The sequence below is a fragment of the Silene latifolia genome, chromosome 11, assembly GCF_048544455.1.
Source record: "Silene latifolia isolate original U9 population chromosome 11, ASM4854445v1, whole genome shotgun sequence".
Taxonomy (NCBI): Eukaryota; Viridiplantae; Streptophyta; class Magnoliopsida; order Caryophyllales; family Caryophyllaceae; genus Silene; species Silene latifolia.
The window spans coordinates 90,489,783-90,633,961 of record NC_133536.1 but is presented as its reverse complement, the minus strand read 5'-3'; the positions used below and the strand labels follow the sequence as shown (position 1 = coordinate 90,633,961).

The 144,179-nt window shown below is 38.9% G+C and overlaps 4 protein-coding genes, 1 long non-coding RNA gene and 2 other non-coding genes across 9 annotated transcripts; 2 read left to right on the top strand and 5 right to left on the bottom strand.

The window, feature by feature from the left end:
• Positions 1 to 49,886: 49,886 nt before the first annotated feature.
• LOC141611805 (uncharacterized) lies at positions 49,887 to 52,044 on the top strand. 3 transcript variants are annotated; one of them, XR_012528765.1, is made up of 2 exons: positions 49,887 to 50,326; positions 51,622 to 52,044. It is a non-coding gene; the product is annotated as an uncharacterized LOC141611805 (long non-coding RNA). The 3 variants fall into 3 exon arrangements; XR_012528763.1 differs by having other exon boundaries at positions 51,613 to 52,044; XR_012528764.1 differs by having other exon boundaries at positions 49,887 to 50,620; positions 51,613 to 52,044.
• Positions 52,045 to 52,360: 316 nt separating this feature from the next.
• LOC141611804 (AAA-ATPase ASD, mitochondrial-like) lies at positions 52,361 to 54,318 on the bottom strand. The gene has a single exon (XM_074430444.1). It carries the CDS (start codon positions 54,121 to 54,123, stop codon positions 52,498 to 52,500), a length of 1,626 nt encoding a protein of 541 aa, XP_074286545.1. The 5' UTR covers positions 54,124 to 54,318; the 3' UTR covers positions 52,361 to 52,497.
• Positions 54,319 to 55,733: 1,415 nt separating this feature from the next.
• Positions 55,734 to 57,964, bottom strand: LOC141611803 (AAA-ATPase At3g28580-like). The gene is made up of 3 exons (XM_074430442.1): positions 57,424 to 57,964; positions 56,976 to 57,184; positions 55,734 to 56,806 (listed from the first exon to the last, which is right to left on the bottom strand). Exons 1-3 carry the CDS (start codon positions 57,870 to 57,872, stop codon positions 55,899 to 55,901), a joined length of 1,566 nt encoding a protein of 521 aa, XP_074286543.1. The 5' UTR covers positions 57,873 to 57,964; the 3' UTR covers positions 55,734 to 55,898.
• A 2,613-nt stretch (positions 57,965 to 60,577) lies between these two features.
• On the bottom strand, positions 60,578 to 64,577 carry LOC141613667 (AAA-ATPase ASD, mitochondrial-like). Its single transcript, XM_074432410.1, has 4 exons — positions 64,195 to 64,577; positions 63,719 to 63,995; positions 61,375 to 61,583; positions 60,578 to 61,284 (listed from the first exon to the last, which is right to left on the bottom strand). Exons 1-4 carry the CDS (start codon positions 64,364 to 64,366, stop codon positions 60,578 to 60,580), a joined length of 1,365 nt encoding a protein of 454 aa, XP_074288511.1. The 5' UTR covers positions 64,367 to 64,577.
• Positions 64,578 to 78,769: 14,192 nt separating this feature from the next.
• Positions 78,770 to 128,696, bottom strand: LOC141613666 (uncharacterized). Its single transcript, XM_074432408.1, has 6 exons — positions 128,684 to 128,696; positions 127,556 to 127,844; positions 80,138 to 80,261; positions 79,732 to 80,034; positions 79,529 to 79,636; positions 78,770 to 78,829 (listed from the first exon to the last, which is right to left on the bottom strand). Exons 1-6 carry the CDS (start codon positions 128,694 to 128,696, stop codon positions 78,770 to 78,772), a joined length of 897 nt encoding a protein of 298 aa, XP_074288509.1.
• On the top strand, positions 87,682 to 87,788 carry LOC141615742 (small nucleolar RNA R71). The gene has a single exon (XR_012530145.1). It is a non-coding gene; the product is annotated as a small nucleolar RNA R71 (small nucleolar RNA).
• Positions 128,697 to 134,913: 6,217 nt separating the features above from the next.
• LOC141616664 (small nucleolar RNA R71) lies at positions 134,914 to 135,020 on the bottom strand. The gene has a single exon (XR_012530997.1). It is a non-coding gene; the product is annotated as a small nucleolar RNA R71 (small nucleolar RNA).
• Between the last annotated feature and the right edge of the window lie 9,159 nt (positions 135,021 to 144,179).

The window sequence follows — 144,179 nt, the reverse complement described above, 5'->3', positions numbered from 1 at the left end:
TCGTTCTCGGTCGAGTAAGTCTAGGAACAAGGTCGGAAGTTACGAGTTTAACTAATGATTCCTGCAAAACAACAACTCGTGCTGATTCCATAGCATATTTGGAAATCGTCACAGATTATCTCATTCATTCACAACACATTATTACTACTCAAATGTAACTCAACTATTTCATCCAAGCGAGACACATATTACTTCATTCTATAACAAACGCTACGCAAAACGATTTACCATACCATTAACTTATTCGTACCTGCAATCAATAAATTACTTCACTTCTAATTATGCATATGCAAATTCAACCATCCAATTTATGTATACACTATTCTAAGCATTCATTCAACATTGACCACTCTATATAACTCGAATATGCCGAAATTCCTATCATGCCATAACAACTTATCAATCAAATATTCGACTCGATTATGCCATATTATAGAGGTACTCAATAAGTTCACCCATCACAATTCCAAATACTACCTGACCAACATCGCAACTAGTATAAGACCTACAACCTTCTATTATCATCACATATAAAGACTCACAACTCCCTTATAAACTAATACGCATACAAAGACTTAAAACTCATTGTTAACATCACATTACTCAGTACTATCACACACTATCGACACTTCCACTATCTCTAATACTTCCATACTCACTTCCACCCAATCCACAAACTTACACAGTTCATCATCACAATTACACACACTAAACATTACCAGAGACTCTATCGCAGTTATTTCTAACTTATCCATCATACACACTAAGCATATAATTCCCGACTCGATATGCCCATATTCGGTGACTAGCTTAAGCATAATGGGGCCGTGATTTTGAAATGAAGGCGCCTACTCACCCAAAATCAATCATCAACTGGGGCTCCCAATATACATACACCAGGTTCATTTTATTAGACTCACTACGTTCATTAGGCTCATTTGTTACAGGTTCCAAAATCCTCGCTCTGATACCACTTTGTAACACCCCCATCTACCAAGGAGTCTTAACAAGACCTTCTCTAGTAGATAAAGGCGTTACCATCTCGGTTGCCCGAGGACAGTAATAATCAAATGTCGATAATAGAACGATTATGTATTATTACAAGTGATTTACAACAAACAAAAGATATAAAAGATACAACCCGTGATAACTATCAACTAGATGAAACTATCTCTGCCATGACTCGTGATAGACTCATCCCTCCAAACACCCAGCTATGATCCATATACCAACCTGCTAAGACTGACTGCTCACCATAGTGGATCACGGCAGACACAATACAGAAAGACAACACAACAAAACCACACAAGGTCAGTAACTGAGATAACAAGTACAAAAGCAGACACACATAACTACAGCAATACATACACCACCTCCTTCAACCAACCACACACCTCTGACTGCCCTAAGGTCCAGTCCTGCCGGATTACCAATCGCAACCAGTAATCCACACCGCCAGTGGGGGACCGCGGCCGTTTCAAGCCCCGCTAATCTCATCCGAGCGATAAACCCATGTTCCTTAATGTGCACATCTCCTCCTGTGGCGGGTTCCACAGAGGGCGAATCAAGGGCGTGAAGCCACTCCCACAAGTGACTCCACTCAGCCGAGGACGCACCTCGCGAACCACAGACAAACAATCACAGCCAACTATACAACCAACAATCACCAACTCCTATTTCAACACAATGTCAAACAACTACCACAACCAATCATCAATAGTGACACTAATCCAATTATATACCAACGATAGACCCACTAGACAACCAACAGTACTGAGTAGGTGAACCTACCTCTAGCCAACCGTAGCGATTCCGCGTCCGATCACAAGATAACAATCAACCAGCAAAACTACCTATAACCACCATCATAACCATCTATTACTACTACCACAACCAAAACTGAAAACAAGGATAACGATGATGATAATGAGGACATACCTATACAAAGCAATCCGGCGTCAAGATCGCTATCCGACTCAAGCATCCCATTCCTAAGGTGTAAGCACCCACAAAGACCTCAAGGAGGTGAACCATGGTGAAGGAGAAGAGGAGTGACGGCATTTAGGTTTAGGAAGAAAGGTAGAGAAATGATTTGAGGTTTCACGATTTACGATTTATAATTCCCCGCTGCAAACCCGTTACTCGATCGAGTAACCAACTTACTCGATCGAGTGACCTCTACTCGATCGAGCTCCCAAGCTACTCGATCGAGTAGCCTCAGCTAGATCGAGTATCACGCACTCCAAAGCTCACATCGTCACAAGTCATCACTCATAAGGTTTCTGAAGGTCAAGATAGGTGTCTAAGGTCAGTCAACGTCGGTCAACGGGTCCCTAAAAGGACGGGTATTATAGTTGACCTTCTATCAGTCTAGTGTTCGTAGGGCTCCGATGCAAGTCCAACCCTGCATTGCACTACCCTCTACAGACCCTGACACGAAATCTCCAATTGACCATATTGAGTCATGTGTTGCGATATTAACACAGATTGGGAGCAATATGCAGGACCATTCTGTCATTTCTTTTGTTACAGGTCTAAGCAGATTAGACATTGGAGATCCTGCCGATAAGAGTACAGTGGAATTTAAGCTCAATGATAAAGATGATGCCAAAGACAAAGGCCATGAAAGGAAGAAACATGAGAAAGTAAAGACGAGAGTAAAGGCATATGTGGATGCGGACTACTCTCACTTGATCAATTCAAGTTCATGGAAGCCTAAAGGGATGGTCCGCGATGCTGAAGGGACCTCGTCCAGTCAGAAGCCCTCTTTTGGGCTATTCAAGTGTTTCAGAAGATAAAACAGGACGCCATCCCATTTGTATAAACAATTTTTAATTTGAATTTGTTAGACATTTTAATTGCTTTTAGACAATAATATTAGTTTAATTAGCTTAAGACCGAATATAGACTGCCTCTGTGGATTTGGTATTTTTTTTTTGCGGGAAGTATTTTTGTGTTTTATGCAGGTTTGGGAGATTTATGATCCTTGGAAGGCGTGCCCAAAAGAAAACCCTCGATCGAACACTTATTGTGCTCAATCGAGCAAAATGCCAAGAGGGAGTCTTCGATCGAGTGGTTCACAGTTCTCGATCGAAAGGTCATATTTCATGGGTTCTCGATCGAGCTATCCTGTACTCGATCGAGCAGAATTGAAGAGCAAAAGCCCTCGTTCGAGCACGCTGAGCTAATATGAGCACTAGGGAGTACCTTCTCCCTTCACTTTTTTTTGTTTGTTGTTTTCATAAAACTCCAATTTTCCCTCGACATTTCCCTTCCCCAAACCATAATCCATCAATTTCTTCCCTAAATTACCAAATTAATTACCCAAATTCTTTCCTTATCATCAACTAAATCTTTCCCCTTTATTTTTTTCGTTGATTTTCGAGTAATTTGGAGCTATTTGAGGAATTAGGGTTCGCGAAAATCGAATTTATTTCGATTAATTTATGCTTTTTGTTGATTTTAATTGATCATTTGTGTTGGGTAATCGTCACAAGTAAGTTCCCTCCCCTTTTCTTTGATGTTTAATCGTGTTTTTCTGCTTTAATTTCAATTAGGGTTTTGAAATGTCGAAATTGGGGAAAATCCGTTTGGTTAATTGTATGTCGAAATTGGGGAAAATCCGTGGCCTTCAATTTTTCAATAGGGATGTGCTCATTAACATTCCAGCTATGATAGCTATGCATTGGTTAGCAAAAGACCAACGGACGTGGAAAATTGGTGGTTCCACGTCCGTGACTTTACCTTCACCTAACGTACCCCGTCTTTTACCCATGACTACTGTGTCGGGTAGGTTACCACCACCTCCACCTTCTTACCTCCTTGACCTTGCTCCTCCCGCTTCTAGGAAGCGAAAAAGGCCTCCCACTGTTGTTAGAGAGGTCTAAGAGGGGTCCACACCTACACAGGCTAGGCAGACGTCCACGTCCATGCCCACGCCTATCCCTACCCCTACTCTCACACCCTCTGTCCCTCAGACGGCCTTACCGACCAATTTTGTTGCTCCTCCTACCTTTGAGGCACCCAAGGTCATTGACCAAGGGCGTTGTGATGCGCTTTTATTGGATATGTGCAGGAGAGCGACTCGTATGAACGGGATCAGGCACTTGCCTTATTCCCTTTATACGAGTACCACATGATGAGAGGACGTCCTGTCCCAGCTAACTGGCCACACCCTTCCTTTTACCGGTTCCCCAGAGGAGGGGTACCCACACCCTGCTAGCGAGTACACTGCTGAGAGGGAGGAGAGGTACAAAGCTAACCTTGCTGCTGGGGGTCGTTAGAGGAGGAGAGGAGAGGAGGAGGAGGACCCCACCTACGAGGTGGTTGACGAGGAGGAGGCTGACGAGTAGCTACTGGTCTACTCACTTCCCTAGTTTGCTGACTGGTTTGGGGAAGTTCGTATATATTGTACGTATTTATTGCTCTTTATTCTTTTTCATCTCCATTTCATTTATTTCATTTGTTTACATATTTATTGTATTTCTCCCATCCCCCATTATTCTGCTGGTGTATGCTGGAGGACAACGAGGGCGTTGTCCGTTTTGGTTTGGGGAGGGTATTGCATCCTTTGAGTCTGCATTTGCATCTGTTTTGCATTCACGTTTATTGCACTTCTGCTTGCATCGTATTTTATTTTCAAAAAGAAGAAAAAAATCAAAAAAATATTCACGTTTACTTTTGCATATAGGTTGACTCGGAACTGTAGATTTCAATAATGAAATTGCACTACTTTTTGTCATTTCACTCAAGCCTTGCAACAAAATTGATATCTTATTGGCTTTGTCTTATTGCCTCTCGATCGAGCAGTTAATGTACTTGATCGAGGACCTCTAAAATAGCACCTCTCGATCGAGAACAGCAGGGTCTCGATCGAGGTCTTCTCACCTCCCATGTCTACTCGATCGAACATAATAGCCAACAAAGGCCTTTGATCGAGTCTAACACCACTGAACCAGCTTCTTGCTCGTTGATTTGGATTCCGAGATGAGTTCACACTTCCCGAGGCAAAGGCAAATCCGCTACAATTCTTCCATCTCCATAAATGCAAACTAAGAGACAGGAAAGGGCATGATTCCGCCTTCTTTGGTACATTCCTGAAATAAAAGCAAAACAACCCAAAGTAGACCATTCGGGGGACATTTGTAGCATAATACTACGAGAGTCGCATAGAAATACGTGCAATAAAGGCTCAAAAAGACTATATAAAATGCACGTATCATACCCTCCTACATGAAATTTATGAAAGACATTTTAGCACGTAGGAGGCATATAAATGACCATGAGACGGTGGCTTTAACTGAAGCGGCCACTGCCCTTATTCAAAATAAGACCCCACCTAAGTTGTCTGACTCGGGTAGTTTCTCTATACCATGTCACATTGGGACCCATTTAATTGACAATGCTTTATGCGGCCTGGGGGCTAGCGTGAGTGTCTTACCGTTGTCTCTTGCTAAGAGGCTTGGTTTGACCAAATTTCATTGTACCAATATAACCATAGAGATGGCCGATCGTACTTTATCACGGCCTTTAGGTGTCTTAGAGGACATACCTGTCACGATCGGGAAGTTCTTTATTCCCGTTGACTTCGTAGTCTTGGATATCCCCGAAGACTTATATACTCCTATCATTTTAGGACGACCATTTCTATTTACCGCTCGTCCAGTAATAGATGTCGGGGGGCAGACTTTGAATTTTCAGGTAGGTGATAAGGAATTGACCTTTTACCAGTCTAGTGTTCGCAGGGCACCTATACTAGTCAAGCCCTGCAATGTTATTCCCTCTAAAGACCCTGATACGGAATCTCCAACTGCTAATTTTGAATCATGTGCTACTGTATTAACACCTCCGCCCCAGATTGGGAGCAATATGGAGGACCATTCCGTTATTTCTGTTGTTATAGGTCTTGGTGGATTGGACATTGGAGATCTCGGTGATGAGAGTACCTTGGAATTTGAGCTCATTGCTAAAGACGGTGTCGAAGATAAGGGCGTTCAAGGAGAAGAGAAGGACAGGCCCAATAAAGTAAAGAAGAGAAGGCATATGTTTATGCAGACTACTCTCCTTTGATCAATTCAAGTACATGGAGGCCTAAAGGGACAGTCTGCGATGCTGAAGGGACCTCCTTCAGTCAGAAGCCCTCTTTCGGGTTGTTCAAGTGTTTCAGAAGATGAGTCGTAGTGCTATTCGGTTTGTAAAAACAATTTGTAATTTTGAATTTGTTAGACATTTTTATTGCGCTTAGACATTAGGAATTGACTTAGTTTAATTAGCTTAGGACGAATTTTGACTGCGTACTGTTATCTTGGTATTTTTGTGGGAAGTATTTTTGCGTATTATGCAGGTTTTGGGAGATTTTTGATCATCGGGAAGCGTTCCCAGAAGAAAGTCCTCGATCGAACACTTTATGTGCTCGATCGAGCAAAATGCCAACAGAAAGCCCTCGATCGAAGTTTTTAAAGTTCTCGATCGAAATGGCTTATTTCAGGGGTTCTCGATCGAGTGGTCCAGTACTCGATAGAATTGAATAGGAAAAGTTCTCGATCAAATAACTTCAAGACCTCGATCGAGTAAAGTCTCAAGTGAGAAGAAAAGTTCTCGATCGAGTATGTCACAAACACTCGATCGAGCAAAAAGAGGAATATAGCTCTTGATCGAGTAGTTTAAAACCACTCGATCGAGCAGTTTCTACGCATATACACGAGGGAATACCTTCTTTCCCTTATTTTATTTTCATATTCATCACTTTGTTCTTCTCTAAATCTTCGATAAACCTCAATTCCCAACCTTAAATCTCCATTTTCTTCCCCAAATCTGACCAATTAAATTACCGATTTACTTATTTCGCATCAATTAAACCATTTCCCTCTTAATTGCACAACAAATTTCCGATTAATTTGGAGATTTCTCGAGCTAGGGTTTTCAAAATCGAATTAATTCGATTTTTGAAGCTTTATTTGGTTTTAGTTGTTTATTATTGTTGGGTATTCAAGTAAGTTCCTTCACCTTGTTTGTTTAATTGCGATTTTACCTTAGTTTTTTGCGAATTAGGGTTTTAGAAATCGATTTGGGTAAAAATTTGAGTTGGTTGATTATTAATTAGGAACTTGCTTCTTATTGTAGCTATGGATAGTCCTAAAGAAACCGGACTCGAGAAACCCGTTTCTGCTACTACTCCGTCTACTTTGCAGACAGTGGCCCCTGCCGCCACTGTCGCTGTCACCGTCCCTATTACCACCACTACTGCTGCGGTGGTTACTACTGCTACTGGTTCCACGGTGTCGACCGCTGCTGAGACGACACCCGCTGCTGTCATCACTGCTGCTGCCGCCACTCTTATTACTGCCGCTGCTGTTAATGTTCCTGTCACTGCTTCTGGTTCGCGCTCTGGGACAAGCACGGGGTTCCGCGCTGCAGTATTACGGGCTGCTACCCGACGCGCTGTCAACACTTCCACGGAAACTTTACCCGAGTTTCCGCGGGTACTTTTTATATCCTCGTCCCACCTTAGAAAAATTGGGAATTTTAGAGCCCGTTGTTGAGCTGCTCAACGGGACGGGAATGTCGGGTTTGGTTACCTTGAAAGAGCTCACTTATCGACAACTGACATTAGAATTTTTTAGCTCTTTTTCATTTCACCCTGCGGCCTATGCGACTGACCATGGGAGCAAGTGCATTACCTTCCGTCTGTTTAACACAACCTTTACTTGGACTTTAGCTTAGTTTGGGGAACGGTTGGGTTTTGTTAGTGACGGTTTGATTGAGCCTCCTAGGAAGCTCCTGCTTCAGTTATGGACTACACTTGCACACACTCCCTTCAGTCAGCGACGTGGTGCCTACGTCCACTTACCCCCAGCCCGTTACTTTCTCCGTCTGCTAGGAGAGACCGTTTTCGGTCGTCATGAGCCTAACAATGTTAATAATGTTGAGTTGTCCATTTTAGCCGTATATCTGAACATCGATAGCGGTGCCCCGTTTGTTTTTAACATTGCCTACTTGACAGCTCAACATTTTAACACTATCGGGTTAAAAGTTTCGGGCACGATAGCTTGTGGTGGGTTAGTGAGTCGCATAGCCCGCCGTCTTTTCCCCAATTTTCCCCGTGGTCTTAAATTTTTAGATAAGGAAAATTTCATTGACATTCTAGTCATGTCTTCTATGAACTGGCTGGCAGCTGACCAATGGACGTGGAAGATAGGCACTTCCCCGTCCGTGACTTTACCTTCACCCTCTCTACCCCATCTTTCACCGTTGACTACTGTGACGGGTAGACTTCAACCACCTCCACCTGCTTACCTCCTTGACTTCACTCTTACCGCTTCCAGGAAGCGAAAAAGGACTTCCCCTGCTGTTAAGGAAGTCGGAGAGGGGTCTCGACCTATACAGGCTGGGCAGACGTCCACGCCCACGCCTACACCTACACCCTCTATCTCTCAGCCGACTTTACCGGCTAATTTTATTGCACCTCCTACTTTTGAGGCGCCTGAGGTCATGGACCAAGGGCTTCGTGATGCGCTTCTTTTGGATATGTGCAGGAGAGTGGCTCGTATGGAGCGGGATCAGGCTATTGCCTTATTCCCTCTTTACACGTACCACATGATGAGAGGTCGTCCTGTCCCAGCTGACTGGCCACACCCGTCCTTTTACCGGTTCCCGGTGGAGGGGTACTCACAGCCTGAGAGCGAGGAGGACTCGGTAGAGAGAGAGGAGAGACTCTGAGCTGAGTTAGACGCGAGAGGTCGTCAGAGGAGGAGAGGAGAGGAGGAAGAGGACCCCACCTACCAGGTGGTTGACGAGGAGGGTGGTGACGAGTAGTGTGCTGACTACTCACTTCCCCAGTTTGCTTATTGGTTTGGGGATGTTCATCTTGTAAGTATTTTTGTTCTTTATTTCTTTTCATCTCCTTTCATTTTATTTATTCTGTTTTGCATTTGGTTGTATTTTCTCCATCCCCTATTATTTTGCTGGTGTATGCTGGAGGACAATGAGGGCATTGTCCGTTTTGGTTTGGGGAGGGTAATGCATCCTTTGAGTCTGCATTTGCATTTGTTTTGCAATCACGTTTATTGCATTTTTTGTTTGCATTGTTTTTTATTTTCAAAAAAAATTCTAAAATTTCAAAAAATTCACATTTACTTATGCATTTAGGTTGAGTCGGAACGGTGTATTTCGATGATGAAATTGCACTATAATTTGCCATTGTGCTTAAGCCTTGCATTAAACTGATATCTTTTTAGCATCGTCTTATTGCATAATATACGAGTTAATGTTTCAATTTAGCTGAAGGAATAGACTTGACCTGAAATTTTGGCAAACTGCTTATAAATTCTAAGTTTTAGAGCCTTAAAACTGGTGTCATTCATGACCAGTTCATGTAAGGATTGTGAGTAGTTACTCCTTGCATAACATGTAACATTAACTTGCATAAGTATGAAATTCAATTGCTTATTGCCTGCATACATTCGGGTTAGTGGTTGGTGTCACGCGCAGGGACGTGCTTATATTCCCTTTTCTTCCATTTTTACCCATTAACTCCACATTTAGCCAAATTTGCCTTTTAACCCTTAACTACATCTCAAACATAGCCTGCCTTGTCAAGCTAGTTAGTGATTGTTTTTGCGGGTATATTGTTTACTGTGCCGAATTTGGTTTGTATCGTCAAGACGAGAGTCGGTAGAATTAATGAAAGGAGGAAGTTGAAAAAAAAAAGAAGTTGAAAAATGAAAAAAAAAAAAGAAAAATCAGAAAGACCGAGAAAAAGAAATGAAGAAGGAAAAATGAAAAATTGATGAAACGGTTTTGCTCCTATATTCTTATTCTATATCTTATGAGGAGTCGATTTTATTTTGGTTAGTGAGTTTCTATGCCAAATTAAGGGCATTTGTGCTTAATTTCAATGGTTCAAAAGTGGATATGGTTTATTCGATTTTGTTAGGCTGCTAGCTTGGTTTATTACCTCACATTTCCAAAATGTTTGTTGGAGTATGTGTCCTCGACAATAATGCGATCACATGTCTAAATCTCATAATAAGAATGCATGAGAGAAAGTAATAATTTATTGTCAACTGATCCACATTAATCGGTAATGATTGGCTGGCTAGAGTTTGACATTACTGTCGTATGACGGTGGTGATCAGTTGATCCCTTAAGGTCATACCTCTAGGGTAACCCTCTTAATTGATTAATTAATTAATTGTATGTTGATACAAGTTAATTAATTCCTTAAAATTGAACGGATGATTTTGTGAGTGAAAATACGTATCTTATTATAATTCGATTAAATAAGATTCATACTAAGTAATTAAATTGTTTTATTACTTAGGTTTATTTATTGTTTATGAAACAATTAAAATAAGAATGAATGATTTATTATAAATACAAGTTGTTGTGATTTATAATTCCATGACCCATTTTAAGTACTTGTAATCATGAATTACTAGTTAATCTTTGTATGTGATTTATTTTGTTTATATAATGATTTTTAATAAGTTAAAAATGCATTATTAACAAACATGTCTAGTAACATGTCCAATATGTCACACTGCACAAGTTGACAATTGACAAACTTAAAATGGACCCATTTTACCTTATGGATGCCGTGTAAATGGGAGTGTAGGGAGTTGGTTGTGTTTAAATTTATTTAATTAAAAGGGAACACAATCATACCCTACTTATTATAGGCTTGCATGCCTAAAATCTTGAGAAGAACATTTTGAGCATGGATTGGGCATTCTACCCAAGGCCATCTGGCCACCCACAAGAAAAAGAAGAGTTTTCTCTTCTTTTTCAATTCATTCATTCTTACAAAATTATGCAGATAATTTTTATCCATTTTCTCTTGATCTTGTGAAGAACTAATAAGAAAGAAAATCACAAAATCGCTAATATTATTCCACCATTACTAGAAGTAGTAAACTATAATATTAGTTGTTATTTTAGGGCACTTATACTAATTTCTAGTAACAAATTAGTAAAAGTATTAAGTGGGTTATCTTGGTACAAATCCTTGAGGAGTAGATTCTACTATTGAATCTAAGGGTTTTGTTGGAGCACTTGGTTTTTCTTAAGAAGACTAATTTGGTAGGAGACCGATTAGTATAAACCATTCGGCCCTCATTGTAAGTAGATCGGTTTTCTTCTTACTTTGTATTTTATTGTTATGCTTGCATAAGATCTAATTAGTTTTATGACTAAACTAAATTTATAAAGTTATTAGAAATGTCTAATAAGAAGTTTATGAATCTTACAATGTTATGCCCCTTCTTACCCATTGCCTCACTTTCCCATATTTTTGTAAGCCCTCGGCTGTGACAGGACTTTGTTTGGTTAGAATGTATGTGTACGGTAGCTAGAATTGTCTTTCATACTATATTGCATGCATGTTTATGTGGATCGTAATTTAGGTGAGCGGCTAGTTTTCTTCCTCTCTTCCAATTAATTGCTTACCCTTTGCTTCATGAGAGAAGAGTGACCCGTGAGAGTCCACTATCAAAGGTCTTGCAAGGTCGACGGTTCAGCTTTATTATAAACATCTTACAACTCGTTTGCATTTTACAGTTGTTGCTATAAGTATTAGTTTGCTTGCATTAAATCTGTTTGAGTAGACTATTTGTAGCTAACTCTGAGTTCTTACTCCGTTCCATTAATAAGTTAGTTGCATTTATTTGCTTGGGGACAAGCAAATGTTTGGTTTGGGGAGGTTTGATGCGTGCCTTTTATATAGTCTTTCTAAGCCTTAGTTGCACGCATTTCTATGTAATTCACGTAGTATTATGCTACAAATGTCCCCCGAATAGCATACTTTGGTTCGTTTGGCTTTAATTTTAGGAACGGATCTGAAAGAAGCAGAATCAAGCCTTTTACTGTCCCTTTGGCTTGCATTTATGGAGATGAAAGAATTGGAACGGAAATATCACTGTCTCGGGATGCGTGAAGTTGCCTTGGAAGATAAACTATACGTCCTTTGGCCTATTTCAGTGGCAATGTACTCGATCGAGGAGTTTGAGTGGCTGATATGCTCGATCGAGAGCTTGTGAATGTTGAACAGTCTTCGATCGAGACCCTGCTGAGCTCGATCGAAAGGTGGCTTAATGGAGGTCCTCGATCGAGTAGTGATGTACTCGATCGAGAGGTTTTGCTGGAGGATTGACTCGATCGAGTAGTTCCAATATGCTCGATCGAGCATTTTGTTATTTGGACGTAGGATTTAAATTTCTTTAATATCGTATTAGGTTAAATAAATATCTCTCCTATAAATAGGAGAGACTTAACTAGGTTTAAGGATATCTTTTTATCATCGTTATTAACTAATCATTCAGTATTAAGCAGACACTTTTCTTCTCTTGTTCGACGTTGATTACCTTTCGTTTTTCCGGATCGGAACTTTTGTAATTCTCTTTCTCTCTTTTATTCAAGTATTACTTCTCCTTTTGCGTACTTTTATTATTGTCCTTTAATTTCTGTTTTTATTAGTATTGTTATTAAGTTTATGCTATTTCTCCATAATCATCTTCATATCATGTTTTCTATTGCCTTATTAATCGTTGTTGTTTCATTTACCGACATGCATAGCTAATTCCTTTAGTGCTAGGATTAGGGGAGTCATGGTAGTAAAACAATGATGTTATAATTAGATTAGGAGATTTTAAATGTGAGAATTGTTCCATAGCAAATTGTTTAGTTGGGTGCACGCTTCTAAATTAATTAACCCGGTTAAATTCAGACCAAGATCGGAAGATTGGAGTGAATGGATCTGTTATGAACAATAGACTACTCTAATGAGGGCGGAAGCTAAGTTAGTAGTATTTTAGGGCGGATAGCGGACCAGAAGGACCTTTCCTTTACCCTTGTCACATCAGACCGACTGACCTACCTTTAGCTGATTTATGTAATATCATGGTGAACCGACATCCTGGCATGTTTCTCTCTTTTTGATCACATCCTTTCATCCTTATTAGTTTTTATCGTTATCTCTCTTATTGCTTTTTATTTCAGTTTATTAGTTTAGAAATCAATACAAAACCCCCATTTTGTGACCGTGACGGACTAGATAACAAGTAGATACAATAGCCTCCCTGTGGAGTACGATACCCGACTTACCTCTGCTATATTAGTTAGAGCCGGTTGGTTTATTTTTGATAGGGTTACGACAGCCTTGTCAATTGGGCCGCTGGTGTTGTCATTTTTGCTTGTTAAAGGTTTCAACCAAAACAATATTTATATCTTTACAAACTACTCTTAGTAGAGCGATAAACAAAGGTCGGATCCCAAGGGATGGGTATCAATTTAAGATTTCAATTGCAAGTAGTTATCTCTTAAGGTGTCACAAATTTGGGTTGAGATGAGATGTAGTCTAAACTAATCAACAAGATGAATGTAAATTAACGAAAATAAAGTAAAGCAATTAAAGGGGTTTGTAAACAATTGATTAAGGGCACTAGGGTGGCATGGGTTCATAAGGGAATCATGTAAATAGATCATACAAACATGTTTTCAAATAGATGCAAGCAATTTATTTTTGTGATGGAATCGAGTTAGTGTATATCTTACAATTCCTAGGAAGATTTAGGTCCCGGAGCCGAGTCGATCAAGACTTTACAACATCTACAAGTCGACTTAGTCTCTTCCTATTCAACTCTATGCATGGTCTAACAAGGCTTGAGTTGGCTTATATCTTACAAGCCTCATTGAAAAGATAAAAGATGTAAATAAATGCAAGGTTTCATAGTCTAGCATTTCATCAAACATAACATGTGCATAGGTTGAAATCACAACAAGCAAGTATTTAATTATGAAAGCATATTAATTTAAGCAAAGATCTAATCCCATGATTGATTCCCCTAATTTCCCATTAACCCTAGCTAAGAGACTACTCACTCGTGATCAAATTTAACATGCTAATAAGGATGTCAATCATATCAACAAAGCAAAACATGATGAATGAATAATGTAAATAACAATAATTAAGCAAAGGTAAAAGGGATTATACCAACTTGAGATGATCCAAATAATAAAACATTCATGTTATCTCTCATAGCATGAACCTTACCAAGTACACATATAGGTTCCCAACCTCGGTTTGGGTTCTTTATCTTGAAAGAACTTTCTGGTTGTTTATCACATAACCAACGAATTTGTGGTGGATGATATGACTTGCACTGGTCAAGTACTCCACCCACTCACAACGCACTAGGTATATGTTTTGTAGAGTCTTGCAACAATTGTCAAGATGATTAGCCTAGCACTTCTCACAAGTCCTAGCATATTAGAAAATATTAGTTTTGAGTAACTTCTTACTTCAACTAAGTATCTTTCCAAACTTCTTATTTCTCCTTTTAGCTTGAAAAGCTTAGGATTTTCATAAATCCTTACGCGTGTTCGAACTTTAATATGTGCAACCTCTTGACACACAATAGAGTGTTCTGTCCAACACTGAAATCGTTCATCGGTTCTCCTCGAGAATTCATGACGATTCTTCAATGGCTTGCCAATGATTCATCATGCTCTTATGCATAGGATTCATTATTGGACATGTGCATGATTATTCTAATGGCGGAAACATTAGTAACTAATAATCATGTGATCAACCATTCTTAGGTTCAATGAACGACCATGACTGCTAATGGAAATTCCATTTTCATTGACATGAATAACCTACGTTTCTCGTTGATTCGATGTGTATATCTCAATACCTATCCAACATCTCATGATGTGATTGGATTCATCATAGTCCATTTTCATCCAGAATTGAAAACTCAAATACTTCTTTGTGAAAGAATAGTATTAGCTCGTCATTCTCAATGAGTAATGAGTTATAAACTTTTACAAGATGATTGCTCCCACTAAATTCTATGTCTTCACATGATAATTTCCAACTCCCACTTAATTCCACATGTTTCACAATTGACTACTCAATCGAAACAGTTCAAGAATTGAAATATATTTTGCTTTGCTAAGTTATTAAGATAAACCATATATGTTCCCATCATATCCTTTCAAAATACCTATTTTGAAAAGGTTTCAATCTTAACCTTATGGAAAGAGATTTTAATCTCTAACTCATTCATTTTATAATGATGCGTAGCAATGTCATTATTTAAATGTGAATTATATCTAATACACGTCCTTCTCAAAATACCATTTTCGGAAGGAGGTTTAACCATTTCATAATGAGGTTAAGTAATGACATTAGCGTGGTTAATACTTAACTTAGCTCTTGTGGATATCGGCATATCAATCTTTGCAACTTTTAGTCATAAATCTCATTTATTTTCTAGGATGCAACTTTGATTCATTTAGGCTCTTAAGTAAATATCAATATTGAAACTATTGGTCAAATGTTGTTCATAAAGTAGTCAAAACTCTTGTTAAGACTTTACATTAGTCATTCTTATTCCAAAACTTTCTTTTGGTCTCCTCGTGTAGTTATCTTGAGAACATATTCTTTTGATTACTTCACTTGGTCTCTTTTGTCATGTAGATTTCATTTATTCGAGACAATAGATCTCATATATTCGTGTATAATATCTGTATAGGTATACAAATCATTCTTTTTTGCGTAGATCTCATTTACACAAGTACACAAATTTTGCTTGGTGTCCTTTGTGTCTTCATTTTCTCCCACTCTATCTTTAGAATGAATACACTAGAGATTCAAAGATAGCATATGAGACACAAATAATGATTTTTGAAATATAAGGAGGACTATCTCATAGGTTGACTAATTGTTTTAGATTTGATAAGTGTACTTGGTGATTGACATTCCTTAAAGAGAGTTCATCAACTCAATATCACTTTATAATTGATCATACACAAGCCTTAAGCTTGTGGACATATAATGAATCCCATCATTATAGTTGTCCATTATATCACTTTAAGTGAATGATCATATGTTTCTATGAGCAAGCATATAAAGACGAATTTTTAGAATAAGGATAAAATACGATAAAACGGGTGACTTGGGTTGCAAACCAAGCCACCATAATCCAAAATACAACAATTGTTTTAGAAAGGATTAAACATTTCCATGTCGAACACGGAAATCAAAAGGTTCTAAAAATCCGAAACATAAATTAAAATAAGACAATAAAAAGCCAAGCTTCATGGAAGCTACTCCTAGCTTCTTGATGGTTTCTCAAGCTTGCTTTTCTTTTCCCTTGTCCTTGCTTGGTGGAGGCCCTATTTATAATAAAAAGGGGATACATTATCACAACTTTGTTTCACAATACCATAGTTGAATTAGAAACATAAAAGAAAGGATAGTCATTTACCTACTGGAGTGATCTTTCCAGCTTTAATATCACCAAGATATTTGGAACAATTTCTTTTCCAATGTCCAACACCATTACAATAATGGCATTTATCAAGAGGACCCTTCTTGATCTTGGAAGTGCTAGCTTCATAAGTCTTAGCTTTGGTGAAAGTGGGAGCTTGCTTCTTACCCTTCTTCCCATTCTTCTTGAACTTCCCCTTGCTTTTGGTGCTTATGTTAAGCACATCCTTAGGTGGGTTAACATTTAACCCCATGTCTCTTTCGGCTTGCACAAGTAACTTTTGCAACTCTTCAAGAGACACGTCCTTGTCTTGCATGTTAAAATTCACCCGGAATTGAACATACGCTTTGACTTTGGATAAGGAGTGTAGAATCCTATCTACAATGAGTTCTTTGGGGATTTCAACCTTTTGAATCTTCGAGGTCTCGACTAGCTCCATCAATTTGATCACGTGAGGGCTAACCTTTTGGCCCTCTTTAAAGTCGAGATCAAAGAATGCCGCGGCCGCCTCATATTGGACGATCCGCGGAGTTTGTGAAAACATTGTCACAAGCTTGGAATAGATTTCATTAGCGGTGCCCATCTTAAAGGCTCTCCTTTGGAGATCCGCCTCCATCGCAAAGATCAACACATTTTTCATTGCGGCGGACTCCTTGTGGTAAGCCTCATATGCTTCCCTAGTAGCGGCACTCGACCTAGCATTAGGTTCGGGTGGAGAGGCCTCGGTGAGGTAACGAAACTTGTCGTCACCTTGGGCTGCTAATTTGAGTTGGGCATCCCAATCGGAGAAATTTGACCCATTATTTTCAAGTTTACAACGATCCATGAAGGATCGGAGCCATGAAGTATTAGTGAGAGGTGTGGCGTTGGTGTTTGGAGTGGCCATTTTTTATGAGAAATAGATGCGATCTAAAAAACGAATATTAAAGGAATAAAACATATGTCGTTATCAAAATAATAATACTCGTAAAATTAATTTAAACAAGTTTTATTGCATTTATCTAGTGACCTCTACCTAACTTTGATAAATGATTCCAAGACCCAAATTCATATTAATTTAGGCATCGGTAAAGCCGAAAACAACCCTTATCAATATAACTCGGTGGATTAACCTTTTAATCGATTCTACTTTTAGAACTCTTGGTCGATAAATTTACATTAAAATTTATCTTTAGCCCGAAACACATCCGGCAACCGTCGAGAATACTTTCGTTGAGTTCAATCCTAATTTCGAATAAATGTGTCCATGGTCCAAATTTACATCAACTTGGGCATCGGTAAAGCCGAAAACAACCCTCATCTTTATAAATTCGGTGGGTAGACATTTATCACCCACTTCCCCTACGTAACAAGGTTTGTACCCCGGTAAAGCCGAGTGCACTCCCTCACGAAATAGGTTTTCATGGTTTCTACTTTTTGGTAAGGCTATGTCTCAATTGATTATTTTAGCGAGAGGTCATGTCAATTTATTATCTATTACGTTTTAAGTGAACTAAAACGGTGAACTACGATAATTATAATTGACACGGTCGATAAACTCGATTAAAAAGACAATGCATATTTTAGTTATGGCGATTTAGCGATGCATGTAACATATAAATAAAATGCAAAGCATAAAATAAATCCTAGTATGGCCTTCCTAAAATAGAAAATCTAATTAACTATTACATATTCGGAAACCAACTCCATTGGTCCCTTGAACTTCGGTTTTGGCACGCATCTCGAGGTAACACCGTCTTTATGTATCGCCTTCTTGAGTGACACCGTCTTCAAGGAACTCCGGAATAAATAAATTACATAACAAATTACATAATTTCCTATTATACATTTGTAATTAAAATAAAATAAATCTATTAAATTACAAAACGGTGATACGAGATCACAACAAATTACAACCGAATCGATATTCCCATACATTTCGGGTAATACCAATTAAAAACTAAGGCCATACTAAGTAAAAATTACATAATTTAAAAATTACATAAAATAAAATTATGACAATCATAAATAAAATGCATCATTATAATATGTATGAACATGCCCAATTTTATGCTAAATCGCCTTTAAGGAGCCAATATCGTATATTAAACGGTTTTTACGTACTTGCGTGATTTAACCTTTTAAAATCACAATAAATTACATAAAATCATATTTATGCACAAGTTAATTACCCTAACCAACTTAGGACTCAAAATTAGTCTCCACCAACTTATGACAATAATTAACTTATATTTCTTAAAATTGTTCATTAATGGACTCAAAATTACAATAAAATGCCATAAACTCCAAATAAATCATAAAAATTTCAAATAAATTCAAAATTTGAAAATTAAACTCATTAAAATTCTGGAAAAATACCATGACACTCATAATATCCAAAAACTTAGGTTAAAAATTTCGAAATTTAACGGGAAAAACTATGTTGCGGTTTATCGGATTTATCAATTATAATCATAAAAACATGAGAAAAATTATTTTTATCAACTTTTCAATTTCAGATATGAAATAGGTAATAAAATGCAACATGTGACGTTTTTCCTTAGTCATGAAGTATGTTTTAGCAATTATTCACTAATTAAAGTCACTATTTATGCTATTTTTCATCAAAAATTCATAAATAATGAATAAAGACTTCATTATAGCCTATTATTTTACACACATATTGTAAAATTGCATGTGACAACATACTAAATTTCTATGACCAGATTCAAAATATTTCTCATATTAACCTATTTTTCATCTAAATTATATTTTTATCATGAAAAATCCATATTTCGAGCATAAGAACTCCAAAAATTATGATAAATTACAGGTCATCTAAAAATAATATATGTGAAAACATATCCAAAAACCACTGAAAAATTCGAAATTTAGCTAATTTTAGTCCGAAAATGACATTTTTATCATAAAATCACATTTTAATGCCATTATTATATAAAATGAACAATAAAAATCCATAAATTAACCAAAATATCCTAAATACATTTTAGGACCAGAAACTTTAACATGCATAATGATTTCGTGATATATCATAATAAACACAAATTTATAAGTTTTATATGTTAATCGTATAACTCGGAAAAACTATAACCGATTTGCATGCAAACAACCTAAGGCTCATGATACCGCTTGTAAGAAATCTATATCTCATAACTTAACATATTCATATATGTGATGAATTAATTTAGTCATAAAATTAAACATTGATCTTATGCATGCAAACAATAAATAAATAAAGAGAAGAAATCGTTTTCCTCACATTAAAATTCGGATTATTGGGCACAAGTGAGTTCTTCTACTCACTTGTTCTTGAGCACTCCTAAAATGGAAAAACAAAGGATTCAAGTATAGAATCCCTCCCAAGGAATAATACCCAAGGTAACCTCTAAATAAAATTAATATTATTGATACTAGAACAATATTAATTTGAATAAAATTGACCCAAAAATATTTATTTGGTCTCTTAATTTCGGTTAAGAGAAGAAGAAGGAAGAAAAATTTTTATCTCTCTAAAAACTCTATATTTTTTTGGTTGAATGAATGAATATTACACTAGTATTCAAGTAGTGTATATGGTAAAAATTGTAGAGAAAAACCCATGGTTTTCTCTTAATAAAACCGGGTAGGGGGAGGGGTTTTGATGGCCAATGCATGAGCAAGGTGTTCTTCACAAGAGGCACTAGGTATGCATGGCTAGTTTTAGGGAAAAATGATTATGTTTTCCACTTAATTAATCAACATAATATTTTCCTAATACTCCCACTAATTCGGTCCACTTAAGATAAAATGGACTCCATTTTATCTTTGTCAATTTGTCACATGTTGTGGACATGGGCCACGTCTCGGTCTGTGGATTTGGGGCCGCCTACCGGTCCGCGGTCACGGGCCACCTGCACGCCAGGCCAATATGTGGACATGCAGCGGTCTCTTTGAAAGCCACGCTCGGCGGCGTAAAATGCTTTCGACCGGATCGCTTTAGATCGGTCGGTATCGTCTCGGCAAGGGCCGCGAAATGATGTAGAGATGTTCGGAGTCGCCACCAAGCATTTGTGGGATGCTTGGAACCCGTTCGAATCCACTTTATACCTAGGTCAATCAAGGCAAAAAGCGGTGTTTGACATAGGTACTAAAGATAAGGAATCGTCCCCCTTTTAGCATTATATGCATAAAACGACTCTCGTACGCCCTGGATAAGGCCATCCACTATCCAAAGGTTCTGAGTAAGGGGTGAGGGTACGTATTTGGAAGCCCTTTAATCGGACACCCAATCCCGCCCGCGTTAGCGGCCTCTACTGATCGATCGTGGTTGTTTAAGTGCAAGAGTTGATAAAACGGTGTAAAATGCATGAATGGACATCCAAAAGTGTTAACCTAACATGTGAGCTTTCTAAGTCGGTTTGTTAATCCAAATATCAAGCATAAGATGTCAAGTTGGATTTAGATATATTTGCATGTGAAAACGGAAATTAAACATCCATTTACTAAGTTCGGGTTATGATTCTTAACACGATCCATTTATTTGAAAAAGGATGTCAAATGACAAAGTGTAAAAACACGTAAACTTGTCAATCTGATCCGTCACATATTCGGTTAAACCGTAATCGGATCGTCCTAGACAAGTGCTAAAAACGAGGCGAAACAGGCGCCGGGCGGCCCCATTGGGGGCGCGAGCCTATTGGCGATGGAAGGGGCTCTGCCCTGGTTTTGAAATGTGAAAACAGGCGGTCCCTTGGGGCGCGAGCCATGAGCCGACCCAAGGGGGCGTCTCCTGGTTTTTGAAAAGGTTGTTTAAAACCGTTTTTTGTGATTAATGATTTGCAAGTATGATTTGCATGACTCGAAATAATTACTATCAGATTAGTAATATTCGCTGTCGGATTTGCATGTTTGAAAAGCATGATTTACAAATAAAAATGTAAAATGTTTGATTTGAACTAATTATGTTAAGTTCGATTATTTTGTAATTAGTCAAGTTAATCATCGTACTCTGATTAAACCGACATGGTATAAAGAACCAAGGATGATTATGAGTTATGACTAATATGTTTACAAATGAGAAAAATGCTAAATAAAAGAAAAGGGTGTTAAAATACTCATTAAAATGTAATTAACAAATAATATCATCGAGTCACGGAATAAACCGCCATGGTATAAAGAACCAAGGATGATTTTTATAATGGTCAAAATATGTTCATCATAAAAATGAATTAAAATGGTAAATAAAAGAATAGAAATTCCTTTAAAATGTAATTAACCAATTAATATCACCGAGTCACGGATTTAACCGTCATGGTATATGGAACCAAGGGTGATTATGATTTATGGTTAAAAGGTTTGTTATAGAAATGGTTTGAAACATGCGAAACGGTAAAAACCGATTACAAATAAGAAATGAAATAAAGAGGAAAGACGAGAACAATCACGGATGAATCTGACCTGGACACCTACATGAGGCGCGAGCCACTTTGCATATCAAAGGGCTTACTGTCTCGGTCAAAACTCGGTTTTGGCTCGTCTAACCTATATTTTAATCGTGTTATGCATTGTTCATGCTTATAGACTCATAAAAACAGTAAAGACATGAAATAAATGAGATGTTTACACCCTCAAACTTACGTGTATTGATGTTTGCGAAATAGACGACTTTAGAGACGGTTTTCTCGTTGTGACTAATCGCGATCAAAGAAGTTTAAAAAAGGTGCCTTAGAAAAGGATTTTGTTTTGAAAATGAGTTGAAAATATGTTAATTAAAACATGTTGATTGATTAGTTGAGTTGGTCGAATGGGTCGGTCGAATGCACGGCGACGGTACCAAACAATATGTGTAAGGTTTGTGTTTACGATCGGTAGGTCGTAAACACGTGTCGATTTTGTGACTTAGGAAGTCGAGTATAGAAGTTTAAGGGAGATGTGAGGGGGCGGACGCTCGCGTGAGGTTTGTAGTGTGTGATGGTGGGTATTTATAGAGAAATGTGGGATGGTAGGTCGGTTGTGTTTGCTTAGAGACTAAGCAGGCACCCCATTGAGGCGCGAGCCACCCCGTGACTCAATGGGCTGTACTGTCCCTTTCGCAAATTTGGATTTTGCATTTGTTCTAACCAATGTTTTGTTGGTTGTGATTTGTGGTCTTTGAGGTTTGCTTAGCCGTGTAAGCTTCCTCTTAGGTGATATTTGGGGTAGGTATTTTGTGTCTTTGACTCGGGTTTGACCCGTGTGAGTCGGGATTTGAATTTCGAGTCGGTTTTTGGCTCGGTGTCGGTTTAGACTCTAAATAGGGTCATTTTAACGGAAATGACATGATGAAGACATTCATGGCATTATTTTTGACATTCGAGGTTTGGGTTGACTCGGGTTGACTCAGGTTGACTCGAGTTGCGGGTTTCTGAGTCGGTTTTGGGTCCGAAGACGGTTTTAACTCTAAATAGAGTTATTTTAATGGAAATGACATGATGAAAACATTCATGGCATTATTTTTGACATTCGAGGTTTGGGTTGACTCGGGTTGACTCAGGTTGACTCGAGTTGTGGGTTTCTGAGTCGGTTTTGGGTCCGAAGACGGTTTTAACTCTAAATAGTGTTATTTTAATGTAAATGAAGTTAGAAAACTTTTGAAATCATTTTTCATATCCGAGTAGTGTATTAAACCGTCTCATGTATAGCCAATCCACGTACGCATAGCAAAAACACGTTATAGTCCGATCATCATCGGGTGGTTTTTGGAAGGTGCAGATACTGGGTATCTACAGAGCCCCCACTTTGACTGAGGCTTGGACAGGGCGAAAGTCAAAGTATGATCTCCAGGTCAATCGAAGATTACAAACTGAAGACCATTGCGACATCGAGGCGACTCAAAAAGGTTTGAGCCAAGGACCTGCCGTCGGGAAAGGGCGACGTCGAGCGACTCGAGGATTCGAGTCAAGGACCTGCCATCGGGAACATTTTAGAGTCTGTCGACTTCCAATTTGGGTCGTTTAAAGTCCATTAGACTACGTATAAAGGCTCGCCAGCCATAAGAAGGAATCATACCTGAGGCATCTTCGGGATACGTCCTTCAATCATTTGCGCGCAAAGGCTCGCCAGCCGGTGTTGAAGGTGGTGCGTTTTGAGGCTCGCCAGCCATAGGAAGGATTCATACCTGAGGCATCTTCGGGATATGTCCTTGAGTCGTATCTCGTGTGCGTGCAAAGGCCCGCCAGCTGTGATAAGGAGTCGTACCCGAGGCATCTTCGGGATACGTCCTTGAGTTGTACCTTGTTTGCGGACAAAGGCTCGCCAGCTTGTGAAAAGGAGTCGTACCCGAGGCATCTTCGGGATACGTCCTTGAGTTGTATCTTGTTTGCGGACAAAGGCTCGCTAGCCATGGTGGTCGAAAGATCGACTGTGGGAAATAGCATGTGTGACATCCATTTGAAAATCGGCACTCGCTGGGGAGTTAGAAACTTCTCAGGACTCGCCGGGGATATGAGTTACTGCTCGCTGGGAGGTAGCGTATGCCATGTAATCGACGGGGTTAAAGCCCTTGGAATTGATGGGTCGCCGTTTGTTGGGAAGAACCCAGTACTCAATTGGAGTGAGTTTGTCTTCTCAAGATTATCTGCATGGTTAGTGACCACACAAATCCGCAGGCGCATAGACAAGCACGTTGAATGCACGCATATAAGCATGTGAGCAATTAGCATAAAAGCAAGTAGCATGTAAGTATATAAGCACGTACGCACATAAGCATGTGAGCAGTTAGCATATAAGCAACTAGCATGTAATATCTCACGCGAAGGGAGATAGAAGTTTCGAAAGTTGGGAATCTTAAAGACGAGCCTTGTTACTCGTAGATCTGTGATTTGATAAATTGGAGGCACGTGACCGTTGTGACATTGACTCATACGGACGCATACTGCCAGACTGACTAACGGACGGTCGTGAACGTGATGTAGACTTAGTGTTGACACGACACCGGGTGACCCTGACGGACTTTTCACATGTGTGCGCAACTCCTAGCCAAGAAAGGGTGACAACGCGCATCGAATCCCTGGAGTAGAAGGTTCGCTCGGCTGGGGAACATGAATTGATTATCTTCTCCAGACATCTTTGCCCTTGTTTTCTTGTTTGAGATCCTTCTCGAGTTTTTGATGATTCGGAGAGCGGAACCAAAACCTTGTCATTGTCCGAACCGAGCACTAGGCTATGGGCGGTTTATTTTGGATTGTAGTTAAGACTCAAAAGATATTTGAGGATGAAGGATGGGTGGCGTCTCGAAAGAGAAGCCCCTAGAGTGAGAAGGTGGGATTTTGACAAAATAAGGAATGGGCGACATCTTAAGGAAGAAGCCCCCAGTAAAGAGGTATAAGATTAATATTTGCAGCTGGGTGGGCTACTTTTGAGGATTGATGTTGATGGTTGAGATTGAAAGAAATATGCGGTTGTGTCCTTGTTGGGGGACTGCCTACGTATTCGCGTGTTTGCGAAATCAAACCAGATCGTAGTTCTGAGCTGGTTATTGAGGATTGAAAATTGGAAATGTTGTGGAAGGAGTATGTGGTTGTGCCCTTGTGATAGGACTGCCTACGTATTCGCGTGTTTGCGAAATCAAACCAGATCGTAGTTCTGAACTGTGTGTGCAATGGGTTGCAAATTGAAGGTGTGAAAATTGAATGTGTGTGGGAGTGTGGTTGTGTCCTCGTAATAGGATTGCCTACGTATTCGCGTGTGTGCGAAATCAAACCAGATTGTAGTTCAGGGCGTGTGCCTAAGCGAGATGTTAGGACCTTGAAGTGATTTTCAGGTTTATGGTTGTGTCCATGAAGGACTGCCTACGTATTCACGTGAAGTGAAATCAAACCAGATCGTAGTTCTGAATGTGTGTGCCTAAGTTAACTTTTAGGACCTTAAAGTAATTTTGAGGTGTATGGTTGTGTCCTTGAAGGACTGCCTACGTATTCACGTGAAGTGAAATCAAACCAGATCGTAGTTCTGAATGTGTGCCTAAGCGAGATGTTAGGACATTAAAGTGTGGAGGTCACGACGGTAAAAGCCGTTTGGTGACTCGAGAAATTGATTTGAGATAATTCCCCTCGATCATGAATCAAAGAGGTGTAATTTGTAAAAATGTTCTTTATCATGTGAGCACACTAAAAAGTGGACCCTAAGGGTAGATTAGGTATGTCCCGTTCTCGGTAGCAAAGCATCCGAGGACTCCGTATCTGGGTCAGGGTGAAAAAGGCTTCGATATTATGGAATGTGGAGCTTGGTAATAATGGTTTGTTTGACAGATCAAAATCTGGAGTTGAGCGTCACGACGGAAAATTCCGTTTGGTGACTCGAAGGATGATTGGAGATAAATACCTCTTGATCATGAATCGAAGAGGTGTAATTTGTGAAAAAGTTCCTTATCATTTGAGCACACTAAAAAGTGGACTCTAAGGGTAGATTAGGTATATCCCGTTCTCGATAGCAAAGCATTCGAGGACTCCGTGGGGATTGTGGTGAAAAATGGCTTCAACATTAGGGAATGTGGAGCTTGGTTATAATGGGTTTGCTTAACAGATAAAAATCTGGAGCAAGAATTTTGTGGTGTTTAGGCCGATGGGTAACGGCTTGTAGTGTGGTGCGGAATGGGGTCTCCGGCTTGATGTGGCCTGAGCACGCAATGGTTGGTAAATAACATGGGATCAGATTTCCATGTCTGGACCTTAAAGGTTTAGGTGTGATATTACGAGCTTGAGGGGGAATCCTCAGAAGCCTAGATAGGTCTCCCTGCAATAGTCTCTAGAAGGACTTAGGGGTGAAGCAGTTTTGGTTATGATCTTGAGGGGAATCCCCAGGATCCTAGATAGGTTTCCCTGTAACAGTCTGTAGAAGGACTTACGGGTGAAGGAGTTTTGGTTGAGGTTTTAGTGTTTGGTGTTTTGGACTTGTGGGTCCGGGATTTGATGTGTTAGACTCGTTGGTCCAGGCTTTGGACTTGTTGGTCCTGGTCTTGGTATTTTGGACTCACTTGTCCAGGATTTTGTGTGTTGGATGCTTTCTTTGGATTTTGGCCTTTTTGGGAAAAGGGTTTCAATCTTGTTTTGTTTTGATTTTGGCTTGAGTCTTAGCCTTGACGTTGGGTGAGTAGCCTTTGGCTTTGGTTTTTTTGCTTTGAGCGAATTGATTTCGGCTTTGGTTCTTGCTTTGGCCTTGAACTTTGGCTTTGGGCGAATGGATATTGTCTTGGGCCTTTGATTTTGGCCTTTCGCTTTGACTTTGGGTGAATGGATATTGGCTTGGGCCTTTGATTTTGGCCTTTCGCTTTGGCTTTGGGTGAATGGTTATTGGCTTGGGCCTTGATTTTGGCCTTTCGCTTTGGCTTCGGGTGAATGGATATTGGCTTGGGCCTTTGATTTTAGCCTTTCGCTTTGGCTTTGGGTGAATGGTTATTGGCTTGGGCCTTGATTTTGGCCTTTCGCTTTGGCTTTGGGTGAATGGTTATTGGCTTGGGCCTTGATTTTGGCCTTTCGCTTTGGCTTTGGGTGAATGGTTATTGGCTTGGGCCTTGATTTTGGCCTTTCGCTTTGGCTTTGGGTGAATGGTTATTGGCTTGGGCCTTGATTTTGGCCTTTCGCTTTGGCTTTGGGTGAATGGTTATTGGCTTGGGCCTTGATTTTGGCCTTTCGCTTTGGCTTTGGGGGAATGGCTATTGGCTTGGGCCTTTGATTTTGGCCTTTCGCTTTGGCTTTGGTTTGGAGATTGGGCGAATGGCTTTCGACCTTTTGGTTTTGGTTTTTGATTTAGCTTTGGCTTGGATGCATTGGTTCTTTGCCGTCCTTCGTTCGAGGCAGGTAAAGGTGCGGATGGGGATGTACCCGTTGGTGAGAGGTTGAAAATTGGTGATGGGACGTTTTTGTGGGGAATGGGCTTGCCTTCCGTCATTGAACATGAACAAGGAGATGTTCTGGTTTGTTATCTGGGTTCGTCGTAGGATCCCTTTGATAGAAGCTCGTTCTAAATCGGGTGCTAATGAAAGATTTCTATTGCCAGACATGGAATAGGTAAAGAAATGGACACGGATTTTTGTGTCCTCTGCTTACTCGGTACGGAACGTCACTCGAGTGTACTCACATTGAATTGGAACATATTGTTTGTTTTAAATCAATTCTCAAATCAATTTTCGTTGTCAAGGGAAATGGTAAAGAGGAGAATATATGATAGCTGGAAATTGTGCTTTTATCTGGATAAATAAGAGGTTAGCACAGACTCGATGAATACGTGTGACTCATGGGGACAGCCCCCAGTTTGTCACTTAGGAATAAAAAGGAGAGACGCTAGGATAGATTTGAGAAAGCCTAAGACTCGGACTCGGACTCAGACTTAATCGTAGATACGAACTCCTAATCATCATCTTCCTCCTTGAAGGTCTCCTTCGCAGCATCCAGCGGCTTGAATGTCTGGTCTTGAACATTGACCCACTTGAGCACTCTACTCTCGTTGTTGGGGATGATATGAGGACAACAGTCCCTGAGGCTTTCATCTCCTTGCAGAAAGAGATGTTCATGAGGGTTGTTTTCATCACTTGGTTGGCATAGGGATGAAGCTAACAGTTCCTGGTTGTCGATCATGTTTTGAATAGCATGTTTCAGTTTGAAGCATGTTTCAGTGTCATGACCTCTTCCTTGATGATATTGGCAATAGGAACTGTTGTCCCAGAATCGGGACTTCTTGCATTCAGACGGGTCCGGAGTAGGCCCGACTGGTTGTAGCTTCCCTTCAGTCACAAGCTTTTGAAGAGCTGCGGCATAGGTTGTGTTGAGTTTGGTGAATGTCCTTTTAGAACGCTCAACCTTGCTGTTTGACTTGAGACATTCAGGAGGATTGTCTTGACTGAGAGGTGCAACTATGATTTTCCCAGCTTCAATCATATCTTGAATGGCATGCTTGAGTTTGAAACAAGTTTCGGTGTCATGGCCCTTGCCTTGATGATATTGGCAATAGGCTTTATTGTTCCAGAAACGAGTTCTTTTGTGTTCGGGCTTGTCCGGAGTCGGACCAATGGGTTGGAGCATTCTTTCTGAAGCAAGTATCTCCAGAGCGGTGCCGTATGTTATCCCCAGATCTGTGAATACCCTTTGATGTTTTCCCATGGTTCCCACATTGGTGTTTTTGGGGATATTTTGTGAGTTTTGTTTTTGATTTTGTCAATCCTGGGTGGAAGCAGGATTTGGTTGTTGTCAATGGGAAGTTTTGGGGATGTTGCTTGGTATTTTGAAAGGATATTTGGCAAGGCGATTTCTTCGTAGGTAGGTTCGTGGATGTGGGAACCATCGGATGACTCCTCATTTTCAACATCTGTTGGTTGGTGAATGGAGGGTTGGTTTTCTCCTTGATGGTCAGGTTCATTTTCGGTAGTACCAAACCCCTTCTCCAAATTAGCTACCCGAGTGTTCAAATCATCGATAGCCACTTGAAGCTTTGAGAATATGTTGTTGATGGATATGGAGAGCATCATTATACCGCTATGTATGCCATCCTCATCAATTGCATGAATTTCCTCATCGTTAGGAGGACTGAGGTGAGAGCAGTCTAGGGAAGATTCCTGACTGTGTCCAATAGGGTTTTCAGGATGGTTATTTTTGTGGTTTGCTGAGGGGGGTAATGGTAATTCACCCTTTTCTATCATATCAAGGATGGCACCTTTCAGGGGAAGATACGTTTCAATGTCATGTCCGCGACCTCGGTGATATTGACAAAATAGTTTTCCGTCCCATCTTCGACCTCGCTTGCTTGGTAAGGGGTCCGGAGTTGGACCAATTGGTTTGAGCTTTCCTTTGGAGATTAGCCTTTCTAAGGCTCACTACTACAAAAAAGATATGTACAGGCGCTTAGCTTGCTGCGCTATCTGAAAAAGTGCTAACTCCGTTTAATAATTTCCAAAATTAAAGCGCTTTTTAAAAACGTCGCCTAATAGCGCTTCCAAGATAGATAGAAAAACAAGGCGGGAGTTGAAAATTTCACCAACTCAATTTCCCTCCTTAAAAGATTAAAAGATAAAACCTCCACCGCTCTTAAAAGTGTTCATCTCCATCAAAACCTAGCAGTGATCCAACCATAGACTTCTCAAAGTAACCTCACATATACTCGTACAAGGTATGGATTCTAGATCTAACTACTCTCTATTCAGTTGTTTTGATGTTTAATTGTTTTTTTTTTGTTCTTTATTCTTTGTTTCTTAATTAAATTTAGGGTTTTTAAAAAAAAACAGAGATAAAATTCATTCGATTTTTGTTTCAAGTTGTTGATCTAATTCTTGGAAGTCAAATTCAATTACTTATTGTGAAAGGTATAAATTAGGCTCTTATATGAAGTATTTGATCTTAGTTTTGTGTTCATTTATACTTGTTCAACCGATATAAGGGGTTTCTTAATCTTGTTACATTTTGAAGGGATTATATGTATTCTCTTAATTGAAGTTGATATCAATGTTAGGCTAGTAAAAATATCCAAAAATTAACTTTGTTAATTGACTTTTGCTTATTCTTTCAGGTTTTTTTAATTGGGGTTATTCTAATTGGGATATTTTTATCAAAGAAAATCAGGGATTGTGAAAAGATCACAACTTTTCATATCATTCATCTCATAAGTTTGATTAATGATCTTGTTGTTTTTTTTTATAATCATAATAAACAAATTAGCACACACTTTAAGTCACTTTGTGATTGTTCCCGTCATTGTTAGTAGGCCTTGGGTATTTTCCCAAAGTTCATTTAATTGTGGAGACTAGTACTGTCATAGGTTAATTTGTTTATCAGAATTTTCCTTTATTTATAGTGTTTGTATAATCTTCCCTTTTTTCCAATGCATCGATCTATGATGTACTCCGTCTCAACAGATTCTTTACACTTTTATTCATATGTGAACGAATATTATTTTAATAAAACATAAAGAATCTGTTGAGACGGAGGTAGTATAAGATATAGGATCCCCTAATCAATTTTAGTTGTAGAAAATAAACAATGTTGTGAAGAACCCTTTACCGGAATTTATCTTATTTCATATATCGTTGATGTAAAAGGTGCCAATCGAGCTTCTTAGTATGCTTGTTCAGTTAATGTAAGTAATTTTAATGGAATGACTTGCAGTGTACTCTTTTAGAGACTTGAGCAAATGAATGTTGAGCTAAGTCATAAGCGACTTTGTGTTTGCACCAGGTACGTTCCACCGGAAGAATTTCCTCTGGTCTTGTGTATATTTTACCCTTTACTGTCGTGTTTATGAACAGTTGGCACCTCAATCTCTTTTCACCTTTTCACCATTAATCTTCGTTGTGGCGTTCTACCATGTATACTTGTAAGGAGGTTGGGGTTATGTACATTGTTCAGTGTTTTGAGTTGATAAGCAATTAGTTTCAAGAAATAGGGTGGGTTGGGATGGCATGTGGTTCATACGTTAGAAATAGTGAATTTGGACTAGTTAGTTGGTTGATTGTATTTTGAGAACATGGACGAAAATGATGGGGCGTCTTTGCGATGTGTTTTGTAATAAGTACTATGCTTGTGTACTAAATTTTCTCTTTACTACTTGTTGGTTGTTGCAGATTAAGCCATCGAACAGGGAAAGAATACTGATAATGCGAGCTAAGAACGGGAGGACTCAAAATCAATTATGTCACCAATTATCTTCGAGTCATTTGGATTTATTGTGTGATAATGGATATTGTTATACTCAAAACACATTTTTCTCTTCAAGAATTTCGATTAAATTGTGTATGATTCTATAATTTTAATTCAATTATTGAGAAATTTCAAGGTGTGTATCGTTACTTTGTCAATATATATGTTAATAAAAATGCAGCTTTTAAACATCGGGTTTACAAATATTAAACGACGTAGCAACTAACAAGTTCATTGGATATATTTGGAAAAGTAAGTATTGGTATCGTAAAAAATTCTGAAACAATCATCCAAACGCATCAAAAAAGATGCTTAGTCCTTAGAGGCGCTATAAAAGCGCTGCAAATCAACTCATATAGCGCGCCATACATTAGCAACGCTATTTTTCAATGTATACCGACGCTCAAAAATAGCGCCGCTAAAAGGGTTAGCGGCATAGGCTAAGGCGGCGCTTTTTCTAGCGTCGGTATAACCGCTCCCGGCGCTATTTAGCGCTGCTATAGATCAAATTAAAGCGTCGCAAAAAGCATGTTTTGTAGTAGTGGCTGTGGCATAAGGCATACCCAAATCAGGGAAGGACATATGAGGTCGCGTCGTCTGGTTTTAGTTTGGTCGTTGGCCAGTAGTCGGCTTTCACGGAGCTTAACCCTTTACTCAATTTCAGAAGAGGGAAAATTCCCGGTTACCAGTTTGTCCTCAACTTGGGAGAGACGAGTGCTCAAGTTTTCCACGGTAGCTAGGAGTCGAAGGACCATGTTGTTGATTTCAGCGGAAGTCATGGCGGATGAAGGTTGATCAGCTTCTTGACTTTCTTGTTGAAGATTGATGGCACCCAAGGGATTCCTATTTGACATAACGATAGGCGTTATAACTTGTCTTGGCAAGAGATTGCACAAACAAAGGCAAGTACGACACATATGTACAAAAGGCAGTTTTGCTGTGAAGACGCGACGGTGTGACTAGGTTATGAGTTCATAAAGATCGTGAATGACCTTTTGAACTATTGGTGCATGACATTGAACTTACACTCGAGTGTCGACTTTGGCATAGTGATGCCTAGACAGACAACTTCTGACTCAGTTTGGATGTGCGTTATTGGAGTGACGCCGTTGGACGATACATGCACACAAACTTGACCTTTGACCCGTAATGTAGAGGAAAGACGGGTTTAATACCCGAGAGGTTTTGACTCTCCTAACGCCATAATTGGAGATGTCTCGACAATTAGGCGACACGACCTAGACCAAAAGGTAGGTACTAACTTCGGCGGAGATTCGACGTTATCTAGACGACTTGACTTGAAATCGACTGGACTCTAATCGACTCGAGGCTGAATCGGAAAGGTGGACTGAAATTTTCGAAAATAGAAATTTTCAAAAAGATTCATTTGTCGTTTTATGGACAGCTTCCAAAGAGTAGGGATCTTCAAAAGGTCGGGCAGTTGAAAGAGTTGTCTTAAGTTTGTTTTCAAAAGACAGTTTGAGTTGAAATTGCGGCGGCTCTGAAAACAAAGTGTTGTTTCCGAAGACGGCTTTTGAAATTCCGAATCACGGATTTGAAAACCGAGAATTGAAGAATTTGGAATTGTCATCACAATGGCCATGAAAACGGTCAAATTTGTTTTCAAAGGTTTGAGATTTGATTTGAAATCTGAAAACGGTTAAATTTGTTTTCAAAGATTGAGTTTTGATTTGAAATCTGAAAACGGTTAAATTGGTTTTCAAATAATTTGAAATCGGATTGAAATTTGAAAACGGTTAAATTTGTTTTCAAATATTCGACTTTGGATTTGAGATTTGAAAACGGTTAAATTTGTTTTCAAATGGTTTGAAATTGGATTTTAAATCTGAAAATGGTTAAATTGGTTTTCAAAGATTTTATATTGAATTTGAAATTTGAAAACGGTTAAACTTGTTTTCAAAGATTTGATTTTGAATTAAAATTTGAAAACGGTTAAATTTGTTTTCAAAGATTTGATTTTGAATCTGAAATTTGAAAACGGTTGGATTTGTTTTCAAATGATTTGAAATTGGATTTGAAATTTGAAAACGGTTAAATTGGTTTTCAAAGATTTTATTTTGAATTTGAAATTTGAAAACTGTTAAATTTGCTTTCAAATGATTTCATTTTTGATTTGAATTTGAAAGCGGTTAAATTGGCCTTCAAATGATTTGATTTGAATTGGAATTTGAAAACGGTTAAATTCGTTTTCAAATGATTTGATTTTGAATGGAATTTGAAAACGGTTAAATTTGTCTCCAAATGATTTGATTTTTGATTGGAATTTGAAAACGGTTAAATTCGTTTTCAAATGATTTGATTTTTGATTGGAATTTGAAAACGGTTAAATTCGTTTTCAAATGCTTTGCTTTTGAATGGAATTTAAAAATGGTTAAATTCGTTTTCAAGATTTGAAATTGGAAATCGTGAGGATTGAATTACGACGGGTTAGAAAACCGTTTAACTTTTAAAAGACGGTATGCAAATCGAAAAGTGTGAGAATTGAAATCGTCATTACGACGGCTTAGAAAAGCCAAATTTGATTTCGAAAACGAGATTTGAAATTTGGAAAGTTGCACGGGTTGAAATCGTCATTATGACGGTTTGAAAAATGTTTTTCTTTGAAAACTGATTTCGAATTTTGAAAATTCGAGGGTAGAATTTGTCATTACGACGGCGTAAAAGGGTGATTTGAGAATGCAACGGTCGGCGAGAGACCGAGGTTTGAAATGGCCACTATGACGACGTAAAAAGGTATTTTGAAATGGTTTGTGAAAACCAAGGTTTGAAATCGTCATTACGACGGTATGAAAAGGTGCATTTGAAACGGTTGTAAAAACCGGGTTTTGAAAATCGTCATTACGACGGCCTAAAAAGGTGGTTTGAAACGGTTATATAAAAAAACCGGATTTTGAAAATCGTCATTACGACGGCCTAGAAAGGCGTGCAACGGTCGGCAAAAGACTGAGGTTTGAAATGGTTGTGAAAACCGAGTTTTGAAAATCGTCATTACGACGGCCTAAAAAGGTGCTTTTGAAACGGTTGTAGAAAACCGGGTTTGAAAATCGTCATTAGGACGGCCTAAAAAGGTGCTTTGAAACGGTTGTAAAAACCGGGTTTGAAAATCGTCATTACGACGGCCTAAAAAGGCGTGCAGCGGTCGGCGAAAGACCGAGGTTTGAAATGGCCATTATAACGGCGCAAAAAGGTGTTTTTGAAAGTTTGAAAATGACACGGAAGGACTTATGATCATATAGCACATAAGCACTCACAGTTTCATTTTATTATGCATAATGCTGACACGGGTTTTGGCTTAAGAGGGTGGGTTACACACCAAGCAATCAAACCCCGATTTTCGAGAGGGATACCAATCCAAACAAAATGTGTAAGGAGGGTGCCCTAGCCTCGTGCTCGAAGGTGATGAAAGCTCTTTGACGAAACAGAAATGTGTAACGTCAACGGTATGCTTGACTCAATCGGGATTCGAAACGCGGGGATGAGAAAACTCACGCCGACGAGACGAGCCAATTGGTCGAAAAGGGTTAGGTTGTGGGTCCGGACAAGAAACCCGACTTATGACCGTAATATCAATTAATGCACTTTAACCACGACCTCGTTCGAGTTTCACCTCTAAGGATCACAAAGACACAAGTGTCATAGTTTTTCCCAGCGGAGTCGCCAAATTGTGGACATGGGCCACGTCTCGGTCTGTGGATTTAGGGCCGCCTACCGGTCCGCGGTCACGGGCCACCTGCACGCCAAGCCAATATGTGGACATGCAGCGGTCTTTGAAAGCCACGCTCGGCGGCGTAAAATGCTTTCGACCGGATCACTTTAGATCGGTCGGTATCGTCTCGGGAAGGGCCGCGAAACGATGTAGAGATGTTCGGAGTCGCCACCAAGCATTTGTGGGATGCTTGGAACCCGTTCGAATCCACTTTATACCTAGGTCAATCAAGGCAAAAAGCGGTGTTTGACATAGGTACTAAAGATAAGGAATCGTCCCCCTTTTAGCATTCTATGCCTAAAACGACTCTCGTACGCCCTGGATAAGGCCGTCCACTATCCAAAGGTTCTGAGTAAGGGGTGAGGGTACGTATTGGGAAGCCCTTTAATCAGACACCCAATCCCGCCCGCGTTAGCGGCCTCTACTGATCGATCGTGGTTGTTTAAGTGCAAGAGTTGATAAAACGGTGTAAAATGCATGAATGGACATCCAAAAGTGTTAACCTAACATGTGAGCTTTCTAAGTCGGTTTGTTAATCCAAATATCAAGCATAAGATGTCAAGTTGGATTTAGATATATTTGCATGTGAAAACGGAAATTAAACATCCATTTACTAAGTTCGGGTTATGATTCTTAACACGATCCATTTATTTGAAAAAGGATGTCAAATGACAAAGTGTAAAAACACGTAAACTTGTCAATCTGATCCGTCACATATTCGGTTAAACCGTAATCGGGATCGTCCTAGACAAGTGCTAAAAACGAGGCAGAACAGCGCCAGGCAGCCCCATTGGGGCGCGAGCCTATTGGCGATGGAAGGGGCTCTGCCCTGGTTTTGAAATGTGAAAACAGGCGGTCCCTTGGGGCGCGAGCCATGAGCCGACCCAAGGGGGCGTCTCCTGGTTTTTGAAAAGGTTGTTTAAAACCGTTTTTTGTGATTAATGATTTGCAAGTATGATTTGCATGACTCGAAATAATTACTATCAGATTAGTAATATTCGCTGTCGGATTTGCATGTTTGAAAAGCATGATTTACAAATAAAAATGTAAAATGTTTGATTTGAACTAATTATGTTAAGTTCGATTATTTTGTAATTAGTCAAGTTAATCATCGTACTCAGATTAAACCGACATGGTATAAAGAACCAAGGATGATTATGAGTTATGACTAATATGTTTACAAATGAGAAAAATGCTAAATAAAAGAAAAGGGTGTTAAAATACTCATTAAAATGTAATTAACAAATAATATCATCGAGTCACGGAATAAACCGCCATGGTATAAAGAACCAAGGATGATTTTTATAATGGTCAAAATATGTTCATCATAAAAATGAATTAAAATGGTAAATAAAAGAATAGAAATTCCTTTAAAATGTAATTAACCAATTAATATCACCGAGTCACGGATTTAACCGTCATGGTATATGGAACCAAGGGTGATTATGATTTATGGTTAAAAGGTTTGTTATAGAAATGGTTTGAAACATGCGAAACGGTAAAAACCGATTACAAATAAGAAATGAAATAAAGAGGAAAGACGAGAACAATCACGGATGAATCTGACCTGGACACCTACATGAGGCGCGAGCCACTTTGCATATCAAAGGGCTTCTGTCTCGGTCCAAAACTCGGTTTTGGCTCGTCTAACCTATATTTTAATCGTGTTATGCATTGTTCATGCTTATAGACTCATAAAAACAGTAAAGACATGAAATAAATGAGATGTTTACACCCTCAAACTTACGTGTATTGATGTTTGCGAAATAGACGACTTTAGAGACGGTTTTCTCGTTGTGACTAATCGCGATCAAAGAAGTTTAAAAAAGGTGCCTTAGAAAAGGATTTTGTTTTGAAAATGAGTTGAAAATATGTTAATTAAAACATGTTGATTGATTAGTTGAGTTGGTCGAATGGGTCGGTCGAATGCACGGCGACGGTACCAAACAATATGTGTAAGGTTTGTGTTTACGATCGGTAGGTCGTAAACACGTGTCGATTTTGTGACTTAGGAAGTCGAGTATAGAAGTTTAAGGGAGATGTGAGGGGGCGGACGCTCGCGTGAGGTTTGTAGTGTGTGATGGTGGGTATTTATAGAGAAATGTGGGATGGTAGGTCGGTTGTGTTTGCTTAGAGACTAAGCAGGCACCCCATTGAGGCGCGAGCCACCCCGTGACTCAATGGGCATTACTGTCCCTTTCGCAAATTTGGATTTTGCATTTGTTCTAACCAATGTTTTGTTGGTTGTGATTTGTGGTCTTTGAGGTTTGCTTAGCCGTGTAAGCTTCCTCTTAGGTTATATTTGGGGTAGGTATTTTGTGTCTTTGACTCGGGTTTGACCCGTGTGAGTCGGGATTTGAATTTCGAGTCGGTTTTTGGCTCGGTGTCGGTTTAGACTCTAAATAGGGTCATTTTAACGGAAATGACATGATGAAGACATTCATGGTATTATTTTTGACATTCGAGGTTTGGGTTGGCTCGGGTTGACTCAGGTTGACTCGAGTTGCGGGTTTCTGAGTCGGTTTTGGGTCCGAAGACGGTTTTAACTCTAAATAGAGTTATTTTAATGGAAATGACATGATGAAAACATTCATGGCATTATTTTTGACATTCGAGGTTTGAGTTGACTCGGGTTGACTCAGGTTGACTCGAGTTGCGGGTTTCTGAGTCGGTTTTGGGTCCGAAGACGGTTTTAACTCTAAATAGTGTTATTTTAATGCAAATGAAGTTAGAAAACTTTTGAAATCATTTTTCATATCCGAGTAGTGCATTAAACCGTCTCATGTATAGCCAATCCACGCACGCATATCAAAAACACGTTATAGTCCGATCATCATCGGGTGGTTTTTGGAAGGTGCAGATACTGGGTATCTACACATGTCACATGTCATGTAAAATTGTTATGCATTTTTAACATATTAAAAATCAACGCATTAATAAAAATACGTCATATACAAAATCGAATTAGTAATTCATAATTACTTGTACCAAAATATTTTACCATTTATAAATCACAACATCTTGTATTCATAATAAATTATTCATTCAAATGCAATTGTTTCCGTAAACAATAATTTCATCTAAGCAATAAAACAATTCGATTACTTAGACCGTATCTTATCTAATCAAATTATAATGAGATACGTAAATATTACTTCCAAAATCGTCCGTCAATTTTAAGTAATTTAATTAACCCGTATCGTCATACGATCAATTAAATAATCAATTAAGAGTGTTACCCTTTAGGTATGACCTAAGGGGATCAACTGGTCACCACCGTCGCACGACAGTAATGTCAAACTCTAGTCAGCCAATCATTACCGATATGTGTGGACCAGTTGACAATAAAATATTACTTCCCAATTTGTATTCTTAAAATGAGACTTAAACATGTGATCATCATGATCGACAGTTGTGATCGCATTATTGTCGGAGGACACATATTCCAACAATCTCCCACTTGTCCTCGACAAGTGTGCGTCACCAATTCTCTTGTCCTATTACTATCTCCCACTCAATGCAAGGTGTCTTTCAGGTCGTACTTGCAAGTGATCATATCGATAGTGGTTTCCTCGATCTGGAGAATAACTGATTGACCGGATTTATCTACCATAGATATCTTCCGAGCGTGGCCACGCATTTCCAGTTCATTACTCCTCGAGTGGCCCTGAGATATTGTTATAACCCTGACAAGGGGTGGACAATTCATATCGCACTTATTCCCTTCGACTAGCCACAGCCATCATAACCCAAAATATGCCCATTTTACCCCATTTACGAAGGTCGTAGTAACACAAATCAAAGTTAATCTGAAACCGTGCCATCTTAGGCGAACAGTCTTTAGTCAAAAGAATCGACTCATTAGAATACTATAGTAGCTCCCGCCACGACCAGGCTATATAAATTTGCCAGAACTCTATAAGCGGTCATAAGGCCCGACAAGGTGTTCCTAACAGTCTGCCTATGTGATCGACTAGTCATCACACATGACTCCATGGCACTTAAACTTGCCATCAATCGCATCACATTCTAGTCACTTCGAGACGTCACCTCATGTAAGTAACTATGGGCGAATACAATGCTAATCCGTGTTCACTTTAACAGGGTTCAATTGTCTCTACAACCCGTTTAGATGTAACAAAGTATAAGGTGAGTTAATAATAACTCAAACGACAAATGTCGACATCACATTCGGGTAGTCAATACCGTATTACAACCTTGTGATGCATATCGTAAGTGTGTAAACACTAGTCGATTGCAATAGAAGTTTAACATACCATGTGTCCATGTGTTCAAACTTCTTTTATCGCATTTTCCTTTACATTCATGTTATCTCTTATAGCATGAACCTTACCAAGTACACATATAGGTTCCCAACCTCGGTTTGGGTTCTTTATCTTGAAAGAACTTTCTGGTTGTTTATCACATAACCAACGAATTTGTGGTGGATGATATGACTTGCACTGGTCAAGTACTCCACCCACTCACAACGCACTAGGTATATGTTTTGTAGAGTCTTGCAACAATTGTCAAGATGATTAGCCTAGCACTTCTCACAAGTCCTAGCATATTAGAAAATATTAGTTTTGAGTAACTTCTTACTTCAACTATCTTTCCAAACTTCTTATTTCTCCTTTTAGCTTGAAAAGCTTAGGATTTTCATAAATCCTTACGCGTGTTCGAACTTTAATATGTGCAACCTCTTGACACACAACAGAGTGTTCTGTCCAACACTGAAATCGTTCATCGGTTCTCCTCGAGAATTCATGACGATTCTTCTATGGCTTGCCAATGATTCATCATGCTCTTATGCATATGATTCATTATTGGACATGTGCATGATTATTCTAATGGCGGAAACATTAGTAACTAATAATCATGTGATCAACCATTCTTAGGTTCAATGAACGACCATGACTGCTAATGGAAATTCCATTTTCATTGACATGAATAACCTACGTTTCTCGTTGATTCGATGTGTATATCTCAATACCTATCCAACATCTCATGATGTGATTGGATTCATCATAGTCCATTTTCATCCAGAATTGAAAACTCAAATACTTCTTTGTGAAAGAATAGTATTAGCTCGTCATTCTCAATGAGTAATGAGTTATAAACTTTTACAAGATGATTGCTCCCACTAAATTCCATGTCTTCACATGATAATTTCCAACTCCCACTTAATTCCACATGTTTCACAATTGACTACTCAATCGAAACAGTTCAAGAATTGAAATATATTTTGCTTTGCTAAGTTATTAAGATAAACCATATATGTTCCCATCATATCCTTTCAAAATACCTATTTTGAAAAGGTTTCAATCTTAACCTTATGGAAAGAGATTTTAATCTCTAACTCATTCATTTTATAATGATGCGTAGCAATGTCATTATTTAAATGTGAATTATATCTAATACACGTCCTTCTCAAAATACCCTTTTCGGAAGGAGGTTTAACCATTTCATAATGAGGTTAAGTAATGACATTAGCGTGGTTAATACTTAACTTAGCTCTTGTGGATATCGGCATATCAATCTTTGCAACTTTTAGTCATAAATCTCATTTATTTTCTAGGATGCAACTTTGATTCATTTAGGCTCTTAAGTAAATATCAATATTGAAACTATTGGTCAAATGTTGTTCATAAACTAGTCAAAACTCTTGTTAAGACTTTACATTAATCATTCTTATTCCAAAACTTTCTTTTGGTCTCCTCGTGTAGTTATCTTGAGAACATATTCTTTTGATTACTTAACTTGGTCTCTTTTGTCATGTTGATTTCATCTATTCGAGACCATAGATCTCATCTATTCGTGTATAATATCTGTATAGATATACAAATCATTCTTTCTTGCGTAGATCTCATTTACACAAGTACACAAATTTTGCTTGGTGTCCTTTGTGTCTTTATTTTCTCCCACTCTATCTTTAGAATGAATACACTAGAGATTCAAAGATAGCATATGAGACACAAATAATGATTTTTGAAATATAAGGAGGACTATCTCATAGGTTGACTAATTGTTTTAGATTTGATAAGTGTACTTGGTGATTGACATTCCTTAAAGAGAGTTCATCAACTCAATATCACTTTATAATTGATCATACACAAGCCTTAAGCTTGTGGACATATAATGAATCCCATCATTATAGTTGTCCATTAGATCATTTTAAGTGAATGATCATATGTTTCTATGAGCAAGCATATAAAGACGAATTTTTAGAACAAGGATAAAATACGATAAAACGGGTGACTTGGGTTGCAAACCAAGCCACCATAATCCAAAATACAACAATTGTTTTAGAAAGGATTAAACATTTCCATGTCGAATACGGAAATCAAAAGGTTCTAAAAATCCGAAACATAAATTAAAATAAGACAATAAAAAGCCAAGCTTCATGGAAGCTACTCCTAGCTTCTTGATAGTTTCTCAAGCTTGCTTTTATTTTCCCTTGTCCTTGCTTGGTGGAGGCCCAATTTATAATAAAAAGGGGATACATTATCACAACTTTGAATCACAATACCATAGTTGAATTAGAAACATAAAAGAAAGGATAGTCATTTACCTACTGGAGTGATCTTTCCAGCTTTAATGTCACCAAGATATTTGGAACAATTTCTTTTCCAATGTCCAACACCATTACAATAATGGCATTTATCAAGAGGACCATTCTTGATCTTGGAAGTGCTAGCTTCATAAGTCTTAGCTTTGGTGAAAGTGGGAGCTTGCTTCTTACCCTTCTTCCCATTCTTCTTGAACTTCCCCTTGCTTTTGGTGCTTATGTTAAGCACATCCTTAGGTGGGTTAACATTTAACCCCATGTCTCTTTCGGCTTGCACAAGTAACTTGTGCAACTCTTCAAGAGACACGTCCTTGTCTTGCATGTTAAAATTCACCCGGAATTGAACATACGCTTTGACTTTGGATAAGGAGTGTAGAATCCTATCTACAATGAGTTCTTTGGGGATTTCAACCTTTTGAATCTTCAAGGTCTCGACTAGCTCCATCAATTTGATCACGTGAGGGCTAACCTTTTGGCCCTCTTTAAAGTCGAGATCAAAGAATGCCGCGGCCGCCTCATATTGGACGATCCGCGGAGTTTGTGAAAACATTGTCACAAGCTTGGAATAGATTTCATTAGCGGTGCCCATCTTAAAGGCTCTCCTTTGGAGATCCGCCTCCATCGCAAAGATCAACACATTTTTCATTGCGGCGGACTCCTTGTGGTAAGCCTCATATGCTTCCCTAGTAGCGGCACTCGACCTAGCATTAGGTTCGGGTGGAGAGGCCTCGGTGAGGTAACGAAGCTTGTCGTCACCTTGGGCTGCTAATTTGAGTTAGGCATCCCAATCGGAGAAATTTGACCCATTCTTTTCAAGTTTACAACGATCCATGAAGGATCGGAGCCATGAAGTATTAGTGAGAGGTGTGGCGTTGGTGTTTGGAGTGGCCATTTGTTTTGAGAAATAGATGCGATCTACAAAACGAATATTAAAGGAATAAAACATATGTCGTTATCAAAATAATAATACTCGTAAAACTAATTTAAACAAGTTTTATTACATTTATCTAGTGACCTCTACCCAACTTTTATAAATGATTCCAAGACCCAAATTCATATTAATTTAGGCATCGATAAAGCCGAAAACAACCCTTATCAATATAACTCGGTGGATTAACCTTTTAATCGATTCTACTTTTAGAACTCTTGGTCGATAAATTTACATTAAAATTTATCTTTAGCCCGAAACACATCCGACAACCGTCGAGAATACTTTCGTTGAGTTCAATCCAAATTTCGAATAAATGTGTCCATGATCCAAATTTACATCAACTTGGGCATCGGTAAAGCCGAAAACAACCCTCATCTTTATAAATTCGGTGGGTAGACATTTATCACCCACTTCTCCTACGTAACAAGGTTTGTACCCCGGTAAAGCCGAGTGCACTCCCTCACGAAATAGGTTTTCATGGTTTCTACTTTTTGGTAAGGCTATGTCTCAATTGATTATTTTAGCGAGAGGTTATGTCAATTTATTATCTATTACGTTTTAAGTGAACTAAAACGGTGAACTACGATAATTATAATTGACACGGTCGATAAACTCGATTAAAAAGACAATGCATATTTTAGTTATGGCGATTTAGCGATGCATGTAACATATAAATAAAATGCAAAGTATAAAATAAATCCTAGTATGGCCTTCCTAAAATAGAAAATCTAATTAACTATTACATATTCGGAAACCAACTCCATTGGTCCCTTGAACTTCGGTTTTGGCACGCATCTCGAGATAACACCGTCTTTATGTATCGCCTTCTTGAGTGACACTGTCTTCAAGGAACTCCGGAATAAATAAATTACATAACAAATTACATAATTTCCTATTATACATTTGTAATTAAAATAAAATAAATCTATTAAATTACAAAACGGTGATACGAGATCACAATAAATTACAACCGAATCGATATTCACATACATTTCGGGTAATACCAATTAAAAACTAAGGCCATACTAAGTAAAAATTACATAAAATAAAATTATGACAATCATAAATAAAATGAAGCATTATAATATGTATGAACATGCCCAATTTTATGCTAAATCGCCTTTAAGGAGCCAATATCGTATATTAAACGGTTTTTACGGATTTGCGTGATTCAACCTTTTAAAATCACAATAAATTACATAAAATCATATTTATGCACAAGTTAATTACCCTAACCAACTTAGGACTTAAAATTAGTCTCCACCAACTTATGACAATAATTAACTTATATTTCTTAAAATTGTTCATTAATGGACTCAAAATTACAATAAAATGCCATAAACTCCAAATAAATCATAAAAATTCCAAATAAATTCAAAATTTGAAATTTAAACTCATGAACATTCTGGAAAAATACCATGACACTCATAATATCCAAAAACTTAGGTTAAAAATTTCGAAATTTATCGGGAAAAACTATGTTGCGGTTTATCGGATTTATCAATTATAATCATAAAAACATGAGAAAAATTATTTTTATCAACTTTTCAATTTCAGATCTGAAATAGGTTATAAAATTCAACATGTGACGTTTTTCCTTAGTCATGAAGTATGTTTTAGCAATTATTCACTAATTAAAGTCACTATTTATGCTATTTTTCATCAAAAATTCATACATCATGAATAAGGACTTCATTATAGCCTATTATTTTACACACATCTTGTAAAATTGCATGTGACAACATACTAAATTTCTATGACCAGATTCGAAATATTTCTCATATTAACCTATTTTTCATCTAAATTCGTTTTTATCATGAAAAATCCATATTTCGAGCATAAGAACTCCAAAAATTATGATAAATTACAGGTCATCTAAAAATAATATATGTGAAAACATATCCAAAAACCAGTGAAAAATTCGAAATTTAGCTAATTTTAGTCCGAAAATGACATTTTTATCATAAAATCACATTTTAATGCCATTATTATATAAAATGAACAATAAAAATCCATAAATTAACCAAAATATCCTAAATACATTTTAGGACCAGAAAATTTAACATGCATAATGATTTCGTGATAACTCATAATAAACACAAATTTATAAGTTTTATATGTTAATCGTATAACCTCGGAAAAACTATAACCGATTTGCATGCAAACAACCTAAGGCTCATGATACCGCTTGTAAGAAATCTATATCTCATAACTTAACATATTCATATATGTGATGAATTAATTTAGTCATATAATTAAACATTGATCTTATGCATGCAAACAATAAAAAAATAAAGAGAAGAAATCGTTTTCCTCACATTAAAATTCGGATTATTGGGCACAAGTGAGTTCTCCTACTCACTTGTTCTTGAGCACTCCTAAAATGGAAGAACAAAGGATTCAAGTATAGAATCCCTCCCAAGGAATAATACCCAAGGTAACCTCTAAATAAAATTAATATTATTGATACTAGAACAATATTAATTCGAATAAAATTGACCCAAAAATATTTATTTGGTCTCTTAATTTCGGTTAAGAGAAGAAGAAGGAAGAAGAATTTTTATCTCTCTAAAAACTCTATATTTTTTTTGGTTGAATGAATGAATATTACACTAGTATTCAAGTAGTGTATATGGTAAAAATTGTAGAGAAAAACCCATGGTTTTCTCTTAATAAAACCGGGTAGGGGGAGGGGTTTTGATGGCCAATGCATGAGCAAGGTGTTCTTCACAAGAGGCACTAGGTATGCATGGCTAGTTTTAGGGGAAAATGATTATGTTTTCCACTTAATTAATCAACAAAATATTTTTCTAATACTCCCACTAATTCGGTCCACTTAAGATAAAATGGACTCCATTTTATCTTTGTCAATTTGTCACATGTCACATGTCATGTAAAATTGTTATGCATTTTTAACATATTAAAAATCAACGCATTAATAAAAATACGTCATATACAAAATCGACTTAGTAATTCATAATTACTTGTACCAAAATATTTTACCATTTATAAATCACAACATCTTGTATTCATAATAAATTATTCATTCAAATGCAATTGTTTCCGTAAACAATAATTTCATCTAAGCAATAAAACAATTCGATTACTTAAACCGTATCTTATTTAATCAAATTATAATGAGATACGTAAATATTACTTCCAAAATCGTCCGTCAATTTTAAGTAATTTAATTAACCCGTATCGTCATACGATCAATTAAATAATCAATTAAGAGTGTTACCCTTTAGGTATGACCTAAGGGGATCAACTGGTCACCACCGTCGCACGACAGTAATGTCAAACTCTAGTCAACCAATCATTACCGATATGTGTGGACCAGTTGACAGTAAAATATTACTTCCCAATTTGTATTCTTAAAATGAGACTTAAACATGTGATCATCATGATCGACAGTTGTGATCGCATTATTGTCGGAGGACACATATTCCAACAAGATGCGGTCCATTTAGCTCCATAAATGCAAGGCTAGCAATCCTCTCCTACCAAGGACGCAAAACCTCAAAGAATATGCAAAATAAAGAACTAAAGATAAGAAATGATCCTAATAGTTGCTAGAAAGCATGGGAACGAGGCTAATTCGGGGACTAAATGTGCACAAATATGAGTCACATCAGCCGTATGTCTGATACGCGGAACGATTGATGACAGTCCGTAAGTTCATTGTCAAGTGATAGCTCAAACACTCAAGTCAACCCTTGGGTTATCATCTACACACCGATACGGTTGTTTTGACAATAATTAGAGTTCATTTGGAGTCCGGGTCAAAAACCGCTTCATTTTCTAAAAACCGTTTAAATGCCGAGTCGGAATATTTCGGAATGTTCTAGAATTCTCTGTATATTTATTCCTAATTAAAATTAATATTTTAAGTAAATATCTACCATAATATTGTTTTTCATGAAATAAGGAAGTGTAAATCTACCGAAATTCTATAATAAAACGCGGAAATCTTTCTTGCCAAGGAGGAAACCTCTGGAGAAAAGACGCAGCAACCTGTTGCGCCTCTTCGAAGAACCGCAGTGGTTGCTGCGCCTATTCTCCGGTCCTCTTTTTGTATTTTCCAGAATATTTCCGAGATTTGTTTCCAAAACCGTGTCATTCCTAAACTCTTCCGCATGTTTAGTATAAATAGAGGCCTTCGACCTCCATATTTGGGACGTGAGTGTTCCGCCCTTCTCTCTCTCTCTCTCTATCTCCAACTCTCTCTCTCTCTCTCTCTCTCTCTCTCTCTCTCTCTCTCTCTCTCTCTCTCTCTCTCTCTCTCCTCTCTCTCTCTCTCTCTCTCTCTCTCTCTCTCTCTCTCTCTCTCTCTCTCTCTCTCTCTGTATTCTAGACTACGTTATTGCCTTTCGAGGCCTACGTGCTTGATCAATCGACCACGTAAACTCAGATCATTCTGAGTTCAAGTCGTGTTGCATAGACCGACCAATTTGACCAACTCCACCTTTAATCAACCTAATCAATCTACTAAATCTTCTAACGAGGCCAGTTTCCACGCATATTCGAGTCGAGCAATCACTAAACGATAACTTTACTCAATCTTGTTTCGTCAAACATGTAAGTCTGAGGGTGTAAATCCCATTTTATTATTGTACTTTTATTTTGTATCAATTAATGTAAATTTATATCAAGACCACATTCGAAAACTGATTTAAAATCCACCTTTTAAAGCCCTTTTTACAAAACAGCAGAGGTCAGACGTCGAGAAGAAACGCAGCAGCAACTGCGCCTTCAGGAAGGATCGCAGCCTTGCTGTGCCTCTTCCAGAGGTTGCCTGCTGCTCCTGCTCTTCTTCTTCTTCCTCGACTTCCTGCAAATTTCCCCCTTTTCTTATTCTTTCATTTTCCTTCGTTCTTTTTGTTATTTCAGTATACAAATCATATTTTAACAATTTTTTTTTAATTACAATGCTTTATTCGTCCTTAATCCCGAGTAATTCAATACTTGCGGGTTTTCGCCGTTTTAATTCAAATTGATTCGTCAGAGTTTCGACTTGTTCATGTCGAGGTTCTGGAGTCCCAATTTGATACATAAGTTTTCTTCCAAATCTTATTTGTCCAGTTTTGTCTTAATCTAATCCCAAAGCTTCGCCTTTTTGTATTTCCGACACGAGTTCATCGCATAGTCATGTAAATCGCTGTAATTTCTCGTTTTAATTCATTTTATGACTTGCTCAGATACATATGATCGGTTAAAACACTTCAATTCGAGTCTAATATCGATAATCCATCTTAAATCTACCAACGGACAATAACGGTGTTGCGATTCTGACTTCACAGCTAGAACCCAACTCGAGAACAGATGCATGAAGTGCTGCGCTTCTTCCAGAGGACGCAGCAGATGCTGCGCCTGTTCTGGGTTGGTTTCTGTCTCTGAACTCTTTCTCGCTTTGACGTAGCTCCTAATTACGGTTTAAATCAACTATTATCCGTATTATCACTTCTAATCTGACATATTTTTCATAATTTAATTCTAATTTTATTTTCTTCTTCGAAATCCCGTCTTTGAGCTTGATTTTGACGTAGATCAAATAAAGCTTGTAATTTTAATTATTATAATTCATTTATCGTTATTATTATGTATGATTTAATTGTATGGCATTCACATGTATTGAATCTAACATTTACTTCGACCCAATTGTTTGCTAAAACACGTGTTAACCGACATAGTCTAATCTCACATGCTAGGATTAATACATGTTTGTTGCATTGAATGCATTACATCGACGACATATCGAATATGAACGACTTCCCTAATCATTTGTTAAAGATATAATTGGCATTCATTTGGTAATCCTACTCAGTTTCAATATTGTGTTTATTTGTTAAATGAGTCATTCATTATCAATTGCATTGAGTAAGTCGGTAATTGGCATGTTATATGGTATATCTTATTTATTGTGTTGTCTTGTATGTCGGAGGACATGGTGGTTTGATTGGTTACTTGTTTTGGAGACGTAAGACGGTAGACCGTCTTACGCTTAAGTCGCCTCTTGGAGCTTCGCACTCCAAGAGGGAAGTGCACATTAATTAATGGCTTAAGTCACGGAGGGACTCGTGTGGTTGAGACACGGCGTCTAGCAGGGGATCCGGTTGGCTTCCGGACCCGGTACGTCTGGGCGTGTCCCGGTACCTGTTTGTGGTTATCAGTGTGTCTGTGCGTGTCCCGGTACCAGTGTGGTTGTCGATATGTCTGGGCGTGTCCCGGTACCGTGGTGGTGGTTGTTGATGGTGGTTCATTTATATCATAGTCATGTTGTATGTTCACACACTCGAGTCGAGTCAAACTTTATTTATTTATTGAAGGTGATGTTTGTGTGTCTGTGTAATTGTCACCTATCTCTTTTGGGGTGGCCTGTGTCGATCCATATGATATCCTTTGGTCATATGGGGAACAGGTTAAGTACAGGTTGTTTGGATAGCACGCGGGAGACGGAACGACCTTGATGAGTCACGAGACGAGTCTAGTTGATTAAAAGAGTATAATTGTCATGAGTTGTACTTTTATTCATTTGTTTATGTTTATGTTAATCATTAAACATTTTATTAATAAAATGTTCTTTGATTGGAGTTTTGAAACCCTACCTCGGAAAACCGAGATGGTAACGCTCCAATTATCTTAGCCGGATAGTTGGGGCATTACAGCCTCAAGCTCACCAATTATGTTTAATAATTGCATGAAATCAACATCATAAACAGGATAATCAAACATCTTATCGCCATAAGTAAATTCCAACCATATACCAGGATCCATCCTATCATTTACAGAGAATGACCAAAATTAATAACAAATATAACTCCAACCCTAATTTCATTTGAAAACATTGAAAAATGCTAACATGCAACCACATATGACTGCTTTATATAACTTAATTGAAAATAAATATACAATTTTTATGAATTTAATTGAAAATCAAAGAGAAGTGTTAAAGATATTACCTTTCACGCCTTTATAAGATGAAAAATCAACAGGTTATGGATGTTTGCAGAAAAGACGTACAAGATAACTTGTAATGGATCACTGTGGGAGAAATACCGACAGATTAGGGTTAGGGTTCTGGGTATTTTTCTGGAAATTGGGGGAAAATTAGGGGTTTTTGATGAAGAAGATGAAAAGGTTGAGTGATAATGCGTGAGAATGAAAAATTAGGGTTTTTTGTTGGATGTGTGTGTTTTAGATATGGATAAAGACAAAATAAGGGGTGAGTTAGTTATACAAAGGGCGCCAAATGAAAAGAGATAGACGACGTTATGACGGAAATATTAGTAAGGGCTTTCTGGGAAGTCAAAAGTCAACCTAGTGGGTACCATTAGGGGCGTTTTTAGTGGGGGTTCATGGGATTCATTTGAACCCCCACTAATCAAAGACTTATAAAATTTAGTGCACTAAAGGATTAGTAAAATGCATTGGTGCAGTGGTTTATATGGGATTGGTAGTTTGTTTTAGACTAGGGGATGGGAGTTCGAACCCTAATGTCATCACATTTTTCATTTTTCCTTGTGTTCTCTCAATTTTCGTCTCGATTTTCCTATTTGTATATGTATTATTTTTTGTCGAACACCCATTCCGAAGGTCTTAAAAACGCCACTGGGTACCATATGTAGAAAGTTAATTTGAGGGGTACCATGTGTAATTTGCTAAAGTTCGAGGGTATCATTAAAAAAAACCGTTTATTTTTTGAGTTTTTGGTCTGGTTTGTTTTTTGAGGTTTTTGACCGATGCTCAGGAGTCTGCCCTAAGTGGGATGAGTTGGTCTTGCGGGGTGTATTTTGCAAGAAAAGCTAAGGTCATTGAGACATTCCCCCCAACAAGACTAGCATACAAATCCCCCCGCTGAGCAACGACCTGAAAGTGAAAGTGAAAGTGAAAGTGAGGAGCGACTAGAGTCTGTTGGCTCATCTATGTCTTCCTGAGTTCCTTCCCCAATCAATTCAATTCTCCATTGTTTTCCAATCTTTCATCTTCTTCTGTCATGTAACCCACAAACATTCAAATTAAATCAAAGGGGTTAGATGAGATGAAGAGATTTAGAAACTAATTAAGAAGAAGCATTTGTGATGTGTGGAGGAGAGAGAAGAAAATGGATATTCCAGCATTATTAGCAATAATTGCCAATTACTTCCGCTGAGTTTGCTCATACTCCTACCACAACTACTGTCTGTCTGTCTGGTCACTTTTCAAATTCTCTTTCTCTTTATTTATTATATTTAACAACTCCATCATTTGATATTTTTTAGCACGTAGGAGTAGTTGGTAAAAACTTATTGTGCCTCACCCACAAGGCTCCCCGAGGCGTTAAGGCTACTAACTTGACTAGCCTTGCGCCTAGGCTCGCCCGAGGTGCCTTTTTTTCAAACTATGCATACAAGTATGACTAGTATTGGCTTATAGCATTAGAGTTTAATCACCGACAAGCAGACACTGTGGTTGACTAGCTAGGATTTCTATGATACACTCACTATGGTATGTTCTATCTAAATCAATTGAAATTGTTGCTCTTTTATCATAGTAGAGATCATGACCCCCTTCTCCCTTTGGTAAGGCATTCAACTAAATTACCAAATTCAGGGCCACCCTCTTCAATAAACGGTCTATGTGAGGAAATCAATTTATGAAATACTCTTTCCTATTTTAACAGACTTGCCACTTACTGTTTGAGGCCAAACTTTCAAAAAATCTATAAATGCAGAGTATGATCCTAAAGATATTTACATTAGTTATCAAAATACTTCACAAAGTAACATTTTTAATATAATAATAAATTAATAAAACATAAATTATATGGCCAAAATGTCTTCTTGGAGACTGCTTAATGTCATACTCACAGGTCTTTTATAATCAAATTTGATGTGAGAAAGCAAAATGACTCCACAAAATGTGTCTATATTGTGAAATAAGCATTAATAGCCCGACAATGATATTCTCGACATGATTTTCATTTATGGTGCATCCTTAACCCTTTTGTGTTGAATCAATACAATAATAAGAGTACATACACCCTGTTATAGGCGGGAGTCTTTAAGGCATTGAGTTAATGTTATTGTCGGTTGTCATATCTAACTTTTTAGCTTATGATGATCTCATAGTCTCAAACCACACAACATTATCCTAGTGCCTTAGAGGCTCCCTTCTATGACAAGTTAGGGAAGTTGGATGTACCAACTGGTTATATACGGATGACTCGTAATGGAATATGTGTTGAGAACAACATTTGCTACGTTTATTGAGTAATTTTGTTAATAAAGGGTGCACAGACATAGCAGCCAATTCTTATGTTACAATATCAGAATCACGAACCATATAACGAGTTTGTTTCTTCTATTTTACGTTTTGCAAACCTATAGAATAGTAAACTTTTTGACTGCACCGATAAGAAAAATCCATCTGTAAATATGCAATGGCCAGTCTATGCGTCTCTTTCTATATTTTCTTTATCTAATTACTTTTACGATCAGGAGTTCCAGAACACAACAGTTAACAGTGAACTCCCGGTGCTAAAAGACTGGAGACACCTATCAGTTCTATTATGTCAGCTGAAAATTTCCAGGCAAGGCAATGCTACATTCATGATTGGTCTGGTCACATTACGAGGTAACTCACTACCCTATCTCATATGATTGCAAGGCCAGTGACTCAATGTTTCCGGTTTCTAAACTGGACATGCAAAAGGCGATGACGCGGGTAGTTATGAGTGCCCAATCAATTTGTAAGGACTAAGGAGCTGGCCGATTAGTTTATGAAAGAAGCTTTATTGCACTGAAAGGATTAGGAAGAAATTTAAGGTAGTGTTTGCATATTTGTACTAGTGGCTGTGAATTCTCAGTAAGTTTCTGCATCTCACTTTTACCTGTGAGTCTCAAAAGTTAATACTCTTCAGTCTTCCATAATCCTGTGTTCTCCTATCAATTCACAGGGCCTCGGTGTTTACCATATGGGTTACGACCTAATTGGTACATGGTATTGTTTTGGAAAGCAATAATACATACGGGTCGTTCAAGAGTCTAACTCCAGTGGGTGTTGATTCTAACTCGTAAAATAATGTGCTCTGCATATTACTGAATAGAGACCAGAGTCTACTGGAATTTTAAAATTCCAAGCAAACTAAACTCTATTCTAACATCCGAGGGTCAATCACTTATGTATCCAAAATCTTATAATTATCTGTCTAAGTTGATGTAATTAAAAGAACAGCTGGTACAAATCTTTATAACACACATTTAAAACGTATTGATAAATGTAATAAAATAACACATTAAAACATTACTGATAAATTTATTATTTCTAACAACAGTACTAAAATCATCTACCCTTTGTTAATTTTCAACTTTCTCCTGTTCTTCCTACTTAGCTGACTTGTGTTTTTTCTTACTCTTTTCTTCAATAGCCGCAATCAAGGCTTCCAACCGCCTTTCCGGGTCCTCACCAATGCTCTTTGGCAGCAAATTCTCCGCTACATCCGAGGGACAGACATTAACCTCACTTAGCAATCTCTCAATCTTATCAAACAAAGGGTTAGCCTCAATATTCAAGTAATTCTTGGCAAATATCTTGAATGCTTCGAATGTACAGTACGACATCTCAATGTGCTTATCCATGCGTCCTGTCCTGATCAACGCTGGGTCAAGCTTGCTAATGTGATTAGTAGTAAACACAATTATCCTCTCTTCCGAGCAAGGTGACCATAACCCGTCAATTATATTCAGTAGCCCTGAAAGTGTCACCTTCGTCTTAACGTCCGAAGCTTTGCTCTCTTTGGATTCAGATTCAGATTCAGTTTCAGATTCAGAATCAGAATCAGAATCAGAATCAGAATCAGAATCAGATTCCTTAACGTCATCAGATTTCTTCTCACTGTCATCCGTTTTCTTCTTCTCATTGTCGCCTGATGCCTTGGCATTGTTATCAACTTTGTCTCTCTTGGAAGTGATAGGAAGAGTGCAGTCAATGTCTTCGATCAAAATAATGGACTTGCCGGTAGTACTAATCAACAAATTTCTTAACTGGCTATTATTCTTAATAGTAGTCAATTCAAGGTCATACACATCATACCCTAACAAATTAGCCATACAAGCAATCATAGTAGTTTTTCCGGTTCCTGGAGGACCATAAAGAAGGTATCCTCTTTTCCACGCCTTACCAATTTTCATGTAATAATCTTTAGCCTTGGTGAAGGTGATTAAATCTTGAATAATCTCATCCTTCTTGGAGGGTTCCATAGCCAAATTCTCAAAAGTAGCCGAATGCTCAAACACACATTTACGCCATATGCCCCGCTTGTAATCCTCCCAATCTTTACTGGCGTTGTTGGTGTACAACATCCGGGTCCTCCTCTTCTTTAGGACAGTCTCGCCCGTCTCAATGACATGAGTTAAGTACTTGGCAGTGACTAAACGGCGGTACTTCTTTTTGAATGTCAACCTGAAGAACCTCTTTTCTTCGGCCCATGGGCAGTGGGATATGCTCTTGGTTTTGGGATGGAGCTTTCCCAAAAGCCAAGTGAAGGTAACCCCCTCGAAACAGTCGGTGATCTCCTCAAAGTCTTCAAGGACAAAGACAAGGGATTGGGTGGGGGACTTCTTATCAGCCTTGTCGCCTTTCAGTCTGGTAGCATTGTTGGTAGCATCCATGGATAGCATACCAACATAAGCCTCAACAGCTCGGTATGCGTCACTAGTTTTGAAAGAGTAGGCATTGTACTCGTAGAAAGTAATTTGGATCTGAGGACGAAAAAAGGCGTCAAGACGATACCAGAGATGATTAAGGAACTCTTGGACGATATTGGGGCAAAATTGTTGTAAAGTAGCTAGGATGAACATCATGCCTGCTAAGCTAGAACCCATCTGTGCTATTGAAATTCCACCCAACATCTTAGAAAATAAAGGGATTATTGAATTAGCAGACATATTTTGTGGTACTATTGATTTTTCAGACATATTTTGTGGTAATTTTGATAATTCTTTATACATGTTGAATCAGAGATTTATTGTTTAGGAGAAGGCAGGGTATGGTATTGTATTGTATTGTATTGTATTGTATGTATCATGTATGTATGATAATAGTAATGCTGTGAAGTTTGTAACTTGGTATTGGTCCGTATATCCCTGTTTGTTGTTTATATAGTGGAACCTTGGTGGTTTAATTAGGAAAGTGCTGCCAAATTTAATTAAGGAAATCAGTCTGATTTTGTGTTTTTGGAAACGTGCGCAAATATACAAGGAACAGCAACACAAGTCGTTGAATAGCCGTGGCTACAAAATTTCCTAATCTAGTCACCAAAAAAAAAAAACAATTTCCTAATCTTGGATGCCTTTTTAATCTCTTATTAAGTTAAAATTTAACTAATTTTAATTTTTTTATTAAATTAAATTTACCTAACTGTAATTTTTAAGTCAATACAATATATGGACATAATAAATAATAATCACAAATTCCTTATTTAAGAGAGAGGTATCCGTCTTAAACCTTAAGACGGGTCAAATACATACCAAAACACACAAGAAGCAAGTTGACTTTTGTCTCTATTACTCTATTAGCACCAAGTGGTAATATACTAATATTTGAGCCGTTGTAAGATTTAAGACGGATACTCCATCTTAAGCAAGACTTATTAAAAGTAATCTCCCAATTCTTGCTAATCATGTTCGTTATTCTCCATTAAACAAGACTTACTGGAGAGGATCCGAACGCGTATCGTTCCTAGTATCGTTATGCAAACAAACTTGGGTAACCCGATCTTTCGGTACCACTTTATATGTTTTTCTTGATGTTTTTACCGTTTATCCTTTCGTAATAAACATAATTATCTTTACTTTAACCGTGATTCGTACATTTTTTGTTATAAGATTATTATTTTTTCTTTAAATTATAAAATATAGTCTCACAGTAAAATTTATTGCAAGACCATCTCAAAATAATTTTGTATCAATTCTTGATCATGTATCTCCCACTAAATCCGTCAAGGAGGGAGCTACTAATCCTGAATGTTGGCCATTCAATACAATCCGACTATCAGAATCGAGCCACCTCTGCCTTGCCCTGCAGCTCCTCTACTCCTTTACCACTTGAGTCACCAATCAGCATTCTCACCACTGAAACACTCAACACTTGAAACCACCTTAGTATTAGTCACCCATCACCAGTGACTCCTCCATTTGGGCCACCTACAGCAACTGTTAACACCGCCAGAAAACCACTGTGAGCCACAAAATCGAACCTCTTATTCCTACACTCACACCACCAACATCATCATACCACAATAGTGGCATGACCTGCACTCGACTTGCGCAGCTGCCGCTATTCTATTTTAAAGACCAGTTTTACTGCCATTTGTTGGTTAATTTACTGCTCCTATTATTAGCACTGAAGTCCTGCAATTTCTGCTGGAAAAAAAGTAGCACTTGATTTTTTTTTTCTAACGAGAACAGTAAAGGATAGGCAGTAGCTTTAGTGGAAATTTGCAGCCATATTGTAGTCCCCTCCCTCATTTCACAAATTCTTGTTTAAGAAGGAATATGACACACTTACTGCTCTCATTTTAGGTAAACACCAATATTTACACAAGAATATAAGACTAAACTTTACCAAGAAAAGCAAGTGAGATTAATAAGATTAGGAGAACAGTAAAGTATAAATGATCCATACAATACTGATAGCTGATACGCATTACCATTCCTGCATAATAACAACATTACTTTTGGCAACTCCTAATACTAATGAAACCATACTTCATCACATAAATAATCTAATCTTTCTTCTCCTCTACTGTTGATGATTTGTTCTCTCCTTCCTTGTCATTTCCCTTACCTTCTTGATTTTCTTCACTTCCTTGTTTAACTTCATCCTTCTTTCTATTCTTTTCTTCTTCCGCAGCTTTCATCTTAGCATCCTCTTTCGCTTTCTCAAGAGCATCAATCAAGTTTCTCAAACATATTTCCGGTATACTCTCATCATCCACATGAAGTGATTTTGGCATCAAATTCTCAGCCACGTCTGCAGGGCAGGCATTAGTTTCACTTAACAAAGTCTTAATTTCATCGAACAAAGGATGCTCATCAATATCCAAGTAGTTCTTAGCGAGCACCAAAAAGGACTCGTAACAACAGTATGATAGCTCAATATGCATGTCCATTCGCCCTCGACGAATAAGGGCAGGGTCAAGCTTATCGATATGGTTAGTTGTGAAAACAACGAGCCTCTCTTCGCCACAAGCCGACCATATTCCATCAATGAAGTTGAGCAAACCCGAAAGGGTAACTTGACTTTTTTTCACATCGTCTTCTTCCTTCAACTTGTTTTTAACAGCTTCTCCTACATCTTTACTATTCTCCTCTTTCTCATTGGTTGATCTCTGTTCGGTTAAATCAAGGGAGCAATCAATGTCTTCGATGACTATGATGGACTTGGTCAATGTCTGTGTCAAGAGCCTCCTTAATTGGGTGTTATCCTTGACTGCAGTTAGCTCAAGGTCATAGACATCATACTCCAACAAATTGGCCATGGCCGCGATCATAGTAGACTTTCCGGTTCCAGGAGGCCCGTACAGAAGGTAACCTCGTTTCCATGGTTTTCCGATTTTGTTGTAGTAGTGCTTTGCCTTGCTGAAGCGTTGAAGGTCATCAATAATTGCTTGCTTCTTTGATTTTGCCATACCTACATTAACAATATTAACAAAGCATGGGGTAAGGCTGTTCTTAGATCGATGACCCATAATGCAAATTACGTACGTAGTAATTTATATTGACGGACGGTTAGCTACTCGAATTTTGACAACAGAAATAAGCGCAAGGCAATATAGTGAAACTGAAATGTGCATATATACCTAATGTAGTAAAAGTAGCAGGATGTTTGAATTCAACATGGCTCCACAAGCTACCTCTATAATAGTATGAACCATCATCCTTTACATTGGTGAACAACTTCCTCTGCCTTTTCTTAATGGCGATTGATTTGCCTTCTTCTAAGACGTGATTCAGATATTTTTCCGTAACAAACTTTCTGTCGCGGTTGTGAAAGGTCAATTGATAAAACCTGTTGAATTTAGTAAGCAAGCAATAATAACTATTAAAATAGTCACCAGATAGATATGTAGACAAAGTCAAGTTAAATTCAGTAAATAATACTCCTAAATCATGTAATTAATTTAGAAACGTGTAATTGACAAAACTACAAGAAGTAATTAAAATAAAACAGAACTACCAAGTAATTGAATGAAGCACTAAAAATGAGTAGAGAAAAAAAAGATGTAGGGAGTAGTAGTAGTGTAGTACCTCAGTTGGTCTTCGCCAGGACCGAAGGTGATGGTTTGACTGGAAGGAAAGTACCTACAAGAAGTCCACCAAACAACCACCCCCTCAAAAACATCGGTCACCTCTTGATTGTAACCCAAACCAAGCATCAAGGCTTTTCCATCTTGTACAAAACTTGCCTTCAATTCCCTCGCCTTCTCCGACGTCTTTTCGCTCAAATAACTTTCAATTCTGGTGTAAGCCTCGCTTCGACTAAATCTTTCATCAACATACTCATCTACGAGTATAGTGTGATATCTCGAGAAAAAATTCATAATTTTGGTCAAGTGCCTCCATAAAAACAAGCTAATTGCATCCCTCCAATGGTAGGGTATGTATTGCTCATATAATGCCTTGAAAAATACAATGGTGGCTATGAATGAACCCAATTGCATTACCATTTGGTTTGAGTTCATCATCATCATCATCATAGTGTAGTTTTACGTAGTTTGTTTTTTTTGTTTTTGGTTTTGGAAGGCTTTTTTTCTCGGTTGTACAATAATTGAAATGATGACTTGAGATCACAATAATTCAGTCAATATTTGAATGCAGTTAAAATGAGATTCCTGAAAAAGTACCATAACTAAAAATGGCATGCACGCCTCATGCTCTCATGCATGTATAGACTATACTAACTCGTGAATAGTAATTGTACCTAACTCAGGGTGAAAGCTTGTGGATATTAAATGATTTGTGAAAATTTTGATATCATATTGTTGCATTTAGATTTGAGTAAATTTGATTTTAATCTCTTTTGAAATCAAAATTTTTAAAATTAATCTCCGTTGAAATTTTTTGCTAAAATTATTCTCTTAAGTTGCATTTTTTTTGCTGAAATTGCCCCCAAACTGTACTTTAAGAGACTTATTTTGTCTGTTTTTGAACTTATTCCGTTTGTAGCTTAGCCAATCTATACTTTGAAAGGTATAATTAACTATGTAGACAAATGTAGGGAAAGTTCAAAAACAGAGGAAATAAGGAAATAAGTCAACACTTAAATTGGAGTCTTGAAGTAATTTTAGGAAAAAATGCAATTTAAGAGAGTAATTTTAGCAAAAAATGCAACTTAAGGGAGTAATATTAAGTTTTGTTTCAAAAAGAAGTAATTTTAAAAAAGTCGATTTCAAAAGGGAATAAAATCGCAATTTATTTTCGCAGTACGTTTTTTACTCGTCTTAGTACATTTTACCCCATACTTTCCATTTGATACCCTTTACTTGTTTGACTAAGAAAATGCACAAAATTAATTTCTCCCAGTTCTTCCCTATCCAACTTCTCAAATAAATCAATTTATTCAAAATGAATAAAAATTTGTACATAAAAACATATTTAATCTATCTATTAATTGTAAATCATTGAACAAGTTGGTTTTTTCCCCATAATTTTAATCAATAATTGATGGTTCGTCAAAGTATTATGCGATTTTCGATTAATTAGGGTTTGGTGGTGGTTGGAAGTGATACGCTAGTGTTGGCCGCCGCAATAGGGATGAGTGAAGGGGCGGCGCCGCTGGTAGGAGGCCGCATCAAGGGTGGGGTCGTTGTAGGAGCAGTGGGTACGTAGAGGATGGTGAGAGCAAGAGGGAGTTGGGGCTGGCGGGATACGGAATAGGTGGTGGCGGTCGGCCGGTGGTGTTCTTCGGACGAGGTGTTAGAATCGCACATGGGCCTGTGCCGCACCCGTCGAGGAGGAGAGAGTGTCCACTTTACAAGTCTAAGGAGGTTCCATCCCAAAACCAATTGGCAATGGGAGGAGTAGCCCCTTGGATTATAAGCTGGATCACTACCTACATGTGATTCTTCACACCCCCCTTACATGTAAGGTCTCCTTTCGATCAATCGACAGGAACGCCGCAATTTTTCGAACCTATTTCGTCGGGCGGGAACGTCGTCGCTTTTCGGACCTGCTAAATAGTGGCCCAGTTTTTCGTCGGACGGGAACATCGTCGCTTTTCGACCCGTCATCGCCTCACAACCCAGGACTAAACATCGGGCGGCTCTGATACCATGTTAGAATCGCACATGGGCCTGGGCCGCACCCGTCAAGGAGGAGAGAGTGTCCACTTTACAAGTCTAAGGAGGTTCCATCCCAAAACCAATTGGCAATGGGAGGAGTAGCCCCTTGGATTATAAGCTAGATCACTACCTACTTGTGATTCTTCACAGGAGGCAAGGTCTGGTGAGGGTGGTAGTGGGTGGTTGAAAGGTAGGAGGCGGTGGTGGTAATGTGTAGTACGTGAATTTGGGATTTCATTTTCAAAGTTTTCCTCTTGAAAGCAGTACAAGATAGATGGTAAATAACAATGGTAAAATTGTCAAATGTGTACTATAATGAGTAATATGTGTACTACGAAAATCAACACCCAATCTAATTACTCTTCAGACTGGTGTCTGACATTAGTAAGCATACTTGACTGGTGTCTTGACATTAGTTTTCGGTTTTGTAAATTTGTTCACGGTTAAAACTTTTAAAGATCGAGTAGCCTCAAGTAAGCATACTTGACTTACACTATTTTAAGTCTACTTATGTTAGAACTTGTTAGGTATGAAAATGACGCAGTAAAGTACACTTTAAAGCTACAGTAGACTTTGCTTTAATAAAAAGAGAAATGAAAGACAATAATGAAGAAAACGGGATGCACAATCATGAAAAATTAGAATTAAGTTAGTAAATAGGTTATTTGTGTCGTGTTCGTTTTTAAAGAATTCAACTCAAACTTAACCCAATTAAATCTTGTATCGTGTCTATATCTACAAGCTTACATAATCGAGACATTAAAACTTAACCCAGATATGTTACCTTCGTGTCGAATTAGTTATTTTAAAAAATTCTACAGAAGGGTACGCTACTACACTCTAAAAATCAAAGGAACGGGTTGATTGGGAATGAAAGAGTGTACAACAACAACAACATCAGAGCCTTAATCCCAAAATGATTTGGGGTCGGCTGACATGAATCATCCTTTCGAACCGTCCATGGGTGAACGCACGCCTCAAAATGCGGATAAAAAAAGGGAAGATGAAAAACAAAAAGGAAGAACAAAAATGTAATGGAAAGTCAAGGTAAACTTAGGGGTTTTAAAATCGAATTCCGTCCTTCTTTTATAAAAACTTAAAATTTAAATCGAGAGAAAAGATTAAAATGATTTTTTTTTTTTTTTTAAAAACCGAAATAGAGTTAAGGATCCGGAGTGAACCAGGAAGAACAAAAATGTAATCTCGTCGAACAAAGGATGCTCATCAATATCCAAGTAGTTCTTAGCGAGCACCAAAAACGACTCGTAACAACAGTATGATAGCTCAACATGCATGTCCATTCGCCCTCGACGAATAAGGGCAGGGTCAAGCTTATCGATATGGTTAGTTGTGAAAACAACGAGCCTCTCTTCGCCACAAGCTGACCATATTCCATCAATGAAGTTGAGCAAACCCGAAAGGGTAACTTGACTTTTTTTCACATCGTCTTCTTCCTTCAACTTGTTTTTAACAGCTTCTCCTACATCTTTACTATTCTCCTCTTTCTCTTTCTCATTGGTTGATCTCTGTCCGGTTAAATCAAGGGAGCAATCAATGTCTTCGATGACTATGATCGACTTTGTCAATGTCTGTGTCAGGAGCCTCCTTAATTGGGTGTTATCCTTGACCGCAGTTAGCTCAAGGTCATAGACATCATACTCCAACAAATTGGCCATAGCCGCGATCATAGTAGACTTTCCGGTTCCAGGAGGCCCATAGAGAAGGTAACCTCGCTTCCATGGTTTTCCGATTTTGTTGTAGTAGTTCTTTGCCTTGCTGAAGCGTTGAAGGTCATCAATAATAGATTGTTTCTTGGATTTCGTCATACCTACATTATATCAACGAAAGCATTAGCAAATAATTGCATCAAATACATGGGGGGTATGGTATTGTGACAAGTTTAGATATGCATATATACCTAATGTAGCAAAAGTAGCAGGATGTTTGAACTCAACATGACTCCACAAGCTGCCTCTACGATTGTATGATCCATCATCTTTTACATTGGTGAACAACTTCCTCTGCCTTTTCTTAATGGCAATTGATTTGCCTTCTTCTAAGATGTGATTCAGATATTTTTCTGTAACAAACTTTCTGTCGCGGTTGTGGAAGGTCAGTCGATAAAACCTGTTCAGTTTAGTAAGCAATAACAAGTATTAAAACAGTCACCATATAGATATGTAGACTGTTAGGGTGCAAACCAATGTCCCACATCGGTAGAATAAAGATGGAAGATCATCTTTATAAGTGTCCAGAAAATATAATAGTACGAGGCCTTTTGGGAAGGAGCCCAAGAGTAAATCCGTGAGGGCTTGGCCCAAAGCGGACAATATCGTACTATTATGGATTGTGGACACAGATGCAGCAGAGGCCCAACACGGGATATTCACGCTTTCGCACAACAAGTGGTATCAGAGCCCAAGGTTCGACTTGGGCTAGACACAAGGATTCATCAGCAGGCCCAAGACTTGAAGGCGTACACTGTAAGACATGGAACTCCTAGCTCGGGGTGAGTCCTTGAGCAGACCGGTCCCAGGTTAAATGGATGAAAGGCGTCATAGGTCTTGCGGGACAAAAACCATTTGTGTGCTAGAATCGTGATCGGTGGACCCTTATCGATTGGGTGCCACAGTCCGGTGGGTCCTTTCCGGGTTGGATGCCGAGACCGTTTGTGTTCTAGGACTTCTGAAGTGACGGACCCGGTCCAGGGTATATTGGATGCAGAGGATGTTCGATATGCATGTGTAGCAAATCCCCAAGAAGGGCATATGGACGGCTCGTGGTAGCATGGTGTGTCGGCTAAGGGGAGGTTATCAAGACTTGTGATGTTTCGGGTGTCTAGAAGTTGAGGCTGTAGAGTGGGAGAGTCCTCCATGGAGGTCAAGGTCCGAGTCAAGATGATGGTCCTTGGTTTGAGGGGAGGATTGTTAGAGTGCAAACCAATGTCCCACATCGGTAGAATAAAGATGGAAGATCATCTTTATAAGTGTCCAGAAAATATAATAGTACGAGGCCTTTTGGGAAGGAGCCCAAGAGTAAATCCGTGAGGGCTTGGCCCAAAGCGGACAATATCGTACTATTATGGATTGTGGACACAGATGCAGCAGAGGCCCAACACGGGATATTCACGCTTCCGCACAACAAGTAGTATGAGAGCCCAAGGTTCGACTTGGGCTAGACACAAGGATTCATCAGCAGGCCCAAGACTTGAAGGCGTACACTGTAAGAGATGGAACTCCTAGCTCGGGGTGAGTCCTTGAGCAGACCCGGTCCAGGGTTAAGTGGTTGAAAGGCGTCATAGGTCTTGCGGGACAAAGACCATTTGTGTGCTAGAACTGTTGATCAGGTGGACCCTTATCAGATTGGGTGCCACAGGTCTGGTGGGTCCTTTCCAGGTTGGATGCCAGAGACCGTTTGTGTTCTAGGACTTCTGAAGTGACGGACCCGGTCCAGGGTATATTGGATGCAGAGGATGTTCGATATGCATGTGTAGCAAATCCCCAAGAAGGGCATATGGACGGCTCGTGGTAGCATGGTGTGTCGGCTAAGGGGAGGTTATCAAGACTTGTGATGTTTCGGGTGTCTAGAAGTTGGGGCTGTAGAGTGGGAGAGTCCTCCATGGAGGTCAAGGTACGAGTCAAGATGATGGTCCTTGGTTTGAGGGGAGGATTGTTAGGGTGCAAACCAATGTCCCACATCGGTAGAATAAAGATGGAAGATCATCTTTATAAGTGTCCAGAAAATATAATAGTACGAGGTCTTTTGGGAAGGAGCCCAAGAGTAAATCCGTGAGGGTTTGGCCCAAAGCGGACAATATCGTACTATTATGGATTGTGGACACAGATGCAGCAGAGGCCCAACACGGGATATTCACGCTTCCGCACAACATAGACAAACTAAACTGACAAAGTCAACCTAATTCAGTAATACTCCTAAATCATGTAATGATGCTCTGTAAGACTGTAACAAACTTCTGCTCTAATTCTTTGCACAGATAATGTGCCTAGAAAACCCAAGTCTTATATGTACTCTTTCTTTCTGTCCAATTCAATTGTTTATGTTTATACACATTAGTTTTGCAATTCTCTTAAATATTATACACATTATACAACAAACAGGATTCTATGATGTATTAGACGTTTTCCGTTTGATTTGGTACTACTTATTAGTACTAATTCCCGTCATTACAACAAATGGATTATAAACACAACTAATCAAATAATCTAAATAAAATTAAACAACAAAATAATCAAAAGACTTACTTCAGTTCATCGTCACCAGGACAAAAGGTGATGGTTTGACTAGAAGGAGTGTGCCTACAAGAAGTCCACCAAAGAGTGACCCCTTCAAAAACATCAGTAACCTCCTGTTCATAACCCAAACCAAGCATCAAGGCTTTTCCGTCTTGGACAAAGCTTGCCTTCAATTCCCTCGCCTTCTCCGATGTCTTCTCACTTAAGTAGCTTTCTATCCTTGTGTATGCCTCGCTTCGATTATATCTTTCTCCCACGTACTCATCTACTAGTATGGTATGATAATGTTAAATTTAACAACGGGCCTGGGCCGCACCCAAACGGAGGAGAAAGAGTCCACAACGTAGGCCCAAGAGGGTTCCACTCTAAAACCAATTGGCTATAGAAGGAGTAGCCCCTTGCCTTATAAGGTGATAATTCTTCTCCTCTTTTATCAATGTGGGACAACCCTCACATGTGGGAACTTTTGGGTTTCTTCAGATAATTCGAGAAAAAGTTCATGATTTTTGTCAAGTGTCTCCATAGAAACGAGTTAATTGCTTCCCTCCAATGGTACGGAATGTATTGCTCATATAATGCTTTCAAAAACACTATTGTCGCTATAACCGACCCCAATTGTGTTACCATTTCGTTTGAGTTCATCATCATCATCATCATATATTTTTATTTTATGATTTTCTTCTTGTAAAGCTTGCTCCTTCTTTTTTCTAGTCTCAGGTTTTATGCAGTTCGCAAAGGCGTCTTTGGGGGTGGGGGGCTTGGACGTGTAGATATATATATATATGATGAAGCCAAAATACCTTCTATAATTAATGTATATAAAGATTCAAAATTATTCTCATAGGATATTTAAATATAAATTCATATTCATATTTACCATAACTTAAGTAAGTTTAAGTTTGATTTAGGTAAATTTTTCCACTTTTAGATTATTAATTTGTATTCTTAGGACACACGTTAGAATAACCGTTTTTCCAATTAAGCTTTGGAAAATGGTTTTTACAAGAAATTATGAAAAAGGCATTTATAAAGACATACTTAATGATTAAGTTGTCTAAAAAGGAAATTTACATAAAATATAGAAACTAGTACGAATTAGTATCTCTTACCCGAATAAGGAAACAATAACAACAACGCCCTAACTTTCTAACCTTGCGCTCCAAGGTATTCACGTCTAAATCTCCAATTTAATTTAGGTCATTAATATGCATAATCTTGGTGATAGAAATGTCACGTGTAGTTGAGAAGTAGGACAATAATTCACTGAAGCGAATTTCTTTTTTTTTAGACAAACGTACTGAAGCGAATTTTCAATTACAAGATTTCATGAAATTGTTTTCAGGGCGTCTCACATGCTAGTAGTTGAAAGTTAAAACTAGTTTTGGGGAGTATAATTAATGGCAATGCATGCCTCATGCATGCATGTATTGTACAACTCGAGAATACTACGTAATTAATTTGTGTGAGTATATTTTTGAGAAGGGAATAATTTAGTATTAAATGTACCCTTTGTTTCGTATTTGAGTCAATTTCAATATTTAATTATAAAGATTTACACATAAATCTTATATAAAATGGTACTCCCTCCCTCCGTACCACACCAAAGATAACATAGGGAAAAATAGAGTATTTAAGAAAAAATGGATCTGTACCACACCAAAGGTAACGTAGGGAAACATGGAGTATTTAAGAAAAAGTGGAAAAAGTAAGGGTAAACGGGGGAAGAAGGTGGGGTATGTAATTGTGGGCTTAAATGTGGGTTGGTAGGTGGGGTATGTAATGACATTTTGTGTAAATATCAAATAGGTATAAGGATAACTTGGTAATCTTGTGTGCCAAATAAGAAATATTACCTTTGGTGTGGTACATCCGTTTATAGTAAGTGTTATCTTTGGTGTGGTACGGAGGGAGTATTATAAATGAGATCATGGACGGACCCAAGATTTTGACATAAGAAGCCCACACAATTAGCTTTTCGATTACTACCTATTATATTCAAAACCGTCTTTTTTTGGAATGTCTTTTTTTTAATAATGTGCAAAGATAAAAAATACATTTTAAAATAAAAACTTGGTTTTCAATGGATTTTTATTTCTTTAAATGATGTTTTGTGGATTTTTTTTGTCCAAAAATGAAATAAATATTAAATAAGTGTACTCTATACTCTATAAACATTGATAGATTTCTCATTGAAGTTACATAAAGTAATTTTAACTCATGAACCATAAATGACACAACTCAATAGTTAAGTTGTTGATAAATTAGTTTTAAGATACATGGTTTAGTTAATTTTTGAAATGATCTAAAATCTAATTTTTTTTATTTTATATTTCAAATGAGCGCACTTATATCGCGGATAAGAATCGAATCCTCAACGTTATGGTTGAAGTAAGAGAGTTCTTACCAGTTAAGCTAGCTATTGTTCTCTCTAAAATCTAAATTGTGGCATGACTTAGATAATCGGCCTATTAAGGCCCAAAATAATCACAAAATTGTTGTTAAAAAAATGTCTCTACCAATATTTGAAGTTTTGATCCAAAGACCTTTCAATTGCATTATGAACTTGTTACCAACTTGACTACAAAAGATGTACTCCCTCTATCCCGGTCAATTGTTGTCCTTTGATTTTGGCACAAAGAACAAGGAAAGAGGAAGGAGCCAATAACTAAATGACAAATAGAACAAATTAAGTGTGAATGATCAAATTGTTGAAGTTCATTCTTAAAATAGAAATGACAACAATTGACTGAGACACCCAAAATGAAAAAGGACAATAAATAACCGGGACAGAGGGAGTATTATCTAAAATAGAGTACAAATTATTACTCTCCGTATTTCAATTTTCTTTAGGAAAAAAACAATATTACAAAAGTAGCATTTATCCGATAAGAAATAGGGGGTTGTGAACTAAAACACAAAACTTAAACAATTGTGACACAAACCGGCCCAAATAACAAGCAATAATGATGAAAATTGTGAAGTGTGTAATTAGGAACCGGGATATATGTTGTTCAAAGTATGAAGTCAATGGACAAGATTAAGAGTTATCCCAGCACACAACAATGAACACACTCACAACTTTCGGCACTAAGCAAGGAAGGACTTCTCAAGCACACAGCTAAGAGAAAAATAAGGAAACTAGGTTTCACTTTTTGTATTCAACTTAATCTGTCTTGTTACAACGGTTGCCTTGGCTTATATAGGCCAAGAAAATTATATCTTAAGCGTTTAAAAGAGATCCAAGGGATAAAATGATTTAGGATAAGATCCCAATTTGTCTTCTTCCTTGCACCCACTAACTTAACTTTCATCCTCGTCAGGGTAGTCTACTGTTCATATATAGCAGGCCTATTTAGTCCAATCTTTCGATCTAGGATTAATTTTAGCCAGATTAAAGAGATGACTCAGAAGCGTGCACTCAACTAAGTCGATAAATACAATTAAATTGCTATGGTGGCAGAATCTCACACTTAATTCATCTATTTCATTTACTACATCGTCACATTCCTACCGCAGATCCCCTAATCCCAACATGCAAGGGGTTTAGCTACTCATGTTGCTAATATTACTATTAAAACTAACAGCAGATAAATTACCAGCATTCAACATATTAAAACTGTAATTAAATTGCATAAAGAGTAAATTAGGGCAAAGGAATAAATGAAGTAAACAAGGAATTAAAGCAAACAAACGATTGATTATTATTAAGAGAAGAGAAAGGAATTACAATCGTGCGAATCCGGCGTAAAGAACAATCGAATCCGAGCAAAATAAATCCCAAAGTAAAGTTACAGTGAAGAGGAATAAGTAACGCAGTCAAGTTCTCTGTGTAGAATGATTAAGATAAAAGATAGATCCTAATGACCTAGTTAAAGCGTACTTAAATAGAAAATAACTAAGTTTTGCGAAATAAAACAACTCATGGGCTAATTAAAGCCCACGAAAACAAAAACCACTCGATCGAGCAAACCTCAGCGTAATCTACTCGATCGAGTAGAATAGTTACTCGATCGAGTAACTCTCTTTTCAGCAACTTCTGGATCGAGTAGAAAACTACTCGATCGACCAACTGGGGACGTAAAAACCACTCGATCGAGTGGTAAAACTGCTCGATCGAGTCTTCTGTCTTCAAATCAGCTCAAGTCCATGCCCGACTGCCTCGTAAACCGTGCCTTGACGCTTCCCAATGCAGTATCTCACTCAGGAAAATCTCGTCTCCTCTAAATGCATGCAAAAAGGACGAAAAAGGGTACGATTCCACTACTTTCGCGTTCATTTCTACAAAACGGACAAAACGAACCAAAGTAGCCAATTCGGGGCAAAATACTATAAAAACAGTATAAAAATGCATAGAAATACGTGCTGAAACAGGCTAAAAAGACTATACAAAATGCACGTATCACACTCATTTTCCTATAAATACCCCTCAAATGCAACCATTTGAGAGTTACGCGAGTGTCCGCCCCTTCACCTCTCCCTTAAAATTCTCGACTCGACTTCCTAAGTCACAATCCGACACGTGTTTACGACCTACCGATCGTAAACACAAGCCTTACACATTGTTTGGTACCGTCATCGTGCATTAAATCACTTGACTGACCATCTCGACCACTACACCATCACTAAACTTAACAAAACACTCTTTTTACTTACCAAAACGGTTTTAAACCGAGTTTTCCGACCAAACGAGTTGATACACTTACGTCGATTTCTCGCCATAAGCCTAGCATGTAAGTATGAGGGTGTAAAAATCTTCTTTTATCATGTTCTCATTTGTTTTATGACTATAACATGCTAAATCATGCATAACATGGTCCAAAACATGGGAAGAATGAGCCAAAACCGGACTTTTGGTTGAGGCAGCGGCTACTTACGTAGTAGATAGGCTCGCGCCTAAAGGACCCTGCCCAACCTTAAGTCCAAACCCTGTTTGGTCTCTTCATCTCTTTATTTTCATATTTGTAAACGGTTTTTACCATTTCAAGTATTCTCAAAACCTTTTTTATAAGTTTTAACCGTAAAAAATTTTTCACCCTTGATTCCTAATACCATGACGGTTCAATCCGTGTTTCGGTGATAATATTTGGTTAATTACATTTAAAAGGTATTTTAAAGCCTTTTATTTCATTTATTTACATTTTGAAGGGTATTCTAAAGCCTTTCATCATTTCTTTACATTTTCAAAATAAATGTATTAGTCACCAACACAAAGTCATCCTTGGTTCCATATACCATGTTGGATTTTAACCCGAGTACGATGATGAATATTGACTAATTATATTCAAATGAACTTAAAACAATTAGTTCATAATCATATTCAAAACTATTCATGTCAAGCTTGCAAAGTCGAACTCGACATCGAATATCGTCAAAACAATGACGATTATTCAAGTCTCGTTCTTCAAATCAACACAGAGCGGCCTACACGGCCTTTTCAAACCAAAACGGGTCCAAATACCCATTTTTCAACACGTTTTACAAACGTTTTTCAATGGTCAGAATGCGTCTTCCATCGTTGACTGACCCGCGCCTAAACATGCCATTCCTTTTTCTGTTTTCAAACCAGGGGTGACCCTCTTGCATCGCCAATAGGCTCGCGCCTCTTCTGGCTGCCTGATGTAGGGTATGTTCCCTTTCCAGCACTAGTCTAGGACGATCCCGACTTCGGTTAACCCGAATACAGGACAGATCAGATGACTAATTTGCTCATTCAAAAGTCGTATTTGCAAAACGTCTTACTAAGACAAATGGATCACGTTATGCACCATAAACCTAACTCGGTAAATGGGTGTTTAATTTCCGTCTTGCATGCAAATCAACATTAAATCCAACTTGACATCTTATACTTGATACTTGGATTAAATCAACCGACATAGAAAGCTCTCACATGTTAGGTTTAAACCAATGGATGCGCATTCATGCATTTAAACCGTTTTATCAACTTTTGCATTCAACCAACCAAAATCGATCAGTAGAGGCCGCTACCGCGGGCGGGATTGGGTGTCTGATTAAAGGGCTTCCCAATACGTACCTTCACCTCTTACTCAGAAACTCTGGATAGTGGACGACCTTATCCAGGGCGTACGAGAGTCATTCTAGAGATAGGATGCTAAAGAGGGACGATTCCTTATCTTTAGTACCTATGTCAAACCCTACTTTGTGCTTCGTTTGACCGAGGTATAAAGTGGATTAGAACGGGTTCCAAGCATCCCAAAAATGCTTGGTGGCGACTCCGAACATCTTAATCGTTTCGAGACCCTTGCCGAGATGAAACCGACCGATCTAAAATGATCCGGTCGAAAGCATTTTTACGCCGCCGAGCGTGGCTTTCAAAAGACCGCTATACGTCAAACAGATTGGCTTGGCGTGTAGGTAGCCATGTCCACAGATTGGCGACTCCGCTGGGGAAAACTAGGACACTTGTGTCTTTGTGATCCCTAGATGGTGAGACTCGAATAAGGTCTTGGTTGGAATGCATTAATTGATATTACGGTCACGGTCGGGTTCCTTGTCCGGGCCCATAACCTGACCCTTTTCGACCAATTGGCTTGTCTCGTCGGCATGAGTTTTCTCATCCCCGCGTTTCGAATCCCGATTGAGTCAAGCATACCGTTGACGATACACATTTCTGTTTCGTCAAAGAGCTTTAATCACCTTCGAGCACGAGGCTAGGGCACCCTCCTTACACATTTTGTTTGGATTAGTATCCCTCTCGCAAATCGGGGTTTGATTGCTTGGTGTGTAACCACCCTTTTAAGCCAAAACCCGTGTCAGCATTATGCATAATATAATGAAACTGTGAGTGCTTATGTGCTATGTGATCATAAGTCCTTCTGTGTCATTTTCAAACTATCAAAAACACCCTTTCGTGCCGTTATAATGGCCATTTCAAACCTCAGTCTTTCGCCGACCGTTGCTTTTAAACACGCCTTTCTAGGCCGTCGTAATGACGATTTTCAAACCCGGTTTTTATAACCATTTCAACACGCCTTTCTAGGCCGTCGTAAGGACGATTTTCAAACCCGATTTTTATAACCATTTCAACTCGCCTTTCTAGGCCGTCGTAATGACGATTTTCAAACCCGGTTTTCTACAACCATTTCAACACGCCTTTCTAGGCCGTCGTAATGACGATTTTCAAACTCGGTTTTTTACAACCACTTCAAAACACCTTTTTACGCCGTTATAATCTCCGCGTCTAGACACGGATTTTAACCCGTTTCGCGCCGACAATGGCTCTTTCAAAACCCGAGAAAAGCACACACCCTTTTCTCGAGACACTTTCGAGATCCCGAGGACCATGCACCAACCCCGAGACCTTTTCAAACATTTCAAACTCGATTTTCAAAACATACAATTTTGAATTTCAAAAACCGTCTTGGGAAACAGTACGTTGTTTTCCGAGCCGACTCAAACTCAAACCGTCTTTTGCAAACAAACTTAAGACGACCTTTCAACTAGACCGACTTGCGAAAATGCCTATCTTCGGAAGCCGTCTATAAAGCGACAAACGAATCTTTTTGAAAATTTCTATTTTCGAAGACTTCAGTCCACCATTCCAATTCCGCCTCGTGTCTATCGAGTCAGAGTAAACGCACTTATGGGTCTTTATGGTTCGTCGGTTTTGTTACTCGTCGTCAAAAGTTACCTAGACCAAAACAATATTTATAACTTCACAAACTACTCTACTATTAGTAAAGTGGTAAGTAAAGGTCGGATCCCAAGGGACGGGTATTATTGTAGGATTTTCGATTGCAAATGGTCGTGTCTAAGGGTGTCACAATTTGGGTTGAGGTAGGATATCAACTAAACTAAATAACAATGCAAACAAAATAATGAAAACAAGCAAGATGATTAAAATGTGATGTAAACAATTGATTAAAAGCACTAGGGTGTCATGGGTTCATAGGGGATTCATGGGATTTGATCATACAAACATGTTCTCTACTAGATGCAAGCAATTATTTTTGTGATGGGATCGAGTTAGTGTATATCTTACAATCCCTAGGAAGGTTTGGGTCCCGGAGCCGAATCGATTAGATTGTACAACACTTACAAGTCGACTTAATCCTCCCTATCCAACTATATGCATGGTCTAATGAGACTCGAGTTGGTTTATGTCTTACAAGTCTCATTGAAAAGATAAGTGATGGGTAAAAAATGCAAGGATTCATAGGCTCGCATTTCATCAAACATAACATGTGCATAAGTTGAAATCACAACAAGCAAGCAAATTAATTATGAAAGCATATTAGATTAAGCATGAATCAATCCCCATGTTGGTTTCCCCTAATTCCCCCATTAACCCTAGTTAAGGAAACTACTCACTCATTATCATGTTTAACATGCTAACAAGGTTGTCAATCATACTAGAAAGGCAAAACATGATGAACAAATAAAGATGATTAACAATAATTAAAAAGGATTAAGAGAGAATTATACCTATAAAGATGATTTTTAATAATAACGCAAAGAATAATAGAAGTACTTGATGATTGATGGAAGGTTGTCAATCCTCCAAATAAACCCCAAATAATCTTCAATGACCCAAAATAAATGATTAACAATAGAGAAATTAAGTAAAGATTAAGAAATGAGATTTGTATTAATGCTAAATTAAGAGTTGATTACAAGATTAAGATGAGATTAAGAATGCATAAGAAGAACATGATAATCCAATTAGTACAATGGAGTATTTATACTAAGGATTAGGTACATAAATTAGGGTTACTAAGGGCTTAAATGACGATTAAGACCCTTAAGAAAAGTTGAGGAAGTGCTCCTCTCGAAGGAGATGCGCATATCCGTTTTCATAGTCTTCAAGAAATACGCTCGTCCCGAGAGGCTTGGTTGAGGGACAGTTTGCACTGGAGAGGAATCCGAGTGGATTGGGGGTCGGGACGCTCGGATCACAAGGCCTCAAGACGAGCGTTTTGGGCACGGGACGCTCGGACTGTAGCAGGGCGACGCTCGTCCTGGGCACTGCGACGCTCGGATTGCTGGGCAGTCACTTCTCTTCTTTTCTTTCTTCAACAATACTCAAGGATCTTGTTGGAGATGCAAGGATCCTTTCCCCATTGCCCAATTACTTTATTATCAACATAGGCCTTCTAGCATAGTCTTCCCTTTGATGCTTGGTCATTGAATTAAATCAATTTAGCTCCATTTTGCCATGAAAATGCAAGGTTTGCACTCCTTTCCTACCAAGGGATCAAAACCTCAAAGAATATGCAAAACGAAAGACCAAAGATAGTAAATGACCCAATTATGCACTAAAAAGCATAGGAACGAGGCTAATTCGGGGACTAAATATGCTCAAATATGAGTCACATCAAATATCCCCAAACCGAACCTTTGCTCGCCCCTTGAACTCACAACAAGACAACCATAAGGTAGGATGCCTTCTTGCAAGGCAAGGTGGGGCTTGCCAAAATGGCGATACATCCAAGCATTAGAGCACACAAAACAAGTAATGGATGCATCTACAAAAATGAATAACCACTTTCCTCATCTAAGTGGCGGAAATTATCTAAAGGGAAATCAATTCAAGGGTACACATTCCATCATAGATACAGTTTCTTCAAACTACTAAGCTTAGAAGGATACCAATAAATCACCTCCAAGTTGTGTCAAGCTAGGGTACCTTTGTCCTCAATCGTTAAATGCTTTCGTCAAGAGTAGACTCCCTAAGGTGTTAGAAACACTGGAGGATCGCGGAATTCCCCTTCTTGCCTAGACAAGAAGAAGGGTCGTCCCCTCTCTACCATGAACAAAAGTGGATACGATGGAAAAGAGATCGATAGTATTTGAATTTCATTTGGGAGTTTGCTTTTGTTGTTGTTTTCCCCCCCAATTTCTTGTGCCATTTGACATTTTGAGAACATTTCTTTTGCCATTTCTTTTGATATTTGGCATTTTCAACACTTGACAACTTTTCAACTTTTTCTTGCATTTCTTTTTGAACATTTTCAAAGCTACCCCATTTGTAGGGAGGGTGCTTATATTTGAAGCTTTAGGAGTCTATTTTTGCTCCTCTTTTCATTTGATGCATTTGCAAAAGTTTTGACTTTTCATTTCATTTCTTGAACTCAAATTTTGAACAATTTTTGTGCCCATTCCCTTTTATGACCAAAAATGTGGTAGAACATGGATGATGGATGGTTGCATGGTTTCAAGGGTCACCTTGGAATAAACGGTAGCCAAGGAGTTATCACACCACAAGGTACTCTTGACTAGGCCTTAATCCATGGGTCAAAGGATACTAGCAGGACACATCCTAGGGTGTTTTACAAGTATTTTAACAAGCAAAGCCTTAAGAAGAAAAAGTATCTACAAGGGCCTTATATACACTTGTCAAGCTTCCCAAATAGACGGTTTCACAAAATGTTTCCTAAATGCAACTATATGCCATGATGCAACTATCATTTATACAACCTAATGCATATGCTTCTACCAACTAGTATGCCAAATAATCTAGATGCAATCCTAAATTCACATTGTTTATACCGCATCAATCAAAATAAAGCCACATAGTCATTAACATAAAGAGGAAAAAGGAGATTGGAAAGATCATACCATGCGGTCTTCAATATCCTCATGTCTCGGATGTGGCGTAGTCGATCAATGTGAAAAAGGAAACACAATATATACAAAACAATATATACAAGACTACACTACAAAGGAAATGAACATGTTTTTGGATTTTTGAATTTTTCAAATTTTTATGAATTTTGTTTTAATGAAATTAAAAGACATGTTTTTGTATTTTTCAAATTTTTTTCAATTTTTATCATTTTTGTTTAAAAAGTCATGTTAGAATTTCCCATCCCCACACTAGTATGGGCATTGTCCTCAATGACCAATACGATAGGAAATTATGCAATTTATATGAAAATGCATGATTTCTAAGCTAAATGCAAACTATATGACATATAAACAAGAGTGAATGCAAACTAAGCTATGCTATATGATGCATGGGTTTTTGTTATGTTGGAGAGCATAATTTAGATTAGCTCCCAATGCATATGCATAAACTTCCCCAAACCAAAATAGACACTATTTCTAATGTCAAAAATTGGGGGAGTTCATGCATAAGGATGCTATGCATGAAACTACATTTGTCATTTTGGATTTTGAATGTGGGAACAATAAAAGAGACACCTCAATGTGGCCGAGGTGTGAGTCCTCTAGATGATGCTAGGACTCCAAACTATGATCAAGATGCAAATTATATGAAAAACAAGAGAAATAGACAAACCTCAATCTTCGCCCATGGCGTCATCACTATCATCTCCATCATCATCGCCAACTTCACTTGAATCATCATCATCAACCTCCATAGATCCGGAGTTATCATCACTTGCACTTGAACTTCCTTCTTCTTCCTCACTACCCTCTTCTTCTTATTCTTCATTTTCTTCATCTTCTTTACCTTCTTGAGAACCACTCTCAACAACAACCATCTCCTCTTCACCCAAGCTATCACCTCTAGAAACACTAGGAAAGAAGGTTTCCTTATCCGCCCAACTAGGCAAAGGACAAGATGGGTCAAGAAGTCCTTGCCTAGCAAGATGAAGGAGAGGCGGATATTGTGCTTTATAAGCATTGACTCTATCCTCATAAGCTTGCTTGTGCATTTCTTTCATCAAGAGAGTCAAGTAGTCATTCCCCGCCTTAACATTTTCGGGTTGAAATTCATGGTAGGTGAATGGGTAAGGTGGGGTGATAATGGAGGAGGAGGGCTCGACAATGTCTTCCCCTTGTTGTATAATATACTCGGCTTTCTCGGAGAGTGGGAGAAGGTAGTTTGGCCTATGAACATTCAATCGACAAATCTTGCTTGGCAATGTGAAGGATTTAGCATCTTTTGTTAACCACCCAAATTTGTCATCAAGGGTATCATTCGTGACCCATTTGAATTTTTGAACCATGGTGGCTAGATCAATGATATGGCCTCCCTTAACCGGTTTATAGGTGCTATCCTTGTTGAAGTTCCGGTTGAATTGTTTTGCCAAATAAGTTACTAAACCTCCATTAACAATAAAGGCCGTGCCTTCTTTGCCATGATCGACTTTGAGCCACCTCTCAATCAAAAGTTGGAGAATGTTGTACTTTTTGGTGAACTCTTTTCCAATGTTCAAGGTTGACTCGAGATAAATAAAGTCAAGTTCAGTGAAATCGTTCGTGCCCTTCCTAGCAATCAAAGTATGCCCAACAACCTTGTGCCATACCCTTATGCCCGGATAATGGACAAAAAGAGCACGACAATCATGATAAGATGTAAACTCTCTACCGGTAATAGCCTTCCATAGGGGAACGGGATCATACTTGGTAGGTTTCTTCGTGTAGGTCGGGTTATTGCTAAGGCCAAAAACATTACCAAACTCTTCAAAAGACAATTTCCTATCAACATTCTCGAGCCGGAATTCAATGTTCCTTAGAGCCTCCACCTTGGTAACTTTCAAAAAGCTTAAGAACTCTAAGGTGAGGGATGAGTAAGTCAACTCTTGCATATTAAACAATGTACTCAATCCCATGGACTCGAAAAAGGTCTTGGTTTGTTCTAGGACACCCAATTTTGACAAAGTCTCTTGGCATATGAATTTGGTGGGTAAAATAGATTTCTTAGCAAAGGAAACAAATTTTTCCCTATGAGAGTCGGAAGTGAAAATTACCTCTGGATAATCATCTAGTTGTTCAACAACCGGAGTAGAAGAGCTTGTTGTCTTTTGGAAAGGTTCTTCTTTGGGGTTGCCTTACTTCCACCTTTTATTCTTGCCATGCTCTTTTATGTAGTAACACCAAAGATAAGCTTGGTTTCTTCAAATTCCAATAAGACCCAAATCGATTTAGGTTAGTTCAATGTTGCCTTGTATCCCAAAAATCGACCCAAACTTTGAAGATGTTGGTGTTTTAATCACTTGTTGTTGGTAAAGGAGTGATTTAATTTGGTTTTGAGGAAGTTTGGATTTAATTTGGGTGATTTTGGTTGAGAAATTTGATGTTGGTTGATGGAGAGGATGAGGGTTTGGAGTTGTGTTTATGTTATGAATGAGGAAATGAATTGGGAAAGAGGGGCTTTTAAGCCCGTTATATTTGAAAATCAGAGGGGGAGACGAGCGGATTGGCGTCGGGACGAGCGGATTCTGCTGTAGTTGGCTTTAGGAAAAGACGCGCTGGGACGAGCGTCTTCTGAGGAAGATGAGCGTCTTTTTGGAGCAGGACGAGCGGACTGGATTGGAGACGCTCGGATTACTTGTCAGGGAGGAATCCCAAAATTTGTTAGTTATAAGACGAGCGGATTCCCAGTAGGACGAGCGTCCTGACCGAGACGAGCGAATTCTGTATGGGGACGCTCAGATTCTCAGTCAGAGCAAAATCTTCTTTTTCCAGCTTCTTCAGGACGAGCACATCCTACCCAGGACGCTCGGGTTCTTCTCAGGACGAGCGGATCCTCGTCGGGTCGCTCGGATTGTCCCTCTGCCACACGGATTCAGGTCCATCCGTGGGCATTTCGTAACCCGTGTCATTTACTCTTCATTTCTTGTGGTCTTCATTGTAGGGGCACTACAAAGGCTTGGATAGCCTAGGCAATTTGCTATCCCCACACTAAGTCAAAACACTACACATCAATAAACGATTGAGTCACTCCCTCACTTCTCTCAAAATGATGAAAATCTTGATCAAGGCATAAAAATATAAATCCAAAATTGACAAAAAATGCAATACAATAATTAAAATGCGAGTTAGGGAGTTAGAATATTTACAAGTGGTGGTTTAGGGAGGACTCCACCAAACTCTCATCTATTAATGAGATGTCAAGGGGGCATGTTCAAGGTGTTGTTGATGTTGCTCAACACCTTGAAGAAGTAGTCTAAAGCTTGTTCATTGTCATGATAAAGATCTTCAATAGACCTTTGCACTTGTTGTTCTTCATGGTGGTCTTGGGTCATAACATTACCGATATAGGGATTGAATATCCCCTCAAACTCATCATCCCAAAGACCGCATACTTCATCTACTTGTTCCCCAATAATATCACAAGTTGTCAAGAGCAACTCTTCTTCCTTCTTGTCATTATGGCCAATGAGGCCTCCTTCTTCACTTGTCATGGGTGAGCTTTTCAAGCTCTCTTTGTTGAAAATTCCTTGCTCTTTTGATGGAGCATCTTCCACTTTCTTCTTCCATTGAAATGCCAACTTCTTCCTATCATCTTGCCGGCTATAGTGATCAACCATAAAACACGGTTCATGCAATCGGGGAGCTCTCATTGTCTTGTCAAGACTAAAAGTGATTGTTTCATCTCCCACTTCAAGGGTGAGCTCTCCATGTTTCACATCAATCACCGCTCCCGCGGTGTGTAAGAAAGTTCTTCCTAAAATGATAGGAATGTTGGAGTCTTCTTCCATGTCAACAATAACAAAGTCCAACGGGATGAAGAACTTGCCAATTCTTACCGGCACATCTTCCCATACCCCTAAAGGTGTTTTCGTAGATCGATCCGCCATTTAAAGTGTGATATTAGTGCACTTGAGTTCTCCCATTCCTAGCCTCTTGCTTACCGAATATCACTACAAAAAAAAGGTTCCATAGCGACGGAAAACTCCGTCGCAAATATGTCAATCCCGTCGCAAAAACAGTTCTTGCGACGGAATTGCGACGGATTTTTTCCGTCGCTCTATTTCGTCGCAAATTTTGTCTTTGCGACGGGAATGCCGTCGCTGAAGAAATCCTGCGACGGATCAGTGCGTCGCAAATTCCCGTCGCAAAAGAGTGATTTGCGACGGAAATTCCGTCGCATATCACTGTTCAAAGTAGGCCACGTGGCCACCAAAGTCAAACATGAAGTCAAAAATTGCGACGGATTTTCCGTCGCTAATCACTGTTCATAAAGGCCACGTAGGCATTTAAGTCAAACAGAAAGTCAAAATCTGCGACGGAAAATCCGTCGCAGATCACTGTTCATATGGGACACGTGTCCCAAAAGTCAAACAGAAAGTCAAACCTTGCGACGGAACATCCGTCGCAAATTCCGTCGCAGGGATTAAATACCCAGTGGGTTTACAGCGTTCTTCCAGCTGCCAAATTGCTTTGAAAGCAATTACATATACTCCCGGTTTCCTACAAACATTCAGAAAATCCAGCAATTGAGAAATTCACAACTCGTTCAAGACGAGATTTCCAAACAACGTCTTCACATTAACTTAAAATAAAAGGTTTACAACTGTTTAGTACAATAATTGTTCAACAAAGAAAGCCAAATAAGTCCATAAACTACGGGGTAGGAATGATAACTTCTAATCAACAAACAACTACATCAAAACACGGGAGTGGGAGTAGGAGTAGGCCTAGCATTGTCGCCACCATCATCATCAAAGTCATTTCTAGCTCCAGATGGACCTCCCGGGTTACAAGTTTGAGTGGTAAAACCTTGTTGGCTCAAGAACTCCTCTATTGCCGCAAGCCTTTGAGATTGTTCGGCCTCGACTTGCTTTAGTCGCGCATTCTCTTTTGCGACTCTACCAACAAAACCCGGAGTATGAGGAGTAGAAAAGAGGTTACCAGTCGAGCGGCGGTGGTGCTCCCAAATTTGTGGTGCTGCATTTCCCGCGCCAAGTACTCTACCTTTCTTATCAAACCCTCCATGTTCTTCAATATAAATTTCATTATCATCAATGTTCTCGACCCCTTGGCTCAAAGCTCGGTTTTCTTTGAGATGATTTTACCCTATATCAATAAAAAACGAAAGATTAGATACCATCTACTAAATAATCATGATTGAAAAAATGAGTTAAAAATTAAATAATTATAGTAACTTACGAAGAGTTGACCAGTTTTTTTGGATAACCATCCTTTTGTGCTATGCTTCCTTGTCTTCTCCAACATTTGCAAAGCGGACGGAATATCTCCTTTCCCATCTTTATCAATCTACAATTTTGATACTTGTTAAATATAATTACTAACTTTAAATAAAGTTAAAGAAAAAAAAGGTAATAAATTAAAAAAGGAAGTGAATAAATTACCATTGAGTCCATATATTGCAAAGTGCTTTTTCGACCCATTACGTGAGTAGCCAACGCCTTCCCTTTCTCGTCACTTCCCGACCTACGGTTGGCCGAATTCTGCTCCGATCTTGGCGTGAAAGTAGGATCTTCAAGTGGTCTATTCTTCAATTGACGGTGCAAGTCAACACTAATCCAATCCGGCTTTTCATGCTCTTCCTTATGATAAGCTCGATAAATCATTTGCCGTAAACGGGTCTTCATGGCATCTTCCCAAGCCTTCTTAACCCTTGCCTTGTCACGGGGATCGTAACTAACACGCCACTGTTCAATAAAAAATAAAGTTAGAAAATAAACTTGATTGTAAATAAATATAAAATAAATGAATAAAATACCTAGTATTAAATTAAATGACAATTGCTAATACCTCAAACCAATTCCACCAATCCTTCTTTAGAGTAGATGACGCCGATTTCCAGTTAGGAGCATGTTCTTTGTAGTTGCATCCAATATTATCCGATATCAAGTTCACAACTTTCTCATTACTGAACCTGAAAAAAAGAATGAGAAGATAATAAATATATATATAAATCGTTATAAAAATAATTAATTACGAAAAAATAACATACTAACCAAACGCCGCCATCTTGCTCAAGAGAATCGAGATGAATTTTGTCAACTCACGTATTTCTTCATTCTCGTTTCCCCCCTTGGTTTCTCGCATTACTATTACTACCATGTCTTCGTCTTCTCGACGCCATAGAAACCAACTAAATTCCTCAACATTGTTAGAAATCAAATAATAGCAACCAAATAACAAATTAGCAAAGTAAGAAATTGGCAACGTAAGAAATCAAATAATCAAATAATAGCAACAAAAAAAGAAATTGGCAAAGTAAGAAATCAAAGCTTCAAATAATAGCAACAAAATAAGAAATTGGCAAAGTAAGAAATCAAATAATCAAATAATAGCAACAAAAAAAGAAATTGGCAAAGTAAGAAATCAAATAATCAAATAATAGCTACCAAATAAGAAAGATTTCATTAAATTAAGCCATACGGCATCTACAACTAATAGTACCAACAAAGTAATAAGATTGAAAGAAAGGGTACAAAACATCTACAACTAATATAAATCCTAGACATCATCATCATCATCATCATCATCACTTAAATTAGTGTTTTCGTTGCTTTCAAAAAGCGATTCTAAAAAATCCTCATCATCATCTTCTTCTAAATACTTCTTCAAAGCCTCCTCTCCTAACTCTTCCTCATCTTCCTCCTCTTGCATAGCATCATTCTGTACTTGCATTTCATCTCTTTGCGTTTCTTCTTGTTCCTCCTCCACATTTTCATTCTCATCCTCTATTTCAATTATTGTCAATGTTGTATCACCATTAACATCTTCTTGAAAGATAGATTCATCAGTAGGAGCATCCACTTGTGATCTTGCCTTTATTTTAAATACTGCACGACCACCGATCTTTATCTCTTTTGATATTTGGATAAGGAGCATAGCAAACTTGTTCCACTTGATATGCTAATACAAATGGGTCATATTTTGGAAATTTTTTGCTCCGATTAACATTCACAAGTTTATATTCCTTATGTACTTGCATTCCTCTTTCTGAGTTATCTATCCAATTACATTTGAATAAAATAACGTTGTAAGGGTTTTTCTCAAGATAAGACAACTCAACAACTTCATTTAGGGTTCCATAGTAGTCGCTCCTTCAGTCGAACTCACACACACTCCATTGTTAATTGTAGACTTTTCCAAATCTTTCCCATCTATGAAAGCTCGAAATTTGTATCCATTGATTGAATAACGCTTCCATGTTCTTACTTTTTTTGAAGGTCCATTTGCTAAGGCAACTACAACTGGATCTTTTAAATTATTTACCTAGAATTAATGATAAAGAACCAATTATTTACCAAATAATAATATAATTTAAATAAGCATTATAGAATATATATTATTTACTTACTTGACCTCTAAGCCAGTTAGGGAATTTTGTTTCAAATTTGTTCCAAATATCCTCGGCCATAGAAACCTCAGGATATTCTCTTTTGATGTAATCCTCAAACAACCTATTCAAAAATGCCGAATTAAGTTTTGAATTAATTTTTGCATGTTTTACTTGAAACAACGTTTAAAATTAAAAAATTTTTCACCTACCTTTCCATACGTTTCAACTCATCAGAATCACAATTAGATAAAACATAGAGGTGTGCACGTTCATATTCGTTATCTTCCAAAAATCTGTCACGACATTTTCCAGAAGTAGTGCCCTCATGATCTTGAAATAGCTCGGGCAAGGTAGAATACTTCGCCTTTTTCTGACCTATGTCAAGGTCTTTTGCCTTTGTGTCTATATGATCTTCAAAGTAAAAAGAACAAAAATTTGCTATTTCTTCAAGCAAATATGCGTTGCATAATGACCCTTGAACACGAGCTTTATTTCCAATTTTTTTTTTTAGATGATTCAAGAACCTACAAAAAAATTGGTTAAGAATGAATGAAATTAAGTATTAACCTTAAAAGGCTTCGTAAAAGATATTGATATTACCTCTCAAAAGGATACATCCACCTATATTGCACAAGACCACCCACTTTCACTTCATATGGCAAATGAATTGGCAGATGTTCCATTGAGTTAAAAAATGAAGGTGGAAGTATTTTTTCCAATTTGCAGATTATCTCGACAATATTTTTCTCGAGACTTGTTATTTTTTCAATTTGTACTGATGAAGTGCACAAGTCTCTGAAAAATTGACTAATCTCAGTTATGGCATTCCACTCATTTTTTGGGAGAAGGTGCCTTAAAGCAACCGGCAGTAAACGCTCCATAAACACATGACAGTCATGGCTTTTCAAGCCATGTAGCTTCAACTCATTCATATCGACACATCTTCTCAAATCTGAAGCATAGCCATCTGGAAACTTTAAATTACATATCCAATCACACAACACTTTCTTCTTCTCTCTTTTTTTCAAAACAACTGAATCCACCTTTCGCGACCTTGAACAAAGTTGTAAGATGTCTTTTTGTGCAATTGGGTTCAAGGTTGTCTTGTCTTTTCTATCCATCACCGTGTGAATTAGTTGTTCGAAAAAATTTTTCTCAATATGCATGACATCAAGGTTATGTCGAATTAGTAGTGTGCTCCAATATGGAAGCTCCCAAAAATACTTTGTTTCCACCACCCAATTCGTTTCGCTTTAACCGTCTTCAATTCATGGTCAGATGCATCTACGATTTTTGGTAAATCTTTCACACATTCCCACACTTGTTCGCCCGATAACCTCGTTCCAAAGAACATCGTTCTCTATTCTTCCTTTTCGAAAGTGGACTTTATCCTTGCGAAAAGTATGATCAATGTCTAAATATTGTCTATGACAATCAAACCAACTCCATTTTCTCGCTATCTTTGAAGCCAAGTCGATTTAGTCTCTTTTTTCGTACAACATGGACATGCATTCTCACCGCGGTTGACCAACCAGATAACATGCCATAAGCAGGAAAGTCGTTGATCGTCCATAGGAGTGCGGCTCTTAAGTCGAAGTTTTGTTTCCTAGACACGTCATATGTAAACAATCCCGTGTCCCACAATTGCTTCAACTCGTGAATTAGAGGTTGTAAATAGACGTCAAGGTTTTGTTTGGGACTCTTTGGTCCAGGAATAATTAATGTTAAGAACATAAATTGTCTTTTCATGCATAGCCAGGGTGGTAAATTGTAAGGTGTAAGCATCACCGGCCAGCATGAATATGTGTTCCCGAATGGCCCAAAAGCCGAGAAACCATCGGTGCAAAGTCCAAGTCTAACATTCCGAGGCTCGGATGCAAAAGAAGGATGAAGATGATCAAAATGTTTCCACGCCTCATTGTCACTTGGATGAGACATTGTCCCACTAACTCGGGGGTTTTCATAATGCCAACGCATTTGTTCCGCGAGGTTTTTGTGGCATAAATTCGTTGCAAACGTGGCCCTATTGGGAAATAATTTAAGAAATTTTCGGGGACCCTTTTGCCATTTGCATTCTTTGCACTTTTGTACCTAGCTCTACCACATTTTCTACAATTGTCGAGAAGAGCGTCGTCCATCCAAAAAAGCATACATCCATTAAAACATGCATCTATCTTTTCATGAGGAAGTTGAAGAGCTTTGAGAACATTTTTGGTTTCATAGAAGTTACGCATCAAAATATGATCTTGAGGAAGAAGGTCTCCCATGAGTGACGTGAAACCATCTACACATTTATGGGCTAAGTTGTATTCACATTTCGAGAGAGACAAGCCTTGCAGCCGATCGTAGCAATGAGAGCCGACATCCCTCGTAGACAAAGGTTGCTCGACGCGTTTTAACATTTGAAAAAAGGCTAATACATTGGGATTTGGAGATTCATCAACCACCTCGGCATTAAGAGCTTCTTCCCTAATTTGATCAATGCTATCGCGCAACGCATCCTCTACCATATCCCTATAAGGATTGTCAGAGGGCATTGCCATTTCCTCTTCCTCAACGGGAAATTTCTCTCCGTGACACACCCAATCATAATAGTTGTCACAAAAACCCTTTAGACCAAGGTGTTTTCGTACTTCTTGTTCAACTAATAACTTTTTATTTTTGCACTTACTACATGGACACCTAATTTCTTTATTTCTAATGAATTCGTCTTGTTGCTTAACATAATCAATGAATTTATTAACCCCTATTACAAATTCCTTCCTTAATTTTTTATTGGAATCCAACCTTTCATACATCCAGTTTCGTTCTAATCTCTTCATTGCAAATCTACATATATATTAGTAAATAAAAATTATTAATAAAAATGGTAAGAGCATTCATAAACTTATCTTTGAATTTTTCATACAACAACAACAACAACAACAACAACAACAACAAAAAAACAACAACAACAACAACAACAACAACAAAAAAAAAACAACAACAACAACAAAAAAAAAAACAACAACAACAACAACAACAACAACAACAACAACAACAACAACCACAACCTGCGCAAAAAAAAAATACTTTCAAGATCGTCCTTATCTCTCCAACCTAAACCCATCTTTGAATCTTTCATACCATTAGTAAATACCCAATTTTTTTCTTGATTGTAATGAGACAAAAATTCGGCAAAGACACTTCCTTACAGCTTCTCCAAATACATTATTTAGAATGAATTCTCACTCTACATATGTATTCGGAGAACATAAAAGGAAATGTCAATCAAATTTTGTCTCATAACAATCAAGAAAAAATTGAGTATTTACCACCTAAATGGCATAAAAGATTCAAAGACAGTCCCAAAACGGGGACTATTCAAGAATTACACCTAATGTGTAATCCCTGAACGGGTACTAGGTCATAAATATATTAACAATCACAACACAAGCATAAGATGAATTAATATTTGTAAAAAAATAAACATGACAACTAAACTATTTCTCTATTATTATGAGCAATAGATGAATTCAAAATTACTTCAATGTCGAGTAGCCTCATTTTATTTAATTATTTACATCAAAATTTCACTACCATCAACTATAATCGATTTAAAAGAGCTTTGAAATACTTAGCTCACTTCATGCAAACCAAAAATATAATTCCCTAAAACATAATTAAGCATTATAAAATTGATTTAAACATTCTAAATTGGCTTTTAACTAAATTTCACTAAACTTAACAATCCTAAACATCCTAAATTGGCTTTCAACTAAACTAAACAATTCTAAATATCCTAAATTGGCTTTCAACTAAACTAAACAATCCTAATAATACTAAGCATCCTAAACTAATCATAATTAATCAAAACAATAACCATAAACCCTAATTAATCAAAAGTAAAATTAATTAAACAAACCTTGTATTAATTAAGAGAAGGAGACAAAGGAAGGAGCGGCGGCGGCAGAACGAACGACGGCGGCGGCGGCACAGGGCGCGGAAAAAAAAAAAAAAAAAAGAAAGGGGAAAGGAGAAGAAAGGGGAAAGAAGAAGAAAGGGGAAAAAGGAAAAGGGAAAGGAGAAATAGGAGTGATTAGGGGAAGTAGGGTGGTGGTAGGAGTGGTGGTGGGAGTGGTGGTGGTGGTGGGAGTTTTTGAGGGAGACGGAGTTTTTGAGGGAGTCGAATAATTGAGGAGTGACAATGAAGAAGGATTTATTTCTTTGCCCCCGTATAAAGAATTCCTGCGACGGAAATTCCGTCGCAAAATTAAAATAATATTAAATTTCGCGACGGAATTTCCGTCGCAGGAATAAAAAATTATTATTTTTCCAGCGAGTATAGAGTGGTACAGCTGGACACTTAAGAAAAGATGCGACGGAAATTCCGTCGCATTAAAAATATTATTTTAATGCAGCGACGGAATTTCCGTCGCATAATCTAATATTATTTTAATGTTGCGACGGAATTTCCGTCGCAGACCTTCCCGCCATGTCAGAAAATTTGGCGGTATGGGAAAATAGGCTGCAACGGAAAACCCGTCGCAAGTCCGTCGCAGGTTCTGAGGCCCGTCGCAGGTTCCGTCGCAGGTTTAAATTTGCTACGGATTATTATTCCGTCGCATCGTGTCCGTCGCATCGAGTCGTTTTTTTTGTAGTGTATGGCATAACACTCACACTTGCCCCAAGGTCACATAGAGCTTTGTTGATTGTGGTGTCGCCAATGGTATATGGAATAGAGAAGCTTCCCGGATCCTTTAGTTTTGGAGGTGAACTTCCTTGTAGGATGGCGCTACTCACTTTAGTGAAAGCAATAGTCTCAAGCTTCCGGATGGATTTCTTCTTTGTAAGAATATCTTTCATATACTTAGCATAGGCTGGGACATGATTGATTAATTCCGTAAATGGAATTGAGACTTCCAAGTTTTTCACAATCTCCATGAATTTTCCAAGTTGGTCATCAAACTTAGGCTTAGCTTGACGACTTGGAAAAGGAAGTCTAATCACAATAGGCTCCTTCTCTTTGGCCTTTTCTTCATCCTTCTTTGAAGCTTCTTGAATGGTGGGTTCTTCTTCTTTAGAGTTTTCAACAACTCTTTTCTTGTCACTAGCATTCACAACATCTTCATCAACGGGCCTCTTCGGCCCTTCATACCTTGTACCACTCCTCAAATGGATGGCACTCACCGATTCTTGTCTTGGGGGATTACCTTGAGGTGGTAATTTCCCCTTTTGTCTTTGTGAACTTGAAGATGCCAATTGAGACATTTGGGTCTCCAACATCTTTATGTGAGCTAGGATGTTGTTGATGGTGATGTCTTTTGCTTGGCTATCCTTTTACATTTGAGTGAAAAACTCTTGTTGGTTCTTTTGCATTTAGAGGACCGCTTTTTGAACATCAAAACCTTGGTCATTTGTTTGATTGTATGGAGTTTGGTTTTGATTGTAAAAGGGTCTTTGAGCTTGGTTTCTCATTGGAGGTGGGGTGTATGTTGTTTGAGGGTTTTGAACATTTTGGCTTTTGTATGAGAGGTTGGGATGGAATTTGGTGTTTTCATTGTAATAGTTGGAATAAGGGGTACCATTCTTGTATGCTTGGAAAGCATTCACTTGTTCACTTGTTCCCCTACATTCACTTTGGTCATGTCCCAAAGTTCCACAACTCTCACATACTCCACTTGGAATTGATGAAGATGCCACCATGGCATTCACATGTTGCTTAGATTTGGAGGCTTCTTCGATCTTAGCCATAGCCTTCTCAAACTTCAAATTAATGGTATCAATATGAGCACTAAGTTGAGCACCCAATTGAGTAATAGAGTCCACTTCATGCTTTCCTCCTCTAGTAGCCTTCCGAGGTCTACTATATTGTGAGTTATGGACCGCCATTTCCTCAATCTTGTTCCATGTTTGATTATCATCAACTTTGGTAAATATACCATTTGATCCCATATTGAGAATGTTTCGGGAGTCTTCATAAAGACCATTCCAAAATTGTTGTACCAAGAACCACTCGCTAAGTCCGTGATGAGGACATAAGCGGCAAGTTCCCTTGAATCTTTCCCAAGCTTCATACAAAGATTCTTTGTCCCTTTGTTTGAACCCGGTGATTTGGGCTCTTAGCATGTTAGTCTTTTCCGGAGGATAGAATTTCTTGTAGAAAGCAAGTGCTAATTTCTTCCAAGAGTCAATCCCAAGAGTAGCCTTATCAAGGCTCTTCAACCATTGTTTTGCGGTACTGATCAGGACAAGAGTTGGTCGTCACACATCCAATCAAACACATTTATAATACTCAACAAACAACTAGTTAGCGGTAAGTCGAGGTCGATCCATGGGACGGTGTGCTTTGGGTTCTAAGTCTATCTATCTCAATTTATGCTAGTGTCACAATTTGTTTGGGTTTATAGTTGTGTTCTAGACTAATAAAAGTAATAAAGTAAAACAAGCAATAAAAGGAAGGATGTAAACAAATGGTTAAAGGTGCTAGGATGTCATGGGGTCATAGGGGATTCATAGTGTTGATCATACAAACATGTTTACAAGGTTGCAAGCAATTAATGTTGTGGGGGAACCGAGTTGGTTTATGTCTTACGGTTCTTAGGAAGAGTTGGGTCCCGGAGCCGAATCGATTAGATTGTACAACACCTACAAGTCGACTTACTTTCCTCCTAAGCAACTTCTATGCATGGTCTAACAAGACTCGAGTTGGTTTATATCTTACAAGTCAAGTTGAGTAGATAAGAGATGGTTCTGAATGCAAGGATTCATAGGCTTAGCATTTCATCAAACATAACATGTGCATAAAGTTGACATCACAACAAGCAAGCAATTTGATTATGAAAACATATTAGATTAAGCATGAATTAATCCCATGTTGGTTTCTCCTAATTACCCACTAATCCTAGCCAAGAAACTACTCACTCATTATTAAGTTTAGCATGTTAACAAGGTTGTCAATCATATTAACAAGGTAAAACATGATGAACAAGTAAGAATGATTAACAATAATTAAAACAAGGATTAAGAGGATTATACCTATGGAGATTCCAAAACAATAATGCAAAGAATAATAGAAGAAACTTGATTGATTGATGGAAGGTTGTCAATCTCCCAATAATAACCCAATAATCTTCAATTACCCAATAATAAACTTGAATGATAAACTTGAACAATAATTAAGGAGAGATTAATGTGTAATTTGTGGAAAGATTAAAGAGTAATCTATTCTAATCTACTCCTAATCTAATCTAAAGAAGGATTTTCTACACTAAAAACTTGATGAGATCCCCCCCTCCTTGATTATTTACAAGTGGGGTATTTATAGTAGGGATTCATTAGGTTAACTAAGGCTAAATTAGTAATTACACTTTTTAGTTTAGAGCAGGGAGACGCCGGTATTTTTCGAAGGAAGGGCTTCTTTCTTTGAAGCTTGAAGAAACGAATTTTGACTGCCTTGGAATCCGTGCGTCTTAGGCACGGGACGGGCGGATTCGGTGGTCTGGGCCCGGGCGTCTTTGAGAGAAGACGGGCGGATTCTGGAGATTCTGCCCGGGCGTCTTTGGGGGAAGACGGGCGTCTTCTGAGAAGACGGGCGGATTCCTGAGAAGACGGGCGGATTCTCTTCCAGTGAATTTTCTTGTTTTTCCCAGCCAGAAGACGGGCGTCTTGTGGGGAAGACGGGTGTCTTGAGGGGAAGACGGGCGTCTTGAGGGGAAGACGGGCGTCTTGGCGAACAGCTTCTTTGTTTGAGCTCGGATTGTAAAACGGACGTCATTTTCTCATCCGGACTCCTATTGGAGTGATTCAAAACCCTAGATCACTTGTTTTTTCGACGCCGTTCCATCTAGCATATTTTCAGAGCCAAAGGAGCAACCCTTGGTTCGGTTTTCGAGCGATTTCTTCTTGTAATGCCTTCCCTCTCGTCATTCTTACTTTTAACCCTTTGATCCTTCTATATACACTTTATTCCTACGTCTTTGGTCATCATTCTTGCCTCCTCTTCATACTAGTCCATCTAATATTATCAATAAGCTTCCAAATATGCACGAAAGACGGGAATTTCCGCCTTATTATCTCCTTTTCTACAAAACATATGAAATGCGATAGAAAAGCAAATAGGAAGGTTTTGACGGATAAAATGGCCATGAAATGCTATAATAGTATACAAAATAGGCTCAATTAGGGGACTAAATGTGCGCAAATAATGGTCACATCAAATATCCCCAAACCGAACCTTTACTCGTCCCGAATAAAGAGGTGACAAAAACTAGACCTTTATTTAAACTAACCTACTAATATAGCCGATATGAGACAATTAGCGGGTCTCACTCCGCCCCTTCAACTCACAACAAGACAACCATAAGGTAGGATGCCTTCTTGCAAGGCAAGGTGGGTCTTGCCAAAATGGCGACACATCCAAACATTAAGCACACAAAATCAAGTAATGGATGCATCTACAAAAGAATAGCCACTTTCCTCATCTAAGTGGCGGAAATTATCTACAAGGGAAGCAATTCAAGGGTACACACTCCTTCATAGATGCAATTTGTTCAAACTACTAAGCCTAGAAGGATACCAATAAATCACCTCCAAGTTGTGTCAAGCTAGGGTACCTTTGTCCTCAATCGTTAAATGCTTTTGTCAAGAATAGACTCCCTATGGTGTTAGAAACACTGGAGGATCGCGGAATTCCCCCTCTTGCCTAGACAAGAAGAAGGGCCGTCCTCTCTCCACCATGCACAAAAATGGATACGGTGGATAAAGGGATCAATAGATATTTGAGTTTCACTTTGGGAGTTTGCTTTCATTTTTGTTTTTCCCCCCAATTTCATGTGGCATATAACATTTGAGAACACTTTCTTGCCATTTCTTTTGATTTTTGGCATTTCAACACTTGACAACTTTCTTTGCATTCTTTTTGAACATTTTCAAAGTCACCCCATATGTAGTGAGGGTGGCTTATATTTGAAGCTTTAGGAGTTCTATTTTTGCTCCTCTTTTCATTTGATGCATTTTTTGCAAACTTTCTTTCACTTTTCATTTCATTGAACTCAAATTGATTTCTTTTTGTGCCCATTCCCTTTGATGACAAAATATGGTAGAACATGGATGAATGATGGTTGCATGGTTTCAAGGGTCACCTTGGAATAAACGGTAGCCAAGGAGTTATCACACCACAAGGTACTCTTGACTAGGCCTTAAACCATGGGTCAAAGGATACTAGCACGACACATCCTAGGGTGTTTTACAAGTATTCTAACAAGCAAAGTCTTAAGAAGAAAAAGCATCTACTAGGGCCTATATACACTTGTCAAGCTTCCCAAATAGACGGTTTCACAAAATTTTTCTAACATGCAAACTACATGCCATGATGCAACTAACATATAAACATCCTAATGCGTATGATTCTACCAACTAATATGCCAAATAATCTAAATGCAATCCTAAATTCACATTGTTATACCGCATCAATCAAAATAAAGCCACATAGTCATTAACATAAAGAGGAAAAAAGAGATTGGAAAGATCATACCATGCGGTCTTCAATATCCTCATGTCTCGGATGTGACGTAGTCGATCAATGTGAACAAGGATAAACAAACATAATATATACAAACAATATATACAAGACTACACTACAAAGGAAAAGAACTTGTTTTTGGCTTTTTAAATTTTTCAAATTTTTATGGTTTTTGTTTTTATGAAATTAAAGAACATATTTTTGGGATTTTTCGAAATTTTTCAATTTTTATGTTTTTTGGAATATAAATTCCCATTCCCCACTTTATTTTGGACATTGTCCTCAATGTACATGTAGGAGTAGGAATGAAAAAAGAAAAAAACATGTTTTTGGATTTTTGATTTTTTTGAAATTAAAGTACAAATGCAATGATATGATATGAATGAATGCATGCTCTAACTAAATGCAATTCTATATGACATATATAACAAATGAATGCAATCTACACTATATTATATGATGCATGATTTAAACTATGGTCACTTATGATCAAACCTCCCCAAACTGATTTAAACACTATTTCTAGTGTAGAAAAGAATAGGATTGGTCATTAGTGACTATGCATGAATTCTAATATATATGCAACTAACTACATGAATCATGTGAGATATATTACAATGCACACTATACTATATGAACTAACTAATGTAAATGCAATATGAAACATAATACAAATGCAAGCTAAATGTATATGTAAATAACTAAATGCAAGTGTAAATGTAATGCAAAGTCAAAGGAAAGGATATCTTACAAATGGTGGTTTGAGGGAGGACTCCACCAAACTCATTCATATTCCATTATCCATGGAGCTCAATGCTCTCAATAGTTGATCAAAGGTTTGTGAATGGTCCTCAAGTAAGCATGAATAAGTCTTGAACCATTGAAAAATAGAGTAGGGCCAATCCATGAGGGACCTCCCTTTGAACTCCTTCCCCTTCTTCTTTGCTTTGTCATGATAGCCTTTCCGGCTCTTAAAACTAACAAACTTGGGATTCTTGTCATAGGGGGTTTTCCGGTTGCTCCTATTTCTTCCAAATTTGATGACGAAAATACTTGGACTAGGTGATCTTCCAAGAATAGAAGGTAAAATTTCATGGTCTTGATGATGGGATGTCTTAGGAGTTGGGATAGTGGATGTCAAATTTCCACATAAAGACTCCTTCTTAACCTTTTCTTTGAGCTTCCCCACTAAGTAATTCTTGTATGACGATTTGACTTTCGTGAGAAGGTCCATAATGTCATCTCCAACTATCATGGGCTCCATAGTGGGTGTGAAAAGGTTCTCATGAAGGCATTCCTCCTCTTCATCGAAGCAATCTTCAAACTTCTCAAGGATGGGTTCCTCAAGAAAGCTAATCCCATAACTCCATTCATCATTTGAGTCCATATTTCCCTCATCATCTTCTTCCATAGATGCATCATCATCGCTTTCTCCATATGAATCATAAATAGGGGCTTCACTCTTCTTCACCAACTCATTCTCCAACACCTCAACATCTACTTCAAATGACACACCCTCATACTCACAAAGGCTAAGAGTATTTGGCTTACTCAACCTCATGTCTTCATCATCAAATACCACACTTTCATACTCACAAGAGCTCAAGGAGGTTGGCTCTTTCCACTTCACATCTTCTTCATCAAAGGTCATTGCCTCAAAATCACATTCATGTTCAATGCTCAAGGATTGGTGGGGAGTGTTTGTTTGGGTTGCTTTCATTTGGGCAATTCGAATTGCCAACTCCTCACCATGGGTAACAATGCTTTGGAGAACATTGTTCCTATTTTGGCTCTCTTCTAGCATTTGTTTGAAGAAGTTTTGTTGATCTCCCATCATTTGGAGGATCACATTTTGAATGGGCTCATTTTCTTGTTGTGGGTAGGTGTGGAAGTTCTCATATTGTGGCATTTGGAATTGGTTGTGAAGTGAGTTTTGGGTGGATGGTTGTTGTTGATATTGGGTGTGGTGATTTTGGTGGGAAAAATTGGGGTAGTAGTTAGGATTTTCATTGCACGAATAATAAGGTAGGTTTGTGTTGACTTGCTCCTCAAACTCCCCATACCCATAGTCATACTCAAAGAATCTACCACATACTCCATATGTAAAATCTTGAGCCATCATAGCTAAGACAAGGAAACAACTACAAGCATGGAGACTACACAAAAATGGTAAGAACAATCCTTGAGGAACAAGTTCCTCAAGGTGAAAGCAAAATCAAAATAGACAAACAAGTAAGAACTTAATCACATAGCACCATCCCCGGCAACGGCGCCATTTTGATGTAGATGTGATGTCGTCGGGTCAGGCGAATTGTAGCAGGGGAAGACGGGCGGATTTGGAGCAAGACGGGCGGGCAAAAAGAGGGGAAGACGGGCGTCTTTGGGAGAAGACGGGCGGATTCTCTTCCAGTGAATTTTCTTGTTTTTCCCAGCCAGAAGACGGGCGTCTTGTGGGGAAGACGGGCGTCTTGGGGAAGACGGGCGTCTTGGCGAACAGCTTCTTTGTTTGAGCTCGGATTGTAAAACGGACGTCATTTTCTCATCCGGACTCCTATTGGAGTGATTCAAAAGCCTAGATCACTTGTTTTTTCGACACCGTTCCATCTAGCATATTTTCAGAGCTAAAGGAGCAACCCTTGGTTCGGTTTTCGAGCGATTTCTTCTTGTAATGCCTTCCCTCTCGTCATTCTTACTTTTAACCCTTTGATCCTTCTATATACACTTTATTCCTACGTCTTTGGTCATCATTCTTGCCTCCTCTTCATACTAGTCCATCTAATATCATCAATAAGCTTCCAAATATGCACGAAAGACGGGAATTTCCGCCTTATTATCTCCTTTTCTACAAAACATATGAAATGCGATAGAAAAGCAAATAGGAAGGTTTTGACGGATAAAATGGCCATGAAATGCTATAATAGTATGCAAAATAGGCTCAATTAGGGGACTAAATGTGCGCAAATAATGGTCACATCAGGTACCCATCAAAGAAAAAGGAAATAAGACCCATCCAATTTGGTCTTGAGTAACTCCGGTTTGAGAAATCGCATCACAATAGTCACAAAAAGTCTCCATGTGAGAATGAGGGTCTTCACTAGGCATCCCCCCAAATTGGCTTCTTTCGACTAATTGGATAAATGCGGATTTTGTAATGAAATTACCGGTCAAATGTTGTGATGTGAGAGTACCATTTGGTAGGTTCTCCTCGGTTGGTACAGAATGTGATGAAAATTTTGGCATTGTGGGTTGATTTTGTGGTTGATTATGTGTTGGGTTATCCTCTCCTTCTCTTGCAAAAGGGTTGATGAACTCAATGTTATTTGGTTGAATGTCCACAATCTCACCAATACCTCTCAAAGTATTCCTAGCAAGTCTTCTATTGTTGGTCAAAGTTCTTTTAATTTCAAGATCAATGGGTAACAAGTTACCTTGTGATCTCCTAGACATGCAAAATATCAAACAACTCGAAAACAATTAGAACAAACCTTGAGGAGTTTGACTTCCCCAAGGTAAAGAAAGACACAACTAAAAAGCAATCAAAGAAAATCAAATCAAGTTAACACCGTCCCCGGCAACGGCGCCATTTTTGGTTCGTCGGTTTTGTTACTCGTCGTCAAAAGTTAACTAGACCAAAACAATATTTATAACTTCACAAACTAGTCTACTATTAGTAAAGAAGTAAGTAAAGGTCGGATCCCAAGGGACGGGTATTGATGTAGGATTTTCGATTGCAAATGGCCGTGTCTAAGGGTGTCGCAATTTGGGTTGAGGTAGGAGATCAACTAAACTAAATAACAATGCAAACAAAATAATGAAAACAAGCAAGATGATTAAAATGAGATGTAAAAATTGATTAAAAGCACTAGGGTGTCATGGGTTCATTGGGGATTCATGGGATTTGATCATACAAACATGTTCTCTACTAGATGCAAGCAATTATTGTTGTGATGGGATCGAGTTAGTGTATATCTTACAATCCCTAGGAAGGTTTGGGTCCCGGAGCCGAATCGAGTAGATTGTACAACACCTAAAAGTCGACTTAATCCTCCCTATCCAACTATATGCATGGTCTAATGAGACTCGAGTTGGTTTATATCTTACAAGTCTCATTGAAAAGATAAGTGATGGGTAAAAAATACAAGGATTCATAGGCTCGCATTTCATCAAACATAACATGTGCATAAGTTGAAATCACAACAAGCAAGAAAATTAATTATGAAAGCATATTAGATTAAGCATGAATCAATCCCCATGTTGGTTTCCCCTAATTCCCCATTAACCCTAGTTAAGGAAACTACTCACTCATTATCAAGTTTAACATGCTAACAAGGTTGTCAATCATACTAGCAAGGCAAAACATGATGAACAAATGAAGATGATTAACAATAATTAAAAAGGATTAAGAGAGAATTACACTTATAAAGATGATTTCTAATAATAAAGCAAAGAATAATAGAAGTACTTGATGATTGATGGAAGGTTGTCAATCCTCCAAATAAACCCCAAATAATCTTCAATTACCCAAAATAAATGATGAACAATAGAGAAATTAAGTAAAGATTAAGAAATGAGATTTGTATTAATGCTAAATTAAGAGTTGATTACAAGATTAAGATGAGATTAAGAATGCATAAGAAGAACATGATAATCCAATTAGTACAATGGGCTATTTATACTAAGGATTAGGTACATAAATTAGGGTTACTAAGGGCTTAAATGACGATTAAGACCCTTAAGAAAAGTTGAGGAAGTGCTCCTCTCGAAGGAGATGCGCATATCCGTTTTCATAGTCTTCAAGAAATACGCTCGTCCCGAGCGGCTTGGCTGAGGAACGGTTTGCACTGGAGAGGAATCCGAGCGGATTGGGGGTCGGGACGCTCGGATCACAAGGCCTCAAGACGAGCGTCTTGGGCACGAGACGCTCGGACTGTAGCAGGGCGACGCTTGTTGGAGATGCACGGATCCTTTCACCATTGCCCAATTACTTTATTATCTACATAGGCCTTCTAACATTGTCTTCCCTTTGATGCTTGGTCATTGAATTCGATCAATTTAGCTCCATTTTGCCATGAAAATGCAAGGTTTGCACTCCTTTCCTACCAAGGGATCAAAACCTCAAAGAATATGCAAAACGAAAGACTAAAGATAGTAAATGACCCAATTATGCACTAAAAAGCATAGGAACGAGGCTAATTCGGGGACTAAATATGCTCAAATATGAGTCACACCACTTTACTTATGAGTCGTCTCACCACGAGACTCGTCCAAAGGCGTCATGCCACTACGTTGGACGTGAGTCGAAGTCCGGTCAACACCGTCATGTTATAAATAGAGTCATCACCGAGGTACCACACACAGTCACCCTCGTCTTGTTGAGTCTGATCTTTGTCCCGTCCTTCGTGTTGTCTGCATTCAGTCTTTGAACCGTGTCGGATTGAGTTGTAATGTGAGCCATTTTTCTGCCTCAGAACCATGGCCCCGTCTTCAGCTTCGTCCAACAACAACAGCGACAACAGAGATCTCACAAATCGCCGCCTAGCTTGACCTACTCACTTGCTCTTAAGGTCACTCTGGATCGTGTCGAGATCCGTATCGACACCCTGGAAAACAAGGAAACTGGAGAACACAACACTCCGCCCTTGACTGAAACTGAGAAAAGGCTCAAACTCCTGGAAGAACAACTCCTAGCCCGGGGTAACAATATCCACCTTGAAAACAATCGAAGATTTGAACCCGTTGGGGATCAACTACCTGACAACTTTACCCTGACTGATGTGCCCAAATTCAAGGGAGTGGAGGACTCACTCAATCACATTCGAGCCTTCAAAGACTACATGGCCATAAAAGGGGTCAAACAGGAACTTTTCACCCGGATCTTTCCATCATCCTTGGAACCGATCTCTCGCCAAGGGTACTACTCCCTTGCCCCGAAGAACCTCACTACCTGGGATGAGGTCGCAGTTGAATTTGCTAAGCAATATGCCGACAATGTCGAAATCCAAGCCAATACCCGTACTCTTGAGGTCCTAACCCAAAATGTTAAGGAGGGATTCACCGAATTCTTGACCCGTTGGAGGAGAGTAAGCACTCAGTTGGTCAGCAAGCCGAGTGAGTCAACTTTGGTGGAAAAGTTTGTCAACAATCTCCGCCTGGTGTATGCCAACTTACTGAGGGACCAAAACATCAAGACGTTCCAGGATCTGCAAATCCTTGGAACACGCATTGAAGACGACCTCCGAAAGGGTGTCCTGGCCAAAATCACCGGTAGAGGCTACCAGGGATCCACGTCAACCGGATCTCGCCCTTATAGTCAAAAGAACAAGATTGACGAGGTCAACCTCCTCGAGCCAACCGCCAAGAAAGCTGAGCGCCCTCAAAGAGTGTTCACCAACATAGGGTTAACTTATGCAAGCGCCCTGAAAAGGCTTATAGACCAAGGGAAGTTACAACCGATCGGACCCTCCCCGGATCCGTCTGATGCTAAGAAATCCCGCTTCTGGAACCCTAATGCCTACTGCCAATACCACCAAGGGAAAGGTCATGACATGGAAACCTGTTTCAAATTCAAACACGTCATTCAGGACATGATCGAGAAAAGGGAATTACCTTTGCCTCCACCGACTAAACCAAACAACAAGACAAACCCTTTGGGAATCCATGCTATCTCCGATGATGAGCCAACCTTGGACTGCTCACACCTCATCTCACCAATTGATGACGAGGTGAATGCCTTGGAGAAGGATGCCTCGGATGGGGTATTCGTGTTCAGTGCCGCAACTATGCTTGCCATGTTCCAACAAGTTAAGGAAGCTATAGCCAGTCTCTCCAAAAGGATTACCCGACTTGACGACGCCTACCGACGACTGATTTTCAATCCCCCAACACCACGCCCAAGGGAGGGTCCCCAAGCACCTAAAACTACCCTCACCAGGAAGGATTGCTCCCGCGACTATTCTGGCATGCACCTCACAATAATCACCCTCACAATAATCGCCCCCACCATAATCAACCTCACAAAAACTACCCTCACAAAAATTACCCTCACAAAAATCTCCCTCACAAAAACTGCCCACCGAGGAATATCCCTCCGAGGTACCCTCGAGATCCCGAAATCAATGGTATCTGGAGAGATGATGATGAGGATATCTATATAGTCCCAGGGAAAGAGAAACGGGAAAAGAGATCGGTCATCTTACCCGGTCCGGAGGCCCCTATAAAAACCCGAACAATTCAACGGTCGCTCCAACTACGAATGACCAAACTGTCCCAGACGTGGACACTCAACCGAAGGCTCCCGAGAATTCGATCCTCAAACAACTGCAGAAAGCAAAAGCCGAAATTTCAATTTGGCAACTGATTTCTACATCCTTCGAGTATCGGCAAGCTCTACTATAAGCCTTGGGAAAACTGATTGTGCCCTCTACCTCTTCCCCCGAAGAAGTAGTGGCACACGTGACAAAGGATGTCCCCGACTTGAGCAACCCGGTCATATTCTCTGATGAAGATATCCCTCCCTTCGGAGCCAACCATAACATGGCCCTGTACATCACCGTACAATGCCTCAAAAAGAATATGCCTATGGTTCATGTGGATGACGGATCCGCGGTAAATGTCATTCCCCTCAAAACAGCTCATAAACTGGGTATCAAGGAAACTGATTTGGTCCCAACCAATCAAGGCGTACGCGCTTATGACGGCACTCGTCGTAAGGTCGCATGGCTTATCACTCTAACCGTCGCAACCGGACACTGGAAAGGCAAACCAGTTTTCAGGTAGTCGACATCGACGCCTCCATCAACATGCTTCTGGGACGTCCCTGGATCCACGCCGTCAAGGCAGTTTACCTCCACCCTTCATCAGAAAATCAGGGTCCCCTTTAACGGGAAAACGATCACGATTCCTGCTTCCCCGATCAAAACCGTCATGAAAAAGGGAATAGCCTCCCAAACCATCGAGGAAGACGACAACGAGATGTGGGGATTTCAAGCTGTGAATGCCCTAACTGATGAATCAGCACCCTCTGATTGTGACCCGTTTTCCAACCTCACAGTCAACCGTATTCTGATGCGCCAGGGTTATTTCCCGGGTTTACCCCTAAATCCGCTAAAGAGCACCTTACCTCCCTTGAAACAAGCTAAGGTCCCCAATATCCCCTTCGGGCTGGGCTATGAACCTACCGATGAAGATATCCAGGAGATGAACCTCCTAGTTCGAAAACACAAGAAGCACGGAGTTATCCTCCGTCCCTATCATCTGACCCTCAATGGATACTTTGTCCCCAAGGGAGAGTTCGAGCTCTACCATGGCTTTCCGGAGCTGATCTATGACTCTGTGGCCAAGGTCAGGTAACCGGGTGTAGAAGTCTTTCAGGACTGCTACTTCATCCCTAACAACGCCGAAGCTGCATCAACCGAGTCTAAGTCGTCCCCATGCCTCGACGGACAAGCTGTCACACTCCTCTTTGGGGAAGATAACATCAAGCACCTCGACTATGAGGACATCATCAATATTGCTCTAAGGGATAACCAGTTCGACCCCACCTCCTTGATCTCTGATACTGACCCGGAGAGGGCTACACAAGGCTGGAGGAATACTTTCAAGTGGACCGATCGCCAATGCCGCGTTCTCAAGATCACAACTGGAGAAGGCCGTATGTTCAAAGAGGGAAGTGAAGAATAATCTGAGTCTGAGTTGGAGTGAGAGTCTGTCTTAGATCCTTGCACTCCTGATGTCCCAGTCAAGGTCCCATTCCCGCTGTTTTATCACAAGCTTGTGGTTGCTTCAGAGGCTGAGTCAACTAGGGTCGTCCTCACTCCTATGGAAGGTGACAACCTGGAGCCTGTTCCAGGGGCCACCTCCTCTGCTATGTCGCCTCTGACCGACCATGAGATGTCTGTCCTGTCTGAGCTTTTCGCTCGAGTCAACTTAATGAACGCTAAGTTTGCTTATTACTCGTCTCAATTTAACTGCAATGCAATTCTGAAGGACTTTGAGGAATTAGACTTCAGTGACTACCCACCTCACTTAGCCAAAGAACTTGACAAACGGGAAACCAGGACCCCCATCACTGAGGAGACCGAACCTATTAACGTAGGAACCGACAACACACCTCAAGAACTTAGGATAGGGATAACCCTTGACCCCTCGGAAAGACGACAATGTTGGAGCTAGTGTCCTCCACAGTTAGTGTGATAACGTGTATAAATCTCTTATAGGTTCACAGGGTATACTTAGTATTTTATCAGTTGATTAACGTTTACTAATAACGGTTGGCTTGCTAGAAGTTTGACGTTATTATCATACTGATGGCGGTGATCAACCGGTCCCTAAAAGTCACACCTAAAGGATGTGTTTGAGAGATGTGATTGTATGAAAATATAATCACATTGATTCCTTATATGACTAAAAGGTTAGTCCATGTATTTGACTAAAAAGTTAGTCAATGTGATGATGAGACGATTATTTAATACAATTAAATAATATTAGTTGAGACGAATTAATTGTTAATTCGTAAATTGAATATAAACAGTTATATTTAATTAATGTATATAATGTTAGCTTAAACGAATTAAGATGTTAATTCGTAATTAAACGTAAACGGTTATATTTAATTAGCAAATTATAAATATGCGGTATTTATAGTTAATGTATATATTATACGAAATTGTCATAATAAATGTTGACAGACCGGTATTAATAAATCGACTGCAAACTGTTGTGTGTGGACTTATTAATACATGACGACATAAATGATAATTGATAATAATATACACATTTTATACAATATGATAACTACCAAAAATACGAAGATTTTTTCTCCTTATTTTTGGTGTTACACGGTTTAAAAGAAAAAAAAAGGAAGAAAAATATCTTCCCTATTTTCTCTCCATTTACACGGTTAAAAGAGGAGAGAAAAGGGGATTATTTTTCTCACTTGTTTTTCACACAAACACTCTCATCACACAAAAACCCTAAAAATAATTAGAAATTAGGGTTCCTTTTTCTAGCAAAAATTAGGCATTTCTCGGAGCATCTTGGGTGCAACGATTAGGAGAATATCGATCTCGATATTTATTCTTAGGCCAAATTGCTAGGACCGAAGGTTAATTCTAATCCTTTTCTTTTGTTTATGCAATTCGTTTATGACTCGTAATTTCATATTTCATAATTTCGTTATAATCCGAATTTTTTGTTGATATTAATAAATCGACTACAAACTGTTGTGTGTGAACTTATTAATACATGACGACATAAATGATAATTGATAATTATATATAAATTTTATACCACATGATAACTACCAAAAATAAGAATATTTTTTCTCCTTATTTTTGGTGTTACACGGTTTAAAAGAAAAAAAAGGAAGAAAAATATCTTCCCTATTTTCTCTCCATTTACACGGTTAAAAGAGGAGAGAAAAGGGGATTATTTTTCTCACTTGTTTTTCACACAAACACTCTCATCACACAAAAACCCTAAAAATAATTAGAAATTAGGGTTTCTTTTTTTAGCAAAAATTACGCATTTCTCGGAGCATCTTGGGTGCAACGATTAGGAGAATATCGATCTCGATATTTATTCTTAGGCCAAATTGCTAGGACCGAAGGTTAATTCTAATCATTTTCTTTTGTTTATGCAATTCGTTTATGACTCGTAATTTCATATTTCATAATTTCGTTATAATCCGAATTTTTCTTGATGAAATATACCTTTCTTGATGAAATATACCGATATTTCCCACAAGTGGTATCCGAGCATAGGCCACGAAATTATTTTATATGATTTTCATAAATGGATTTAAAAAAAAAAACTTTCGGCCGTTTCAATTTTTTTATCGAGATGATTTTTTCGTTTTTTTGATGCATTGTTTCATTTTGATTTATTGATATTGTTGTTTTAATATGTTAAGATGATAATATGATAAATTTGTAGATGTTTTGATTTAATAAGAATTAAATTGAAATGTAAATGGAAATTGTTTTGATTGATGATATTCATTTGTTTTGCTATATAGTTTTGGCATACTTGTTATTAAAGAACCATGATTCATTAATTTAATAATGTTCAAATCAATTGTGATGAATGAAATATTCAGATAATCGATTTAATCATAATTTAGATATTCATTTTAAGAGGTTAAATTGAATCATCTAGTTTGGATCTATGTTTAAATTAAATGTTGATGATTATGCCAATCTTGTTCTAGTAGCAACTTTAAACAAATTTGTTCATTTTAAATGGGTTGTTTTCGAAAAAAAAAAAAAACTGTTTTTTTTCGAAATTTTGGGCAAAATGCCGCAAGCAATAAAAAAAAATCGTTTCTTTGTGTGATAATGCCGAGAGCAAAAAGAAAAAAAAATTTCGTTTTTTGTTTGTTTTGGCCATTAATTATTATAAATTATATCTATAATGTATGGTTATTTGTTGTGAAAAAGTTCACAAATTTTAGATACCCAATTATTTTAAGGTGGTTTAAAATAATGTTAGATTAATTCACATTACAAGTTAATGTGTATTAAGATTGGAATTATTGTGAGTAATTGAGGAATTGTCACATAATTTTGATCATTTTAAAATCGGTGGTTTGGATAAATTACTCTACATAATTAAGGAATTATGTCTTGAATGATTAATTTATAGTTGATGCATTTTATTTAGTTGTATGAATTGTTGAATGGTTTATTTAAGTATTTTTGCAATCGGTTGTAATTTTGTATTACCTAGTGTGGCCTTAGTTGATTATGTTTTCATAATGATGGGAACATAATCTTGATGTAATTTTGAGATCTCGAATCTCCTTTAATTTTCTTTAGTATTATGTTTTTGAAATTAGAATGTAAATAGGTTTATTTTGTAATTTATTTATTGTAATTTTGAGAAGACTAAAGATGGAGATTGGATTGCTCACTCCCGCTACATGGACCAAGATGGAACATCAAGACAAGCTTCTAGGGTCCTAGGAAGGATTCCAAAGTTGTATTTATGTTCATTTTGATAGATAGGCCACACTAGGACTTTATTTTTGTTTTACGTTTTTCCATTCTTGTTGCTTTTCTTCGCATGATAATTAGTGCATCATATTCCGCCTAAACCAAACCACCTACTTAAATGCATGAAAATTGACTCATATAGTTTGGATGTTAGTTATCATGGACATAAAGATGTCACACTATTTTAAGCCATCATCTTAGTTTATTCATTCTCGCATGCTAGATATTAGTTCACTTAAAATGTATTAAAATAAAGTTGATGGGATCTTCCTCTAAAACTAAAATTGATACTAGTCTTTATAGGCCAAACAACTATGAATCCCTTCTTCGTCGGTAGGCATATATAACCTTACTCTCTCCATATGACCCCTTCTACGTTGGGTAAGTAGTTTGTGTTGACTTATTTTACCTCAACATTATAATCCGAAGAGTTTCTCGACATTATGATGGACTATAGATAAAATTTACAGAAATTTATCAACCAAGAATTCTAAAAGTAGAATTAGCCAAGAGGTTGGCTTATCAATTTATAGATAATTGAGTCTTGGAATCATTTATATAATTCTTGAGGGAGGTCAATTGTATAAATGCTTGAGTCATCGCTTATAACAGTTTTCCATTAGACTTAAATCATAACGATGAGTATGCTTATTATATTTTTCTTCTTCTTTTCGCAGTGTAGAATTCGTTTTATATTGATAATACTGCTTACAACAAATGGCTGGAAATAATGATGTCCCTATGCCAAGTGCCACACTTGCATGCGAGTCCTGGCTCAAAACTTTCATGGACCAGATGAATCAGTCCACACGACTTAAGAATGACGGGTCCAACTTTGCGGACTGGGAGGCATCATTAAGGAATGCTACCATTGCTGACGGTAAGCTCAAGTACTTAACTGAGCCAATACCGCCAAACCCAGGCCCCAATGCAAGAGGTAACGAGTCACTTACTTATAGTGACTTCGTTATGGAAGCGGGTGCGATAAAGAACATACTCATTTTTGCAATGGAAACCAATTTGCAAAGACGCTTCATTGCCCAAGGTGCAAACAAGATTTTCACCACGCTCACTAATGAGTTCTCAAAAGCACCGAGAATCGTTACTTATGATCATACCTGTCGCTTCTTTGATGCGAAACTCCAGAAGGGCTAACCGGTTAGCCCACACATTCTTAACATGATTGAGAATGTCGATAAACTGGAGGCACTTGATTGCAAAATCAGTGAGAGAATAGTCATTGACCGTATGCTTCATTCACTTCATGATGGTTTTGCCCTTTTCAGGGCAAATTACTACATGAATGACATGAAGAAAAGTCCTCATGAGCTACACTCACTTCTCGTACAGACCGAGAAGGATATGAAATTGAGTGGGAGCATGAAGCAAGATGTTCTCATGATTTCCAACAAGAATAAGGGTAAGGACATAGCTCACGGCGACCTAACTGTAGGAAAGCCAAAGTTTAAGAAGTCAGAAAACGGTAAGAGTGGGCCTGGTGAGACTAGTGGCTCACAAGGCAAGGCAAAGAGCATGGACGGTAACGTTGAGTGCCACCATTGTCACAAGATTGGGCATTGGAGGAGGAACTGTCCCGTGTACCGTGAGGACATAAAATCAGGCCGCGTCACTCCTGTTGGTATGTCATCTTATATTCACATGATTGAGATTAACCATGCAAGTTTCGGAACTTGGGTACTTGATACTGGTTGTGGTTCTCATCTGTGTAATCATTTGTAGGGCCTAAAAAACATCACACCCCTCGCAAAGGGTGATGTGGACCTGCGAGTCGGGAATGGAGCAAGAGTTACTGCAGTCTCAAAGGGAACATACGTAATCCAGCTCCCGAGTGGTTTTGAGTTATATTTATATAACTGTTACTATGTACCCAGTTTATCTAAGAATATTATTTCTGTTTCCGTACTTGATAAAGACGGTTTTCATTTTCAATAAAGGACAATAGCTGTATTTTCTCTTTTAATGAAATGGTTTATGGCAAAGCAGTTTCCATGAATGGAATTTATATCTTAGATCAAACCACAGAAATATTACATGTGAATAATAAGAAATTAAAGGTTGGTGACAAAGATCAAACTTATCTATGGCATTGTCGAATGGGACACATAAATGAAAAACGTGTAAAGAAACTCATTGAGAGTGGGACTATCTCCACATTTGATTTCTCATCATTTGGCACGTGTGAATTGTTGGGAAATGTGTCCTCAACAATAGTGCGATCATGTGATTTAAATATCATTATTAAATCTCATTTTAAAGAATACAATTGGGAAGTAATTTTGTTATCACAACCGTCAACATATATCGGTAATGATTGGTTGACTAGAGTTTGACATTACCGTCGTGTGACGGTGGTGATCGATTGACCCCTAGGTCATACCTATAGGGCAATACTCTTAATTGATCATTTAATTAATCGTATAATGTTACGAGTTAATTAAATTACTTGAAAAATTGACTGACGATTTTGGAAGTAAAATTTACGTATCAAATTGAAATATGATTAAATGAGATACTGGTGCGAGTAATCGAATTGTTTCATTACTCGGATGAAATTGTTGTTTAAAGAAACAATCGGAATTGAATGAATTATTATAAATATGATTTATAAATTGGTAAAATATTTTGGTATAAGTAATTATGAATTACTAAGTCGATTTTTGTATATGACGTATTTTTATTAATACGTTGATTTTTAATATGATAAAAATACATTGCATTGTTACATGTCATGTAACATGTAACATGTGACAAAATTGACAAATGACAAAATATAAAATGGACTTTTCATTTTATAAGTACCGAAATATTAAGAGGGTTTTAGTGGAAAAATTGTGTTAATTATTTTAATAAGAGAAAACACAATGATGATCTACCTATGTGTAGCCATGCAAGCCTACATTTCTTGGGTAGAAAAATTAGCCCATGCATTGGGCTCTCCTTCCCTCCCAATCGGTTCTACATAGAAAAGAACAAGAGTTCTTTTACTTAAAATAATTATTATTCACCATATGTATGTGTGGGTGATTATTATTATTCATTCAACCATGTAAAAATTATTTTTAGAGAGATAAAAATAATACTCTTCCTCTCCACATCTCCTACCCGGTTTTAGGAGTCTAAACCAAACAAATTTTTGGTTCATTTTTCATGAGATTAATATTATACTAGCTCAAATAATATTAATTAGATTAAGAGTTAAGCTTTGGGTATTATTCCTAAGGAGAGATCCTACACTTGGATCTTGTTCTTCCATTAAAGGAAAGTTCAAGAACAAAAGAAAAGGAGATTTCTTTTGTGCCCATTTGAACCGAAATTTCAATGTAAGGATATGATTTCTTCTCTTTTATTATATTGTTTGCATGCATAAAATCCATGTTTAATTTTATGACAAATTAATTTTGACATATAAGAGTATGTTAGTATGTATATGAATCTACTTTTCCTTCAATTGGTATCAGAGCCACGGTTGTTTGCATGCAAATTGGTTAAAAGTTTTTCCGAGTTATAAGAATAACAAATAAAACTTGTAAAATTTGTGTTATTATGATATATCACGAAATTATTACATGCATGTTAATATTTCTGGTCCTAAAGTGTTTTAGGATATTTTGGTTAATTTTTCGGATTTTTATTGTTCATAATTTACAATAATGGCATTTAAATGTGATTTTATGAGTAAAAATGTCAGTTTTGGTCTAAAAATAGCTATACTTCGAATTTTCACTTGGTTTTTGGATATGTTGTCACATATATTATTTTGAGATAACCTGTAAATTTTCATAATTTTTGGACTTGTTATGCTCGAAAAATGAATTTATCATTATTAAATTCGGATTTAAGTGAAAAATAGGTTAATATGAGTTAAATTTCGAATCTGGTCATAGAAAATTAATATGTTGTCACATGCAATTTTACAAGATGTGTGTAAAATAATTGGCTATAAAGAAGTTTTTTTGCATGATTTATGAATTTTTGAAGAAAAATAGCATAAATAGTGACATTATTAGTGAAAATTAATAGAACATAATCTATGACTTAGGAAAAACGTCTAATGTTGCATTTTATTATCTTTTTCAGATCTAAAATTGAAAAGTTAATGAAAATAATTTTTCCATGTTTTTATGATTATTTTATTAAAATCGATAAACCGCAACATTGTTTTTCCGGAAAAATTTCGAAATTTTTAACCTAAGATTTTGAACATTATGAGTGTCATGGAAATTTTCAGGATGTTCATGAGTTTAAATTTCAAATTTTGAATTTATTTGAAATTTTTGATTTATTTGAAGTTTAATAGCTTATTTTTGTAATTTTTGGTCCATTTATGAACAATTTTGTAAATAAAGGTTAATTATGGTCAAATTATTAGTGAAGACTATATTTTGAGTCCTAAGAGGTTAGGGTAATTAACTTATGCATAAATATGAGTTTATGTATTTTTGTGATTATAAAAATGTTGAAATCACGCAAATCCGTAAAAACCGAGTAATATACGATATTGGCTAATTAAAGGCGATTTAGCATAAAATTGAGCATGTTCATACATAATATAATGCTGCATTTTCTTTATGATTGTCATAATTTTAATTTATGTAATTTTTGAATTATGTAATTTTACTTAGTATGGCCTTAGATTTTAATTGGTATTTCCCGAAATGTATGGGAATATCGATTCGGTTGTAATTTTTATTGTGATCTCGTATCACCGTTTTGTAATTTAATAGATTTATTTTATTTTAGTTACAAATGTATAATAGGAAATTATGTAATTTATTATGTAATTTTATTCATTCCGGAGTTCCCAAAGACGGATTTCTTCAAGAATGACGATACATAAAGACGGTGTTACCTCGAGATGCGTGCCACAACCGAAGTTCAAGGGACCAATGGAGTTGGTTTCCGAATATGTAATAGTTAAAGAGTTTTTCTATTTTAGGAAAGGCCATACTAGGATTTATTTATATTTATGCTTGCATTTTATTTTATGTCACATGCATCGCTAAATCGCCATAACTAAACATGCATCCTTATTTTATCGAGTTTATCGACCGTGTCAATTAGAATTATCGTAGTTCACCGCTTTAGTTCACTTAAAACGTGATAGATAATAAATTGACATGACCTCTCGCTAAAACAATCAATTGAGACATAGCCTTACCAAATAGTAGAAACCATGAAAACCTATTTCGTGAGGGAGTGCACTCGGCCACACCGGGGTACAAACCTTGTTACGTAGGGGAAGTGGGTGATAAATGTTAATCCACCGAATTCATGTTGATAAGGGTTTCATCGGCCACACCGTGCCCAAGTTAATGTGGGTTTGGATCATGGACACATTTATTCGAAATTTGGATTGAACTCAACAAAAGTTTTTCGATAAGGGTTTCATCGGCCACACCGTCCCCTTGTTGAATGTGTTTTGGGCTAAAGATATATGTTAATGTAATATTATCGACCAAGAGTTCTAAAAGTAGAATCGATTAAAGTGTTAATCCACCGAGTTATATTGATAAGGGTTTCATCGGCCACACCGTGCCCAAGTTAATATGAATTTGGATCTTGGAATCATTTATCATAGTTGGGTAGAGGTCACTATGTAAATGCTATACTTGTTTTACCAAGTATTATTAACGATGAATGTTAATTTTTCCACTATTCCGTTTTTATATTGTTCTATTTCTTTACCACAGTTCATATACGATATCATTTCGTTTTTGATTCAAATCTCCATTAAAATATCGTAACTAAAGACAAATATGAGTTTGCTTCTAAAACCTCAAATGAACCATTGATAAGGATCTCTTGTAAAGAGTATAGATTAAAGTTATTCATTATCAAACAGGTTTTTGATTCATGACTAACACTTCTACTTACAATGGATTATTTTTCATGTACTTAAATGAATTAAGTACCTTGAAGCGATAAATTGTTTTGGTAATTAGTTTTGTCAAGAATTCGTAATTGACCAAAATAACGCAACCACTTCAATGAAAGTTTTAAGACTAAAACGAACAAATGAAGAGTAATCTTCATGAATTCAATTTTGCTTCTCAAAGCAAAGACTCATTGAAATAAGTGGGAGCATTCTCTTAAACCGTTAAGATGAGGACGAGGTTCAAGAAGTAAAAGATTATAATGGAATTGATACAAGGTAATGTTAAAGGTAAAGTTGTTGAGAATGACGATACTAAACCTATCAATCCCAACCGATAAAGTTTCCATTGTCTTAAATGTTGGACACGAGAAAGGAAACTACCCCAAATTATTGAAGAATCAGCAAGTTAGTTGTGGGACATCTAATGGGACCTTCTTCTTTAAAAGTGTTTATTTGATTAAACATAAATTTTGCTAGTGCCACTTCAATCAATATTAGAAACCAAAGGAGGTTTTCATCATTTTATTCGACACATAAGATGATTAGAATATGACGACTAGCAACAATAATGTTGAGAGATAGAGTAGTTGTGTACTCAATCTAGTTTTTGGATTTAAAGTTGTACTTAATTGTGACTATTAAGTGCATAGACTCTAAATAAGAATATAAACTTGTTAAGATACAAAAGAGGTTTTCACTTTTGTGACCCTATACACCACGATTTGATGTATGGCTAGCCCATCATCAAGGTGAGTATATTCTAAACCAAACTAGAACGATATATCATGAAGATGATGCAAGACTCAAATTGGTAACACAAGATTAAACCTTAAAAATTTTGGAATGATGAACGCAAAGAGTTATCGAGTACTCTTGAAACCATTAGATTTTTAATGGTATGTGCGTATCTTGTATTCAAAGCAAGATGTCTCGTGCCTTTTGGTTGAAAAGGAGATCGAGATTGTAAATCATTGATCCAAAATAGGTTGATCATTTTCTTTTACCAACGATTTAAGTTGACACTAATATGTTCACTTAATAAGGTAAATAGAGAAATCTTTGAAGAGGTTCAAGAGTTCAAGAAATCACGATTTAGTCGTGATGGGATTATCAAAGTGAAGACTTTGATATAAGCCAATGGAAATGTGATCTAATATCACAAGTTAATCTCTCTTAGCACGCATTATGAAATAATGTGTGATTGGATAAGAAATCAAACGCTATTCGATATGGTTTGAACTTCAATCAAGTTACTTTGAGTTACTTGATCCTTTTGGGGATTTTATCATTTTGTCTAAAATTTTTTCCACTAAATCGAATCATATGGGATATGAAATGGTAAGGGTACCATGGTTGTAAGTTTTTCACAAGAAACAAATGCTCATTTTTCCCTTGCAATTATCACGAGCATGACGGGTTTGCGGCTCATGAAGTCGCTTTCTAAAATCAAGTTTATTTTAGAAGACAGAGTGGGAGAAATTATTCAAGAGCCACAGAGAATGTTATGTCGCAAGAAACTGGTCTTTCTTGGCTACATGAGACGTTTTGTGTAAGACATTGTTTCTTCAAAACCTAGGAGGTTAAATTCGTCACTTGTTAAAGATGATGAATTCATGCTACTTTTAAGAAAGTAAAGAGCTTATAACTTACAAAGAAATTGTTTGATTCAAGTTGATTGCTTCTAGGAAGTAATGAACATATGACTTACATAAGAGTGTTCAAGTCACAACTCAATACAAGGCTTAGAGCCATGAAAATCCAAAACAAAAGGCTTGATTAGTGACAAAGGGTTTTGCACTAATAAAGAGATATTTCAAAGCAAGATTGGTTGCAAAGGGTTTTGCACTAATTAAAATGCTTAAGTCTATTTGGATCTTCTTAAGGATTGTGTTTCATTATGAGGTTATGAAATACGTAGCAAGTGAATCTAAAACCCGCTTCTTCAAAAGAAGGAATGTATTCAATACATGTCTTGAGTTTTGTAGATTCTTGCAATCCTAAGATTATGTGAAACTTAAGAGAGAATCTTAAGTAGGACATCAATGAGTTGGAATCAACATTTTTATCATGTGATAAAACATTTCTCGATAAGTCGAAAAGTTGTGTTTATACATGAAGTTTAGTGGGAGTTACGGAATTTTTAATTAGTCCGATATGTGGATGACATATTGATCATTGAGAATGATTTAAGACTTTTGGAGTATTATAATACATCTTGAATATCCGAATTTATGAAGATAAATCCACATGATATAAGCGTCGGAAGTCTTATGTTGATAAGATTCATGACTAGTTCAATTAAATTGAACATATTTGATTGATTTCATTTGCTTCCGCTGCCGAATCAATTAAAAAGAAATGATGTATAACACTTCATATGCCTTGAGCATGATGAGTTGTTTTTCAAAAATCGAATTTAAGTAATCTTTACCAAGTAAGCTGTAAAGATTACCCTTAAGTGCTTGTAGAAGCATTAAGGAAGTAAAGCAAAGTGTTTATGATGCAATTTTGTGTAAGGTGTTACACAAGTGACAATTGACAATTGAGATTGCGCATGGTTTCCGACAAAACCATAATCAAAACACACTAGGATGGTTAAGATACCATTGTGGCAATGTTAATTAAGAAGTAGATTTTCTAGAACCGTTCTAGGCAATAAAGAACAATGAGAGATATTTATAACGGAAATTGAGTACACTTGCGATCATGAGATGTGCAAGAAAGATGAGTCCCGCACACTCGTGAAAACAAAGTGGGAGCTATTCTTAGGCTAGAGGGCCTATGTCTTGATTGGATCTCGACACGTACTCAGAAAGTTTTGTAATGCAAATGTATACATTACAAAGGAAAATGAGTATGTAGTAAGGTTGAGTAAGGTACAAGAAGTTGATAAAACCTACTAACCAAAGCCTTCTCAAAGGCTAAACATGATGAGTCATGTCATTTCAATTGAATTGAAATGAACAACTACGTATAAGATCAAATTAGATTATAGAATATGAAATAGTAATCGGGCATTGACTATTCATATGTGATAATCACATTTGTCGTTCGAGTTTTACTTTAAAACTCTTTTATTATACTTTGTTACATCCAAACGGGTTGTGGAGACAATTGAACCCCGTTAAAGTGAACACGGATTAGCATTGTATTCGCCCATAGTCACTTGTATGAGGTCGCGTCTCGAAGTGACTAGAGTGTGATGCGATTGATGGCAAGTTCAAGTGCCATGCGGTCATGAGAGATGACTAGTCGATCACATAGGCCGATGTTAGGAACACCTTGTCGGGCCTTATGACCGCTTATAGAGTTCTGGCAAATTTATATAGCCTGGTCGTGGCGAGAGCTGCTATAGTATTCAAATGAGTCGATTCTTTTGACTAAAGACTATTCACCTAAGATGGCTCAGTTTCAGATTAACTTTGATTTGTGTTACTACGACCTTCGTAAATGGGGTCAAATGGGCATGTTTTGGGTTATGATGGCTGTGGCTAGTCGAAGGGAATGAGTGCGATAGGAATTGTCCACCCCCTTGTCAGGGTTAAAACAATATCTCGGGGCTACTCGAGGAGTAATGAATCGAAATGCGTGGCCACGCTCGGAAAGTATCTATGATAGATAAGTCCGGTCAATCAGTTATTCTCCAGATCGAGGAAACCACTCTCGATATGATCACTTGCAAGTACGACCTGAAAGACACCTTGCATTGAGTGGGAGATAGTAATAGGACAAGAGAATTGGTGACGCACACTTGTCGAGGACAAGTGGGAGATTGTTGGGAAATGTGTCCTCAACAATAGTGCGATCATGTGATTTAAATATCATTATTAAATCTCATTTTAAAGAATACAATTGGGAAGTAATTTTGTTATCAAACTGGTCAACATATATCGGTAATGATTGGCTGACTAGAGTTTGACATTACTGTCGTGTGACGGTGGTGATCTATTGACCCCCTAGGTCATACCTATAGGGCAATACTCTTAATTGATCATTTAATTAATCGTATAATGTTACGAGTTAATTAAATTACTTGAAAAATTGACGGACGATTTTGGAAGTAAAATTTACGTATCAAATTGAAATATGATTAAATGAGATACGGTCTGAGTAATCGAATTGTTTCATTACTCGGATGAAATTGTTGTTTAAAGAAACAATCGGAATTGAATGAATTATTATAAATATGATTTATAAATTGGTAAAATATTTTGGTATAAGTAATTATGAATTACTAAGTCGATTTTTGTATATGACGTATTTTTATTAATACGTTGATTTTTAATATGATAAAAATACATTGCATTGTTACATGTCATGTAACATGTAACATGTGACAAAATTGACAAATGACAAAATATAAAATGGACTTTCCATTTTATAAGTACCGAAATATTAAGAGGGTTTTAGTGGAAAAATTGTGTTAATTATTTTAATAAGAGAAAACACAATGATGATCTACCTATGTGTAGCCATGCAAGCCTACATTTCTTGGGTAGAAAAATTAGCCCATGCATTGGGCTCTCCTTCCCTCCCAATCGGTTCTACATAGAAAAGAACAAGAGTTCTTTTACTTAAAATAATTATTATTCACCATATGTATGTGTGGGTGATTATTATTATTCATTCAACCATGTAAAAATTATTTTTAGAGAGATAAAAATAATACTCTTCCTCTCCACATCTCCTACCCGGTTTTAGGAGTCTAAACCAAACAAATTTTTGGTTCATTTTTCATGAGATTAATATTATACTAGCTCAAATAATATTAATTAGATTAAGAGTTAAGCTTTGGGTATTATTCCTAAGGAGAGATCCTACACTTGGATCTTGTTCTTCCATTAAAGGAAAGCTCAAGAACAAAAGAAAAGGAGATTTCTTTTGTGCCCATTTGAACCGAAATTTCAATGTAAGGATATGATTTCTTCTCTTTTATTATATTGTTTGCATGCATAAAATCCATGTTTAATTTTATGACAAATTAATTTTGACATATAAGAGTATGTTAGTATGTATATGAATCTACTTTTCCTTCATGAATCATATCTTATCGGCAAAATGACTCGAATTTCCTTCAAAGGTGTTGGAATGCGCGCTAATGACCTATTAGGACTCATACATACTGATGTATGTGGACCTATGTCAATCACCGCAAGAGACGGCTATAGATATTTTATCACTTTCACGGATGATTTGAGTAGATACGGATATGTCTACTTAATGAAGCATAAAAGTGAGTCTTTTGAAAAATTCAAGGAATACTAGAATAAGGTTGAGAACCAACTGGGAAGAAAGGTTAAAGCCCTCCGTTCAGATCGGGGTGGCGAATATCTTTCAAATGAGTTTGATCAACACCTTAAAGACTGTGGAATTGTTTTACAGTTAACTCCACCTGGAACACCTCAATTAAATGGTGTGTCCGAATGGAGAAATCGAACACTACTTGATATGGTTCGATCCATGATGAGTCACATGGTAGTACTTGATTCATTATGGGGTTTTGCTCTTTTGTCAGCTGCTCTTATACTTAACCGAAGTCCGTCTAAAGCTGTCGACAAGACTCCGTATGAAATATGGAAGGGAACGGTCCCTAACTTGTCCTTTATTCGGGTTTGGGGCTGCGAGGCTTATGTCAAGTGGAGACACGAGGATAAGCTCGGCCCGCGATCGGTCAAGACATACTTTATTGGTTATCCAAAAGGAATGTTTGGTCATTACTTCTATTCGCCTACCGAACATCGAGTTTTTGTTGCGGCTAGTGCAAAGTTCTTAGAGAAAGAATTTCTCGAGAACAAGTCAAGTAATAGAACCTTCGAGTTGTCGGAGATTCAAGAACCAACAACCGAGGAACAGATGGAGGAAGATGTTCCTTCAACTAATGATACGATTAATATTCCTTAGGAACCTAGAAGGTCGGGTAGAGTCTCTGATCCTCCAGACAGATACATTGGTATGGTCGAGGAAAATGACGTTTTGCTCCTAGAGAGTAATGAACCCGCTACCTATAAAGGTGCCATGACCTGTTCCGACTCTAAACTATGGCTTGAAGCCATGCAATCCGAGATGGACTCCATGTATGAGAATGACGTATGTGATCTTGTTGATTTACCTAACAAGGTACGACCTCTTCAGTGCAAATGGCTTTACAAAATAAAGCATTCTTTAGAAGGGCAACCAGATACCTATAAGGCACGACTAGTGGCAAAAGGTTTCACTTAAGTGCACGGATTGCATTATGATGAAATCTTTGCACCCGTAGTTATGCTGCGTTCCATTCGGATAATCTTAGCGATTGCCGCTTTTCATGACTATGAAATTTGGCAGATGGATGTGAAAACCGCCTTCTTAAACGGTTATTTGGAGGAGGAATTGTACATTGTACAACCCGAAGGTTTCATAGATCCTGAAAATCCTAAGAAAGTGTGTAAGCTTAAACGTTCCATTTATGGACTTAAGCAAGCTTCTCAGAGTTGGAATCATCGTTTCGACCAGGTGATAAAAGAGTATGGTTTCACTCGATCGGTCGAGGAACCATGCTTATATGTCAAGTCAAGTGCGAGCACGATTGTTTTCTTGATATTGTATGTCGATGACATACTCTTGATAGGGAATGACATTCCTCTCTTATCTTCGGTAAAAGGATGGTTGAAGAACCATTTCCAGATGAAAGATCTGGGTGAGGCACAACGCATATTAGGAATCCGTATCTATCGAGATAGATCACGACGGATGTTATCACTGAGTCAGGAGTCTTATTTAGACAAGATTCTTGAAAGGTTCAGCATGACCAACTCCAAGAAGGGGAACCTTCCCATGACTTCTGGGATGCATTTGAGCAAGTCTCAGTCACCCACGACACCGGAAGGAGTCGAACGCATAAGTCGTGTTCCTTATGCATCAGACATAGGATCAATCATGTATGCCATGATATGCACACGTCCAGACGTGGCATATGCATTGAGTATGACGAGTCGGTACCAATGCAATCCAGGTGAAACACACTGGATAGCTGTTAAAAATATCCTTAAGTACCTACAGAGAACTAAGGATTGGGCATTGACTTATGGAGAAATACTAAGCTATGTGCAATCGGTTACGCAGATGCTAGCTTCCAAACGGATCGAGATGATTCGAAATCTCAGTCTGGATTCGTCTTTACTCTTAATGGTGCTGCGGTCAGCTGGAAAAGTTCCAAACAGGAAGTTGTAGCAGATTCTAACAGGAAGTTGTAGCAGATTCTAATACTGAATCCGAGTACTATGCCGCTTCAGAAGCAGCAAAGGAAGCTATATGGATGCGTCAATTCTTACAAGGACTATCCATAGTTCCTAGTTCGAATGACCCAATCACCATCTATTGTGATAATAGAGGTGCCATCTTCCAGGCCAAGGAGCCTAAGTCTAGAAACAAGTCTAGACATGTACATCGGAAGGCTCACCTGATCCGTGATTACGTGGAGCAAGAGGAGATAGTGATTGACAAGATTGCTTCGGATGACAACATCGCGGATCCTCTCACTAAACCATTGAAATATGATAAGCATGAAGGGCACGTTATTTCCATGGGAATTAAACGTGTTCCTGAGTTGTACTAGTTGCTTATGGATTCGATACATTTTCTTTTTCATATGCTATTTATAACTTCATCGTATTATTTCATATTTTGTTTTTCATGTGGATTGTACGACAACATTGAACGCCACAAAGTGAACTGAATTACATTATATTTGTTTTGGTCCGTAATCGCCTACATGAGCTGATAACTCTGGCTATTATATTGTGAAGTTGATTGATGGTGGGTTCAACGAGCCATAAGTCAAACGGTTGGCTGATCGATCACAGATGCGAGTTATAACGATACCTCGTAGGACATTGTGACAACGTAATGGAGTCCTAAATGTTTAAAAACATTCGGTGCCAGGTCGTGGATTGGACTTCCATTGTGTTCCTAGAGTCGATTCTTTTGACTATCGACTGTCTCTTGAGATTAAGGCAGTTTTTGGGTGACTTTGGTTTCTTTCTCATGGTCGACTGTAATAGGTGGCTAAGCAGATTTTTTACTGGGTCATTTCATACTGTGCTTATACCTGCAGGATTCGAGTTGAAGAAAATATCCAACCTTTATCAGGTTTAGTCATTTCTCAAGGCCACTCGAGGAGTTGTAACTGAAATGCATGGCCATGCTCGAATGATGATTCGTTTATCAGTTAAGTTACTCTGTAGTCGGGAAAACCACTCTTGATATTGATCGCTTGTAAAATACGACCTTTGTGAATACGAATTTTGCAAATTGTTTTACATTGAGTGGGAGAAATTAAGGATATGAGAATTGGTTATCGCACATACACTTGTGAGGACAAGTGGGAGATTGTTGGCGCTAGTGTCCTCCACAGTTAGTGTGATAACGTGTATAAATCTCTTATAGGTTCACAGGGTATACTTAGTATTTTATTAGTTGATTAACGTTTACTAATAACGGTTGGCTTGCTAGAAGTTTGACGTTATTATCATACTGATGGCGGTGATCAACTGGTCCCTAAAAGTCACACCTAAAGGATGTGTTTGAGAGATGTGATTTTATGAAAATATAATCACATTGATTCCTTATATGACTAAAAGGTTAGTCCATGTATTTGACTAAAAAGTTAGTCAATGTGATGATGAGACGATTATTTAATACAATTAAATAATATCAGCTGAGACGAATTAATTGCTAATTCGTAAATTGAATATAAACAGTTATATTTAATTAATGTATATAATGTTAGCTTAAACGAATTAAGATGTTAATTCGTAATTAAACGTAAACGGTTATATTTAATTAGCAAATTATAAATATGCGATATTTATAGTTAATGTATATATTATACGGACAGACCGGTATTAATAAATCGATTACAAACTGTTGTGTGTGGATTTATTAATACATGACGACATAAATGATAATTGATAATTCTATACACATTTTATACAATATGATAACTACCAAAAATAAGAAGATTTTTTCTCCTTAATTTTGGTGTTACACGGTTTAAAAGAAAAAAAAAGGAAGAAAAATATCTTCCCTATTTTCTCTCCATTTACACGGTTAAAAGAGGAGAGAAAAGGGGATTATTTTTCTCACCTTTTTTTCACACAAACACTCTCATCACACAAAAACCCTAAAAATAATTAGAAATTAGGGTTCCTTTTTCTAGCAAAAAATAGGCATTTCTCGGAGCATCTTGGGTGCAACGATTAGGAGAATATCGATCTCGATATTTATTCTTAGGCCAAATTGCTAGGACCGAAGGTTAATTCTAATCCTTTTCTTTTGTTTATGCAATTCGTTTATGACTCGTAATTTCATATTTCATAATTTCGTTATAATCCGAATTTTTCTTGATGAAATATACCGATATTTCCCACATACAATTCATTGACCTCCTACACGAATACAAGGACGTATTCGTCTGGTCCTACAGAGATATGCCCGGGATTGATAGGGAAATTGCTGAGCACAGGATACCCATTAAGCCCGGAGCTAAACCCGTGAAGCAAAAGCTGCGCCGAATGCGCCAAGAGTGGTCCCTGAAAATCAAAGAAGAAGTGGATAAACAATTCAAGGCCGGTTTCATCAAAGTGTCTGAGTATTCTGACTGGGTGGCCAACATTGTTCCTGTACCAAAGAAAGACGGGAGAATTCGGGTTTGCGTCGACTTCAGGGATTTGATAAAGGCGAGTCCAAAGGACGACTTCCCTTTGCCACATGTTGAGATTCTGGTGGATAATACCGCCGAGCACGCCCTCCTATCATTCATGGACGGGTATGCTGGTTACAACCAGATCAAAATGGTTGAGGAAGACATGCATAAGACTGCATTCACTACACAGTGGGATACATATTGCTATACGGTCATGCCTTTCGGTCTCATCAATGCCGAAGCAACCTATCAAAGAACCGCTACCACTCTCCTACATGATATAATGCACAAGGAGGTAGAGGTATATGTCGATGATATGATTGTCAAGTCAAGAGAACGGGACGGCCACATCAACGCCCTGCGGAAATTCTTCGCTAGTCTGCGGAAATATAACATGAGACTTAATCCTCAGAAATTTACATTCGGGGTCACCTACGGAAAACTCTTGGGACATGTCGTCAGTAAAAGAGGCATTGAGATTGATCCAACCAAAGTCAAAGCCCTTCAGCAAATGCCTCGGCTTAAGAACGAGAAGGAGATTCGGGGATTTCTCAGTCAGGTTCAATACATCAGCCGCTTCATAGCCAAGCTCACCATGATTTGTGAACCAATATTCAAGAAACTTCGCGCCTCCGATCACACCGATTGGGACGACGACTGTCAAAAGGCCTTCGACAGGATAAAGGAAATCCTATCCAAGCCTCCTGTCCTCATGCCACCTCAACAAGGGATCCCTTTATCCCTGTACCTGAGTGTCACCGACACAGCCATGGGAGCAATGCTAGCGCAAACAATCGACGGTGAAGAACGAGCCATCTACTACATCAGCCAGCAGTTCATTGAGTATGAGACGAGGTACACCCAACTGGAAAAGACATGCTTTGCCCTAGTATGGTCAACAAAGAAGCTGCGACATTACATGCTCTGCTACACGGTTCACATCTATTCTAAGATGGACCCGGTCAAATACATCTTCGAAAAACCCGTACTAAACGGAAGGCTGTCTAAATGGACACTCATGCTGTCCGAGTTTGATCTCAAGTTCATACCCCTCAAGGTTATAAAAGGAAGGGCAGCCGCCGATTTCCTGGCGGGGAATCCCGTCAACGAGGATCCAACGACAGATACATGGTCACTTCCTGACGAGGACATCCTTTGTGCCGACACCGACGCATGGGACCTACACTTCGATGGTGCATCTAATCTGAGAGGCTTTGGGGTAGGAATCCTTCTGATATCACTAGAGGGAGAACATGTTCCGATCTTGGTCAAACTAGACTTCGCCGTCACCAACAATGCCGCCGAATATGAAGCATGCCTCATCGGCCTACAAGCAGCCATAACACTTGGCATCAAAAGACTGAGGGTCCACGGCGATTTCTCACTCATCATCAATCAGGTGTCCGGATCATGGATAATCCGAAGTGGTAGCTTAGCTCCCTACCGAGCGAAAATCAATCAAGAGGCCGAGTTCTTCGACCAAGTCGACTACTTCCACTTGCCACGAGAGGAAAATCAATTTGGTGATTCCCTGGCAAAACTTGCCGCGCTCATTAACATACCTGATGACATGACATCGATGCCCCTATGTGTCGAGTGAAGGAGCGAGCCAGCTCACATCTGTGCCATCAACAACGACGAGGAAAACCATGTCGAACCCTGGTACCAAGCCATCCTCAACTACAAAACCAAAAATGAATTCCCTCCTAACTCTGATCCAAGAGGACAAAGAGCCATCCGTTTACTTGCATCAAAATTCGTGATAAACTAAGATCAATTATACAAAAGAACACCCCAAGGGATTCTCCTCCTTTGCATTGACCATCACAATGCCAAAAAGTCATGGGAGAGGTTCACGACGGAGAATGTGGCCCTCACATGAGCGCAATGATGCTGACCCGAAAAATCATGCGGCTAGGCCACAATTGCCAAATCTTTGACAACATACAACACATGCCACCATCCCTTTTATACACCATGACATCACCCTGGCCTTTCTCTACCTGGGGCATCGATATCATCGGAAAAGTCAATCTGATAGGCACTAAGGGGCATTGCTTCGTCCTCGTCGCCATCGACTACTTCACCAAATGGGTAGAAGCGCAGTCATATGCAGTCTTGACCGCCAAACAAGTGGCCAAGTTCATCCAAAACAACACCATCTGCAGATATGGGGTACCCCATGAAATCATCAGCGATCAAGGCTCTCACTTCCGGTCGGAAACACAAGCTTTGCTGGACAAATACAAGATCAAACGACATTGATCGTCCCCCTACCGTCCCCAAACCAACGGAGCGGTGGAGGCAGCAAACAAAACTCTTGTCACCATTATCAAGAAAATGCAAGACAACTACCGCGATTGGCCGAGCAAACTCCCATTTGCACTTTGGGGATACCGAACCTCCATTCAAACACCGATAGGCATCAGACCCTTCTACCTAGCATATGGTATGGAGGCGGTTTAGCCGGTAGAGTTAGAGGTCCCATCTATACGCATCCTACTGGAGAGTCAAGTTCCTGAGGCGGAATGGACCCGTCGAAGGTACGAACAACTCACATTTCTAGACGAGCGGCGGCTCAACGCCTTGCACAACGTCTAGCTATACCAACGACGTATACAACGTGCATTCAATAAGAAGGTTAAACCCAGGAACATCAAGGAAGGCGACTTGGTCCTCAAGTCGGTTCGAGCACCGTTACCCGTCGATCCGAGGGGGAAGTTCAAACCCAATTGGGCCGGGCCGTACCTGGTCAAGAAAATACTTTCGGGGGGCGCAGTGAGACTGAGTGACCTAGACGGGGAGGATTTTCCAAACCCGACTAACCTAGACCAACTCAAAAAATACTACCCTTGAACCGTAGTAACCAACGACCTCACCCTAGTTTTACAACTAGCGACCACCTTAACCCTTTCAAGTCAAGTTCCTCAACGTGTTCTGATTTGAAATTGCATGTTTTATCGAGTCTAAGTTGTGGCACCTTGCCCGTTTCGAATGCCCTTTGATCTGTCAAAGGCAACATCCATTTGCACTCAAACAAAAAACCCTCTAAACTACGAGCATGGTTTGATTTCACCTTTTTAGGTGGATACGTAGGCAGTCCTTCTTATACATGACGGATACAACCACAAAACCCAATCAAAATTTACAAAACATTTCGAACTACGATCATGGTTTGATTTCACCTCTTTAGGTGGATACGAAGGCAGTCCTTTCCTACACAGGAAGGATACAACCATCCCCATAAAGAAAAACATTCCCTTATGTTTACCCACATACAAAACATCACCCTTATCAACCTTTCAAAAAAAAGGAATGGGAAAAACATTCCCTTTCCCACAAAAATACAAAAAAGAAGCCTTTCTCCCTTCCTACAAAAATCCACCTCTCGAGTGCAATGTTTAGGATGATTCAAACCGAATTACCTTTACGAAATGGATGGAAGAAACAAGCGTTCACAATTTTGACACAAGCAATCCTCTTATTTAATTAATAATGGGAGGGATTACAAATTCAACAACAAATAAAGCTCGGCAAGTCTACAATTTGTCAAAGCTAAGGTGTCGACTAAAGCACCTCACATAATAACACTAGCACAAAACACACAATACATAGCTACTACAACATAATAAAAACTCACAACACTAATACAACATAATAATAAAATGGGTAATGGAGGTCTTCACTCTTCCATTCTACCCTTGCCTTTTCCCTCGGGGTACATCTTCCCCTTGTTCTTCTTGTTGGCCCGCCTAGCATAAAATTCCTCTTCGGAACGGATCCTCAACGGATCTACAACAGCGACGACCCCCGGTCTCTTGCAAGACCCTATGTTCGGCCCAAAACGAGCCCATACATGGCCCACCACATCTTTGGGACCCGATCTTCTCCTCTTTGGTGGCCTCATCACATCCGGGCTAGCTCCATCAACATAGTCCTCAAAGAAGGCACGGTTGGCCTTCCCAACCTCTCGATACTTCAAGTCAACAACCTCGTTCTTACGAGATTTGGACCTCTCCTCCAAGGTTGTAGCCCTTGACCACTTGACATAAGCGGGAGTCACCCTTGTCGTGGCAACGGGGTGCGGTACCTCCCAAAGCGGCCGAGTGGCCCACCATCTTTCGAAGACCTCCACAAGCTCGGAGTTCCGGAAAACATTCTCTTGAACAAGTGTATCTTGAGCGGGCACCTTTTGTTGACGCCCCATTTGCCTCATGAGCCTTTCGGGATAAATGAAGGAAGCAACCTTCAAACCCACCTACATCAAAGAACGAGGACTAGCACCCGAAGCTGGCAACCCCGTGAAGGACCTCAAGTGCCACCATGGCACCACCCAACGGATATGATGACCACCCTTCTCCGCCAATCTCGCGGCCCAATAGGCCTCGGTGGAAGCACAACTATCCGAGTATAACTTCTTCCTCATGGTAAGGTGACGAAAAGAATAAGAGGAAGAATCAACGGGAGGCTCTACATACCTTAGCCTCTCCAATAGCCACACTTGGAGGATCCTTGGAGATCCAAACGAGGGAGCTTCTCCGTAAGAGCCCTTCTTGTCCAAAGCTTGGATGATCTCGCCAAGCACCAACCATGATGGATCTCTACCATGCTTCATTTGCTCAACAACATGCACGAGGGTCATGCTACGATAGCATTTTGGCCCCTCCTTCTTCAAAGCATCAACAAAGAGGTATACATGGACAAGGCAAAATGCAAGAGCCCTTCTCCTAGCCACCTCCGAAACATTGGCATCCAATCTGTTTGAGAAAATGTTGATAAGAGCCAACATATCCACACCATGAGGAACAAAGAGGAAATTGACTTGGCTCGTTGACAAGCCTAACATTGAACGGAATTTCTCCTTATAACACAACCGAGTCGGAGGAAGCACCGGAACACAACCCGGCCACCCACCAATGGCACCGACTTCTTCGGCAAGAGGAAAAATTTCGCCTTTCGGGAAAACGAAAACATGATGTTTCGAATCCCAAAACCGAGAGCATGCTTCAAGAAATGAGGGTTGCACCTTGACTTGACGAAGCACCAACAATTGACCAACTCCCATGCAAACGAGTTGATACTTTTCGGGAGGCGATAAATCCCGGCACCATTGTCGCAACGCATTCTCAAAGGCATCCATGAATATTTTTGGAGGAATAAGAAAGGTTTTGTAGAGATGTTTTTCGTGTTTCGGATGATGAAACAATGAAGCACAAACATCCCTATTTATATAAAACAATCAGCGCCTTTTTTCCAAAAAAAGGGGAGGCTGATTTCTATCGCCAAGCTGCTCGCGCCCCTTTGGGCCTGTTCTCAGGATTCCCACCTTGAATTGTCCCTTTCAAGTTGTGTTTTCTCCTGACACCTCAAACCTCCCGCCGGAATGATCGCGCCTCTTCGAGACGGTCCAGGACGTTTTGTGTTTCCTCACACTCACATTTCCTTGTTTTCGTGTTTTACGAAATCCGACATGGTTTCCATGACGCAGCTTTAAACATACGGATTTTTCTTTCTTTTTTTAAGGAGGAAGGGCTAGTCGCCCCGATCCGCGACGGATCGTTTCCATGTCAGTCAAAATTCCGAAAAAAATTTCGCTTTTTCGCTTTTTTCCCAGCAAAAAAAAAACGAAAATTGATAACACGACATCAGTTTTCCTCAAAATTTCAAGCACTCACAAATCCGAGTCTTGATCTCCCAAAAATCAAAAACCAAATACACTCGCAAAAAAAAAATCTATTTTTAAATTCACCCCTGACGGTTCAAGTTTGAATTTTTTCGAATCACAAATCAATTTCAACAATTTCGATGCAATTTAATTCAAGACACGAGTTAATTGCTCAATTTTCAAATCATTTCTTTTTGAGAAGTCCAAACATGATGACTTGTCGCGGAATTTTCAAAATATCATTTCAAATTTCAATTTTAACTTCGAGTCATCGTGGTTAATTTTTGTTTTCAATCAAATGCTTGTTACATGTTCACGTTTATGCATACGTGCTACCTGTTGCCTGTTTTCTACACTAACGATGCAGGAACTGGTGCGAAGCAAAAAGGGAACTAACAGCCGACAACGCTCCTACGAAACACAACACAAAAAAAGCCAAAAATCACAAATAAACCACAATCCTACATATATACAAACCGCCTCACGCAAAATGTAAATATGTACAAACAAGAGTCCAAGACACGGACAAAACAACTACAACTACTCAGCACCTCCCGTCGGACCAGTCTCGGTCTCACGAGGAGTCGCGGGCAAGGCATAAATCACCATCTCCTCAGGCTCCCTCTCCGGAGAACTCTCCAACGACTCGTATTCCATCGTGACACGAAGCACCTCCGCCGCAGCCAACTGAGCCCTGAGAGAGGCAATCTCCGCATCTCGGCTCCGCAACGCGTCCTCACGACGCCTCAACTCCTGGTCTCGACTGGTGATCCCCAACCCCTAGGCCTCGATCATCGACCTAGCTGCATCCAACTCACCACAGACCCGAGCGAGCTCCGCCAGATCCGCAGTACCTTTCAAAACACAATACAGATCATTAAGATCTAAAAACGTGAAATGCAACACAAAAATACACAAAAACAACATACAAAAAGTACCTGAGCAAGCCGAGCCTCCCTCGCAGCCAGGTCACCAGCAAATGCCCTCCACCGGTTAGCCATCCGCCACAAGGCCTGATGACTAGCGGTCGTCACCTACAACCAAGAAGGTCCTTCAATACAATGCAAGGCAAAACATAAATGAGGAAGAATGTTCGGATCAGGAACTCACCCTCAGAACGCTCAACCTCCACTCCATGCCAACGTCGGTCACCTCAGCGACCGCAGGCTCTAGCAGGTGCAGCTGTAGCTCCTCACCGCCCGGCCCCTGAAAGGTGGTCTCCGCCGGGAAAACTGGGGGCTGAGTCCTCATCAACGCATCGATCCCCTGCAATTTGGGTCCACATAGAAGGTAACAAACCCTCCTATCAAAAGAGGCAATGAAGACGAAAGAACAGAGGAAAACATACCTCGATCGGGTACAAGGCAAGCCTCGATAACCGGAAGGTGTCGTAGTCGACCTCCCGCCGCAACAACTCCTCACCTCCCTGACCGTGAAGGTGCTCCTCAACCTCATCGGGGGTCGACTCTTGGAACAACACCCTAGGCGGATCGACCGGTACCACGAAAGTCTCAGTAAAGCACTGACGAGCTAAACGCTCGTCCAGGTACCAAACTGGCTCGATCGCTGTCTCAAGGTACAAATGCTGGGAGCTGCGAGGCCGCAAACGCTCACTGACAACGACCGGCACCTCTGTGTAGTGCTCCCAAGGCCACCCGACGAACTGCACTCAAGGCAAAACTAATCAGCTAACTGGGGGCTTCCTAAGCTACCTAGTCATCCTATCTCTGTTTGTTTCTACAAAATAAGAGGAGTAAGGGACAACAAATTACGTCAGCAACTCGAAGGGCGTTCACACGACGCCTGCAGTCCTCGTAAGTCGACTTAGTCGACTTCTTCCGAGCCACCGTCCAGGCCCTCACAGCAGGGTAGGTCGAAGGGACGCCACCGGTAGTCCCCGGACGCAGGGGGATGAAGTAAGCATACAACCAAGCCTGTAACCAAACACAGCAAACACAAATCAGCCAGTCTTTCCAAAAATTGCCAAAATCAAAATCAAAATCAAAATCAAACTCAAAACTACAAAAACGCTCGTACCTCCAAGATGAGGCCGGGACCAACCAAAGCAGGAGCACTACCATCTCCCACCGCCTCCGAGCGCACCGCAGCGTGCAATTACCGGTTGAAACTCGCCAAAGCCAGCGTAACCCAGTCAAACTGACCCTGAATGTCGAGGTCAGCAAGGAGGGGAAGCACCTTGGTCGATAAGCGCTCACCCTTGTCACCAAAGTACGTGGCACCCAAGAAGTACCACAACCATAACCGCGCCTCTTGCGCGTCAGCTCTAGCCTCAGCCTCCGGACTCGCCAACGGCGCCGGAGCATAGCCCATCACTCTCCCCTTGAAGTGATCCCTGACATATGAGCGCGCGATCAGGTAAGGAGTGATGTCAGAAGGCTCGGGCAAAACACTGCCGATCAGACGAGTAACCGCGGGAGAAGACTCTCTCTCCGGCGTCTCCGAGAACTCAACAAGTGTCTCGCCACAGAGGAGGCCAGATATCATAGCAAAATCCTCTAAGGTCACACCGACCTCCCCAAACTCCATATGGAACGACGACGTCGTATCCCAGTACCGATCCAACATAGCGCGGATCAGACACAGGTTCGGCCTAATCGAAGCCCTGTTAATGTCCCGCCAGGCAGCCACCAACGGCCCAAAAGCCGACCTCTCTATTAATGCCCTCGTACCGGCTCAGAGAACGTTGTAGAAACCCAGACAGGTGGAGAAGCCTGAGAAAGTCCTCATTGTGCCGATCTCGTGAAATCAAAAACAAACAACGTCAGAACACCTATTCAGGTCTGAAATGTTAGAAATGACGAAAGTTCAATCAAGTGACACGACTCACCAGGCCCTCATGCGCACGGTAGGAAATATGTCTGTCCAGCCGAAGCAATAACTGGCTACCGTCAAAACCCTCGGCCCAAGCAGGCGCCGCCCGCAGGTTCAGCCCCCGCGGAGCTGTAACCCGTCTGGCCTCCCAACCCGCGACGTGAACGTCGTCCTCAACCGTCTCTGCCCTCCGTCTCTTCTAACCACGAGACTCCACGTGACGGATATGAGGCATATCAACGACCTTAACGACATTCTGCAACTCCCGTCTGGTCGGCCGAGGAGCCCTCCTCCTAGTAACCCTTCACCCGGAGGTACCAGCCTCAGACCCTGTCTGAGCTCTCTCAACATGAGCAGCCCCAACAACAGGCTCCTCCCGAGCCCTAGCGGCTCCCCCAACACTAGCAGCCCCGACAACGGGCCCCTCACGAACCTCAGCGGCTCGCTCAGCCCTAACGGCCTCCTCGGAGGGCCCCTCCTCCTCAGAAGCGTCCTCTACGGTCACGTCAGGCGCACTGGCTGGAGTACTAACTGGCCCGTTCCCGAACAGGTCCTCCAAGGTCGCGACAATGGACCCGACAGGTCCCGAGCACTCTCCTGCAATCAAAGAATGTCAGCCAAAATTTCGGCATTACGACGGCATAAAACGAACAAATCCAAAAAAAAAACCTGCAAAGCAGAACAAGGGCAATCCCACCCAAACCCAACCAAACAAAACAATCTACAAAAAAACGCAAAAAAAAAGCGACTCGCCCTTCTTTTCAAGCAAAAGACGAGTCAAAACAACGACAACCAAAAAACGGCACCTCAAGATCCACACAAGGTCCGTCAACAACCCAAAATACGTTCCCGATGCAATTGGGTATTTTCTACAACTCAAAGAGGCAATTTCTACGCCGATTTAAGCACAAGCATGTCAAAATTTCAAAATACGACCACAACGAGGCAACGTGATTTTACTACGTCTCAAAGCGACCTAAAATACTAATAAGGTCCATGTCAAATCAAACTGACTCAATTCAAGCCTAAACAGACGCTTATTGTGTCAGACATAAGACCGTCACAAAAGGCGAAAATTCCAATTTTGCCCACAATACCCAACAAAGGTCCAAAATGGCAAACACGGTCTTCCCCGACTACAATACAACCTACGGGGCACACAACTCAAGCAAATAAACTTGACATTGTGAAATGAGACGGTTTCTTCGCCTCACTCACGTTTTTCGAGCATAGAGAACGGAAATGGGGACCAAAATGCAAACTAAAAGCACCCCTATACTCCTAAACAGGTTTCTAACCTAATACAATCATCAATTTCACTCGAAATTGGCTCAATAAAAAACGCCCAATTCGATTTTCAAGGGTATATGATTTCGCCCTAATTCAATCAACGAAAAGACCAGCAAATTCAAATGGATTCAAGAGGAACTACGTACCTTGAGATGACATGTTGATAATGGCAAGAAAATAAGCAAAGAAGCAAGGTCGACAATGGTGGTTTTCGCCTGTTTGTCGCACGTTTGGAGAAGACGAAGTGAGAATGGGGAGCTTCCCATTCTCGCGTCTTTTACAGAAAAAAAAAAGGAAGCTCCCTTCCCTCACCAAGGTGCTCGCGCCTCAATGAGGCTTCCCCCTTGCTTTTCCAGCGGAATTTTGGACTTTGGCCCAATTTCCCTACATAAACTATCAAACTTCAACAAAGGCGACCAAAACCGCCGTTTCATTTTCAGTTCAAAAATAATAGTGAAATTCAAATTCACTATTCCTTCAAAATTCAAACAGACGATGAAAACCGCCATTTCATTTCAAAAAATAATAGTGGAATTTCAAATTCACTATTTCTTCAAATTTCAAATGACGGCGATTAAAACCGCCATTTCATTTCAAACAACAATAGTGAAAATTCAAATTCACTATTTCTTCAAATGTCAACGGCGGCAACATAAACCGTCACTTCAAAAACAATAATAGTTAAATTCAAAATTTGCTATTTCCGCGGCGGCGTCACAAGCCCCATCTGTCAAAAACAAGCAGGTAGCGGGATCCAAACCCGCTATCCCCTCAAACATTCAACACAAGCACTGAGATCCCCCAACAGATGTAGGGGGCTTCCTCGCGAAGCCCGCTATTTCAAAATAAGCCCATCCAACGCGGCTATTTCCACGGTCGATCAATCGACCCTTCATTATGGCTGGCGGGCCTTACAATCGCACAATGGCTGGCGAGCCTTACAATGCGCAGTGGCTGGCGAGCCCTTTCATATACGCACAATGGCTGGCGAGCCTTATAACGCGCAGTGGCTGGCGAGCCCCTTCATATACGCACAATGGCTGGCGAGCCTTACAACGCGCAGTGGCTGGCGAGCCCCTTCATACACGCACAACAGCTGGCGAGCCTTTGTCCGCAAACAATATAAATTGAGGACATATCCCGAAGATGCCTCGGGTATGACTCTTCCACACAGCTGGCGAGCCTTTGTCCGCAAATAGGACACAACTCAAGGACATATCCCGAAGATGCCTCAGGTATGACTCCTTTTTATGGCTGGCGAGCCTTTATACGTAGTCTAACAGACTTTAAACGACTCGCACGGACAGTCGACAGACTCTAAACTGTTCCCGACGACAGGTCCTTGGCTCGTACCCTCGGGTCGCTTTGGCGTCGCCCTTCTCGACGGCAGGTCCTTGGCCCGAATCCTTTCGAGCCGCCTCGACGTCGCTTAGGTCTCCAGGTTGTAATCCTCGATTGACCTAGGGACTCTACTTTGACTTTCGCCCTGTCCAAGCCTCAGTCAAAGTAGGGGCTCTTTAGATACCCAGTATCTGTTGAGACTCCAACAAACACCCGATGATTATCGGACTACAACATGCTTAGGAATTGCAACATTTGATCGACAGTTTGTGTACAAATTTACGTCGGAAAACTTAAAACAATTTCGAAAATAAAACATTTCAAAACTTTTAAATAGTACCTGGAGTGTTTAATGCATGACGACGGGGTCGCAATGACACTAACTAGAGTCAAAACCGACACCGGACCAAAAACCGACTCAAAATTCAAATCCCGACTCCAACAACGAGTCAAACCGAGTCAAACGCAAAAAACAAAACCATTCAAATGCTTCTATGTTAAGATTTCCCGGAATCTTACATAGTCAAGTACCAAACATGTTCATCCAAATCCTAGGATAAAACTAATCATGATTGCACTTGTGTGAAAGCGACAAGACACCTCGAAGACGTGCTACATGGCTCGCGCCTCTTTGACCAACCCAGGTGGCCACGTCGCTCAAAACTCACACAACCACTCATTTTCCTATAAATACCCCTCAAATGCAACCATTTGAGAGTTACGCGAGTGTCCGCCCCCTCACCTCTCCCTTAAAATTCTCGACTCGACTTCCTAAGTCACAATCCGACACGTGTTTACGACCTACCGATTGTAAACACAAGCCTTACACATTGTTTGGTACCGTCATCGTGCATTAAACCACTTGACCGACCATCTCGACCACTACACCATCACTAAACTTAACAAAACAATCTTTTTACTTACCAAAACGGTTTTAAACCGAGTTTTCCGACCAAACGAGTTGATACACTTATGTCGATTTCTCGCCATAAGCCTAGCATATAAGTATGAGGGTGTAAAAATCTTCTTTTATCATGTTTTCATTTGTTCTATGAGTATAACATGCTAAATCATGCATAACATGGTCCAAAACATGGGAAGAATGAGCCAAAACCGGACTTTTGGTTGAGGCAGAGGCTACTTACATAGCAGATAGGCTCGCGCCTAAAGGACCCTGCCCAACCTTAAGTCCAAACCGTGTTTGGTCTCTTCATCTCTTTATTTTCATATTTGTAAACGGTTTTTAGCATTTCAAGTATTCTCAAAACCTTTTTTACAAGTTTTAACCATAAAACATTTTTCACCCTTGGTTCCTAATACCATGACGGTTTAATCCGTGTTTCGGTGATAATATTTGGTTAATTACATTTAAAAGGTATTTTAAAGCCTTTTATTTCATTTATTTACATTTTGAAGGGTATTTTAAAGCCTTTAATCATTTCTTTACATTTTCAAAATAAATGTATTAGTCACCAACACAAAGTCATCTTTGGTTCCATATACCATGTCAGATTTTAACCCGAGTACGATGATGAATATTGACTAATTATATTTAAATGAACTTAAAACAATTAGTTCATAATCATTTTCAAAACTATTCATGTCAAGCTTGCAAAGTCGAACCCGACATCGAATATCGTCAAAACAATGACGATTATTCAAGTCTCGTACTTCAAATCAACACAGAGCGGCCTACACGGCCTTTTCAAACCAAAACGGGTCCAAATACCCATTTTTCAACACGTTTTACAAATGTTTTTCAATGGTCAGAATGCGTCTTCCATCGTTGACTGACGCGCGCCTAAACAGGCCATTACTTTTTCTGTTTTCAAACCAGGGGCGACCCTCTTGCATCGCCAATAGGCTTGCGCCTCTTCTAGCTGTCTCATGCAGGGTCTGTTCCCTTTCCAGCACTAGTCTAGGACGATCCCGACTTCGGTTAACCCGAATACAGGACGGATCAGATGACTAATTTGCTCATTCAAAAGTCGTATTTGAAAAACGTCTTACTAAGACAAATGGATCACGTTATGCATCGTAAACCTAACTCGGTAAATGGGTGTTTAATTTCCTTCTTTCATGCAAATCAACATTAAATCCAACTTGACATCTTATACTTGATACTTGGATTAAATCAACCGACATAGAAAGCTCTCACTTGTTAGGTTTAAACCAATGGATGCGCATTCATGCATTTAAACCGTTTTATCAACTTTTGCATTCAACCAACCATGATCGATCAGTAGAGCCCGCTACCGCGGGCGGGATTGGGTATCTGATTAAAGGGCTTCCCAATATGTACCTTCACCTCTTACTTAGAAACTTTGGATAGTGGATGACCTTATCCAGGGCGTACGAGAGTCATTCTAGAGATAGAATGCTAAAGAGGGACGATTCCTTATCTTTAGTACCTATGTCAAACCCTGCTTTGTGCTTCGTTTGACCGAGGTATAAAGTGGATTCGAACGGGTTCCAAGCATCCCACAAATGCTTGGTGGCGACTCCAAACATCTCTAATCGTTTCGAGACCCTTGCCAAGACGAAACTGACCGATCTAAAACGATCCGTGATGCGACCATAATTGGCGCATATTTAGCCCCCGAATTACCATTGTTTCTATGCTTTTTAGTGCCTATTTGGGTCATTTCTTATCTTTAGATCTTTGTTTTGCATATTCTTTGAGATTTTGATCCCTTGGTAGGAAAGGAGTAAGAATCTTACATTTTCATGGCAAAACGAGGCTAAATGGATCGTATTCAATGACCAAGCATCAAGGAGAGACAAGACTAGAAGGCCTTTGTACATAGCTAAGTAGAAGATCAATGTTGAGAAAGGATCCTTGAGTCCCCAAGGAAATCCCCAAGGATTCTATGAAGAAAAGGGAAGAAAAGAAGAAGGAATGACGCTGTAGAAGAATCCGAACGGATCATCCATGATCCGTCCGTCCGCCCAGCTCAATCCGAGCGTCCTTACCCAGGATCCGCTCGGATCCCCCAGGCCCAATCCGAGCGTCTTCTGCCTCCATCCGCTCGGATCGTCCATGCCCCATCCGTCCGTCTCGACCTCCATCCGCTCGGATCACGGTGACAAAGATGGTTTCGTCCTTCAAGTTACAAAATGGAGACGCCCTTCTCTCATTGAATACCAGAGTCTCCTTGCTCAACTTAAAAAGTGTAATTACTAGTTTAACCCTTAGTTAACCCTAATGCATCCTCCCTAATTTTCACTATAAATACCCCATTAGTCTAATTAGAGGAGCATGTTCTTCTTATCAATAATTAGTGTAGTTAATATCAATCAAATCTCTCTTCAATATTGTAATCAAATATTAATCAAGTTTTAATCCAAGTTTTAGTTCCTTAATCTCTCTCTTGTTCTTACTTTATTTTGGGTAATTGAAGATCATTTGGGTTATTATTGGGAGATTGACAACCTCTCAATCTAGGATTCAAGTACTTCTATTATTCTTGCTTTATTATTGGAATCATTAGTAGGTATAATCTCTTAATCCCTTTTTAATTATTGCTAATTACTTTCATTTATTCATCATGTTTCATTATGTTAGTATGATTGACAACCTTTCTAGCATGATCAATATGATAATGAGTGAGTAGTCTCTTAGCTAGGGTTTAATGGGTGATTAGGGGAAACCAACATGGGGATGATTCATGCTTAAATCAATATGCTTTCATATCTTATTTGCTTGCTTGTTTTGATCTTAATACATGCACATGTTATGTTTGATGAAATGCTAAGCCTATGAATCCTTGCATTTATTATCATCTACTATCTCTTCAACTTGACTTGTAAGACATAACCCAACTCGAGTCTTGTTAGACCATGCATGCATTGAGTAGGAAAGATTAAGTCGACTTGTAGGTGTTGTACAATCTATGTGATTCGGCTCCGGGACCCAAACTTTCCTAGGATCGTAAGATATAACCCAACTCGATCCATCACAACAATAATTGCTTGCTTATAATTTGAGAACATGTTTGTATGATCATATCCCATGAATCCCCTATGAACCCATGACACCCTAGTGCTTTTAATCAATTGTTTACACCCTTATTTCATTTACCTTGTTAGCTTATTTTCATTGCTATTTTAGTTTAGTAACCTTCTACATCAACCCAACTTGTGACACCCCTAGACACCCCTAGTAGCAATAGAAATCTTCGTTTTCAATACCCGTCCCTTGGGATCCGACCTTTACTTGCCCCTTTACTAATTGTAGAGTTGTTTGTGAAGTATAAATTGTGTTTTGTATCGACCATTGACCAACGACCACATATGCTTAATTGTGAACACCAAATGGCATCGATCAAAAATGGCGCCGTTCTGGGGACGGTGTTTAATTGATTTTAGATTTCTTTTGTTATTTTTAGTTGTGTCTTTTTCACCTTGGGGAAGTAAAACTCCTCAAGGAATGTTCTAATTGTTTTCTAGTTGTTTGATATTTTGCATGTCTAGAAGGTTACAAAGAAATTTGTTACCTTTTGACCGTGAAATCGAAAGAACCTTGACAAATAATAGGAGACTTGTTAGGAGGAATTTGGGAGGTGTTGGTGAAGTTGTTCAACCCACTAGTGAGTTTGTCAATCCTTTCGCAATAGAAGGAGAAGAGAACCCATTAAACAATACCACACAAAATCCACCTACAATGCCTAAATTCTCGTCACACTCTATACCCACCGAGGAGGATCTACCAAATGGTACTCCTACCCCACAACATCTTACCGGAAATTTTATTGCCAAGTCCGCCTTCATCCAACTAGTTGAGAGGAGCCAATTCGTGGGAATGCCTAGTGAGGACCCTCATTCTCATATGGAAACATTTTGTGATTATTGTGAAGCTATCTCTCAAACGGGCGTGACTCAAGACCAAATAAGATGGGTCTTATTTCCTTTTTCGTTAATCGGCACCGCAAAGCAATGGTTGAAGGGCCTTGATAAGGCCACCCTTGGAATAGATTCTTGGAAGAAGTTAGCTCTCGCTTTCTACAAAAAATTCTACCCACCGGAGAAGACCAATATGCTAAGAGCTCAAATCACGAGTTTTAAGCAAAGGGATGAAGAGTCTTTGTATGAAGCTTGGGAGCGGTTCAAAGGTGTTTGTCGCTCATGTCCTCACCATGGACTTAGCGAATGGTTTTTAGTGCAACAATTTTGGAATGGTTTATATGAAGATTCAAGGAACATCCTCAATATGGGATCTAATGGAATGTTCACCGAAGTTGATGACAATCAAACATGGAACAAGATTGAGGAAATGGCGGTCCATAATTCGCAATATAGTAGGCCTCGCAAGGCTACTAGAGGAGGAAAGTATGAAGTGGACACCGTTACTCAATTGGGTGCTCAACTTAGTGCTCACATTGACACAATCAACTTGAAATTTGAACAAGCTATGGCTAGGCTTGAGGAAAACTCAAAATCATCAAAGCATCATGTCAATGCCATGACGGCATCCTCATCAATCCCAAGCGGGATATGTGAGAATTGTGGAACCTTGGGTCATGACTCAAGTGAATGTAGGGGAACAACCGAACAAGTCAATGCTTTCCAAGCTTACAAAAGTGGCACCCCTTATTCAAATTTTTACAATGAAAACACCAAGTTCCACCCAAATCTCTCATACAAGAGCCAAAATGTTCAAAACCCTCAAACTACATACACTCCACCACCCATGAGAAATCAAAATCAAAGACCCTTTTTCAATCAAAACCAAGGCTACCAAAATCAAAATCCATACAATCACCACAATGACCAAAGTTTTGATGTCCAAAAAGCGGTCATTCAAATGCAAAAAAATCAACAAGAATTCTTCACCCAAATGCAAAAGGATAGCCAAGCAAAGGATACCACCATCAACAACATTCTAGCTCACACCAAGATGTTGGAAACACAATTGACCCAACTAGCATCTTCAAGCTCATCAAGACAAAAAGGGCAATTACCACCTCAAGGTAATCCCCCTAGACATGAAACGGTTAGTGCCATTCACTTGAGAAGTGGTACAAGATATGAAGCCCCGAAGAAGCAAGTTGAGAATGAAGTTGTGAGAGCTAGTGAGAATGAAGTTGTGGTGGAAGGTCCCAAAGAAGGGGAATCATCAAAAGAAGAAAGTTCAAAGAAAAATGAAGACAAAACCAAAGAAAAGGAGCCCATTGTGATTAGACTTCCTTTTCCAAGTCGTCAAGCCAAGCCCAAATTTGATGATCAACTTGGAAAGTTCATGGAAATTGTAAAGAACCTAGAAGTCTCAATTCCTTTTACGGAATTAATCAATCACGTTCCGGCCTATGCGAAGTACATGAAGGATATTCTCACAAAGAAGAAGTCAATCCGGAAACTTGAGACTATCGCCTTCACTAAGGTGAGTAGTGCAATTCTTCAAGGGAGTTCACCTCCAAAGTTAAAGGATCCGGAAGCTTCTCAATACCGTGTACCATTGGCGACACAACGATCAACAAAGCCTTATGTGATCTAGGGGCTAGTGTGAGTGTCATGCCGTACTCGGTGAGTAAAAGGTTGGGAATGGGAGAGCTCAAATGTACCAACATCACTCTTCAAATGGCCGATAGATCGACGAAGACACCGCTAGGGATATGGGAAGATGTCCCCGTGCGAATTGGGAAGTTTTTCATTCCGGTGGACTTTGTCATTGTTGATATGGAGGAAGATTCCAACATTCCAATCATCTTAGGAAGACCTTTCCTACACACCGCGGGTGCGGTAATTGATGTGAAACATGGAGAGCTCACTCTAGAGGTAGGAGATGAAAGCATAACTTTTAATCTTGACAAGACCATGAGAGCTCCTCGTTTGCATGAGCCATGTTTCATGATTGATCATTATAGCCGCAAAGATGAAAAGAAGAAATCGGAACTCCAATGGAAGAAGAAAGTTGAAGATACTCCATTCAAAGAGCAAGTGAATTGTGAAAAGGAGAGCTTGCAAAGCTCATCAAAATCAACCAAGGAAGAAGAAGATGGCCTCATTGGCCAAACGAAGAAATTGGGAGAGTTGTCTCCATCCAAGCAAGAGATTTTCAATGATCAACTCAATGAAGTTTGTGGTCTTTGGGACGACGAATTTGAAGGGATCTTTAATCCCTACATTGGGCATGCCATCGATCATGATCAACAACAAGAGCCACGGTCTATTGAGGACCTCTACCACAACAATGAACAAGCTTTTAATTACTTCTTCGAGGTGTTGAGCAACATCAACAACACCTTGAACATGCCTCCTTGACATCTCATCAAGAATGAGAGTTTGGTGGAGTCCTCCCTAAACCACCACTTGTAAATATTTCTAACTCCCTAACTTACATTTAATTTTTGCATTGCATTTTTGTCATTTTTGGATTTTATTTACCTTGATCAAAATAATTGTCATAAAAAGAGAGAAGTGAGGGAGGGACTAATGATTTTAATTGATGTGTAGTGATTTACCTTAGTGTGGGGATGGCAATTGCCTAGGCTATTCATGCCTTAGTAGTGCCCCCACAATGAAGAACACAAGATTTGAAAGAAAGAAAGAAAGAATGTTAAGGAATGGGTTTGCGCAAGGATCCGTGTAATCGAGGAAGAATCCGAGCGGATTCTCGACAATCCGCCCGTCTGCAGAGGATCCGAGCGTCCGGTGAGAGAAGACGCCCGTCTTGGGCTGTGCAAATATTGAAGAATTCACTGTCATTAAGGAATCCGAGCGGATTTCGGAAAGACGCCTGTCTCCCAGGATCCGTCCGTCTCTCGGTAAAATCCGCCCGTCTTGAAGCTGAAGAAAAACAAGAAAAATCTCTGGATGAGAATCCGTCCGGATTTCCCAAGAGACGCCCGTCCCTCAATAAAAATCCGAGCGGATTTCCCCAGGAGACGCCCGTCTTCAGGCGGGATTTTTAAAATTTGAAGCTTGAAAATCCGAGCGGATTGCGCCTAATCCGCACGGATCGTGCCTGCATCTTCGAGATTTTCGTTTTCTTTAAATACCCCCCCCCCACCTTCATTCATTCATTCATTCATTCATAAACACTACTCATAACACCAAAACCCTCATCCTCTCCATCTCAAACACAAAAACCCTCAACAAAATCACCAAAACAAAATCAAATCATCCTTCAAACATCAAATTAATCACTCCATCTTCAAGAAAAATCAAAACCAAGCACAAAATCTTCACCCTTTGAGTCGATTTTTGCTCTCATAAAGGCAAAGCCTTTCACTTTCAAAATCGATTTGGGCATTCTACAAATTGAAGATTTTTGATTCTCTACTTGGTTTTCAAATGGCAAGAACAAAGGGAGCAACAAAGGCACCAAAAGCAAAGGCTCTCTCTCAAAGGCAAAAAGCTCTACAAACAAAGAAAGCTTTGGCAATGGTGGTGTCAACACCAAGCTTGGTAGTGGAACAACCTCAAAGAAATTTCTATGGAAGCATCACCTTCTACTCCGGTAATTAATCAACTCTTGCATTATCCGGAGGTAACTTTCATCTCCGATGACCATAGAAATTCATTTGTCAAGTTTGCTATGAAACAAGTTCAATCCACCAAGTTCATATGTGAAAAAACCTTAGAGAAGCTAGGTGTCCTTGAACAAACAAGAGTCTTTTTCAATGCCATGGGTTTGAAGAAATTGTTTGAAATGAAAGAAGTAACATACCCCTCCCTTGTTTTGGAATTCTTAAGTTCTTTAAGAGTGACAAAGGTTGAGAATAGAGAAAATATTGAGTTTCGTCTAGCTAACACTAGTAGACGCATTTCCTTTCCTAATTGGGTGCAATTTTGGGTCTTAGCGATACACATAAATTCTATAAGCAATATGGTAAGTACGATCCCGCGCCTCTTTGGGAGGCAATCTCCGGGAAGAAATATGAAGATTTTCATGCTTGTCGTGCTCTCTTGGTCCATCATCCGGGCATAAGAGTTTGGCACAAAGTTGTGGGAAATACCATAATTGCTAGAAGAGACACCAATCATTTCACGGGGCTCGATTTTATTCTCCTTGAATCAACCTTGAATATTGGAAGAATTCACACCAAGCCTTACAATTGTTTGAGGCTATTGGTTGATAGATGGCTTCATGTAGATAGTGGGAAGAAGGGTCAAACCGTAATTGTCAATGGCGGCCTTGTCACGGTTCTAGCCAAGCACTTTGATCCTAATTTCAATAAGGATAACAAGTACAAGGCTAAGGATGGTGGCCATCTTATTGATATGTCCACCTTGATTAACAAGTTTAAGTGGGTTGCTCACAATCCCCTTGATACCAAGTATGGGTGGCTTACTAGTGAGGCTCGTTCATTCACTTTACCCGCAAAGATTTGCCGTCTTAGTGTCCACCGGACCAACTATTTACTTCCCCTAACCAAAGAAGCCGAGTACATCATTCAACAACAAAAGGGTGATCATGAAACTCCCTCCTCTTCCATTGTTGTACCACCTTACCCCTATGATTATGAAGAGTTCAAACCGCAAGGAGTTGAAATTGGAAAAGATTATGTCACTCTTCTAATGCAAGCCATGCACAAGCAAGCTTATGAAGATCGGAAAAATGCTTATTTGGCTCAATATCCTCCCCTCCTACATCTAGCTAGGCAAGGACTCCTTGATCCATCTTGTCCTTTGCCTAGTTGGGCGGATAGAGAAGCCTTATTTCCGGGTGCATCAAGGGATGTGGTGGAAGGCAATGAGGTTGTTGGAAATGATGAGGAGATTGATGATAATATTGAGGAAGAAGCAAGTGGATATGAAGAAAGGGATGGTGAAGATGGTGAAGATAATGATGAGGAAGATGATGATGAGGAAAGCAATGAAGAAAGTGCCAAGGAAAGTGGCAATGAGACCACTTCTCATGAGGGAAGTGATGGTGATAGTAGCATGATGGAAGACTAGCCTTGGAGATTCCTACTCTCCCACGGTTTGTCTATATCTCTTTATACTTTATTTTCATTTTGATCATTGTTGGTTTAGTCCTAGCAACATCAAAGGACTCACACCTCGGTTCCATTGAGGTGTTCTTTATTGTTCCCATCTTTGAAAATCCAAAATGACAATCTAGTCTCATGCATAGCATAGTGTGTGCATGAACTCCCCCATGCTTTGACATTAGCAATAGTGTCTTACTTGGTTTGGGGAAGTTAATGCATACGCAACGGGAGGTAATTTAAATTATCCTCTCCGTCATAACAAAAACCATGCATCATGTAGAATAGTTTAGTGTAGAATTGCATTTAGCATAGAAATCATGCATCATCTTTGCATAATTTCCATCATTTTGGCCATTGAGGACAATGCCCATATTAGTGTGGGGATGGGAATTCTAACACTTAACTTCTATTCAAAAACCATAAAAAATTGAAAAATTTCAAAAACCGTAAAAATTTAAAAATTGAAAAATCCAAAAACAAGTTCATTTCCCTTGTATATATTGTCTTGTGTATATTGTGTTTGTTTCATCCTTGTTCACTTTGATTGACTACGCCACATCCGAGACATGAGGATATTGAAGACCGCATGGTATGATCTTTCCAATCTCCTTTTTCCTCTTTATGTTAATGACTATGTGGCTTTATTTTGATTGATGCGGTAAAACAATGTGAACTTAGGACTTGCATTTAGTTTATTTGTCATATTAGTTGGTAGAATCATTTGCATTAGGATGTATAAATGTTAGTTGCATCATGGCATGTAGTTGCATGTTAGAAAATTTTTGCGAAACCGTCTATTTGGGAAGCTTGACAAGTGTATTTAGGCCCTAGTAGATGCTTTTTCTTCTTAAGACTTTGCTTGTTAGAATACTTGTAAAACACCCTAGGATGTGTCATGCTAGTATCCTTTGACCCATGGATTAAGGCCTAGTCAAGAGTACCTTGTGGTGTGATAACTCCTTGGCTACCGTTTATTCCAAGGTGACCCTTGAAACCATGCATACTTCTATCATTCATCCATGTTCTACCACATTTTTGTCATCAAAGGGAATGGGCACAAAAACAAAAAGAAATCAATTTGAGTTCAAAGAAATGAAAAGAAAAGAAAAAGTTTGCAAAAATGCATCAAATGAAAAGAGGAGCAAAAATAGAACTCCTAAAGCTTCAAATACAAGGCACCCTCGTTACTAATTGGGGTGACTTTGAAAATGTTCAAAAGAAAATGCAAAAAGTTGTCAAGTATTGAAATGCCAAAAATCAAAAAGAAATGGCAAAAAGAAAGTGTTCTCAAATGTCAAATGCCAATGAAATTGGGGGGAAAAACAAAAACAAAAGCAAACTCCCAAAGTGAAACTCAAATATCTATCGATCCCTTTATCCATCGTATCCATTTTTGTGCATGGTAGAGAGGGGACGACCCTTCTTCTTGTCTAGGCAAGAGGGGGAATTCCGCGATCCTCCAGTGTTTCTAACACCATAGGGAGTCTACTCTTGACAAAAGCATTTAGCGATTGAGGACAAAGGTACCCTAGCTTGACACATTTTGGAGGTGATTTATTGGTATCCTTCTAGGCTTAGTAGTTTGAACAAATTGCATCTATGAAGGATTGTGTACCCTTGAATTGCTTCCCTTGTAGATAATTTCCGCCACTTAGATGAGGAAAGTGGCTATTCTTTTGTAGATGCATCCATTACTTGATTTTGTGTGCTTTAATGTTTGGATGTGTCGCCATTTTGGCAAGACCCACCTTGCCTTGCAAGAAGGCATCCTACCTCATGGTTGTCTTGTTGTGAGTTGAAGGGGCGGAGTGAGACCCGCTAATTGTCTCATATCGGCTATTATTATTAGGTTAGGTTAGTATTGGTCCTAGTCTTTGTCACCTCTTTACTCGGGACGAGCAAAGGTTCGGTTTGGGGATATTTGATGCGACCATAATTGGCGCATATTTAGTCCCCGAATTACCATTGTTTCTATGCTTTTTAGTGCCTATTTGGGTCATTTCTTATCTTTAGATCTTTGTTTTGCATATTCTTTGAGATTTTGATCCCTTGGTAGGAAAGGAGTAAGAATCTTACATTTTCATGGCAAAACGAGGCTAAATGGATCGTATTCAATGACCAAGCATCAAGGAGAGACAAGACTAGAAGGCCTTTGTACATAGCTAAGTAGAAGATCAATGTTGAGAAAGGATCCTTGAGTCCCCAAGGAAATCCCCAAGGATTCTATGAAGAAAAGGGAAGAAAAGAAGAAGGAATGACGCTGTAGAAGAATCCGAACGGATCATCCATGATCCGTCCGTCCGCCAGACTCAATCCGAGCGTCCTTACCCGATCCGCTCGGATCCCCGTGCCCAATCTGAGCGTCTTACGCTCCTCCATCCGCTCGGATCGTCCATGCCCCATCCGTCCGTCTCGACCTCCATCCGCTCGGATCACGGTGCAGACAAACATGGTTTCGTCCTTCAAGTTACAAAATGGAGACGCCCTTCTCTCATTGAATACCGGAGTCTCCTTGCTCAACTTAAAAAGTGTAATTACTAGTTTAGCCCTTAGTTAACCCTAATGCATCCTTCCTAATTTTCACTATAAATACCCCATTAGTCTAATTAGAGGAGCATGTTCTTCTTATCAATAATTAGTGTAGTTAATATCAATCAAATCTCTCTTCAATATTGTAATCAAATATTAATCAAGTTTTAATCCAAGTTTTAGTTCCTTAATCTCTCTCTTGTTCTTACTTTATTTTGGGTAATTGAAGATCATTTGGGTTATTATTGGGAGATTGACAACCTCTCAATCTAGGATTCAAGTACTTCTATTATTCTTGCTTTATTATTGGAATCATTAGTAGGTATAATCTCTTAATCCCTTTTTAATTATTGCTAATTACTTTCATTTATTCATCATGTTTCATTATGTTAGTATGATTGACAACCTTTCTAGCATGATCAATATGATAATGAGTGAGTAGTCTCTTAGCTAGGGTTTAATGGGTGATTAGGGGAAACCAACATGGGGATGATTCATGCTTAAATCAATATGCTTTCATATCTTATTTGCTTGCTTGTTTTGATCTTAATACATGCACATGTTATGTTTGATGAAATGCTAAGCCTATGAATCCTTGCATTTATTATCATCTACTATCTCTTCAACTTGACTTGTAAGACATAACCCAACTCGAGTCTTGTTAGACCATGCATGCATTGAGTAGGAAAGATTAAGTCGACTTGTAGGTGTTGTACAATCTATGTGATTCGGCTCCGGGACCCAAACTTTCCTAGGATCGTAAGATATAACCCAACTCGATCCATCACAACAATAATTGCTTGCTTATAATTTGAGAACATGTTTGTATGATCATATCCCATGAATCCCCTATGAACCCATGACACCCTAGTGCTTTTAATCAATTGTTTACACCCTTATTTCATTTACCTTGTTAGCTTATTTTCATTGCTATTTTAGTTTAGTAACCTTCTACATCAACCCAACTTGTGACACCCCTAGACACCCCTAGTAGCAATAGAAATCTTCGTTTTCAATACCCGTCCCTTGGGATCCGACCTTTACTTGCCCCTTTACTAATTGTAGAGTTGTTTGTGAAGTATAAATTGTGTTTTGTATCGACCATTGACCAACGACCACATATGCTTAATTGTGAACACCAAATGGCATCGATCAATCCGGTCAAAAGCATTTTTACGCCGCCGAGCGGGGCTTTCAAAAGACCGCTATACGTCCAACAGATCGGCTTGGCATGTAGGTGGCCATGTCCACACCTATTAAGGGTTACTCCGCTAATTAGTGGTTATACTCGACAGAGTAGGGCTTACTCTGCCGAGTATGAGTATACTCGACCGAGTATCACGGCTGTTAACGCGTTACTATAAAACGCGAGATCTTAAACCTTATTTCATTTTTAACGGTTCTTTTATCTTTCTAACCCTAATATCTCTCTCTCTCCTATCCCTCACCCACCTTTCTACTCCTTCACCTACCCTAGACACTAACCCAAGAAAGGGGAATGGTTCATACTTGGAGTCATCGAGTCGGGATGTCATCGTTGCCGACTTCGGTCCGCGTCTCAAGGTAAGTTTATGGTTTGTCGTTATCTTTCAGTAGGTTTTTTGGGTAGTCTAGTAATAGGGTATGGTTACTACTTGTAGGATTCACCTCGGAGTCTTGCCTGGCTAATTGTTGGATGAACTTTCATGGATTAGCGAAAAGGTAAGGTTTCCCTACTCAGTTGACTGTATAATTGATTTAAGATGAGTTGCTGTGATTTAATTGATATAATTGATATTGTTGGTTGATTTTTGTTGGTTTATTGGAGTATGGAGTATTGGAGTTGAGATGATTATCG

Excerpts from the sequence above, each read along its gene's own strand:
- LOC141613667 (XM_074432410.1), bottom strand. The coding sequence starts at position 64,366 with ATGATGATGATGATGATGAACTCAAACGAAATGGTAACACAATTGGGG. Across the intron at positions 63,996-64,194 it reads AATCATGAACTTTTTCTCGA|ATTATCATACCATACTAGTA; the intron begins ATTATCTGAAGA and ends GTTAAATTTAAC. Across the intron at positions 61,285-61,374 it reads TGCTACTTTTGCTACATTAG|GTATGACGAAATCCAAGAAA; the intron begins GTATATATGCAT and ends GATATAATGTAG.
- LOC141611803 (XM_074430442.1), bottom strand. The coding sequence starts at position 57,872 with ATGATGATGATGATGATGAACTCAAACCAAATGGTAATGCAATTGGGT. Across the intron at positions 57,185-57,423 it reads CCTGGCGAAGACCAACTGAG|GTTTTATCAATTGACCTTTC; the intron begins GTACTACACTAC and ends TAAATTCAACAG. Across the intron at positions 56,807-56,975 it reads TGCTACTTTTACTACATTAG|GTATGGCAAAATCAAAGAAG; the intron begins GTATATATGCAC and ends TTGTTAATGTAG.
- LOC141613666 (XM_074432408.1), bottom strand. Across the intron at positions 79,637-79,731 it reads TGCAATATATGGACTCAATG|ATTGATAAAGATGGGAAAGG; the intron begins GTAATTTATTCA and ends TCAAAATTGTAG. Across the intron at positions 78,830-79,528 it reads AAAAAACTGGTCAACTCTTC|GAAACCGGGAGTATATGTAA; the intron begins GTAAGTTACTAT and ends GAATGTTTGTAG.
- LOC141611804 (XM_074430444.1), bottom strand. The coding sequence starts at position 54,123 with ATGTATAAAGAATTATCAAAATTACCACAAAATATGTCTGAAAAATCA.